The sequence below is a fragment of the Protopterus annectens genome, chromosome 9.part0 (genome assembly GCF_019279795.1).
Source record: "Protopterus annectens isolate FY-2018-M chromosome 9.part0, PAN1.0, whole genome shotgun sequence".
Taxonomy (NCBI): Eukaryota; Metazoa; Chordata; order Ceratodontiformes; family Protopteridae; genus Protopterus; species Protopterus annectens.
The window spans coordinates 865,621,999-865,766,177 of record NC_056743.1 but is presented as its reverse complement, the minus strand read 5'-3'; the positions used below and the strand labels follow the sequence as shown (position 1 = coordinate 865,766,177).

Sequence of the window (144,179 nt, the reverse complement as noted above, 5' to 3'; positions counted from 1 at the left end):
TCGGTGCACACAGACAGATGGCTAGTGGCAAGTGAGTCAATTATGTTTTCTTGAAAGTAGTTATTATATTTGCCTGTTTTGAATAAATCTTTACATGTTTCAACTTATACAACTGAATCTTGTTCTGCTTTTTCATCACCCAAAGTTAACCTTTTGGCACACAGCAAGGTAAAGCAGCCTCATTATTTTTCTGATGAGACCATGTTCAAGCTCCCTAACATAAGTACGGGGCCTGAAAAGTAAAATGCAATCCATTAAAAATAACACATTTTGAAAATTGCTGTTGCACAATTTGAACATTTCTGAAGAAGATTTCACTCCTGTATACTCTGAGATGGGGGTCATGCCCCCCACACTCCTGTTGCATGTATGTACTAAAGCTAAGATAGCTGTACCTCAGAGTAAAGGGAAAACTCATAGGTACCACAGCCTTCAGTTGACTTAAATGCATTTAAGGTATATAAGACTGGTGATGTAACATTATTAACATAGCTACAGATATGGGGGGCAACCACTCTGCAGTCAACCTGCGTGCATCACCCATGGGAGATACTGATGAAACCATTGGGTTTGTGATCCAATCTTGACAGCGTGTAGCTGATAACAGACATAATGGCTATCCATACATGTTATCCATTATCCACCAATGTCATATTGATCAGCTGATCAGAACATTTCTTAACAGTGGATGTTAGAGCAACTGGTCTGTAGTAGTTAGGGCTGGAGGGAGTGGTTTTCTTAGGTAGTGGGATGATGTTAGTTTCCTTGTAGCATGAGTGTACATTTGCCATGGCAAGAGAGGTGTTAAATATTTCCTTGAGCACTGTGCATAGTTGATCAGCACAGCTTTCTAACACCTTGCCCAGTATGTTGTCTAGGCCAGCAGCCTTCCTGGGGTTCACCCTCCTTAGCTCTCTTCTTACCTCCTCTGTGCTGAGGCTGAGTGCTGTATCCTTCTCATCAGTGGGTAGCTTTAGTGCTTGTTGTTTCTTTCCTCAAATATACCAAAGAAGATGTTCAAACTATCCAGGAAGTTGATGCTGTCCTCACACTGTGCTGACCTGATTTTGTAGTCAATGATCTCCAATATGCCTTGCCATAGTCTCCTTGCATCTTTATGTCTTCAAAGTGGCTCTTCACCTTTCTGCCATACTCCCTCTTAGCCTCCTTTATACCCCGCCTCAGATTACCTCTTGTTACATTTAGGGCTGCTTTGTCCTTAGCCATGTAAGCTGCATTTCTCTCCTTCGGAAGCTCATATACCTTAGGGGTGAGCCAAGGCTTCTGGTTAGCTCTAATAGTGATACTCTTGGTATTTGTTACCCCATCAACACAGTTTGAAATGGATGCCATCGCTACCTCAGTGTATTCATCACTGTTCAGATACTGATTTACTGTGGCTGCCTCCCTGAACATATCCTAGTTGGTTCTTTCAAAGCAGTCTTGAAGGGCCTCCATAGACCCCTTGGGCCATACTCTGATTTGTTTCTTTGTAGGTTTCTTTCTAACCAGTGCAGGTTTGTAAGCTGGTGATAGTAAGACGGTATAATGCTCAGAGTTTCCCATTTGTGGAAGTTGCACTGCCTTATAAGCTTTCCTACCGTCTCATGGTGCCTCTGTGGTTACACCCGAGTACGCTGTGAGACGATAGTAACTGCATGGTGTTATACCCGAATGCCTTCTCCTAGCGCACATAACTTTGCACTTCAATTATAACTCGGACGTTGAAAATTAAGTTGAAAAAGTAACTGAACTTTGATAGTTACCTTGTCAGCTTAATTTTCAGCATGGAGTTGCATAGTGTTCATATTGCAGTTTTCGGAGAAAATTGGCTTGCAATTCACTCTGTATTTGCTTCTCTATAGCAAGCCGATTTTCTATGCATTTATTGAAGCGAGTGGTGCAGCAGCCTGATGAAAGGGATACATGATCCGTTAAGGCGGAGGTGAAGCAGTACGGAGACAGCTAGACATAGTATCAGTGGTGCAGCAACTGCTTCTTTTTGATACTGTTTTTTGCGATCATTCTTGATTTCCCCAGTCAACAAGTGCCGCTTCTACAGTACAGTAAATATGGCAACTCTGCTGCAGAAAATAGGGTTGATACGCCTGCACGAAAGAGATACGGATGATCCTAAGCATCATCATCATCATCAAGGGTCGCTGAAGGGAAACAGAGGGCATCAGAAGAGCAACAATAAATATAACAGCCCAGGCACAGACAACACAAACATCATCCACCAGGGCGACAAGAACAAGAAAAGTGGCGATTCCCAAAAAGACAAGCAATCCAACAAGGAGAAACATTCGAACGTCAAGGAAAGTAAGGAAAGGCAGCAAGGTGGCAATAAGACAGGCAGCTCATCTACCGCTGTGCAGCAGCTGTCCACGGTGTCGCAGCAGCATTCACTTATCCCCGTCAGGCAGAACTGCGGTCAAGTGAGGACAAAAAGGCTGATGAAGGAGTTGCAGGACATTAAGAAGCTTACGGATCAGTTCATCATGGTGGAACTGGTGGAAGACAACCTATACGAGTGGAATGTCAAGTTACACCAAGTAGACAAGGAGTCTGCACTTTGGCAGGACATGAAGGAAACCAGTACAGAGTTCATCCTGCTCAACCTGTCCTTCCCGGACAATTTCCCATTTTCGCCGCCTTTTGTAAGAGTGCTGAGCCCCCGCCTAGAGAATAGCTATGTGCTGGATGGAGGGGCCATATGCATGGAGCTTCTCACGCCGCGTGGCTGGTCCAGTGCATACACAGTGGAAGCAGTCATGAGGCAGTTTGCCGCCAGTTTGGTAAAAGGACAGGTAAGGGTGACATCTTGTTAACAACCACTGAAGGCGAACTAATTCCTTTCACTGTACCCTGTATCGAAGAACAGTTCTTCGTTTTGTTTCATAAAAGTCTGTTTCACGCTTAAAGGGTTCGTCACACATCTGTTTTTTAATTTATTTAAGCAAAAATGAAGGGAAGGTAATACTACTTAATGTGATTGTTTAGCGAATAACTTCAAAACAAGGTGATATCCCTAGTTGAAGTTGTGAGGGACAGCTGCACTGCACATTTTGAAAATATATTTTATATTTTGAGAAAAGCGTTACGGGAAGCAGGCAGGTGTATGTGTGTGTGCCTGTGTGTGAAACAATAAGGGACAACAAATTTCAGTGGAATCGGGGACACATATGAACACTTTTAACATATTGTTACTATTAACTTGAGACATTGACAGATTAAGAGAATGTGAATTTAATATGCATTTTCTGAAGCAAAAGAAGTTTATTACTCTAATCGTTGTCATTAAGTAGAATTCACTAACTTTTCTCCAAAACTAACCAGTTTTAAGAGGGATTAAGTGGGGCAGAGTGAACATTTCAGTGGAAATCAGGGACAGTTGAAAAGTGTTTTGCTTGTGTGTGTATGCAGGTATGTGTACTGGACCTTAAATCCACACTAATTAAGTGCATACGTTTGTGAACTTGGGCAGCCTATTTATTGGGTTTTTGTGCCAGTCATGTTACTCATTTATTGATATTGTGAGGTGCTGAGATTTAATCGGAATCAAGAGATTCTGTTTTAGTTAGTTTAGATGGTAAAATATTTGTTTGCCTTAAAGCTGAGAAGGGAGCAATGGACATGTTTGTGGACCAAATCTGTGAAAATAGTACCAGTGTATCTTGAAAATAGTACCAGTGTATCTATGGAAAGTATTTTAATAGTGTTATAAGCATGTTATAAATGTGCATTAACCATCATTCACTTGTTAAGGGTTTTCACAGTTAAATTGTCAGGCAATTTTCTCTTTAATTATAGGAATGGATCACAGTAAAGAGTTCCAGTTATATGTATTGTGGCAAATTGTATGTGGTAAGAGTCCTGTACAGGACGGCACCACACGAGTCCTCAGCTGGAACAGGAATCCTTTAATGCAGAAACAATAACACACAGGATACGGTACAACCAAAAACAATCAAGTAGTGCAATAGCAGTGTTAAGCGCTTTCATCTGCAATAAGCAATATATTGAGAATATAATCAGGGATCATTGGAATTTGATCATTATGGATGATCATTTAGTACAAAGGGTGGGTAATTATCCTCGAATAATTTATAAAACGGCACCCAACCGAAAAAGGTTGATTGAGTCAGGAAAACAAAATAGTACCTTGAATAAAGCAACTGTAAAATGCGGTGCTTGCAATCAATGCAAGTATATATGTGAAAGTGATGGTGTGAGACTGAGGAATGTCAATAAAACATTTATAAAAGGAGTAGGTGGAAATTGTAATACTAAATTTGTGGTCTATTTAGCTATCTGTGAAGTATGTCCTGCCTTCTACATCGGAAAGACGGAGAGACAATTCAAACGTCGAATATATGATCATATGTATAGCATAAGAAAAGGAGATAATAAAAATGCCCTATGTAGACACATTATCAAGAATACGGACTCCTTGCACCAGCAGACCACCAGATAATAAAATCTGAACGCAATTTTATTATTTTTTAGCAAGCGTTTTCGCCACGAAACAGTGTGGCTTCTTCAGAGAAAATAAAATAGACAATGATATCAATGCACACTCAGTATAAATGGAAAAGTTAAGAGGAAATGACATCACATCAATTAGAAAACATTTTCTACAGATTTTACAAAAAATATATTAAAATACATGAATCTAATCTTAAAACTGGTGTAAGCCAGAGGTGCCATATTATGACAAGTTAGATTAAATCAACAAAGAAATAAAGATTGTTAAACTATTTTGACAGTGAACCCAGTTCCATGCCTTTAGTTACAAACAAATAGTCCATTCATTGACACGAGAAATAATCAATAAAGGGTAAACTCAAACTAAAAAACAAAACAAGAATACTATATGTAGATCATAGTATGTAAAAACATACCAAAATATAAAAAATATATATAAAAAAAATATATATATATATGTAAATATACCTTCAACACTAAGTGAAAAAAACTACAATGGCATAGTTGAAACACTAGCTGTAATAATATTAAAAAGTACATTTCAAAAAGTGTCACCAACTATTTTACAGACAAACAAGGTGCACCCAGTGCATAAGGTCTAACACTACCTTAGATAACTTCTAAGTCTCAAAAATGCAGAGATGTTACAGTTTTCGTTGAGACCTGGATAACAAAAAGCATCCGTTCTCAACTGCCACTCCAACTCACGGGTTTCCAAAAGCAGTGGAATAGGGCCCCCACGGATGTTAGTTGTTACTTGGTCGATGGCCATGAATGAAAAAGAATGGCCTGGAAAATTGTCTATGTGCTTGGCTAAGGCATTGGTGTCAATTTTTTTCTTTATAGCATATGAATGTTCGTAGACTCGATCACGTAGTCTACGATCAGTCTTACCTATATAAAAGGAGGGGCAGCACTCACAAAAGGCCACGTACATTATAGATCTACTCTCACAATTAAGTGGAAATTTAATAGTGTACTTCCTGTCCCTTAGTGTGAAAGTCTGCCCTGTCCTAACTTTGTGACACCAATTGCAAAAGCCACATGTGGACATACCAATTCGTTTATTAAAACATTTACTATGGAAGTCCCTTTGTAAGAGTTCTTTAAGATTGTTATTCCTTTTAAAGGTAAAATTGGGAAAAGGTCCCAGTTTTCCTGTTATACCAGGGCTACTCAAAATAAATTGCCAGTTCTTCCGTATAATTGACATAATAGCAGTAGAGCTAAAACTGTAGGTGACGACGTAACTTAATGAAAAGTCACGTCCATTGCTAATATTGATATTAGCAAGTGGTACATCAATTGAACTACTGGATGGTGTTGCCATGTCAGGTTGCAAAGAGTCTAAACTTAGTTGGGCTTGGTGTAAAATAGGTTTAAAAAACCCACTCAGCCTCTTTTTAAGAACCTCAGCAGTTAGTTCTTCTACAAGTTGTCTCGGATAGCCTCTGTTGAGAAACATATTACCGAGCTGATCACACTCGCTCTGAAAGTCGGCCAACCTACTGCACATTCTCCCTGCTCTAACGAGCTGACCCTTCACAATTGCTCTCTTTTGTTTGAGGGGGTGTTGGCTTGAAAAGTGCAAGAAAGAATTGCAATATGTGGGTTTTCTAAACACATTTGAGACATAAACATTCATGCCAACATCCTTGCAAAGTTTCACATCCAAGTAGTCAATGTCTGTTACCGAAAACTTGAACGTAAATTTTAAGAATTCAGTTGTACCATTTAGTGAATTAACAAAGTGGCTTGCATCAGTGTAACTACCTCGAAACAAGATGAAAATGTCGTCAAGGTATCTCGTGTAAAATTGGACAAGGCCCATCAAGTCTGGAGAGGAAAAAAGGAAATTCCTTTCCCAGTACCCCATGAAAAAGTTGGCCACAGATGCTCCACAAGGTGAGCCCATGGCTACACCTTTCTTCTGCAAGAAGAATTTCTTGTCAAACAAGAAGTAGTTACATGACAAGACAACGTCCAAGATTTCGGTAACAAGGTCAACCTCAGTTTTTGGTGCTCCTAAATCTACAAGTAAGAGAGACAGCCATTCCAAAGCTTCTTGGTGTGGAATGGAAGTATATAAGTCCACCACATCGATGGTGAGGAAATTATTCTCACCATCGAACGGTATACTATTAATACTTTCCAAAAAAGACCAAGAGTCCTTACAAACTCCAGAGAGGTGTTTCAAATACTTTGAAAGAATCTTGTCAACTAGTTTGGCACTTGGGTACGTCATAGAGCATCTTCCATCAACTAAGGCCCTCATAGGTGGGTTGTTAACATCCTTGTGAAACACCTCTCTGGAGTTTGTAAGGACTCTTGGTCTTTTTTGGAAAGTATTAATAGTATACCGTTCGATGGTGAGAATAATTTCCTCACCATCGATGTGGTGGACTTATATACTTCCATTCCACACCAGGAAGCTTTGGAATGGCTGGCTCTCTTACTTGTAGATTTAGGAGCACCAAAAACTGAGGTTGACCTTGTTACCGAAATCTTGGACGTTGTCTTGTCATGTAACTAATTTTTGTTTGACAAGAAATTCTTCTTGCAGAAGAAAGGTGTAGCCATGGGCTCACCTTGTGGAGCATCTGTGGCTAACTTTTTCATGGGGTACTGGGAAAGGAATTTCCTTTTTTCCTCTCCAGACTTGATGGGTTTTGTCCAATTTTACACGAGATACCTTGACGATATTTTCATCTTGTTTTGAGGTAGTTACACTGATGCAAGCCACTTTGTTAATTCACTAAATGGTACAAATGAATTCTTAAAATTTACGTTCAAGTTTTCGGTAACAGACATTGACTACTTGGATGTGAAACTTTGCAAGGATGTTGGCATGAATGTTTATGTCTCAAATGTGTTTAGAAAACCCACATATTGCAATTCTTTCTTGCACTTTTCAAGCCAACACCCCCTCAAACAAAAGAGAGCAATTGTGAAGGGTCAGCTCGTTAGAGCAGGGAGAATGTGCAGTAGGTTGGCCGACTTTCAGAGCGAGTGTGATCAGCTCGGTAATATGTTTCTCAACAGAGGCTATCCGAGACAACTTGTAGAAGAACTAACTGCTGAGGTTCTTAAAAAGAGGCTGAGTGGGTTTTTTAAACCTATTTTACACCAAGCCCAACTAAGTTTAGACTCTTTGCAACCTGACATGGCAACACCATCCAGTAGTTCAATTGATGTACCACTTGCTAATATCAATATTAGCAATGGACGTGACTTTTCATTAAGTTACGTCGTCACCTACAGTTTTAGCTCTAGTGCTATTATGTCAATTATACGGAAGAACTGGCAATTCATTTTGAGTAGCCCTGGTATAACAGGAAAACTGGGACCTTTTCCCAATTTTACCTTTAAAAGGAATAACAATCTTAAAGAACTCTTACAAAGGGACTTCCATAGTAAAGGTTTTAATAAACGAATTGGTATGTCCACATGTGGCTTTTGCAATTGGTGTCACAAAGTTAGGACAGGGCAGACTTTCACACTAAGGGACAGGAAGTACACTATTAAATTTCCACTTAATTGTGAGAGTAGATCTATAATGTACGTGGCCTTTTGTGAGTGCTGCCCTCCTTTATATAGGTAAGACTGATCAGACTACGTGATCGAGTCTAACATTCATATGCTATAAAGAAAAATTGACACCAATGCCTTAGCCAAGCACATAGACAATTTTCCAGGCCATTTTTTTCATTCATGGCCATCGACCAAGTAACAACTAACATCCGTGGGGGCCCTATTCCACTGCTTTTGGAAACCCGTGAGTTGGAGTGGCAGTTGAGAACGGATGCTTTTTGTTATCCAGGTCTCAACGAAAACTGTAACATCTCTGCATTTTTGAGACTTAGAAGTTATCTAAGGTAGTGTTAGACCTTATGCACTGGGTGCACCTTGTTTGTCTGTAAAATAGTTGGTGACACTTTTTGAAATGTACTTTTTAATATTATTACAGCTAGTGTTTCAACTATGCCATTGTAGTTTTTTTCACTTAGTGTTGAAGGTATATTTACATACATATATATATATATTTTTATATATATTTTTTATATTTTGGTATGTTTTTACATACTATGATCTACATTTAGTATTCTTGTTTTGTTTTTTAGTTTGAGTTTACCCTTTATTGATTATTTCTCGTGTCAATGAATGGACTATTTGTTTGTAACTAAAGGCATGGAACTGGGTTCACTGTCAAAATAGTTTAACAATCTTTATTTCTTTGTTGATTTACTCTAACTTGTCATAATATGGCACCTCTGGCTTACACCAGTTTTAAGATTAGATTCATGTATTTTAATATATTTTTTGTAAAATCTGTAGAAAATGTTTTCTAATTGATGTGATGTCATTTCCTCTTAACTTTTCCATTTATACTGAGCGTGCATTGATATCATTGTCTATTTTATTTTCTCTGAAGAAGCCACACTGTTTCGTGGCGAAAACGCTTGCTAAAAAATAATAAAATTGCGTTCAGATTTTATTATCTGGTGGTCTGCTGGTGCAAGGAGTCCGTGTCTTTTCTGTTTTTTTACAGTTGTTTTCGTTTTTGGGTTTCTACATTATCAAGAATGGCGAGACTCACAGATTTAAATTTATTATTATAGACCACGTTGTACATTCACTTAGAGGGGGCAATATTAAAAACTTATTAGCTAAGAAAGAGAGTAAATGGCAAATCCTTACAGATGCAGTAAGACCTCCTGGTATTAATGATTCTATCAGTATCACGCCTTTTCTTATCTCCCCTTAGATCTCATGTCTTTTGGAATAGATAATCTAGCCAGTCTTTTTGCACTATTTATATATATTACATATATTTATATATTTTTTTTTATGTACTATTCCCAAATTATAATCATTATACAAAAATACAAAATTTTTTTATATTGTTCACACATCCAAGTAATTTTAACAAATTTTAATATATTTTGATATTATTAATTAGCAGATTTACATATTTATCATTTTTTATTGTGAAAGGATGTTGGTATAATATTGGTTTTACAAGTCATTTCATAAATTATACATAATTTTTATACAATTTTTACACAATATATGTTTATATGTTTGATATGTTTGTTAAGTATCATTGTGTTTATAATACAATCATAACAACTATTGTACAATCTCATAGGTTCATGAGACAAGAAGCTGGATATTGTGTTAATACAGCTTTAATTATTTTAAAAAGTTTTTGGCTCCAAAGGAGATGTATAAATGCAATAGGAAGATGGATTACAGCAGTTCTGATGAAGTCTGCTTATTGCAGATGAAAGCGCTTAACACTGCTATTGCACTACTTGATTGTTTTTGGTTGTACCGTATCCTGTGTGTTATTGTTTCTGCATTAAAGGATTCCTGTTCCAGCTGAGGACTCGTGTGGTGCCGTTCTGTACCTTTTTGGATTGTATCAGTGTAAGTTTCCTTTGAGAAAATTATGATATTGTTTCATATTTGGTGAATAACTGTCAGGGAACATGTCAGCATGCTACGTAGTAGCTCATTTTGAAGACAGTATTACTACTTGCAAGATATAAAAAGAACTGTACCTGTATGCCATACACATGTCCAGATATCAGTTTGTTTGGGACTATAGTTATGAGAAGTATGATCTTTTTTTCTAATTAAAAGAATAATGCCCCTGTGGATAGGAGTGAAGATTTGGATAGTCTAACCAGGTAATGCATATGATATACATATATATATATATATATATATATATATATATATATATATATATATGTGTGTGTGTGTGTGTGTGCATGTGTGTGTGTGTGTGTAGTCTTCCAATAGATCTGTCAAACATCAGTAGCAATCTATTTGCATTTTTTTCCCTGTGCAGGTTTGCCCACTTTCTGACACTGACATGGCTTCACGAGCAGAACAACGACAAGTTTGCATGTGGGTATGTGGCCATTTCAACATTCACTGGGCTGCCAGCCATGCCTCCAAAACTGAAAACCAGTACAACTTCAGCTTGCCCACATCCACTGTGAAGGTATACTGGATTGCAAGAAGAGGTATGTATTGGAGCGGAGTACTGCCGTTGTTGGACAAGAGATGTTCCATCTACTCTGAGCCCGACATTCTTGTGCTGCACATTGGAGAGAATGATGTCATCAGTCAACCACTTGGAAGGCTACAGTTTCAAATCACAGCATTTTTTGAACAACTGCAGTGTGGTGGCCATGTTGTCATTTTGTGTGGTCTGATATGATTCCTAGACAGATATGGAAGACAGCAAACAGTCAATGGGCAGCTCAGAAGGCCAGATGTTTACAATATGTCTTCATGCATGGCTTGATGCACAGGGTTGGTGGATCTACAATTTGCCGTGACAGCATTACTGCGGAAGATGTTCACCTTTTCAGAAGGGATGGCATTCAATTAACTGAGTTGGGCATTGCATTGTTCTTGGCTGACCTCCATGATGGTGTGAGGAGAGCTATGCAGGATTGGTAATATGCAGTTGTGAGAAGAATGGAACACACCCATGACCAAGTAGGGACCACTATGGTAAGTAAACCTCTATTATGAAATGTATTGTGTAAAATATATTTTTCAGAGTTTGGCATATAACTGTGGTAAGGAGCTGGTGAAGATGCTGAGAAAGAACAACTGCTTCAGGAGACTACTAGCACATACAATCTAATATGTCAGTAACCATCCTGCATGTCTTGTTTTTTTATTCTGCTTTTATCAGGCATGTGTAGAGTTTAGATGACAGGAAGGGCTTAGTAATATAGAACTTGATCCCTTAAGTCCATTGCTGAATGGACATGTAAAAGGAAAAGGCATAGGTAAGGCAGACTGCTGGCACTGAAGGAGGTCGTAAGACTGTAGTGGTATCAGCAGTCTGAGTGCATAGCCAGCACAGCTATCGGACAGATCAGATGGCCTTGCCTGCCACTGAAGTCCCGTGCCTGTCCTGAGTTCATTAGTGGAGTGGCGGTCCTTACCCTGCTTTTTCTCTTTACATGTGTCCTGGCTGTGCACCCTTGTCAGTGTCCACCCATGCTTTATATCAGGTAAGGTAAGACTGTCTTCTGCTGTTCAGACGTTTACAGAATGCGTTCATGCATGGCTTGATGCACAGGGTCGGTGGATCTACAATCTGCCATAACGGCATCACCGCGGAAGATGTTCACCTGTTCAGAACGGATGGCATTCACCTAACTGAGGAGGGCATTGCGTTATTCTTGACCAACCTCCACAATGGCGTGAGGAGAGCCATGCAAGATTGCTAACATGCAGTTTGTGAGAAGAATGGAAAACACCCATGACCAAGTCGGACCAATATAGTAAGTAAAACACTGTTATGAAATGTGTTTTGTAAAATTCATTTCTCTGAGCTTGGCAAATGACTCTTATGGAAATTATGATTTTTCTCATATTTTGGTAAATAACTTTGCAAGGGAGCATCTAAATGTGCCAAGTAATATCTCATTTTGAAGACAGTATTGCTGGTTCTAACATGGTAAAAGAATTGTGCCTGTATGTTTGACACGTGCAGATATCAAAGTTTGTTTTGGACTTAGGTTATGGAAATTATGAATTTTTTTTTCATATTTTGGTAAATAACTTTGCAAGGGAGCATCTGAATGTGCTAAGTAATACCTCATTTTGAAAAGATTATTTACAGTTCTAACATGGTAAAAGAATGGTGCCTGTATGTTGTACTCATAGGCAGATATCAAAGTTTGTTTCAGACTTAGATTATGGAAATTATGATTGTTTTCATATTTTGGTAAATAAATTTGCAAGGGAGCATCTCATCGTGTGAAGTAATACCTCATTTTGAAGACAGTGTTACTCCTTACAACATGGCAAAAGAACTGTGTCTGTGCACTGTATACACGTACAGATATCACAGTTTTAGTCTTGTACGAATAAAATTATACATTTCCAATACTTCTCATTATTATGCCCATATCTTTGTGAGGGAGCATGGTGATCACACAAATGATGTATCGTTTGGAAGCTGACATTCAGATGCACAACTTCTACACTGATATGTAGGCTCTGTCTGTTACAGGTGATGAGATATTATGCTTTGTTTATTTATCAATTATGAGAAATAATATACTAATCATATTTCTGTGAATATCTCATGAAAGGAGTGTCACACAATAATGGTTAAGGTATCATTTTAAAGCTGACATTCATACTAACAAATTTAATTCAAATTGTATGGGTCTGCATGGTACACAGACCAAGATATTGTACTTTGCTTTTCCAAAAAGGTAAAAAATATGCACAATATCAGCATTTAGTGTAGCTCTTATAGTTAAAGAGCTATGAACATTTGTTTTCTGTATAGTATTACAAATGGATTTTCTGAAAATGAGCTCAGGCTGCACTGTTGATCCTATGGTGGAATTAAGCAAGCAGCTTTTTCTGAGCTGCTCCGGAGTGAATGAGTTAAGTTTATGTACACCTTGTCCAGGATATTATCACCCCTTGTAGGAATGTTTACATGATGATGGTAGTGTGGGAGTATTTTCTTTCAGATCTGCTTTATTAATGTCACCAGCTGCCACGTATACAAAATCAGGATATGTGCTCTGCAGTTCACCCATGTGATTTCATAGTTTATTTAGAGCCTCAGTGGTATTAGCACTAGTAGATACAATATACACCATTGTTACACTGACCCCATTCAGCTTCCTGGGCAAATAAAATGGTCTATATTTAATAGACATGAACTCTTAAGTTCTCACAACAGTGTGATAGTATGATTTCACAGCTGCTACATCATCTTTTGTTAACATAGACACAGACTTCACCTCCTCTGGCCTTTCCACATAGTGTATATTTTCTGTCTGCATGAAACAGAGTAAAATTCTCCAAGGTTGCTGCACCATCATTTATCTTGCCATGCAACCACATCTCAGTAATCACAAATAAACCAGTATTTCTCACCTCGTTCTTGATGGAGAGTTCCAGTCTCAAGAAGTACATCTTGCTATCCAGTGATCTCACATTAGCTAGCAGCATAGTTGGTAGTACAGGCCTGTAGGGATTTGTTTTTAAATCAATACCTGCTCTGCAACCTCTTTTCTTTTGTTCTCTGACATCGCCTTCTCTTTTTTGTTCTACAGCATATTCCAGAAACATGTTCTACCAGTTTCAGGCACTTTAGAGTGTGAAGAGTTAAAATACACCACTGTTGTAGCTCTGTGCAAGTAGTAGGGCCAGATACACTGCAGACTTTAAGGCATCTAACCAGCAACATGTAGATCCAGCCATCCATCCTCAACCCCTTTTCCCATTTTGCGCATAGGGTCGGGGTGTCACTTCAGCAGAGACAATCATCTTGAGCCAAGGTTTACACTGCCAGGTGGCTAGCCCTGCCACGGTAGTTCAATTGTACCCCTCACTCACACACACACTCTCACATACAGCCAGTTTAGAGTGTTCAATCCACCTATTGCATGTCTTTGGAATGTGGGAGGAAATAGGAGCACCCAGAGGAAACCCACGTGACCGCAGGGAGGATATGCAGTCTCTGCACAGAAGGTATCCCAGTCGAGAATCGAACTGGAGATCCTCTTGCTGTGAGGTGACAATGCTAACCGCTACACCACTGCAGCCACCCCAACCCGCAACATGTATATCGACTGTTTAATTTCTAGTAACTTCTGTCTTCTGAAAGTTATTGTACCTTCAATTGGAAGTGCAGAAACTGATTTTGTTAGAGATTTTTCTGTGCAAAAGAAAACAAAATATGCATATCTCTAGAATGAACCAAAACAGCTGCAGGCACAGAGGGCCTTGACAATTTTTTTTTTTTTACTGAGTTCTGTTTACATTTGTTTGCTGTTGTTCATGTTTTAGTGTTGATCCTTCATCATTTACCAAATATTTATTCACTACTTCCTTCTCAAGTTCCTTTATATCACATTCCTGTTCCAGACTGATATTTTCTTGGTGCTGCAGCTTTCCTGCTTTGTGTTGCTTTTGCACATTTATCAAAACCAAATGACATTCTTACATCATCTGAGAAAGTTTTAACACTTGTAGTTGTGCCTTCAGCTCATCTGATGAACTATATACTTTTATATCATCTACAAAATGATGGTGAGAAGTCTTTACACTTGGTCGTTTTCTGGGAGCCAAATTGTAACTATGACCTAATCTGTTAAGTAGACAGTTTAATGGGTTAAGGGCAAGACAAATGACAAAGAATCACCCTGGAATATCCCACTTTTAATTTTTATCCCTGGGATAATAATTTGATGGCATTTTATTTCTTACCTTCTGTTCCCTTATTCCGCTATGAGCATTGTTTGTTGTCTTTTTCCTGCAGGCATTCTACAGAAAGTTCCAGAACATCTTCCTGTGACACATTCTCTAATTTCTCCATTACTAATCATCTTTTCTACTTTCCTCCTTTGTTTTCTTATTTTTTGTATTGTGAAATGTTCCATATCTGGGTGCCTTTGCCTGTATTTCTCTTCAGATATATTTGGAGCTGCTTTTGTGTAATGATTAGTTTGGCTTTCTCCTTTGCATAAATATTGCACCATATCAGATATCTTTTTCTTTCCCATGTCCATGTTTCTTTTTTATATCTTTCAAAAATCTCTAGGTTTTGTTCTTTATATTTTCACACTTCCTCTGTCATGTCTTTTTCCAAGTGGGCTGAAGTTTCTTTGTATATATGTTTTTAATGGATCTGTTGTATTAAGGAACACAAATTTGCATTTGAATCTTTTGACAGTTTTTTTGTGAAAGCATTTTTCTTTCATCTAATTTCTCTCTTAATCTTTTTGAATATCTTCTATCTGGAAATTCTGAATTTCTTGCATAATAGTAAAAATATATAATTTGCTCTTTATCCTCAATAGTCCTCTCTGTCACCTTCATGGCTGTTTATGGCCTATCAGTTTTGGTGTTTTTGTGGACTGCTACTTACTTCTACAATGGTGGTGGTGGGGGGGGCATCCCTTGGAGTAGCTTATCTGATGATACCTAAATCACTTAAACTTATTTTCACCTACAGATTGATCCCAACTAGACTTAATTATGCAGTTGTTCTACCCATACCCCTCAACCTGTAAATATCAAAAATGTGGACAAAGACCCATGAAAAGTAGATACAAGTGGCCAAAAATCGGAACACAGATTAACATAAAATTTGCATACATAATCATGTAGCACCACCCACTCTGATGGAATTGTGGGATATCAAAATGAATATTAAAGTCACTAAATAATAATAAATAATGGCAGAATTTAAATTTCAGACTTCATATCAGTTAGAAAATACATAATAATGTGAAATCTGTTATTCTAGCAACTGTCTGCGTTTACAGGAGCAATATTTAAAATATGCCCCTATTTTGGGCCTTTGTCCCACCATTATTTTTGGCTTTGTCCAGATTTCTTCCTCTGAGAGTTTGAGAGATATGTTAGCAAGTAATATCCCCAATAAAACACAAATTTCTCAGCTGAGCAAGCAGAAGGGACTGACAAGAAAACATTTTTTTTTCTAATCTATACATTCTACCACAACTTCACCTGCCCATGTCAGTCAAAAGCTTCAGAATTCCTACCCGGTCCCAACACAGCGCTAAGTCCACATTATAAGAAATGCAACATTTTAAGCAATTCTGTTGTCAATAATATACCTTTTTCATGCAAACAAAAGGTGTAAAAGAAAATTTATAAACTGAATGGTGGTCTGGTGTGGTGGTGGCAATGAGGTACATAATATACATAAATAAAACACCTGCAATATATTCTACAGCATGGATTTAAAAATACTGCAGGACATACACTGAATTTATTACCATAGTGAAGGCTTTAGAAACTGTAGCTTTATAAAATGCATCCTTTTATGCATTGTTAATTTCTTTCCTGGGTTCCTCATATTCATGCCATTTGCAATTAAGTTGTATGTTGAAGAACAGAACAAAGCAGTGCCCAAGTCAGGCAAAATGAATTTGTACACCACCATTCAAGTCGGGCTATACCTATTTTAGATAACTTAAGCAGACTTCTATATGCCTTCAAGGATACCCCAGTAAGTGAAGCAGTTAATTGAGATACCGTGCCCCTTAGGGAACTGTCACCACACACACACACACACACACACACACACACACACACACACACACACACACACACACACACACACACACACACTTCTACTTCACATCACCTAAAACCCATTGACTGACTTTCATTTCACTGAGACTAAATCACTTAATTTTCAACATACTGAAAACTCATTTGACTGAATCTCATTTCAGTGAATTGTAAGCAATAGACATGATGTGGGTTTCCATTCACCTGTGACTTGTTTGTGATAAAAAGAATTTCTGTAACTTACAGTGCTGACTATCAGAACACCGATAGCCATGTAGAAAGTAGTATTGTAGTGTTTTTAAATATGGGTATGTCTCTTTACATTTTTATGGGAAGTATCTAAAGTAATATGGTGGATGTTTTAAGTGTTCCCAGCAGTAGTGGCACCGTGTGGAGTACTTTAAGGCAAGTAAACAGTATATGCCCTTTTCCCAACTGTAGTCTGATCTTGGAGTTAGTATATATAGTTAGGGGGGGTGAGAGGGGCATAGCCCCCCACTTTGGGGGGTATGGGGGGCAAAGCCCCCCACTTAGTTTGGTTTTATATTATCCGTTTTTTGTTAAGAGAGTAAGTAAGTAGTTTTTAAGCTCTGGAAAGAGGTAGTTATTAGTGTTGTGAGTATGTTTGTTTATGGTTTAAGGTTTAGTCTTTTGAAATTTATCATTTAGCATTGTTAGCTGTTGGTGAAATGAGATTCAGTTAAATGAGTTTTCAGTGTTTTGACAAATTAGGTGATTTGGTCCCAGTGAAATGAAAGTCAGTCAAATCTGTTTTAAGTGATGTGAAGTAGACACACACACACACACACACACACACACACACACACACACACACACACACACACACACACACACACACACACACACACACACACACACACACACACACACACACACACACACACACAGTAGGCTTCGAACTTCTACATTAGTTTCCTTCAGTCTGCACCAAGAAGTGAGAAGGTGGCCTAGCTTTTCCACAATGTCTGCGGCATCTTCCTGTCGAAGACCCCTCTATTTCACTTTTTCAGCTTTAAAGAATGGAAAGATCAGTATCAGAGTCAGACCCCCAAAGAGCAACCAGTGAGTTATGTGGACACTCATCATTTTAACTAAAATAAAAAAAGATATTAATAAATGATACTAAATCCTGTCGTTACTCAGCTGCACTGCTACAGTCTGCCAGACTACTAAATTTTTTTTCCGTTTTACCTGGAGGATCCAGAGAAAAAACTGGAAAGATAATTTTTTTCATTTCTTCTCTGCAGTGTGCACCGATTAAGAATTCCTTTCCTTTGATGAGACAAGATCGCGTTTGAATACACACAGTTCTAACAGTAACTTGAATCAGAATAATATGTTTAGTGACTGGAAAGATAAGACACTTGGCTTTTCTTCTAAAGAAATAAACTCAGTTGTGACTGAGACACCTGAAACATTCAACGAGAAATTATGAATAAAACTACATAAGGTATGGAGCTTGCAATGTGATAGTCTTTATTTAAATGAATGTTTGAGTAGTAAACAAGTTCTGAAAGGACTAAGTATGTTGAAATTTCCAAATGAATTACAAGCAGATGATGGTGAATTGACAGAACTATGTGAAATGTTTGACCGTCGTAGTCTTGAGTTGGTGCAATTTATTGTAAGACTAAATAACTGTAATATTGTAAACTCTTTGTAGAATTAGAGAAATTCAATCAACAAATATTAAATGACTTGTTATTTGAATTTAGCGTGAATAAAATGAACAGATTTTCAATAAGATAGAGAAACAAGTGGAGTCAAACTTAGAATGTAAACAAAAAAAAAGCTATTTAGGGATGAGAGGGAATATACCCAAGGAATTGTTTATCCAATACCTAAGGCTTATTTTAACAATTCAAGGGGGGTTGCACAATCATTGGTGGAAGACAGGGAACATCACTATTTAAGGGAAAATAATAGAGGTGTTACATTTAGCCATAATGAGAGTTCTGAAGATGTTGGGAATCAAGATAGTGAAAATGTACAGGAATATGATGAGATTTACCTGCCATTAAGATGATCTGAAAGGATTGAAAACTACAATAAAAATAAGATGAATCATTTTTTACCTCAGGGTCACAATCTGAAGGGAGTAAGGAACAAAGGTAAGGGTCAGTTTTGGAAGAACAAAGGCAGGAACTAGGGCTTTCTGGAAATAGAATTGATGATTCAAACAATATTATCACAACTTGTGATGGAAAAATGTCATTAAATGGGTTTAATATCTTGAACTATACAAATATTAAGATTAATAAAATAAAATTTTCACCTTTTAAAAAAAGGCTCCAAATTTGTCCCTTCGTTTAATATTGAGCCAGTAGAAGCTTTAACTGAGTTCAAACTTTATACAAGGAAGTTAAGTTGAATTTTCAAACTATGTTTAAGGGGCAGAATCAAGATAGTACAAATATTTTATTATGCAAGAAAAAGAGTTTATTTAATCCTCCCATTCAACTCACGATTGCTGCCTTTGAGAAAATTTGCAGTAGTGAAATTTATACTATCGCTACAAAAAATTACAACAATAAGAGGCAATATTACAATAAAACCAAAGAGGAGTGGAAGTTCTTGAAAGACCTTAGAGTTAATGGCAATCTGAGAATTATGAAGGCAGACAAAGGTGATGGAATAGTACTGGTGAATAAGATAGATTATATAGGGCAAATGCTAGATATTTTCCATGATATAGAAAAATATACAGAAGTTTCAAAAAATGAGGTTTTTAATAGGGAGCATGAAAATGTTGTTATTTTTATAAGATGCCCTGACCCAGGGAGTAATTTCAGAAGAAATGTTTAATTTTTTGGTAAATAACCATCCACTGGTACCAACCACTTTTGGGATACCTAAGATACATAAAGATATTTATCAGCCTCCTCATAGAGTCATTATAGCGGCCCATAACAGTGCTAGCTATCCCTTAGGGGTCTTTATAGATAGAGTGATTCAAAATTCAATTATATCAATTGACTATATGCTTAAAGACTTGTGGGATTTTCTTTTGAAAATTTAGAAAGAATGGTACACTAGTACATGTTGTTTTAATACTATAGATATTGTGGATTTATTCACTTTCATACCCCACAACAAAGGGTTGGAATTGTTTTCATAAGCCATTAGGAAAGTTACTACTTTGTAGTAGATGTCATGGAGATAGTATTGGAAAACATTTTTTTCTTGTTTGAATGGGAATATTTTAGACAAACTAGTGGTGTGGCTATGGGAGCCAGTTGTGCTTCCATTTATGTTAATTTAGTATTGTATGCCTGGGAAGTTAAATTTGTTTTTCAAACAGGCTTTACACAGCAATGGGAAGTATATTTTCTATATTTTGATTATATATTTATCCAATGGAAGGATAAATTAGATTATATGCAAGAAGTTTTAACATATTTAAATCAAGCTTCCACGTTTTTTAAATTCACTAGTACTAGTTCTCAGGACACTATTGACTATTTAAATAGATGTTACTCTTTACAAGGACAATAATATTGGCTCTTTTGTTGAGAAGATTTTTAGAAAAGGGAGCTTTTCTAATAGTTATTTAGACTTTCAAAGTAACCATCCATATTACATAAAAAGAATATTTTTAAAGATCATCTAGTTTGAGCAGCGAGAAGGTGTTCCACTAGGGCTAATTTTGAATTTGAAGTGAAGAATATCATTGAGATGTTCTTAGAGAGAGGTTATCCTATGGAATTACTTAATAGAGTAGTTGATGAGTTGTTGGAAGGATGGGGTAAGAGATATAAACCTTTGTTGGGTGACTCAAATTTTGAATTTCAGCCCAACAGGATTGAGCAGGTTTTAGAAACTAATTCAATAAATGTAATTAATAGTATGGTTGTTCCTTATGGTAGAGGGCATAAGGAAATCAAGGAGATCCTGTGAAGGACCTGGGTAATTTTTAAAGCAAACCCTGAATTAGTAGAATGTTTGGGAGAGACCCCAAAATTGTTCTTGGGATGGGGAAAAATCTTAAGTTCCTGTTTGAACATCCAAAAATTCAGCCCCAGCCTAACTCCAAGGGTACCACTAAATGTGGGTCCTGTAAGCAATATAAGTATATTTTGGAGACACCAAAAATATCTTTAAAGAATATACCTTTTGATAAAATGTTACAGTATGGGAACTGCAACACAAAAGGTATTATATACATAGCAGTTTGTTCAAACTGTGGATTTGTTTACACAGGAAAAACTGAGAGAAAATTAAAGAAGAGAATTTATGAACATTTCTATGCTATTGCAAGAAAGAACAATAATAATGATTTATTTAAACATACTTTAAATTGTCATGGATTCACAAAATTCAAATTTGGTATTTTAGATATTGTTTCAGTGAACCCTAGGGGTTGTTGGTGAGAACTCAATCTTGAAAAGCATGAGTTGTGGCAGCTAAGATTTAATGCAACAAATCTGCCACAGATTGATGAAAACATTTATTTACTGGCTATTTTGAAATTCAGGGTGCAGCAACTTTGAACCCCTACCCTTAGGATATAGAGCTTGTGTTCCTTACTTATTCTACTTTACGGTTCTTCTTGTTAAAAATGATTTAATCAGTGTGTTGATTATATTGAGATTTTACTAATATTTTTAAATAGAACTATTATATAGGTGATTATTTTGAAGGTGTAATATAAGTGGTTGTTTAACATGTTATTTGATTGATTAGGAATGTTATTTAAACTGAGATTGAGTTTGGGATTGCTGTTCTGAAGAAGTCCTGGGAATGCATGGGACAAAAGCTCTTGACCTGTTTTATTAAACTTTATTTTTACTTTACTGAAAGAGTTCATTTTTTTTAATCTTAAACTGTTTGGCTAGAGTGGAGGGCCAGTAGCTGAGCTGTTGGTTATTTATTGGTTTTCGTTGATTTAAGCTGCACTGTTCTTTTTTTTTTGTTCATGGCGATTGTATTAAGAGAAAACTTAGATGCTGGGTGCCGCGGACCAGTCCAACTTTGCAGGCTGCAGCTCAACTGCTGCACTTAAGTAGTAATGAACGGTTCAGTTGCTGAGTTGTTCTAATTAATTTAAAACAAAAAAACAATCACTCAAGAGTCCAGCTGATGCTGCGACCACGTTACTATATGGAAAAAGGTAAAGAGAGAGAGTATACACCCATTGAGCCCTCAGCTGAATTCCAACAGGCCAGCAGTCTGCCTCACGAAGCTGACATTATCATGAATGCCCCTGCATGCGATGACATTAGCAAAAAATTCACCCCCCCCAAAAAAAATTAAAAAAATGACCCTGGAAAATTCAGGAATTAAAGGGGCCACTCAGGAATTCATGGCACCCCATTATTATAATGGTAAATACTGAGGAGTCCATTATGGTTGAGAGGCATGGTTCTACCTCTTCCTAAGGGAACTTCCTTCACTTACAAAAAACACTTTCTGTTAAAAAAAAAAAAAAAAAAAAAAAGCACATTCATAGTGAGCATCATCATTCACAGATATAAAGCTGTGACTGTTCTAACTAGTATCTCAAAGCTCAATGCCTCATTTTCATGTGGAATAAGAATAAATAACAGGGTGACATCCAACATCCAATGTACACATATACCAAATCCCCTGTAAACACATATCATATACAATCTGTAAATATTTAGCCATATCTTTAATCCTCATGCTTGCCAAATGTAACAGTGGACTGAAATGTAATTCCAAAAATTTGGACAAGGATTCATTTAATGAATCCTGTCAAGGAAAAATAAGGAAGCCAAGTGAATTTTGTTTGTACTTATGAATAGGTTTATGGGTTCATTCTAGGCTAATGACTACCAGAGTCTTTCCAAGCCTAGCTGTGCAACCTAACCCAGTTTTGTCCCTGAGTTCCTTGGACACCTATATGGTGGGATATGTTGGTAAAGAGGTAACTAAGGGTTATGTGGGAGGGGTATGTTAGTTGGGGATTAATTTACTTACTGTTGTCCTCTATCAGTCAGAGACATAGGGACCAGGGCAGGCCAGGGCTGAATTTGTGATTTCCCATCCAATAATCAAGGTTTCTTCTGAACAAGATCAGCGATGAACTCTGCTTCATGTACATGGGGAGTTTATTCCATAGTGTGGTGATCCTTTGAGACACATATTGGTCGCTCCAGCATGTTTTATTTATGTCACAGACAAAGTTCAGGTCCTTGGATCTAGTGTTTCTGGTATTGTTTCTCTTGCAAATGTGCAAGAGATCCATCAGAGCTGGATATGAGGATGCCTTATATGCTAGGCGTTGGTCAACAGTCACTAATCTGTAGGAAACTGAGTACAGAGAAAGGATCTTAAGGTGATCCATGTAGAAAAAGGTATTCATACTCTGGATTCTCCTGGTGAGGAACTTTTAAGGTCATTCTAGCCATTGCAAGGACCTGGTTAGGTACATGCCAAAGTGAGCATTCTACTTAAAGATAGGTCTGATAAGGGCTGAGTAGAGTGGTATTATTACTTCCTTGGACGTGTATGATATACCATTGTTACAAGATGGGAGTCATAGAATGATTTTCTTACTATCCTGTCTAAGTGTTGGTCAAACACCAGATTGTTGTCTACATATGTACTCAAATCCCTAACTATTGAGTCAACTCCTGGGGGTGTTTTACTGATGAAGTAAGTAGTTGGGGTGGATGCTTTCCAAAAGGGCACTATAATGCATTTCTTTGCACTGAGTCATTTGATCTGTGGGTTTTGCGCCAGTCATTTGTTTGTGTTAGACCCTTTTGTAGGATGTTGGTGTGTGCAGAGAATTTATGATAGCTCCCAATTTACAGACATCTGCAAACTTGGTGAGCCAGAGGCCTTTCACATTAGCCTTGATGTCCAAGAAGTAGATGCCAAACAGGAGCAGGCTCAACACAGAGCCAGAGCCCTGATGTACTCTGCTGGTGACTGGTCACTTTGTAGAGAAGGTCACCCCATCCTCACTTCTTGTGTTCTATCTGTGAACCAGCTGGCAATGCAGTGAGTTATGTAGGGATTTATGCCTAGTTCTGAGAGTTTGTCAACAATACTTGAGTGGGGTATTCTATCTAATGCCTTGGCCAGGTCAAAGTAAGTAGTAAACACCATTTTCCCTCATCCATAGCCATGGTGACACTCTCAAAGAAGTCTACCAGGGTAAGTAGACCAGACTTTACCTTATTAAAGCCAAACTGAGATGGATCCAGTGTCTGTAGGTTGCCAGTGTCCTTGTTGATCATTTCCATGATAATTCGCTCCATAGCTTTGCATATTAGACTTATCAGACTGATGAGCTGTAGTCCAAGGATAAAACAAGGGCTGCTGAATAAGAGCATGGAGTATACCAAACGTACTAAGCAAGAAACAAGAAAAAACTCCAAACTACCATGGCTTCCAAGAATCAAATTTTAATATACATATGGTAACATACAAATGGTGAGCGGTTTCGCAGTGTAAGATACTGCTTTATCAGACTAATACAAATTAACAAAGCTTACAAATAATATTTAAATAATATAAAACCCAATCAAATAAAAGAAACCACATGATTCAAATTAAAAAACACTCATTCACTTCTTATAACAAGTCACATGACCTGCATATCACCAATGAAACCACTACTATATGCCAAGCCCACAGTTTAATGCCATAGTGGGCGTGATTTTAAAACAGGTTTCAGTGATATCCTATCATTTAAACCTGGTTCGGCAAGTAATAGTATCCATCTCTGTTCAGCACACTCATATTTATTTTTTAGATCACCCTCCCTATCACTTGCATGAACTATTTCTAAGACAAAAAACTTAAAGACATGCTGTGTCCCATAGTCTATCACATGCTTGGCTCGAGCATTTGAATATTTCCCTTTTAAGATATCATTATGATGTTCTAATATTTTATCTTTAGAAGCCCAGTTAGTTTTGCCAATATAAAATGCATTACAAATCGAACATCCACCATAGTAAAATATATTTTTGGTCCTGCATGACACTGAAATGGGAGCTTGACATATAAAAGTGATTTCATTAGTGATATGTAGGTCATATGACTTGTTATAAGAAATGGATGAGTGTTTTTTAATTTGAATTGTGTTTTTTTTATCTTTTATCTGATTTGGTTTTATACTATTTTAATATTGTCTGTAGGCTTTGTTATTTTGTACTGGTCTGATGAAACAGTATCTTACACTGCAAAAGTGCTCCTCATTTGTATATCACCATTTATTTATTAAAATTTGATTCTTGGAAGCTGTGGCAGTTTGGAGTTCTTCCTTGGCTTCTTGATGAGTTGTAGTTCCTTTGGTCAGTTGATGGTCTACCCTTATGAAAAGAAATGACAGTTGTGGCCCTTCATTCACCTGGCAAATACAAGTGGTCCTGCTAGGTCAGGTTTTAGTTTATTGAAGTAGCTACCGGGGATATTGTCAGGGCCAAATGAAGCAGTGTTTTTGGCCTTAGTGAGCACCTCCAGGACCTGCCCTCTGTTAATAGTTGCTAGAAGGGATTTCTTGGGGGGGGTGACATTAGAGCTAAATTTATTGACCAGTAGATTTGCTATGTCACGCTGGTCAGTGAAGGTTGTGGCATATGTTACATTTCTGCACATTGTTGAGTATTACCTTTGAGATTACAGAAACAGAGATAAAAGGTGCTCAAATACAAAAACCGCTTGAAAACCAAAAAAAATGAGCACTCCTGAAGGACAACCCCTTCTCTTGAGAATGAGTAAGTTTATTACAAATTTCCACAAAAAAATTCCACGTACCTTAAAGCAAAACACTTAATGTTTCATTACCTTTGAGATTCCTAACATAGCTGAAGAAGGCTTTGTGATTGTCCTTTGCCTGGGAGGCTATTCTGACCTCATAATTGGTCTTGTTGGACTTTATTAGACCTTTTACTTTCATGTTTTGTTGAATCAAAGAGCTCTTGTCTCTAAGTTGCTGTTTCTGATTTTGGCCATGACTTTTCTTTTGTTATATAGCCTGTTAAGGTAAGGATCTACCAATGTGGTTTGTTTTTAACGCTAGATCTGGGCCTACTTCTGGTAGGTACGGCAGCCTCATTGCAGCCACTTACACATTTGTACAGGATTTCTGTAAATAATTCTGCATAGGTATCTGTGTTCTCAGGATTTGGGGGGCCATGAATTTTGACAAACCATCACTTAATAGGATGTAGTTTGCTTTAGTATAATTCTGAACTGTTATGGATTTAGTTGGGTTTTCCAAGTTTACTTTTATTTTGAGGGAGACAGCTTTGTGGTCCAACTTCACCAGTGAGGACGTGACACAGAGTGGGTGTAACACTCCCCATGCTGGTGAGTACTAGGTCCAGTATGTAGAACAGAGTGTATGTGCTGTATCTTTAAGAAGCATTTCAAGGACTGAACATGCATGTAAATAGCAAGCACATGCTAGCTTCAGTGCCATTTTGAGAGTGCAGCCAGAGAGTGAGCATGTATGAATGTAATAGCTAGGTTATATATAAATTTTTCTAAGTTAAAGTTACTAAGTCTCAATTCTGATGTGTTTGTGCATAATAAAGCTGCTTGAACAGAACCCACAAAGACTCGTATATTACATCCTGGCTAGATGAGCGACACAATATGTTTGATACTCTGGTCAGAAAATGCACTGTTTGGTCCAGGGTGTTTGTGATGATAAAGTCCAAGAAACGTTGTGCTTGTGAGTTAGAGGTAGTGTACATTTCCCAGTGTATAGTGGGGTAGTTAGTCTCCCATGAATAGGGTATTTGGTTAGATGATGAGCTCCTCTAGTAGGTCTAGGTAAAAGTTGTGAGCTTTGTGAGTCATAGAGGGCAAACTGTAGCTGGCCAGTACAAGGTAGGAGACCTTGCATATGGAGACTTGGCAATGGATGAATTCCAGGGCATCGTTTTGTTTAACCAACCTAGAGCTCTATTTGCTGCTAACGTAGATTGAAACACTTCCACCTTTAGCCCCTGTCTTATGCAAGATGTAAAAAACTAAGGTTTTTGGTAAAGATATGGTCAAACATAACAGATATTACTGTATGTATAACACAATAGTCCACGACTTCAATTTTTTTCTTAAACTCTAGTGTGGAATCATAATGCGTTTTAAGATAAAAGTAGAATTCACTTTAATTTGTTCAAAGACTGTAGCTGTAAAGCATTTAATTGATTTTCAAACTGTCAACATATCTGAGAACCCTTAAAATATAAATTTTTCATCACAGTCTATCCAAAGATATGACCATATGTCTTTCAGTCAGGAATTCCTTAAACAAAATTTAGAGGGATAAGTATTGATAGACAAAATAATATGCCACTGAATACTGTTGATATGGTCACCACAACGGCCTAATATGTACAATAACAATGACATCCATAAAAGGATGCAGCATGCTGTTCATACATGCAACATGTGTTCTTGTTAAAGACACTTAGTATGACAGTAACGTCATCATTATTTTAGCACGCTCGCACATACATGTCTATCTGTGTGTCTCTATGTCTGGCAGATGACTGTGTGCATGTGCCTATCTGTCTGTGGTTGCATGTGTGTGAAACTTCAGAAGTATCCTTTGCCATTACTGCATCAGCTAATTAAAAATCCAGCATTACTAGAGAACACTTGTTTTGTTCAGCCTTTTTACACTGCCCACTCTGCTTGACTAACAATGACCATCAACGTATAATGCCTACAATTTGCAATTTGAGTGGTAATTGAAGCACTTCAGGAACAGAATAATGAAAATGCACAATGGGTGGAGTCTGCCACAAAACTTTACTCACGTCTTCTAACAATTAGATGCAGCTGCAGCAGCCTTGTAAGTCCTGCACCATATTGCTTCCATTAAGTTCCCATTAAAGGTGCAGTTTAGTGAATTTCACATTTGAAGTAGCTATCTTATACAGAGGAAACAAATGCAGAGATGCTAACCAGGGCGAAAAACAACAGAAGGGGCACCAATGTCCTCCAGCAGTCATCCTTTTCTACATGTTGTTTTATGTCCAGTACTGCTACTGAAGTTCGTGAATAGCACCTCTAATTAACTAGCAGTATTATGCTGTTGGTTACATAGGCCCACTACTGCAGTAATAGAAAGGTATCCCAGATTGTTGTTATGCCTAATGCTACTTGTATAGGCTACTAGGAATGTCATCTAAAAGGTATATCAGTCAGTCAAGAGCTGTATATGCAGCTGTTTTCGTGGTGCTTCTGCATACAGGTGCAGTTATTGTTGCATATGATTGCTTCTAATACATGGGACTGTAAAACTATATACCATACCATGATGTCAATATTCCCCAACAGTACAGGAACAGTAGTGGGCCAACCTGCAAAGAGGCAGGAGGGGAGGAGAGGAGAGGTGAGTAGGGTAAGTTATCTTACTGCAGTATCTATATGTGATGTTGCCTTCCTAGGGTGGTAGGGCATGGTATAGTCTAATAATTGCCTTACTTCCAGTGAGCCCCCTGTGTGCTGAGATATCATCAGTTAAGTCAGCCCATAAGGCTAGAATAAGCATATGGAGGATTCAGCCTCATCCTCTAAGGCTTCCCTGTCATGAAGACTGCTTGAACAGCCCTTGTGAGAAGTGTCTGAAGCTGAAGAGGCACATGACTGTAGCACTATGGTACAGATAGCAGAGGCAAGGGTTCTCCAAGCACTGTCACCTAAACCTGAGCCCATGTCACACCTGCCAAAGAAGATCTAGAAGCATGTGGCTAGAATATTATCTGGTTGAGTCAGAAAAGATGCTGGCACCACAAAAGGTACAGTCAAACCCTCATGGGCTATGCACTTTTAATTGGCAATCATCATCATCTCACATTCTCCCCATCATATATTTACCTGCCCTTTTTTATGAACTCCTGCACTCACTATGTGACTGTGCCCTCCTCAACACTACCTGACTACTTCCTACCTTCTGCTCTACTGTCACTCTTATGAGTGTGTCATCCATCCTCATCTATAAGTGCTGGACCTGCAGCCTGTTGTCCACAACCTGTTATGTCTCCCACTCCCTACACAGTGCTGGACCTGCAGCCTGTTGTCCACAACCTGTTATGTCTCCCACTCCCTACATTTTTGCATAACATATAAAAAAGTGGGACTATGCCAGCACAAATGCATCTTTATTTCCATCTTCCAGCATTGTGCAAACTATTCCACTGGCCCATCTTCTGCTCATTCCATGCATGCTGTATGCATCCTCTTTCTTTCTATCCTATTGTTCTATTTTCCTCTCACTAATAGTGCTACCAGGGCAGTGTGGCAGAATATCATCAGCAAGATGATGCCAAAACTGCAGAGTCCAAAGACACTGAGGCAGGGGCTGAGGAAGGGTTGGAAAGCAATTACTGACATAGTTACTACTGGTTTGAATAACATGCTTTTCTTGCAATGTACAGCACTGCAACATTGTCACTGTGGGAACATCTTACAGTCTAGTAAATGGAGAATGTTACATTTCCCACTTTTATTGTATGATGAAGAAAGTAGACAGGAGTATAAGGAGATGAGGTGCATGGCAAAGAGAGAGGTGGTGAAGGCTAAGGATAAGGTGTATGAAGAGTTGTATGAAAGGTTGGACACTAAGGAGGGAGTAAAGGACCTGTACCAATTGGCTGGACAAAGGGACCGAGCTAGGAAAGATGTGCAGCAGGTAAGGGTGATAAGGGATAATGAGAGAAACATACAAGCGAGGAGAGTGTGTTGAGCAGATTGAAAGGGTACTTTTGAGGGGCTGATGAATGAAGAGAATGAGAGGGAGAGAAGGTTGGATGATGTGCGGATAGTGAATCATGAAGTGCAGTGGATTAATAAGGAGAAAGTAAGGATAGCTATGAAGAGGATGAAGAATGGAAAGGCTGTTGGTCCAGATGATATACCTGTGGAAGCATGGAGGTGTTTAGGTGAAATGGCAGTGGAGTTTTAAACTAGATAGTTTAATGAAATCTTGGAAAGTATGAGGATGCCTGAGGAATGGAGAAAAAGTGTTTTGGCACTGATTCTTAAGAATAAGGATGATGTGCAGAGCTGTAGTCACTACAGAGGGATTAAATTGATCAGTCACAGCATGAAGTTATGGGAAAAAGTAGTGGAAGCTAGGTTAAGAAGGGAGATGATGATCAGTGATCAGCAGTATGGTTTCATGCCAGGAAAGACACTACAGGTGCGACGTTTGCTCTGACAGTGTTGATGGAGAAGTACAGAGAAGGTCAGAAGGAGCTGCTTTGTAGACTTAGAGAAAGCATATGACAAGGTGCTTAGAGAGGAGTTGTGGTATTGTATGAGGAAGTTGGGAGTGTCAGAGAAATATGTAAGAGTGGGACAGGATATGTACGAGGGTAGTGTGACAGTGGTGAGGTCTGTGGTGGGAGTGACTGATGCGCTTAAGGTGGAGGTGGGATTACATCAAGGATCAGCTCTGAGCCCTGTCTTATTTACAATGGTGATGGACAGGTTGACAGACGAGATCAGACAGGAGTCCCCGTGGACTATGATGTTTGCATATGACATTGTGATCTGTAGTGAGAGTAGGGAACAGGTGGAGGAGACCCTGGAGAGATGGAGATATGCCCTAGAGAGAAGAGGAATGAAGGTCAGTAGGACTAAGACAGAATATATGTGTGTGAATGAGAGGGAGGATAGAGGAATGGTGAGGATGCAGAGAGTAGAGGTGGCAAAGGTGAATAAGTTTAAATACTTGGGATCAACAGTTCAGAGTAATGGTGAGTGTGGAAGAGAGGTGAAGAAGAGAGTACAGGCAGGATGGAGTGTGTCAAGAAGAGTGTCAGGAGTGATTTGTGACAGACAAGTACCAGTAAGAGTGAAAGGGAAGGTCTACAAGAGGGTAGTGAGACCAGCTGTGTTATATGGGTTGGAGACAGTGGCACTGGCAAAAAGGCAGGAGCAGAGCTGGATGTGGCAGAGTTAAAGATGTTAAGATTTGCACTGGGTGTGACGAGGGTGGATAAGATTAGGAATAAGTATATTAAAGGGTCAGCCCAGGTTGGAAGGTTTGGAGACAAAGCTAGAGAGGCAAGATTACATTGGTTTGGACATGTGCTGAGGAGGGATGCAGAGTATATTGGGAAAAAGATGCTAAGGATGAGGCTACCAGGTAACAGGAAAAGAGGAAGGCTTAAGATAAGGTTTATGGATGCGGTGGGAGTGGACATGTAGGTGGTTGGTGTGACAGAGCAAGATGCAGAGGACAGGAAGAAATGGAAACAGATGATCCGCTGTGGCAACCCCTAATGGGAGCAGCCGAAAGAAGAAGAAGAAGATTGTACCATCTGCCTATGTTACAATCATATAATGTATGCGGCTATCACAGCCCCATTTCTTAAGATTTATAATCTGCTGAGTTTGAATGACCTGGTGGCCATGCCTCTGTTTCTCTACTGAGTTCTGTGTTTTGCATGGTGTTTCCTCAGTCCAGGTATGGTGTGCATATAGACCTGTATTGCTTCACAAGACAGGAAATAGACCGCAGCCTCTATTCTTTACTGCATGTAACAATCCTGCCTCTCTTGGACTGTAATTCCTTGTTTATATGGGCTCTGTATTAAATTCCTGGAGTCTGTATGCAGTGTGGTGTTTGCTGTCCTCTGGCTTTACATTCTGAACTGTGGATTCTAATGCTGCTCTTCTCAGTAAGTCTATAGGCATGCACAGACAACTCATGTACAATACACAATCACTGCAATATTATGACAATTTTGATTGTTTCCTGCACCAGCTTAGGCAAGCCGCTTCTCTTACCCACACTGATATTCTTGATGTCAGTATTAACCTTCCTAACATTTCACCCTCCATAAGAGAGAAGTATCACCTTATTTAAGCTCGCAGATCCTGTTTTGGCATCCTGCAGACTACAAGAGCAACAGAAAGGAGAAAGGGAGACTTTAAGTGCCTCCATTTTGATTTTTTTCTGATTATACTACTTTCTGCATTTGATTTAAGTCATCTTGTCATTTAACTGCATTTATTTTAACTGTATTTACTTTAATATTGCTACACACTCGTGTGATAGCTTGCACTGCATTTAAAGTATTTTTATTACTGTTTTATCTATTTTTCGACAAAAAAAAACAACAAAAAAAAGTTCTAAGCTTGTTTCCCACCTTTCCTGTTACTAGAGTAGTCCAGATACAGATTTGCTGTATCCAGGACTGTTTTGTATGTGTCTGAGTTCCCCAGACCTTTCTGTGTTAGAGGGAAGCCTTCCAGCTTATCAGTGGGAGTGGTACGCACTAGGTAGCCTATCTACCACAAGAGGAGTGGTTTCTGGCTTTGAAATTGTAGTTTATTGGCCATTTGGGCAGTTTTTCTATCCCTTTCAACTTTCTGGTTTAAAAGCGGTAAACTATTACCAGTGCCAGAAAGTCTGCTCTTCAATTTTTGCCTTAGATCTTGCTAATTCTCTTCTCTCTCACACTTTAATTAACTTATTCACCTAGCAATTCATCAGGATTTTTTTAGCAATTATTGTAGCACATATAAGTGCTATCAGCACTAGACGTCCTATAAGGCAACAGCTCCAGTACTTAGTAATAATGACCATCCCTCCTGGCATGCCTAAAGGTCGGTTCCCTGTGCTTTCTCTTATTAACCTGGTGGACCTGGGCATTCTGAGGCAGTGTAGCAACTGCTCATGTACACAAACAACCCTCTCCTCTTACCTCCCAACACTCAGACTTGTGAGAGATGCACTTATATCTCCAAATTGGAAGCCATGCACTCTCCAGCCAAGACCGGAATATCTGGTCAAGAGGAGAAGGTCAGCACCTGCACCATACCACATGGAACACATAGCCCTCCAGAACACCCAACATCACAGCCCTCACATAAAAACACAAACGACACAACCACCTTCATGGAGGCTCTCAACAGAAATCTACTCAAATAGCAGAGACCTCCAAGGCAGAAATGCACTCAACCACCACAACACAGCACAAACCACAAGACACACAGCTCTCCTATGCAGTGTGCCCCTCAACCTAAGCCCCTAAGGAAAAAAAACAGCTTGCCCAATACAATAGGTTGAATAAGGAGAAGGTAACAGTCAGCTATCTATCAGGTTCCAGAATCTGACACATGACGCATGCACTCAGGTCATTCCACAACAAGTATAAGTATGACTCTGTTATTGTCCATGTGGGTGTGAATAACCTGAGATGCACCTCCCTGGACTACATGAAAAGAGACATGGTGGCACTCTCAGATTATGTGGCCCAGACAGGTATGACCCTAGCCCTGAGCAGCTTCCTACCATCAGCCAAAATGATACCGCAGTGCAAACAGAAAATGATTGACTTCAATAATTGGCTAAGTTTTTGGTGTCATTCTAAGGGGATCCAGTATCTGTCTGCTTGGGATGACATGATTGATAGACCTCGATAATTTTCCAGAGATGGCCTGCATCTCTCACCCTGGGTTTCCAGGTACTGGATAAGGCTGTTGCCATCCCTACTGTGCCTTTTTTAGGTGGTGTTCCAAAGACCAAATTACCACTGTAACAGCTATAAATAAATGCAGTCATGCTGCTCACCGCTAGAAGTCTAAATCTCAAGATGCACTCGCTCGAAGCACTCCTCAAAATGGAGAACATCAACATTTCTGCTGTAACGAAGACCTGGTTTAAAGCAGCAGAAAGCACCTCTGCACTACCAGGCTATAACTCATTCCACACCTTTCAGCCCCAGAACATGGAATGAAGCTCCAAAGGTGGTGGTGTCTCCATATTCATAAAGGATATGCATACCTCCAGACTAGTAGCCCAGCACCAGCATAATGCATCTGAGATACTCCAGGTACAACTAACAATGGGTAAGACGGTGATTCAGGTTGTAGCCTGCTATAGGTCCCCAACGATGTCCCAAGACTCTCACTCCACATTCCTAAGCATCCTGGAAACTATTAAGATCCAACCCAACACTCTCATACCAGGTGACTTCAACTACCCCTCCATCAAGTGGGAAAACTACTCATGCACCAATGCACTAGCCCAATGCTTCCTGGAATTCATCACTTCCAATTCCCTGGACCAGCTCATTCTTACCCCCACTAGAGGAAGCAACATCCTTGACCTGGTTATTACTAACATGGGCAACCGATGCTCTACACCAATAGTCAATTCCTTCCTGGTTAGATCTGACCACAAACTAATCACCATGGAAATACACATCTCATCCACAACCCCCGCAAAGGTATCCACTATGAAAAACTTCTCCAAAGCAGACTTTGGACTCCTAAAAACAGATGTGGCTAACTTCACGGCACCCATGCCAATGGAAAATAGATGTATGACTGCCAAATCATACACCAATGCACTGTACTAACATGTACATAAATGCATGGAACTAGCCATACCCAACAGAATAAAGATGCTCTCCTTCAAAAAAAGGAAGCCAATCTGGTGGTCCCCTGCCATTAATAAACTCTTCAACAGAAGGAAGAAACTGTTGCAGAAAAAGCTGAAGTCCCAAGACTGGAAAAATTCCCTTATTGACCTCAACAAAAAGTTGAGATCCCTCATCAAAATCTTCAAAGCCAGCTATGAGGGCAGAATTGCAGCAGACACTGAAAACAACCACAAAGCCGTCTATAGTTATATCAAGAATCTCCATGGCAATACCCAGATTTGCTCTGAGTTACTGCACAATGGTACCTGCTATACTGAGCCAAAAGATATTGCCAACATACTGGCTGACAGATTCAGTGCCAACTTTACCGCCCCCCAAAGGACCAATCTCAGTACTGGAAGAATCACTCAGGAATTATTGACAAACTCAGCAAACTAGGCATCAACCCCTATATCATTATGTGGGTTGCAAATTGGCTCACAGATAGCACCCACAGTGCAAAAGTAGTGGACTCTAAGTCAGACTGCTAACCAGTCACGAGTGGAGTCCCATAGAGATCGGTCCTGGGTCCTCTCCTGTTTGGCATCTACTTCTCAGAAGTCCAAGCCAACATGGAAGGACTCTGGTTCATAGGTTCATAGGTAGGTACTAGGCTATCAGTCCTAGAGCCTACACAAGCCCAGTCAAAAAGGTACCCTGGCTTTTGCCACCCAAGAAAATTATTTTCCTGTGCCACTATCGAGCAGAGCCATAGAAGTGATCCCCGGGGTAAATTTCCTATTTCCCATGCAATCATCAAGATTTTTCTTGAAGAGTGCTAATGAGGAGCTTTGTTTGATATAGATAGGTAGTTTATTCCAGAGTATGGGAAGTTTCTGGGACAGGAATCTATCCCTCCAGCATGTTCTGTTTATTGTGGTGACAAGGTTTAGGTCCCTAGAGCGTGTAGCTCAGAGGGAGTGGGATTTCTTTAAGTGGAGCATGTCCAACAGCTCTGGGTTTGACATAGCTTTGTATGTTTGGTAGAGATCACCTCTGAGTAGGCGATATGCGATGGAGTAAAGCTGGAGTTTTTTGAGATGGTCTGCATAGGTCATCTGTTTGAGGCTGGTAATCCTCTTTGTGAAGTATTTCTGCAGCATTTCCATTTGTTGTAGATGTCTTGTGAGGTATATAGTAAAAGGGGCATTGTACTCTATAATGGGTCTAATGAGTATTGAGTAGAGGGGAACAATGACCTCTTTTTTTCTGGATGAGAAACCTTTTGTGATGAGGTGTGCCATGTAGAAAGATTTCCTGACTACTGTGGCAATGTGATTATCAAAGGAGAGACTACTGTCCACCTATGTTCCAAGGTCTCTTATTACACTTTCAGTGTTAAGTTTACTACCACCTATGTTGTAGTTCATGGGTACAGAGTTTTTACCAAAGGGGATGACAATGCACTTTTTGGCATTGAGCTTGAGGCCATGGCTTTGACACCAGGCATCTGTCTCAGTGAGGCCCTTTTGTAGGATGTCCACATCGTTAGGAGTTTCGATTATGACTCCTAGTTTGCAGTCATCTGCAAACTTCGCTAGCCAAAGACCTTCTGTGTTGGCCTGTACTTCAGAGAAGTAGATACCAAACAGGAGAGGACCCAGGACTGAACCCTGTGGTACTCCACTTGTCACTGGTCTGAGGTCGGATTTGGAGTCTGCTACTTTCACAGTGTGGGTTCTGTCAGTGAGCCAGTTGTCAACCCATCTTGTGACATAGGGATTTATACCTAGTTTAGTGAGTTTATCTATAATTCCAGAGTGGGGGAGGGTGTCGAATGCCTTGGCAAGATCTAGATAGGCTGTGTAAACCACCTTACCCTCATCTATGCCTTTGGTGACTGCTTCAAAGAAGTCTATCAGGTTTAGGAGACATTATCTGTCTTTTACAAACCTGAACTGGGTGGGGTCCAGAGTTTGGAGATTACAAATGTCTTTGTTTATAAGTTCTATGGCCTTTCAGACCAGGCTTGTCAGGCTAATGGGGCAGTAGCTCCTGGGGTCCGTGGTGGCTCCCCCCTTGTGGAGTGGGATAACCGTTGCTGTGCACCATTCAGCGGGCACAAAGCCTGAGGTGAGGCTATGATTGAACATGGTACTTAGGTGGAGTGCCAGTTTGTTCTGTAGTTCATGTAGAATGCAGCCTGGGATGTTGTCTGGTCCCATGGATGCTGTGTTCTTGGCTTTGGAGAGTGTGGTTTTTACCTGTGCAGCCGTGATTACAGGAACTTTACATTCTTCCAGTATAGAGATGGGTCCTTTAGGGGGTGAGGGGGGAGGTAAAGTTAGCACTGAACCTATCTGCCAGGATGTTGGCAATATCAGTTGGGTCTGTATATTTAGTGCCATTGTGCTGTAACTCAGAGCAGATCTGAGTGTTGCCATTGAGATTCTTGACATAGATATAGAATGCTTTGTGGTTGTCTTTAGAATCAGTGGTGATTTTGTTTTCATAACTAGCTTTGGAGGATTTTATCAGAGATCACAGCTTCTTACTGAGGCTGACCAGGGAGCTCCACCACTCATGGGATTTTACTCTCTTTTGCAACAGTTTCTTCCTTCTGTTGTATAGTTTGTTTATGGCAGGAGACCACCAGATTGGCTTCCTTTTTTTGGAGGATTGTGTCTTGGTTCTGTTTGGGATGGCATGATCCATGCACTCGTGTAAGTGCTTATAAAGTGCAATTGTGTAGGATTCAGTCGTTGTAACTGTATTGTCCATCTGCATGGGTGTTATGAAGTTCACCACTTCTGTCTTAAGAAGCATGAAGTTGGCCTTGGAGAATTTTTTTACCATGGTTTCCTTAATGGGGGGTGGGGGCAGAATGTGGATATCTAGGGTGATTAGCTTATAGATGGATTGGACCAATGAGGCGTTGACTTCAGGTGTGGAACACCGGTCACTCGTGTTGGTAATGACTAGATCTAGGATACTGTTGCCCCTGGTGGGGGGTATGGATAAGTTGATCCAGGGCATTGGAGTTTATGAACTCCAGAAAGCATTGAGTGAAGGAGATGGTACATGAGTAGTTTTCCCAGTTAATGGTGGGGTAGTTGAAATCGCCCATTATTAGGGTGTTTGGTTGAACCCTAATATTTTCCAGTACATCAAGAAAAGAGGAGTGGGAATCCTGGGGCATGGTGGGGGATCTGTAGCAAGCTACAATTTGGATTGCAGTTTTGTCCAGAGTTAGTTGCACTTTGATAACCTCGGATGCATTATGCTGAGCAACTAGCCTGGAGGTGTGGATATCCTTAATGAATATGGACACACCGCCACCTTTGGTGTTCTGGTCCGGCTTACATGGCCGAAAAGTGTGGTATGAGTTATTGCCTGGTAGTGCAGGGGTGCTTTCTGGAGCCTTGAACCAGGTCTCAGTCACTGCACAGATATTGATGTTTTCCAGTTTAAGGAGTGCATCGAGTGAGTGCATTCTGAGATTTAGACTTCTATCATTGAGTAGCATCACCCTCAGTTTTTGCTTGCCTGTTCCTGTTATGGTGGTGAATTTGTCATTTGAACCTTGCCTAAAAGAGGCACTATAGGGGCAGCAAGAACCTTCACCAGTATCCGGAATCCTAGGAGTGACAGGTGCAGACCATCTCTGGCAAAGCATCATGGTCTGTTGACCATGTCATCCCAGGCAGACAGGTACTGAATCCCTTTAGAATGACACCAGAAGCTTAGTCAATTGTTGAAGTCAATCATTTTGTCCTTGTACTGCGGTATCATTCTGGGTGATGGCAGAATGCTACACAGGGCTAGGGTCATACCTGCCTGGGCTACAAGATCAGAGAGCTCTTCCATAAATTCCAATGCCCTGGATCAACTTATCCACACCCCCCACCAGGGGCAACAATATCCTAGATCTAGTTATTACCAACATGAGTGACCGGTGTTCCACACCTGAAGTCAAGTCCTCGTTGGTCAGATCTGGCCATAAGCTAATCACCCTAGATATCCACATCACGTCCCCACCCACCATTAAGGAAACCATGGTAAAAAATTTCTCCAAAGCCAACTTCATGCTTCTTAAGACAAAAGTGGCAAACTTCATGACACCCATGCAGATGGACAATACAGTTACGACTGCTGAATCCTACACAAATGCACTGTATAAGCACTTACATGAGTGCATGGATTGTGCTATCCCAAACAGAACCAAGATGCTTTCCTCCAAAAAAAGGAAGCAAATCTGGTGGTCCCCTGCCATAAACAAACTCTACAACAGAAGGAAGAAACTGTTGCAAATGAGAGTAAAATCCCATGAGTGGAGGAGCTCCCTGGTCAGCCTCAGTAAGAAGCTGACATCCCTTATAAGATTCTCCAAAGCTAGCTACGAAAACAAAATCGCCACTGATTCTAAGGGCAACTATAAAGCATTCTATAGCTATGTCAGGAATCTCAATGGCAACACCCAGATCTGCTCTGAGTTACAGCACAACGACACAAAAATTACAGAACCAGCTGATATTGCCAACATCCTGGCAGATAGGTTCAGTGCTAACTTTACCCCCCCCTCTCACCCCCTAAAGGGCCCATATTTATACAGGAAGAATGTAGAGTCCCTGTAATCACATCTATGCAGGTAAACGCTGCACTCTCTAAAACCAAAAACACAGCATCCATGGGATCGGACAACATCCCAGGCTGCGTTTTGTACGAACTTCAGAATGAACTGGCTCCCCACCTAAGCACCATGTTCAATCATAGTCTCACGTCAGACTTTGTCCCCACTGAATGGCACACAGCAACAGTTATCCCACTCCACAAAGGGGGAGCCACCACTGATCCTGGGAACTATCACCCTATTAGCCTGATGAGCCTGGTCTGCAAGGCCATGGAATGTATCATCATGGAACTCATAAACAAAGACATTGGTAACCTCCAAACTCTGGACCCCACCCAGTTCAGGTTTGTGAAAGGCAGATCATGCCTTCTGAACCTGAGTGACTTCTTTGAGGCAGTCACCAAAGCTATAGATGAGGGTAATGTAGTTCACACAGCCTATCTTGACCTCGCCAATGCTTTTGACACCAACCCCCATTCTGGAATTATAGCTAAACTCACTAAACTAGGTATAAATCCCAACGTCACAAGATGGGTTGCCAACTGGCTCACCGACAGAACCCACACTGTAAAAGTTGCAGACTCCAAATCTGACTTCAAACCAGTGACAAGCGGAGTACCACAGGATTCAGTCCTGGGACCTCTCCTGTTTGGTATCTATTTCTCTGAAGTACAGGATAACACAGAAGGCCTCTGGCTAATGAAGTTTGCAGATGACTGCAAACTAGGAGCCATAGTTGAGTCCCCTAATGATGTGGACATCCTACAGAAGGGACTCACTGAGACAGATGCCTGGTGTCAGAGGCATGGCCTCAAGCTCAATGCCAAAAAGTGCATTGTCATCCCCTTTGGTAAAAACTCTGTACCCATGAACTACCACATAAATGGCTGTCTACTTAATGCTGAATGTGTGATAAGAGACCTTGGGACCCCGGTGGACTGTAGTCTCTTCTTTGATAATCACATTGCCGCAGTAGTCAGGAAATCCTATTATGTGGCACACCTCAAAAGGGTTCTCATCCAGGAAAAAAGAGGTTATTGTTCCCCTCTACTCGGCACTCATCAGACCCATTATAGAGTACAACACCCCTTTTGGAATGTACCTCACAACACATCTGCAGCAGCTGGAAAAGCCACAGACGTACCTCACAAAGAGGATGACTGGCCTCAAACAGATGCCCTACACTGACTGTCTCAAAAAACTCCAGCTTTACTCTGTAGCATATCGCCTACTCCGAGGAGATCTCTGCTTAACATATAAAGCTATGTTAAACCCAGAGCTGTTGGACATGCTACACCTAAAGAAATCTCAAGCCCTTTGAGCTACACGCTCTAGGGACCTAAACCTTGTCACCACAATAAACAGGGCATGCTGGTGGGATAGATTCCTGTCCCAGAGACTTCCTATACTCTGAAACAAGCTACTCATCTATGTCAAGTAAAGTTCCTCATTAGCACTCTTCAAGAAAAATCTTGATGAGTGGATGGGAAATAGGAACTACACACAGGGATCACTTCTGTGGCTCTGCTTGACAGGGAGACAGGAAATTAACTTTCTTGGGTGGCGTAAGCCAGGGAACCTTGTTGGCTAGGCTTACTTAGGCCCTTGGGCCGATAGCCTACTACCTACCTATGAACCCTTGAACCTATGAACTTCCCCTTTGTGTTCTGTCTCCCTTTTTTTCTATTTTTTTTGTGAAATTTTTCAAATCTGGGTGCCTTTGCCTATGTTTCTATACAGATATTTTTGGAGCTGCTTTTTTGTACTGATTAGTTTATTTTTCTCTTTTGCATACATATTGCACCATATCAGAGCTCCTTTTTCTGGATATTGTGTATGCCCTTCTTCCTGTGAGCTCTGTGATCTTACCACATGTTTCTCTTCCAGGAGTGGATGATGCTCCCCATGGAACCATTGCCCTTATATTATTGGCAGTTTCACAGGATCAGATGTGTCTTCTTCTTTTCGTAAGTCACAGTGTTGTATGTGACTGCTTATACAATACAGAATATCATCCTCAGTGGCAAAGGCAGAAGATCGTATTTGTAGCTCTGCTTCCATGTCCAGTTCCTGCCATATAAATTGCCTTTTTGTATTTGTGCTGATGTTAACAAGCATGTCTTGCTCCACATTCTCCTGACTTGGCACTCCTCCTGTGGTGTACAGGATTGCTGACTCTGCTTTCTATACATTTCTTGGTACCATGTAATACCATGTAGCTGTTATTTTTTCTTTTATGATAGTGGGGTTTGGGATGTACTTATATACGTGTATATTCTCAAGGATCCTCAGTAAATAGTTTGATATGCCAGATGTGTTTATGCAACTGCCCAGCTGCACTGCGCAAGTATTTCTGAAAAAGGCTCAATAACTTTTTTTTTATAGATTTAGCAAAGTACTGAAATTTCTGGTATCCCATTTCATCTAGCTTAAAGGCAATTCATTTCAGCTGCATAAAATAACTTTACATGGATATTTGATGTGCTGCAGGTGACAAAATTTTGCAGCTCAAAAATGGTTTTCATATTTTTTTGTCATGCTACCTGCATGGCTGCAGCAAAAATGCAGATATGGCTGTACTGAATAACAGTTTCACAGATGCTAGTCAGCATTCCCAGGGGTGTACGCAGACAAATCAGCTGTAGAAAAGGTTGCTGCCATCACTCACATGGATGTCACTATCTCTCTTTCTCTCACACACGCACACATGCACACACGCGTGCACACACACACACACACACACACACACACACACACACACACACACACACACACAGTTACTCCTTATCATTACTGTTTCATGTCTATATTTTGCCTTTATATTTAAAGAAGATGAAAGGAAGTTGTCAGAATAATCACAGACACACAAAAACAGTATAACTGCCTTTTTAAAACTACTAAGCCATTTGAAGCAAATAATATTTTTGCCAAAATACATTTGCAATAACTTGTTTTTAAGATTGCTGAAACAAAATAAATCTTCATTGTAAAATTAGATCTTATATAGATAGCTGTCAGTCTTTTTGAAAGGTTATGATTTGTCTTTTTCCCAGCCTTGTTTCAAGATATTGCATGCTATAAACTCTACAAATTAAACAGAATGAGTAGTATAATCCAAGTGAACATGTCCGTAAAATTAGGTAAGAGTGTAGGAAATGCACATGTGAAACAGCTTCAAGTTGTACATTTAAACATTCTGGAATAATGCTTTCACCGTCTTCCTTTTTATTTTACCCGAATGCTGATCAATACATACACTATTTGGGTTAAAGTATCAAAAGCAATGCTCCTAATTTATAGTTCAGTGCACATCCAGAAAGGACTGGGGCTGAGGGTGGAGGTGGGGGATGGACAGAGAGATGGGGTGGGGGATGGACAGAGAGATGCACTTCACATTATAGCACCTTGAATCTCATTGGCTTGTTAGGTGATTGAGAAACACTGTTAAATGGCTGAGAGTTCAGGGACTAGAGCTCAAGCTGTTAATAAAAGGCCTGTCCCTTTCTACAATACATTTTAACACTGTTTGTTACCAGACAAGGATGGGAAATGAGAAGAGATTAAAACCTGTACATCAGTTGATTTAAAAGCAAATAGTCTGGACAGGAGAAGTCAGTAAAGTTGGCAGCACTTGGATATGAAAATAGAACTTGATGCAACAAACCTGTAGTAACAGTTTTGTAGACTGAAAAAAGACATTCTTGGCATCTTAAGAAATATGAAAGAAATGACCCTATATGAGTAAAATGCATCAGCCCATCTTTTTCAGCAGCACATGAGGGTATGAATATGTGTACATTATTTACCTTTGGGAAGAGCATGCATGCGTAATTATCTAGCACTTATTCTGCCTGGAAATTCATTGAGGAATTTGTTCACTTTCTTGGATTTTTGTTTTTAATTTTCTGAGAAGATTTACAAATGTCATTTAGACGCAAAAGGTTCCTCTACTGTGTTGCTGGAATTCTGTGTCTGGTAAGTGGTCTGAGTATCACAGTAGCAGTTAGTGCTAATCTGTGGATCCATGCCAGAGCACTGTGTGTCACTGGGGCCAAACTCGTCAATGCTTCAGGGGAAGAACTGGAGAAATTCCTAGCAGACATTCGGTATGGACTTTTCCATGGAGAGAAGGTCAGGCAGTGTGGATTAGGAGGAAGACCTGTGCATTTTTCCTGTGAGTATGAAGTGGTTTCATGTTCTGTTTTTGTGCTGTGCTTAACAATACATCATCCTGCTTCACTATAGCTGCAGGAGTGCCGACCTTTAACATGGATACTTCTATATTATTTTGGGTAGCATCATTCCATTGTAAGTAATACTGAACAAAACAACATGTTCAATTGTCCTGGTAATATGACATTTTGTTTAGCCTTTTGGCAGCAGGTAAGAACTTCAGGTAAGTGTAAATGTATACTAGAGCATTAACTAATTTAGCAACAAAGTAAAAAAAAATACTTCTTGGTTTGGGAGTAATTATGAAAAGTTTAAAATGGGCTATATCAGGCATATACACAATCAATAAAAATAACTAGGCTGAGTTCATGTTAAAACAAGTGAAATAGAACTGCTATGAGTAAGCAAAAAAAAAAAAAAAAAAAACTCAAAATATGTCAACTGTGTATTACCCTTTGAATCTGAAAAGCAGCAAAGTGAAAATGCCTGTTTAAACATTTTTGTAGGCTAATTCTAGGTACATCCTTCAGTGCACGAACATATTTTTAGTTTTCTCATGCAATTGGGGGACAGCTGATGCTCCAAAATGCTCAGAGATGTGCGTGTGCGCATGTGTGCGTGTGCGCATGTGTGTGCGTGTGTGTGTGTGTGTGTGTGTGTGTGTGTGTGTGTGTGTGTGTCTGTGTGTGTGTGTCTGTGTGTGTGTGTGTGTGTGTGTGTGTGTGTCTGTCTGTATGTGTCTGTGTGTGTCTGTATGTGTCTGTATGTGTCTGTGTGTGTCTGTGTGTGTGTGTGTGTCTGTGTGTGTGTCTGTGTGTGTGTCTGTGTGTGTCTGTGTGTGTGTCTGTATGTGTCTGTGTGTGTGTCTGTGTGTGTGTCTGTGTGTGTGTGTGTGTGTGTGTGTGTGTGTGTCTGTGTGTGTCTGTGTGTGTCTGTGTGTGTCTGTGTGTGTCTGTGTGTGTCTGTGTGTGTGTGCATACAATGGAATGGCATCCTGACCAGAGTTAGTTCTCTGCCTTCTACTCACTGACTGCCAGTTTATGTTTTAGCTCTACATAAACTCTATAGGCAGAGGATGAGTGAATATATGCACTGAAAGAAATAATGATTCAGTACGTGGCATTTCTCAAGTCTATTAATCATATTTAAAAAAAATGAAACCATAAATGAAATACTTGTATCTCTGTACAAGAAAGCATTTTCCCATTGCACAAAACAGACAATTTTGTAGAACATTTGACATTTAGAATATAGAGTGATGTTTGATATGTTCAGGTTCCTTGTCCCTTGCCTGATTAATAGTAGTGTGCTGTGCTTGAATGTATTATATTCATAGGTTCAAAGGTAGGTACTAGGCTATCGGCCCTAGGGCCCATACAAGCCTAGCCAAAAAATGTACCCTGGCTTTCGCCACCCAAGAAAATTATTTTCCTGTGCCTCTGTTGAGCAGAGCCACAGAAGTGATCCCTGGGGTGAATTTCCCATTTCCCATCCAATCATCAAGATTTTTCTTGAAGAGTGCTAATGAGGATCTCTGTTTGACATAGACAGGTAGTCTGATCCAGAGTATGGGAAGTCTCTGGGACAGGAATCTATCCCTCCAGCATATTCTGTTTATTGTGGTGACAAGGTTTAGGTCCCTAGAGCATGTAGCTCGGAGGGATTGGGATTTCTTTAAGTGGAGCATGTCCAACAGCTCTGGGTTTGACATAGCTTTGTATGTTAGGCAGAGATCGCCCCTGAGTAGGCGATATGCGATGGAGTAAAGCTGTAGTTTTTTAAGACGGTCTGCATAGGGCATCTGTTTGAGGCCAGTAATCCTCTTTGTGAGGTATTTCTGTGGTCTTTCCAGTTGTTGTAGATGTCTTGTGAGGTACATACCAAAAGGGGCGTTGTACTCTATAATGGGTCTAATGAGTGATGAGTAGAGGGGAACAATGACCTTTTTTTTTCTGGATGAGAATCCTTTTGTGATAAGATGAGCCACGTAGAAGGATTTCCTGACCACTGTGGCAATGTGATTATGAAAGGAGAGACTACTGTCCACCTGTGTCCCAAGGTCTCATCACATTTTCGGCATTAAGTAGACTACCAGCTATGTGGTAGTTTTTACCAAAGGGGATGACAATACACTTTTGGCATTGAGCTTCAGGCCATGGCTTTGACACCAGGTATCTGTCTCAGTGAGGCCCTTTTGTAGTTTGTCCACATCGTTAGGAGTTTTGATTATGGCTCCTAGTTTGCAGTCATCTGCAAACTTTGTTAGCCAAAGATTTTCTGTGTTGGCCTGCACTTCAGAGAAGTAGATAGCAAACCGGAGAGGACCCAGGACTGAACCCTGTGGTACTCCACTTGTCACTGGTCTGATATCGGATTTGGAATCCGCTACTTTCACAGTGTGGGTTCTGTCCATGAGCCAGTTGGCAACCCATCTTGTGACATAGGGATTTATACCTAGTTTAGTGAGCTTATCTATAATTCCAGAGTGGGGGATGGTGTCAAAAGCCTTGGCGAGATCTAGATAAGCTGTGTGAACCATTTTACCCTCATCTATGACTTTGGTGACTGCTTCAAAGAAGTCAATCAGGTTTAGGAGACATGATCTGCCTTTTACAAATCCAAATTGGGTAGGGTCCAGAGTTTGGAGATTACCAATGCCTTTGTTTATGAGTTCTACGATGATACATTCCATGGCCTTGCAGACCAGGCTCGTCAGGCTAATGGGGCGGTAATTCCCGGGGCCCGTCGTGGCTTCCCCTTTGTGGAGTGGGATAGCCGTTGTGGTGCGCCATTCAGTGGGTACAAAGCCTGAGGTGTGGCTATGATTGAACATGGTACTTAAGTAGGGTGCCAGTTCATTCTGTAGTTCGTGTAGAACGCAGCCTGGGATTTTGTCAGGTCCCATGGATGCTGTGTTCTTGGCTTTGGAGAGTGTGTTTTTTTACCTATGCAGCCGTGATTATAGGAGCTTTGCATTCTTCCGGTATAGAGATGGGCCCTCTTGGGGGTGAGGGGGGGGTAAAGTTAGCACTGAACCTATCTGCTAGGATGTTGGCAATATCATTTGGTTCTGTATATTTAGTGCCATTGTGCTGTAACTCAGAGCAGATCTGAGTGTTCCCATTTAGATTCTTGACATAGCTATAGAATGTTTTGTGGTTGTCTTTAGAGTCAGTGGCAATTTTGTTTTCGTAACTAGCTTTGAAGGATTTTATGAGGGATCTCAGCTTCTTACTGAGGTTGGCTAGGGAGTTCCTCCAGTCATGGGATTTTACTCTTTTTTGCAACAGTTTCTTTCTTCTGTTGTAGAGTTTGTTTATGGCAGAGGACCACCAGATTGGCTTCCTTTTTTTGGAGGATAACATCTTGGTTCTATTAGGGATAGCATGATCCATGCACTCGTGTAAGTGCTTATAAAGTGCATTTGTGTAGGATTCGGCAGTCATACCTCTATTGTCCGTCTGCATGGGTGTCATGAAGTTTGCCACTTCTGTCTTAAGAAGTGTGAAGTTGGCTTTGGAGAAGTTTTTTACGATGGTTTCCCTAATTGGGGGTGGGGGTGGGATGTAGATGTCTAGGCTGATTAGCTTGTGGTCGGATCTGACCAACGAGGAATTGACCTCTGGTGTGGAACACTGGTTTCCCATGTTGGTAATGACCAGGTCTAAGATATTGCTGCCCCTGGTGGGGGTGTGAATAAGTTGATCCAAGGCGTTGGAATTTATGAATTCTAGAAAACGTTGAGCAAAAGAGTTGGTACATGAGTAGTTTTCCCAGTTAATAGTGGGGTAGTTGAAATCAATCCATAATAAGTACAAATATGACACTGTCATTGTCCATGTTGGTGTGAATGACCTGAGATGTACCTCCCTGGACTACATGAAAAGAGACATGGAGGAGCTCTCTGATCTTGTATCCCAGGCAGTTATGACTCTAACCCTGAGTAGCATCCTGCCATCACCCAGAATGATACCACAGTACAAGGACAAAATGATTGACTTCAACTATTGGCTAAGCTTCTGGTGTCATTCTAAGGGGATCCAGTATTTGTCTGCCTGGGACGACATGATCGACAGTCCACGATGCTTTGCCAGAGATGGCCTGCACCTGTCGCCCTTAGAATTCCGGATACTGGCTAAGGCTCTTGCCACCCCTATAGTGCCTTATTTAGGCAAGGTTCAAATGACAAATTCACCACCGTAACAGGTACAAGCAAGCAAAATCTGAGGGTAATGCTACTCAATGCTAGAAGTCTAAACCTCAAAATGCACTCACTCGAGGGGTGTTTGTACCCTAATACTTTCCAGTGTATCAAGAAATGAGGAGTGTGAATCCTGGGGCATGGTGGGGGCTCTGTAGCAAGCTACAATTTGGATTGCGGTCTTGCCCAGAGTTAGTTGCACTTGATAATCTCGGATGCATTATGCTGTGCAACTAGCCTGGAGGTGTGGATATCCTTAAAAGACCACTACGGGCAAATGATGAAGAAAACATATATTTTTTATCTTGCCATGATTTACTACACCTCCCAAAGCTGCCTTCAGCAAAATAAGTACTCATTCCTAATTTTATTTTGTTTTTACTCTTGTCTGCCCTCATGGGGGCAGACATGGTGATTCCTTTGGAAAGCTAAATCTGTCCTATAATGCAGACTGTGAGGACAAATAGCCCTACCATTTGTTATCAGACTAGACTTCCATTCACTTACAATGGAACTCCTGAAAAAATTTACTGCCAAGTTTGAGAGTCTGCAGCTCATGTGTCATTGACTGGTATGCGCTGAGTTTTACAAGTGTTGTTCCTACTGATGTACTACACATTCACTGAAAGAAACTTGCAAAAGTGTCAACAAATTACTGAGATAAAAAAGACTTTTCACAAGGAGCAGTTTTGCAAGTTTCAGTTCCTGGCTAGGTTACTCCCCTATCTCCCCTCCTTCAGTGGGCTACAGTCTCACATTTCCAGCTTTGCTAGATTCAACTATTTAGTCAGCTTTGCTTGACAATAGAAATAAAAAAACAGCCTGGTGTGCCACTAAAACTGTTCCCTTGTATGTCTCTTCACTTCTGAATAGCAATTCCCAAGAATAAAAAAAAAAGCAAACTCATCAGTCCAGAGTTTAGGCTAGTCTATCCATTTTTTAAAATGTGCACAGTAAAATATTCAACTTGTAATGCATTTTGGCTGCTGACATGGTTATCTTTACATAGTTATTCTCTTATAGTATAACCTGAACTTATGGTATTTAATGATAAATTTTACAACAATTCTCAGTTTCTTAACAATGACCTCCCAAGCCTCTGATGTGACCTAGTACTTTCTTACTATTGCTTTATGTAGTTTGTCTTAGTTGTATATTTGTAGGGTGTTTCTCATCCTCTCAGCAACAGACTGCTGGAGAAGCATATACTTGTATAGAAAGAGTACCAGCAGCTGTAGCAGTGATACCACACTCCAAAACAATGCACTGAAACATAGTACTGACAAACACAAGGGAATGTATATGTCTGAATCAAGCAGTGATGAAATTGCTAGGGACTTTACTGAGCAAAATTTTACTCTTTATTTCTCCATTTCATAATGCATAACATTCGCACTACACTTACAAAGGCACATCTCCACCTTCCACAAACCCAGCAACCCACACCCACACAACTGCTACGGTTTCTCCCTTCAGTTATTGCAAGCCAAGAACAACACTATTTAATAAGGATACCTACCAGACAAGTCTGCATAGTGCACTTGGTCTACCTGCATCATCGCAGCCCCCCCCCCCCCCAGCAACTGCAACATTGCCAGATAAAACCACTGCTATGGTCCGGTTTCCCCCTACCATTATTGCAAGCCATGAATAACACTTTTTTAATAAGGATACCTACCAGACAAGTCTGCATAGCACACTTTGTCTACCTGCATCATCGCAGCTTGGGTTCCCCCCTCCCCCAGCAACTGCAACATTGCCAGATAAAACCACTGCTATGGTCTGGTTTCTCTCTACAGTTGTTGCAAGCCAAGAATAACACTTTTTAATAAGGATACCTACCAGACAAGTCTGCATAGCACACTTTGTCTACTTGCATCATCGCAGCTTGGGTTCCCCCCTCCCCCAGCAACTGCAACATTGCCAGATAAAACCACTGCTATGGTCCGGTTTCTCTCTACAGTTGTTGCAAGCCAAGAATAACACTTTTTAATAAGGATACCTACCAGACAAGTCTGCATAGGTGGCTGGATATTTACAGTTCTTGTTATTAGCAGATGTGGTCCTTAACAGTTATGTTTTAAACATTGTGACTGGCTATTTAAATTTCCAGCACATTTGTTACTTTTACTAATTATTTTTTAAACATTGTTTTGGCCGGCATGCACACCTGCAAGGCCCCCCCAGGCAACTATAGCTTTGTCTATTGCCACTGGGTGTCATAACTTAACAATATACTTGCTGTATCTTGTCCCAAATAGATCTGCCTCCACACTGAATACTTATAAAGTAAGGCAAGTACCATTTACTTGGTGTATTTTGTCCCCCAGATAGATTTACCTTCCTTTGTATTACTTGCACACCAAGGCCTTAAAGTAGTGTTTCTGCAACTAACTGCTTACACTCCTAATTTCCTGTTTTGATCTCTTCCTTGCTTACACTTACATTACAGCTCCAAGGCTTCCACTTTTTATGCTGATTACTTTCCTTTGCAGTCTTTTGTGAGGGGGCGAGACAGATCTCTACCGGCTTTTTCTGATTATACCTTCCCCTATTTTGAATCTCCCTCGTCTAACTTCCTCCTCCCCCATGCACATTAACTAGTCTATATTAGTGGGTCTTCTTGAGCGGCGCCCTTTTGAAAGTTATCTTTTGTCCTGCTTGTGGTGAGGAAGCTTCCCCAGACCTTTTTCAGTGTGACTGCATCAGTATAAGTAAATTTAACTAGTACAATACAGCCAAACAGACACATTTGGTGTAAACAGAAACAAGTGGAATGATACATTTGGTGTACAAAGAAAAGAAACAAGTAAGCCCATTGATATAATTCGAGTTAGTGTTAGCCTCGCTGCGCTCGGGCTCACTCTGCTCCCCTCACTGCTTCCTGTTCCCACCTGCCCCCACTAGTGCTACATTTCAACTGAACTTAGCCACGCCCATCATGCTAACCACCAATCACTGAATCTGCCCCACCCCTGTACCCATTTCCTTCTCTTCCACTATTCCACATCCTGTAAAGCACAGTCTTCCATCTAACTACCTTACAATCACAAACACCTCTCATCATCCACCACTCCCACCCCATTCCAAGCAGATCTCTCACGCATGACAAAACCATGCCCAAACTACCCAAACCCACATACATACACCTCTTACTATTGCTCCTAGGTGTACCCACACTCCCACTTATAACTTCTATCACCAACCACCAAAAACAACTTAATTTTATCCATGTACCAAGAAAAGCTACTTCCACTGACATTACAACACACCCTTTTACTCAACTAGTCCCACATCACTACCAAACCTTCTTTATTCACCACTATGGACACAGATCACAGCCATCACACTACCAGTCTCAGACAACCATAAAGAACTTTAAGACCCTAAGCAAACTACTCAATCTCTGTTTTTACCTCAGAACCTAACTCATTAGCTGAGGTGATATACACCCAAACCCAGGCCCTGAAAATCTAGGAGCCCCAACCCTCAACCTGAATGATACCCTACTCCACCGAGACAAATCCATGCTCCTCATTTTAAATTTAAATGTTAGGTATACTAAAAGTCCACGACCTTCATGCACTACTCTCCTTTTATCAACCTGAGATAGTCATGCTAACAGAGACTTGGCTTAAACCAGGCAACCACAACAATGAAATCACTCCACCAGGTTACAATATAATTTGTAGTGATAGAATAGGTAAAGAAAAAGGGGGAGGGTGTTGCTGTAGTGTATAAATCTCACATCATCCTTGAGAAAGTAGGCATAACAGCCCTAGACCTCATAAAGTTGAACACACTCTAACAAAACTAAAACTTAATGATAATAAACGCATCAACATCATAGGGTGCTACATCCCTCCAGGCAACAATAATCCCCATTACAGAAAAACTCCTAGAATGGCTATTTAACTCCCTCCCCCATGAAAGCATAGTATTAGGAGACCTTAATACTGACTGGCAAAACTGTTCCATTCATAAGCCACTCTCCCATATTAACCTACATGGCCTAACCCAACTCATCACTTCCCCCCACAAGAACAGACAAGAGAACTAAACATCAATCCACTCTAGATTGGATACTCTTATCCCACCCATCACTGATATAATGATATATGTTGTAGTTATGTCAGTGGAAGTAGTTTTTCTTGGTATATGGATAAAATTAAGTTGTTGGTGGTGGTTGGTGATAGAAGTTAGCAGTGGGAGTGTGGATACACCTAGGAGCAATATTAAGAGGTGTATGTATGTGGGTTTGGGTAGTTTGGGCATGGTTTGGTTGGGTTTGGTCATGAGTGAGAGATCTGCTTGGGATGGGGTGGGTGTGGTGGATGATGAGAGGTGTTTGTGATTGTAAGGTAGTTAGATGGAAGACTGTGCTTTACAGGATGTGGAATAGTGGAAGAGAAGGAAATGGGTACAGGGTGGGGCAGATTCAGTGATTGGTGGTTAGCATGATGCGTGGCTACGTTCAGTTGAAATGTAGCACTAGTGGGGCGGTGAGAATAGGAAGCAGGGAGGGCGGAGTGAACCCAAGCAGCGGGCTAACACTAACTCCAATTATATCAATGGGCTTACTTGTTTCTTTTCTTTGTACACCAAATGTATCGTTCCACTTGTTTCTGTTTACACCAAATGCGCCTGTTTGGCTGTATTGTACTAGTTAAATTTACTTATATTGATGCAGTCACACTGAAAAAGGTCTGGGGAAGCTTCCTCACCACAAGCAGGCCAAAAGATAACTTTCAAAAGGGCGCCGCTCAAGGAGACCCACTAATATAGACTAGTTAATGTGCATGGGGGAGGAGGAAGTTAGAGGAGGGAGATACAAAATGGGGGAAGGTATAACCAGAAAAAGCTGGTAGAGATCTGGCCCACCCCCTCACAGAAAACTGCAAAGAAAAGTAATCCACATAAGAAGTGGAAGCCTTGGAGCTGTAATGTAAGTGTAAGCAAGGAAGAGGTCGAAGCAGGAAATTAGGAGTGTAAGCAGTTAGTTGCAGAAACACTACTTTAAGGCCTTGGTGTGCAAGTAATACAAAGGAAGGTAAATCTATCTGGGGACAAAATACACCAAGTAAATGGTACTTGCCTTACTACAAGTATTCAGTGTGGAGGCAGATCTATTTGGGACAAGATACAGCAAGTATATTGTTAAGTTATGCCACCCAGTGGCAACAGACAAAGCTATAGTTGCCTGGAGGGGGGCTTGCAGGTGTGCATGCCGGCCAAGACAATGTTTAAAAAATAACTAGTAAAAGTAACAAATGTGCTGTAAAAGGAAATGTAAATAACCAGTCACAATGGTTAAAACATAACTGTTTAAGGACCACATCTGCTAATAACAAGAACTGTAAATATCCAGTCACCTATGCAGAATTGTCTGGTAGGTATCCTTATTAAAAAGTGATGTTCTTCCTGGTTCACTGTTACAGTCATTACTGTAGGGTTCTTCCTGCTGGCAGCAGCCCTAGATCGGCCAAAGTCGGGTCCAACGTCGGCTAAAGTCGCTCCTGCCCTGACGTCAGTGCGCCAGGGGTATAAAGACCTCAGCCAATGCCATTTTCCCCAGTCTTTCTTGCCGTGCGGTGCCCGTTGCAAAGCAGTTCGCAAGTGCAGGTCGGCCGACTCCTGTTTGTTTTTGGTGGCTTTTGAATTGAAGACTTCTTTTGAGCTAAGTACCCCATTGGGGAAACCTGTTTCTTGCTCCAGTCCGATGTCAGAAAAAGTTAATAACTGTATTTCTTGTGGGAAGAAAATACCTCATAAGGATTTTCACTCTTACTGTATACCTTGCTTAGTTCCTGACCACAATATAGCTAATTGTAGGTTTTGTGCTAAGTTTAATCAACGCACTATTAGGCGTAGGTACGATTTTGCTTTCCATTATTTTGGAAAAAGATTTAATTACAATATGTCGTCGGATTCTTATCCAGCTACTGCAGTGTATAAGAGGCTCAAGGATAAAGACAGGCCTCTGAGGTCCAAAGTGGATGACTTTATTCAACCAGAGCCAGTTGCCGGTTCGGCTGTCATCAGTGAGGCGCTTTCGCAGCCCCTGTCCACCACTTTTGAATCGGTTGCCTTTACCGACTCCCGTGAGTAGCTGATGGGGCCTTCAGACTTTCAGGGATTGGACCTCCGGATATTGCTCCCTCAGATGGGTCCGGAGCCGCTGTGCAGTCACCGGCTTCTGAGGGAGTTTTTAGGCCTACACAGCTTCATGTACAGATGACTCCAGTTTTGCAGTCAAGGACAAAGGCAAAGACTAAGGCTCCGGCAAAGACAAACCAGCATGCACAGGCACCTTCTGTTCAGGGCCCTAGACCTCAAAGATAGATGCTTAGAATGGCTGAAGACCTGTTAACTATGATCAGGGGTTCTCATCCCCCTCCTGACAAGAGACCTAGGCTAGAGCCAGATTATGATTCCTCAGATCAAGTTTCGATTTCTTCTGCTTCTTCTTCTGAGCAGGATTATTCCTTCCCACCTTATGAGGATTCTGATGCTGAAGAATCCCTTCCTTCGGCCTCTCCTTCTGAGGATTATTCATTTGGGGAAACCTTGCATGACATGAGAGAGCATTTTCACTGGGAAGGGCAGGAATACTCTGAATCTAAGAAAAGGCTTAAGGATTTTCTTCTGCTTCCACAGCATAGACCCCTGGCTATTCCCCCTGTATTGGACATGGTGGATGATGTTTTTACAGAGGCATCTCTCTCTCCTGATTCTTTTCCTCCTACTCCTGTCAAACCAGATAGGTATTATAGGGTTCCAGATTCCCACAAATATCTATTTAAGAATCCTTCAGCTGATCCAGAAACTATTTCTCAGGGCCATAAGGGTGTTAAAGTGGCCTCTGCTAAGAATTCTGTTCCCTCTGACCGAGAGTCCAGAGCCTTGGAAAGATGGGGCAAAAAAGTTTATACTTCTGCTACATTGTCTATTAGTGCTTTGAATTGTCAATTTCATATGTTAAAATATCAGCAGTACCTTTTGTCTGTGTTAAAGCAAAAGATGTCTGCTGTTTCTGGTGGTGCAGACAATAAGGAATTACAGGATGTATTGCATGCTACTGAGCAGGTGGGTAAACATACCCTGCACTGTGGTTTTGATTCTTTGGAGGCTTCTTGCAGGGTTGCAGCAACTGGCGCAGATATTAGAAGGCATGCTTGGTTAAAGGAGCAAAGTTTGCCTGAGCAGGTTAAAGCAAAGCTTTTAGATGCCCCTTTGCAACACAATGCTTTGTTTGGGGCCAAAGCTGAGGAAGTATTGAAGAAAATGGAAGACAAAGCCAAATCTATGCAGACGGTTAAAGATTTTCTACAGGTACAACCTCCTAGATTTAGCAGGAATTGGCCAGCTAAACCTTGGTCCTTTCTGAGCTCGGACAGGCCTCAGAGGGGCAGATACAGGCATTCCAGAGGTAGGGGTCAGGCACAACCCCCTTTCAGAAATAAGCAGTGAAGTGCCCCCTCTCCCAAGGGAAGGGAAGATAGGTCACAACCTTACAGGAAACAGTCATTATGACTCTCCCTTACTAGCTCCAGGGGCATCCCTCCTGGATGCGCCTTTGGGAGGAAAAGTCTCTCTTTTATCACAATTGGAGCCGCATAACCCAAGACAAATGGGTTCTGGACATAGTTTCAAGGGGTTACAGGTTTCATTTCCATACCTTGCCAAGATCAAACGGATGGCCAGATCTGCCAAAGCATCAATGGGCAGAGGCACAACGGCAAGTTCGGTCCCTCATGGATATGAGGGCCATAGGTTTGGTACCAGATTCAGAAATGGGGCAAGGGTTTTATTAAAGACTTTTCCTGGTTCCCAGGAAGGAAAACGCATGGAGACCAATCCTGGACCTTTCCATACTGAACACCTTCCTAGAAATTCCAAAATTCAAGATGCTCACTCTGTAGCAGCTGCTGCCTATGCTGAGCAAGAACGCTTGGATGGTGACTTTGGACTTGAAGGAGGCTTACCTGCATATTCCCATACAGCAAGAGTGCAGAAGGTACCTGAGATTCAAAGTGGGCTCGAGGCATTACCAGTTCTCTGTGCTGCCCTTTGGCTTATCTACTGCACCCAGGGTCTTTACAAAGTGCCTGGCACCAGTAATAGCGTTTTGTGGACAGAAGGGAATTCAAATATACCCTTATCTGGATGATTGTCTCATTCAAGCGGACGACAAGGAGACTTTACTTCAGCATCTAACATTTGTGCAGCATCTTCTCTTGTGCCTAGGGTTCACAGTGAACCTAAAGAAATCAAACCTGGTGCCTACACAGCAAATTACTTTCCTGGGTGCGCTTCTGAGCACTACAACCCAGATGGCTTATTTGACACCAGACAAAAAAGTGCATCTGGCTTCTTATTTCAAAAATCTGGCTTTAATGAGTCCGTGATCGCAATTTTGCCTTGTCTCCGGCAGGAGTTTCTTTGGTGGGCCGAGGCCTGTCTCCAAAACAAGGGGAGGCCTTTCTGTCCCATTCCAACCAATCAAGTCATAATGACAGATGCTTCAGATCATGCATGGGGAGCCCACATGCAAGGGAAATGTCTTCAGGGTGCCTGGACAGAGGACCAAATGCATCTGCACATAAATTTGAAGGAGATGCTAGCTGTACAGAATGCCCTGACAGCCTTCAAAGATCTTATTCTACCGGGGCAATTACTGATAAAGACGGACAACACTACAGTGATGTGGTACATAAACAAGCAGGGAGGCTCTCATTCTTACCCCCTGTGCAGTTTGGCCATGGCTCTGTGGAACACAGCACTAGCCAACAAGGTGGACTTACTAGCTCAATTCCTGCCAGGAAAGGACAACACTCTGGCGGACAGTCTAAGCAGAACTCTTTTGGATCCACACAAATGGATGTTGGATGTTCGGATATTCAGAATGATAATGGAGGTGTGGGGGTGCCCGGACATAGATCTTTTTGCATCTCCCCAAAACCATAAACTTCAAACGTTCTGCACGAGGACCTACCACAAGCTAGCATGGAAAGTGGATGCTCTTTCATTCAGTTTGAAGCACCTCTCAGTAAATGCTTTTCCTCCTTTGCCTCTTCTTCCTCGGGTACTTCTGAAAATCAAACAGGACAGACCATGAATGATTTTACTGGCTCCCAACTGGCCTCGGCAATTCTGGTATTCCTCCCTGATGACCCTGGGTCAGGGTCCACCCTGGATTTTGCCACAACTTCCACATCTACTGTCTCAACAAGATGGCCAGATCCTGCACAGCCATGTCAAAACTCTGAATCTAGCAGCCTGGCGGATCCAGGGTCTTTAAACAGTTCTACCCTTACCAAACAGGTACTGGACATAATTCTTGAAGCTAGATGGCCCAGCACCAGGAAATCTTATGCAGGTAAATGGAAAAGATTTTGCTCCTGGACTCAGGCCCAGGGTTTTGATTCTGCAGTTCCAAACATTCCTCTGATTTTACAATACCTAACAGAGATGTTACATAAGGGCCTATCTTTTTCATCTATCAAAATTCATGCTTCTGCTATTTCTGCGCATTACAAAAAGGATTCCCCAATCTTTTCTCATCCGTTACTTAAGCAATATATGAGAGGGGTGAAGAATATAAGGCCTCCTTTAAGAGCACCAGTTCCCACTTGGGATCTCAACTTTGTTTTGGAAAAGTTAACTTTATCTCCTTTTGAATCTGCAGCTTCCACAGATTTAAAGTTTTTATCATGGACTGCTTTTCTTTTAGCCATTACCTCTGCCAGAAGAGTTTCAGAATTGCAAGCTCTCATGGCTGTAGAACCCTTTATTATTTTTCATCAGGACAGGGTGTCCCTGAGGACTAATCCCACCTTTATGCCTAAGGTGGTTTCGAAAGTAGCCTTGAATGAGACTATTCATTTGCCTACCTTTTATCCTAATCCTCAAAGTGAAGAGGAAAGTATTTTGCATTCTTTAGATATACACAAGCAGCTTCATTTTTACCTGGACAGGACCAAGATTTTCAGGAAATCGGTCCAATTGTTTGTGGCTTATGCTTCTACCTCACAGGGGAGAGCAATCACTAAGCAGACTGTTTCTAAGTGGATTGACCACTGCATCAAGTCATGTTGCTCTCATCATGGTAAGCCTGTTCCTGTTAATGTCAGAACACATTCTACCAGAGCTACTGCCACTTTGGCAGCTTTTCTCAGTGGAGTTCCTACCAAGGAGATCTTAGAAGCTGCAACTTGGAGTTCTGTGCATACTTTTTCTAAGCACTACAACCTCCCCCTCTATTCTAAATCTAGGGCAGGTTTTGCCTCTGCAGTCCTGCAGGGTTTTGTGGCCACCCCTTCTGTTCCTTCTCCATCCACCCTTTCTTAGCTTTGGGATTCAACCCTACAGTAATGACTGTAACAGTGAACCACGAAGAACATAGTACAGTTGTGTACTCTTACCATAAATGTAGATGTTCGAGTGTGTTCACTAAAACAGTGTGGGTTACTCTCCCTCCTGTCCCCTCTTTTGTTGTTCTTTGAGTGCTGTCTGTGTCTCCTTGACATTTCCTTCTTTTCTGAGGTATTTTTGCTGATGTTATTTGGGAATGTTCTGGTTTATGTTTGCTTATTCTTTTTGATTAAGCTTTTGGCCTTTATTTTTGGGCACCTGACATCTGGGACAAGGAAAAACTGTGGAAAATGGCGTCGGCTGAGGTCTTTATACCCCTGGCGCACTGACGTCAGGGCAGGAGCGACTTCAGCCGATGTCAGACCTGACTTTGGGACTCTGGCCGATCTAGGGCTGCTGCCAGCAGGAAGAAACCTACAGTAATGACTAACAGTGAACATACTCTAACATCTACATTTATGGTAAGAGTACACAACTGTACTTTATTCTTGGCTTGCAATAACTGTAGGGAGAAACCGGACCGTAGCAGTGGTTTTATCTGGCAATGTTGCAGTTGCTGGGGGGGGGGGGGGCGAGCTGCGATGATGCAGGTAGACCAAGTGCACTATGCAGACTTGTCTGGTAGGTATCCTTATTAAAAAGTGTTATTCTTGGCTTGCAATAACTGAAGGGAGAAACCGTAGCAGTTGTGTGGGTGTGGGTTGCTATGTTTGTGGAAGGTGGAGGTTTGCCTTTGTAAGTATGGTGCGAATCTTATGCATTATGAAATGGAGAAATTAAGAGTAAAATTTTGCTCAGTGAAGTCCCTAGCAATTTCATCACTGCTTGATTCAGACATATACATTCCCTTGTGTTTGTCAGTACTATGAGTGCATTGTTTTGGAGTGTGGTATCACTGCTACAGCTGCTGGTACTCTTTCAATAAAAGTATATGCTTCTCCAGCAGTCTGTTGCTGAGAGGATGAGAAACACACTACAAGTATACAACTAAGACAAACTACATAAAGCAATAGTAAGAAAGTACTAGGTCACATCAGAGGCTTGGGAGGTCATTGTTAAGAAACTGAGAATTGTGGAAAAATGTATCATTAAATACCATAAGTTCAGGTTATACTATAAGAGAATAACTATGTAAAGATAACCATGTCAGCAGCCAAAATGCATTACAAGTTGAATATTTTACTGTGCACATTTTAAAAAATGGATAGACTAGCCTAAACTCTGTGCTTTTTTTATTATTGGGAATTGCTATTCAGAAGTGGAGACATACAAGGGAACAGTTTTAGTGGCACACCAGGCTATTTTTTTTATTTCTATTGTCATGAAAAGCTGACTAAATAGTTGAATCTAGCAAAGCTGGAAATGTGAGACTGTAGCCCACTGAAGGAGGGGAGATGGGAGGAGTAACCTAGCCAGGAACTGAAACTTGCAAAACTGCTCCTTGTGAAAAGTCTTTTTTATCTCAGTAATTTGTTGACACTTTTGCAAGTTTCTTTCAGTGAATGTGTAGTACATCAGTAGGAACAACATTTGTAAAACTCAGCGCATACCAGTCAATGACACATGAGCTGCAGACTCTCAAACTTGGCAGTTTTTTCAGGAGTTCCATTGTAAGTGAATGGAAGTCTAGTCTGAAAACAAATGGTAGGGCTATTTGTCCTCACAGTCTGCATTGTAGGACAGATTTAGCTTTCCAAAGGAATCACCATGTCTGCCCCCATGAGGGCAGACAAGAGTAAAAACAAAATAAAATTAGGAATGAGTACTTATTTTTCTGTAGGCAGCTTTGGGAGGTGTAGTAAATCATGGAAAGATAAAAAATATATGTTTTCTTCATCATTTGCCCGTAGTTGTCCTTTAATGAATATGGACACGCCTCTGCCTTTAGTGCTTCTTTCTGGGTTAGGTGGCCGAAAGGTGTGGTATGAATTGAAGCCTGGTAATGCAGGGGTGCTCTCTGGAGCTTTGAACCAGGTCTCTGTCTCTGCATAGATGTCAATGTTCTCCATTTTAAGGAGTGCCTCTATTGTTAAGCTTTCAAGGGTTAAATTCATGTTATAGAATAGCAGGCTTGCAGTGTTTACATTATGACTATATTTAAAGCTCTGTAATGCTTTGTCTAGTCTAACCAGTTGCTGTTTGAATACGGGAAGAGACAAAACAAGTATCTTAGTATTGTTATCGCCTACCATTTCAAATTAAAGTCTTTGTTCCATAAGTAAATGAAAGCAACGGTATATTTACAGAAGTTTTGCCCTACTGTTCCTAGAATATCAAAAGAGCATTGAATATCTACCTAAGCAACTACTTATAAAAACTCGGTGATACATAATTTTCAGTCATTTGCATCCAGAATTAGGGACAATGCAAAAATAATTAGGGAACTGTCTTACATTAAGCACTATTAAAATAGAAAGTTGCAGTGGTGGCTGGTGACTTCAAATTAAAGGGGGGCTGCAGGAGACAGCTGAATGGGTGGGGACAATGGGAAGGGGTGTGACCAACTAGAAAGGGGTGGAGCTATGCTCTAAACCACAACAACTGGAACTTTAATTAAATACGCTGCCCTGGGTGCCAAACCGTCATTACGAGAATCCAATCAAGACAAAATGAAGTGTAGAAGAAAAATATTTCAATGCATTTGCTACATGACAACATACGTAATATTTAGATGGAAACACAAAGGTTGTGAGGCATGAAAAAATAAATTGCTTTTTAAATACGTTACTGGAATGCCAGTCAAAACCAAGTATAAAATAAAACAAGCAGCACTCAGCTCAAACCACTTCTCCTTTCACTGCAGTTCTAATTATAATTTATATTCAGCTTTATAAAATTACCAAGTAACATGCTGAAAGTAGCAATCTCTGTGATACCCCCACTTGTAAAAATGTTTCTTATCCAAAAAAGACATGCTGCCTGACAACAACTATCTACTTGTTTCATGGGGAACACATGATCAAAGTAAAAAATGAACAGTGAACAAGAAACAAGCTCAAGATAAATTGCTTAAAGGATTACTGCATAAGTTTTGGACCACACATGATAGATTGGCATTCTGTTTAGTTCACTGGTAAAGCCTGCAAAGATAACTGCAAGTCTCCAACAAATGTAATGAGCTTCTGAAAATACTGTAATCCTATCCTTTATTTCAAATACTGTCATATGCATTTCAATACCTAAGGCTTATATGTTATATAGTTATGTAAATATTCTCTGCATGGCAACAATGAAAAGGCTTTCAATGTTGGTAATTCTTTAACAGTATGCTTATTAAAGCTTACTTGCATCTTACAATCTCCGATAAGCTTACCTGATGGTCAATAAAGCATTGCTACTTTAATACAGAGCAACAGGGCACTGCAACAGCATGCATTTTCTGAATAATAAGAAGCATAAATCAACAATATAAAAATATGACAGAAAACCAGAACATTCTGCAAAATCAAGGAGAGATGAAAAGCCACGGCTGTACTTGTGGTCTACCTTGGATGGGTGAATACTCTACACTCTGCATAACTGCTCCTTGCCTTGCTTGGGCACATCCAGAGTCACTACATGGGAGAGTGGGGTGAAACAAGTAGGTCACAGTTTGAAATGTCTCTGGCTGATGGTGATGGCTCTAACACTCATATCTCTCAACCTCAGAGCAAGAAATCTGGACAAAGCCATACATAGAAGTGGGACACAGGCCCAAAAATAAAGACAGTGTTTAAATATTGCTCTTATAAACTTAGAAAGATAATAGAATAGTAGTAGGTCTTGCATTAGTATGAATTTTTGAAGGTATGAAATCTGAAACTCAAATGTCTGCCATTATTTTCTAACTTCAGTCTTTAAAGATTTGCTACTAATTTGCCAGAAAACCACAATTTTATGAAAAACAGACCAAAAATGTTACACAAAAATATAAAATTGCCACACAATACAGCTGGTAACTTGTCAAAGAAGGGACACCTTTTAAAATTAGTACTGTTAACTTGAGCAACTGACAAAATAAGATCATATACATGCATTTCTGAAATAAAAGTAATCTATAACTCTGATCATTACACTTATTTATAATTGTAAACCCTCCACGTTTTCTTCCAAAATTGCCATTTTGCAGAGGGATTATTAGGGGTTGAGCAACATTTTGTGCCAAAATTGGGGACAGATGAGAGGTTTGGATATTCCTAATTCTATAAAGCGATTTATTTGCACGTATCCACGGTGGTGGTGCTGCAGTAGCGTTGTCGCCTCACAGTAAAACGCTGTCCGGTTTGATTCTCAGCTAGAGCGTCTTCTGCGTGGAGACATGTGTGAATGGGCGTACCCTCACTGAAGGTTGTGCTTCAGGGCTGGTAACTCAGCACATAAAAATCAACTACCAATCATTAGCGGACAGAGAGTTCCGCTGTGGCGACCCCTAACCGGGAAAAGCCGAAAGACACAAAATCTCTCAACCTCTTAATGCAGAAAATCTGGACAAGGCCAAATATATTGGGGAACATGCAAATAGTACTAAAAATTGCTCTTGTATAAACTTAAGACAGTTGATAGAATAACAGGTCTTGCTTTAGCATGCATTTTTCTGAAGGTTATGACATCTGAAACTCTATGTCTGGCATTATTTAGTGACTTCATTCCTAAATGATTTGGCAGAAAACCACACATTTTATGAGGAACAAACCAAAAATAAGAAGCAGAAATCTATTAATTCTGCAAAATTCTGGACAGTTGAGAGGTATAGTTCAGTCGGGGCTGTCTGAGTTTGCTGCCCTTCCCCCTTCACAAAATCATGGTCGAATGGAGCGTCCCCCCTGCAGCAATTCTAATGTCCCATTCCTTGGTTATTTCACCCCATTTGCCATAAACACTGTAATGTGCATACTGCTTTACTTCTGCGATGATATGGATTTAATTTGAAAGTTTTATTTTATATTTTACAGCATAAACCCTAATAGATATCTGCTAAACAAAGCAATGCATTCTCACAATGAAAATAGACTTAGCATTAAAACTTCTCTGCCCTTGAAACTCACATTCATTGAAAGAGCATTGAAACCCACATTCAAAGAAAATACATTTTGCCAGTGGCAGATAAAGATTAATTTTGGGCTGTTTTCAAATCATAGGCCCCTTGAACACGAAACATACACATGCTCTTTGATACACCTTCCTGACTGTATTAAATTATATTCCTTGTGCAATACAGTACAGTTGAACTGCCCAATTCAGAACATTTCCATCATAAAAGTCTACTCAAACTTCAACAGTCCACCAGTATCAGTAAATATGCACGATCTCTGAAGAAGAAAAAGCCATCTAAATAATTCCACATTAAAGAAATCTGTTAACTAATGAAGAGGTTACTGCTAGCAAACAACTTTATATGTCATTGTTTCATCTACAAATAAAGTGCCTGTTGCCCCTGAGGAATAAATTGCTTATGTTGCATTAAAAAATTATAATGCTAGTAATAACTGTGATAAAAAGCAAAATAACTGGCAAACCTTGGGATAAGACCTCCGTGTTACAAACTCAAAAACCAAACGTGCAATTCCAAATAACTGTACACAGAGCTGCCAAGGCTAGAAATCACTTGTCACAACAGCATATATAAGTCCATAAAACCAAAATGAAAAAACTGTATAAAACACAGGTTTATTCAATAATGGTAAGTGCTTTCACTTAGGAGCTTCATCATTGTGAGCTTCTTCACAAAGAAAAGAAAAGACCCATGTGTATATGTTTATATACATGGGTCTTCTTTGTGAATGTTTGGTCTGATGAAGCTCCTAAGTGAAAGCGCTTACCATTATTGAATAAACCTGTGTTTTATACAGTTTTTTCATTTTGGTTTTATGGACTTATATATGCTGTTGTGACAAGTGAATTCTAGCCTTGGCAGCTCTGTGTACAGTTATTTGGAATTACACATAATGCTTGTAATATCGCAATAGGGAATAGATGGCAAACGGATAACAGGTTCATAGTTACTAGGTATCTTTGCCAAAGAGGACTGCAGCATCTATCTCCTTTACAACAAAGTACAGTATCAGCAATGGATCTACCTACTGTGGGAGTAGAACCCACAGCCTTCTGCATCAAAAGCAAGTACACTACCTGTTGTGCTATTTACAGTTTAAGCAGACTCGGCATAAGCAGCACTAAACTTTTGTTCCCCTGCAGCTCTCAACTCCTTGTAAAATCTACTCGACACTCAACTGCATCTCTGAACTTTGCAGTACAAGAAATCTGGACAAAGCCAAAATTTATTGGTGGGGGGGGACAAAAGCCCAAAAATCAGGGACACATTTTAAACATTGCTTGTATAATGTTGGAAAGTTGCTAGAATAATATGCTGTGTTACCACCATACATTTCATTGCCAAGTATTGAACCCAGGTCTGTGTGCAAAACAGCCAGAGCAATATACCACTATGCCATATCATCTATTTTTATGAAAGAAAGGAAGACTGAAACTTAAATGGCTACCATTTTGTGAATTCAGTTCTCACCATAGCTGTCAACACCTTAGCACAAAACACCTGAGCAAAGCCAATAATGAGGGAATACAGCCCCCAAACATATTCAGTGAGGTCAGTTACCACCATAGCTTTCAACCTTGGCACAAAAAACCTGGACAAAGCCAATAATGGGGGAATACAGTCCAAAAAATAGGGACAAATATCCACTGAGGACACCAGAGCAAACCCACACAAACACAGGGAGGACATGCAGACTCCACACAGAAGGCACCCCAGTCAAGAATCAAACCAGACAACCCATAGCTGTCAGGCAACACTGCTACCACTGTCTGTTTTAAGTAACAAAAATACAGAAACCACAGATTTTCTGAGGAACAGAACAAATATGAGGCAAAAATCTGTAAATGTTTTAGAAATAGTGGTGGGTAGGGAATTCAGGCTCTTGTCACTTGGGCCCAAGGTACAGGGTTTAAGCCTTATTCTCTACCCACCACCATGAAGCAACTGGGGCATTTTACACACACACACACACACACACACACACACACACACACACACACACACACACACACACACACACACACACACCCACACTTGGAATGGCATGTACTATGCAATCCTGTTTCCCCGATCGGTCCTCCATATGGCGATGTACTCTGCAGCCCTGATCATATGCTGATGTACTCTGCAGCAGTTTTCCCTGATCGATCCTCCATACTGGCCCGATCCACAAATGCAATCCTGTCCGCTCATGTGGTCTCGGTCTCCTGCGAGATGCAATTGGTCCAGCCTGTGGGCGATGAAGTCCAGTTTGTGTGTTCACCACTGCACAGATCTCTGGATTGGAAGGGTGGAGTTAACTCCCTTCCCTATCTGGACTGCCTAACTGAGCAGTCTGGAGCTCAGGAATGCCTGAGCATGCATGCTTGGAGTTCTGGTCTGCCTAACACAGCAGCCAGGAACTAAGCACGCATGTGCAGAGTCCGAGATATTTTTTTATTTTTTTTTATTTTTATAAGTTTCTATGGGACGATGGGAGGACTGGGGACTTTATTTTATACACAGGTGAGGGACCCATTTTACAGGTGGTAGGGCTGCAGTCCTGCAGTCCTATAGCATGAGCCACCCCTGGAAAGTTGACAGAAAAAGAGAATGTGAATGTAGGTATTTATTTATATTTAAAAAAGAATAATGATAGCTGCTTACACTGGTTAACACTGTTGTTTTTAAGAATAAAAGTCAATTAATATGCGGAATTCATTGTGTCAAAAAAAGCTTCTAGCTCATTTACTGTGCCATTCCATACAATAAAAAGGTCATCTACAAACCTACGATATAAAATGACATGTTTCTTAAATTGAGACTCACAAAACAATATTGACTCCTCCCAAAATGCTAAAAACATGTTGGCGTAGCTGTTGGCACACGGGGTGCCCATAGCTACGCCTTCATGCTGTCTATAAAACTGGTCACCAAAAAGGTAGTGAATATAAGTTTAAATTTAAAGTTTTAGAAGTAATTACAAATAATATTAGAGGTGGAAATGTTATGTTACGAATGGAAGAAAAGGAAAATGGCTGGATAATTAGATTAAGAGCAGATAAAGGTTTAGGTTTAAATGACAAGGTATCAATAAAGCCTACATTAAAACAACGTAGGCATATAAAATGACACTTTTTTATATATAACTAATTCTTCAATTTTTATATATAAATACTTTATAATTTTTATAAATCTTTCTAAAGTTTTTTGTCTCCACAAATGTTTATATGTTGTCTTTATGTGTATACATATATATACATACATATATATATATTTTTAGATTGTTGTTTAGATGTATTTTTATATTTACATATACATTTTTAGACTTTTAGATATATTTATGAAATTTCAAATGTTTATATGTACAATAGTAATGTTATATGTTTCTATATCTAAGTGCAATAGCTAAACTTACTATAAGGAAGCTGACTATGATTATTACAAACTGGTTCCCAAATAGTTAAATGCTTTTTGTATGTATATATTGTTGCACTTTAATGATTGGTTCTTTTGAATGAATTACTTAATGATGTATACTATTTAAGTGATACGTTTTTTATATAATGTGTTTGATCTGATGAAGCTACTTGTTAGCGAAAGCGCTTATCAATAATAAACAGTTTGAAATTCGTAAGAAAGAAGTTGAAATACTGGTTTATGTTTAACTTTGCTGTTGCTCTTGCTTGAATTCCGCATATTAATTTATTTATATTTGTTTATTGGTGCAGTGCACTGATCAATATTGACCAATTTCAGGGTCAGCTTGGGTGAAATACAAAACATTTCACAAACAAAAAATACAGAAATGTAAGCAATAAACAAGTGGTTCAGACTAATTACATAAAAACATGTATATACATTGTTTTGAACAAGCACAGTGCAATATACAATCAAGTAGAATGTAACATACACTATAGACATTATTTTCTAAAGCGGGTTAATCTTCACTAAATCTTGAGAGAGCAGAGACTCATAAAGGAGCTAGGTTAGGTGATGTGTCCTGTGTTGAAGCAGGAGCATGTGGTTTGGATGAGAAAGTGATTTTTTGAGTTGCATTTTGAATTTGGAGTAAGTGTTGATTTCCTTAATGTTGATAGGGAGAACTTGAGAAACAAGTGCCTGAAAGGAGAAAGCATGTGCAGTGTATTTACTGACTGCAATCCACTACCTTAAAAAATTGTCTTAGGAGGGAAGGAGAAAAATTTCTGAGCTGAAATTAGGGACATCCCTAAAAATATGGTACACCTGAAAGGAACAGGTGCTGGCTTTGTGGGAACATGTGCAAAATTCTTGGCTAGGCTTATAGGGCTTCCGGGCCAATAGCCTAGTATTGTCCTATGAACCTATGAATCTATGAACCTATGAGCCTATGAATGTAGTGGTGACTGCAGAATGCCTGCTAGTAAAATACTTGTAGCCAGTAATGAAAATTTTTGGTTGGATTGCCCCTAGCAAGAAAAATAGGAAAATTGTACAGTCACACGGGTTGCACTTTTTCCCTTTTGGTTCACTTTTTAAGTGGAATGATATCTATAACAGAAGCCTTTTGCTATGGGAAATATATGTGTTTAGGGTGCTATTATGTTACCAAAAATGAATCTTAGTCTATAAAAGCAGCTGTATGTTACCTTTTATATCCAATGTTCCTTTCATTTATACTGTTTGAATTAGATAGTGATTGCACTTTCCTTAATTCTAGAAAGTATGATGTATAGGAAAACGTTTGTGCCTTACAACAAACAGACTTGTTTCTTATGTTATTCTACCCTCTGTACTATGCCCTCACAGCCTTTCTCTTTAGGAATATAAAGCAGATGGTTGCTACAAGAATAAAGCTAGAATATATCTGTTACCAGGCTGTATGCCTATTTGACATATCAAGCTCAATACTAAAGTGTAAAACTCTTTCTGGTGGACAAAACAGGACACATTTAATTAATGAAAAGTCACAGTGGAATGCATTATAAAACATTTATTTATTTATTTATTTATTTATTGCAGTTGGTTTACCAGGATAGTCCATTGGGCCATAAAGAACCCGTTTTCAATGGAGTCCTGGGGAGAAAAGCTCCAAAACAGGCAAAAATATACATGAAACAGTAGCAATATAGGTACAGCAGGTAGTAATGATAGTTATACAAATGAGAAAGGCAAATATTTAAAATAAAATAGTCCAAATACAAAAATTAATACAGATTGATAAGGATATACAGCAATACTACAGCAAATAAAGCAATTACACATGCTATTGTTGATTGTTATAAAAACTGGATAGTATATAAGCTATAACACAAATCAGTAAAATGTGGCACTTGATTTGCAGGAATACCAAATATTCTCTTTTCTCTATGGTAGCATGACCTTAAAGTGGATTCTTACTCAGAGGCACAAGAATGCTGCGGTGTACAATATCTGTGAGAAACACAATATTGTGCAACAAATAGTGCTTCTTGTGGGTATAGTGGTGCAGCAGCTGAAGTTGTTGCCTCACAATGCACGAATCCTCTGTATGGTACTCTGGGGTGGTGTCATTCATGTCTTCCTTGATTTATGTCAGATTTTGTCAGGGTCTCCATCTTTCTCCCACATTCCAAAGACATGCCAGCAGTTAAAATGGTGATGCTAAATTGCCCCATGGTGTGCATAATAATATTATTATTGTGTGAGTAAGTATGCCCTGTGATAGACTATTATCACATTGGGGGGGGGGTATTACCTTGCACCCACTGCTTAACAGGATAAGCTTTGCCTCCTCCTATGATGCTGAACTATATAAAGTTGGTTACAAAAAGTAAATGATATGACTGGCCAAACAGTGTCTCTTATATTACGATATTTAAAAAAGTCTTTAAAATCCATAATAACCACTGCAGATGTTAAACTAATGATGCTTTTCTGTTAAACTCCATTACTTTTATCAAGAACTACCCAAATAATTTTGTCCCCTGATCTTACTTCCTCCCTCGCTCCCTGCTCCTAATTAGGTTACCTAAATGAAGGCTGCCATGCCATAATATAGGAAAAAACTGACAAAGACCCACAAGTACATCATGTGAATGGCAGCTTAATTGTCGATCACCCATTTCTTCATCCAGAGCAGACCGATTTTAGGTTACCATGGAAATTGTAATCATGCTCCCATATGGGAGTATTGCTTCCCCAAATACAGTCCTAGAATTTTGACTGATCTTGTCTGAGGTCACTCCATTTCTCATGTCCACTGCTCATACGCTTAAGGGGCAGGTTGCCAAGTCTATCCCCCTCCTTGTCCTTGTGGCACAGGGCTACCTTCATATTTCCAAATTATGACTCCCTTTGTTAGATTTTTCAGTTATAGTAACAGAATTACCCCAGAAAGCTCTAACATTAAATTTTAGAATTTCTAGAATGTATATCTTCTTGTCTCTCTGTCCTGCTCATTTATAGTGGTACAGTTTTGAAGTAACCTTTCATAAAAGATGAACATTACTTTTTCCAACATATTGTATAATTTGAAGCTCATAAAATGCGTTTTTAATAAAGGAATAGATACATATTAAATTGAAGCCCTCCTAAAATGCATGGAACTAAATCAAATAACCACTAGTATGTGTGGTCCCATAATGAGTAATGCTGCGAAAAAAAAAAAAACTATCACTGTGTTTTGTTGTAGTGTCAATGCCCTTAAAGCAAACTCTAATGAGACTACTAGGTTGATATGGGTCTATATTAGATCAGCGAATGCTTAAAAATGTGAACGCTTTTTGATCGACCTTATGTAAGTGAAAGCTTACAATCTCGAACTGTCAGATCAGCGATTTTTTTTCCTAGGGAAAAAAATCGCTGATCCAAAACACATACACACAACACAAGCACACCAAACAAACAGAAATCCACACACATACACCTAAAATTTGACACCTAACCCTACACTAAACTATGCACACACCACTAACTATCCACTTACCTTAACCCAAACCCTAACCCTAAGGTCCGTCACTATCGCACACTCACCTCACCTGCTCTCTAACCCTAACTCACCTAAATCTGCCCTAACCCTCATGTCCACACAATCGCACACATACCTAACCCAAGCTCTAACCCTAACTCACCTAACCCACCCTAACACTCACATCCACACAATCTCACACTTACCTGAATCCGACCCATAAATTTCCACCACAGCACTGAAAATACCGAAGCAACAGAAACGGACAACCAAATTCTTTCCCTAGGGAAAAAATCGAGTTTCTGTTGCTTCAATATTTTTAACTTTCACTAAAATAAGGTCGATCAGTCAGCGTTCGCATGTTTAAGCGTTCGCTGATCTAATATAGACCCGTTGATATGACAGAGCTACTGTTAAGAAAAAAATGTTGATTATTCATTATGCTATTCCTCCTGTTGAATATTTTCTGCTCAACCTGAAATAAGGCCCTTATGAGGAATGCGTCTTGTATCTAACTCCTTTTGCAGAAGGCAGGCTCTCTACACCCTTTCCTCCCAATTAAGTGTTGTAATTCTGAGGATGCATTGCTTCAGAGATATCCATTTATTAAGGTGACATGATGAGAGAATTATAATACACAAGCTGTGAGTACACAAGGGCTGAACACTTACGCACACTCTCATTTTAGCTGTTCAGTATATATGGGTTCTACCTCTGGGCGTTCAGTACAGCTGTGTAGTATAGCATGTTCCTCAGTACACAGTACTACATGTTCTTCAGTACACAGTACAGCATGTTCTTCAGTACACAGTACTACATGTTCTTCAGTACACAGTGCAGCATGCTCTTCAGTACACAGTACTACATGTTCTTCAGTACACAGTGCAGCATGTTCTTCAGTACACAGTACAACATGTTCTTCAGTATATAGTGCAGCATGTTCTTCAGTACACAGTACTACATGTTCTTCAGTACACAGTGCACCATGTTCTTCAGTACAAGTCAGGGACCTCGGCAGCAGCTTTAGCAATTGGACGTGTCCATGTAGGATTAATGTGAGATTTATTTAGGTCATTAGGTAAATAAGTAAGGACAAAATCAAATTAATTAGGATCCTTAGTATGATTGTTAAATATTTATATAGGGGAGCTAGCATTAATGTAAAGGAAGAATTGGTCATGCTGATCATAGACAGAGTAGGTAGATTTATTGATGGAGAGTTGAAGTGCCCCAGGAGAAATGTGCTGCATTTATTGTGGATTTTAACTTCTGTGTTAAGATAACTATTGCATTTAGAAGATGACATTGAAGAAGTAATTAGACTTGTTTAGGGTGATTTTGAAATTTAGGAGTTCAAATTTGGTGTCTTGAGGAATCATTCACGAGACAACAATGTCTTTGACAAGTACTGATACTCTCCCATAATTATCAGTAGGTCTGAAAAAATGATAGGCACTAAACTCAGGAATAGAGGGAGTGCTTTGATTGCTTGAAAACATGCCTCTCTAACAACAAATGAATGAATAAGTTGAAGTTGCAAGAGGGCCTCAGTTTTACGCATTTTTGATAAGTCTCCTGATGTTGAACAGAGTCATGTTCATGTTCTGTAACTTAGAATTTGATAGGTGGGCATGTTCAGCAGGTGAACTCTGCTTACAAATGCACTATGCAGGAAGCAAAGTCTTTTAGCCAGAATTTAGCCTTAGTAAAAGAGATGCAGACAGTCCCTGGCAAAGTAGGAAGGTAACCAGCCATCTCATCCTAAGCTGATACATACTGGATCCCTCTACAATGACACCAGCTACATAGCCACTTATTAAAACCAGTTATCTTGTCTTCAAATCTTGGTATAATTCTGGATGATGAAAAAATACCACTCAAGGCCAATATTTTTCCTGCCTCAAATACATGCAAAGCAAGCTCAACCATATCTTCAGCATCTCCTTCTGGTTAGAGTGCCTAAGCTCATTCACCTCCTGAGGACCATTATCAGGTTGTAATCTGATTCATCAAGATGGAGTGCTCTAAATGCCCTTGCTACTTCCCAGATCCTGGCTCGGGAAATACAATTATTATTCTTATCCAATGTGGTGAGGGAGGTGTCTGTTTGCCAGGCAACAGAGTCACTTATTAATCAAATTACTGTTGGTGGATGCTGTCTCTGTGGACCTTAAGAGTGCATTATTTACTAGATTCTAACACCAAGGAGTTGCTAAGCGTGACTAGCCAAAGCTCATTTTCAGGTGAACCATTAAAGAGCAACTGAGGTCTTAAGAGTATGTGTGAAGGGCTGGAAGTGAGTATGACTGCTGCAGAACTCAGACAGACAATGAAACAAAATTGTGTTTTAGCATGTTACTCTCAGATACATATACTATCCTCTGACAAGCTGTATCAGTGGTTGTTCAACAGTGATAAAGTAAATGCCTTTTGGTTTCATGCACAATCTATCTTCTTACTTTCCATTCCTAAAATAAGTCTGTATAACGAACATTTGACTATGACCAAAGTGAAAGAAATACTGAACACAATAATGTATTTCAACATGTTGCTCTCACACACATGCACTGCCTCCCACCAAATAAGCCATAAGAATGATTATTTAAAAAAAGATCAAGTTAGTTTCACACACAGTCTGCTTTGCTATCCCAAAAATAACTACACTCAGATTGCTTACACTACAATCACAGTGAATGAAAGAATGGTCTCACTGATGTGTTTCATGTTGATATTCTCTAGCAAGCCAACAGATGATTGTCTGCTAGTATTTGTTAATGTCCTTTGCTTTCATGCACATTCTATTTAGCTATCTCCTATTTCATCTCCTGCTCCAAAAAGAACCTCACTTTGATTGTGCACACCTCCTGTTTGTAAGTCTTCTAACTGGTGCACTGCTAGAAGCAGCATTCACTGGTCATTGCTGAACCCCTCTAACATCCTGTCGCTGTAGCATACATACATAAAAACATAGATCATTGCTGCGGTCATTGTGGGCTCCTAATCTTCTTCTTCTTTTGGCTTTTTCCCGGTTAGGGGTCGCCACAGCGGATCACTGTCAGCTCATGATTGGCAGTGGAGTTTTACAGTGTCAAGTTGCCAGCCTGGCGCCAAACCTTCCACAGAAGGCACATACATGCACACACTCACACCTAGGGCCAATTTAGAGTGTCCAATCCACCTACAGCATGTCTTTGGGATGTGGGAGGAAACCGGAGCACCCAGAGGAAACTCACGCAACCACAGGGAGGACATGCAGACTCTGCACAGAAGGTACCCCAGCCAAGGATCGAACCGGAGAACCTCTTGCTGTGAGGCGGAAATGTTAACCGCTGCATGATGCCACATATTTATCAGGTTTTTAACTGGTATTTATTTTTTAAATACTTGCAACAGGAAGTCATCTTTGAAAATCAGAACATTGGTTGTCAGTCATCAAATGACTAGAGATACCTGAGCAGGCATTAACATTGGATGCTCTAAAATACATATGTACTTACCTAGTAACAGGTCATGGACTGGCTAGGTAGCATGTTAGAATTTGTAAGAGAGGAAAGTGATAAAACTTTTAATAAGTGGCATGCAATCTCTTCTGAATGTGTTTTTGTTTATGTAATAATATTTTAAGGTAATTATGTCATTAGAAGAATAACTGTACTTAATAAAATAACCATTCCTAATATATTCTGAGGCTTACATTTTTATTGTAAAATGTAGATGTTCTTCATCTCACATTGCTGCAGTCCTGACACTTGGGTAGTTCGCTGTCCCAGTCGGCCCGAATACCAAAGTATAAGGCTGACGTCGGTCAAGGCGCATTAGTCTGACGTCAGGACGTCAGGGTACAAATGCGCATGACCGACGTCATTTCCTCAGTCTTTTTTGCCGCATGGTCCGATGCAGAAGCAGTTTTGCAAGTGCAGGTTGGCGTTCTGAGATTTTCCGAAGTCGGAGTTTCAGACCGAATCCAAGTTGGCTAAGTACCCCGTTGGGGAATATTTTGGTTTTTTCTTGCCTCAGTATTTTACCGGATGTCAGAAAAAGTGAATAACTGTATTTCTTGTGGGAAACAGATACCTCATAGGGATTACCATACCTTGTGTATACCTTGCTTAGGGCCTGAGCACGACGTTGTTGGCTGTCGCTCTTGTGCTAGATTTAACAAACGCACTATAAAGAGAAGATTAGATTGTGCCAGGTTAGCTTTTGGGAAGCGGTGTAATTATAAAATGCCGTCGGATGCTCCGACGCCCACTTCGTCTAAAAAGCGCAAGGACAAAACAGCAAAGCCTAGGCTGGAAGAACCGTCCGTACCGGACGTCGGTTCTTTAGAGGGCTCGGTGGAGCCAGAGGTTCAGCCAGAAATTTCTTTGGAATCCCAGGGAGAGACTTTATTACTGCAAGATGTGACCTCTCAGGAGGTAGGCCAGGCGGAAGGGGCTTCTCAGGTAGCTGTTCTTCCCTCCCTTCCTAAGGTGGTTAGGCCCTCCCCTGCTGTTTCCAAGGCTTCTCCCAGGGGCAGGCCAGGTTTTGTTTCAGGTGTTACCCCTAGTTCTTCAGGGTCTGTACCTAAGAAGCATATGCTTAAGATGGCAGAAGATTTGATTACTATGATTAGAGGTTCTATGCCCTCCTGATAAGAGGCCTAGGGTGGAACCTGAGCTTGGGAGTTTTGAGCAGTGTTCGGATGCTTCTGAGTCTTCGGCTGAAGACTTGCAGGAGTATTCCCCTTACTCTGATTCTGATGTAGATGATTCTACTCCTTCTGCTTCTCCTCCTGAGGATTTTTCATTTTCAGAGACTCTTCATTCCATGAGGGAGCATTTTAAATGGGAAGGTCAGGATTTCTCTGATTCCAGGAAAAGGCTTAGGGAATTTGTTTCTACCCCAGCATAGGCCTTTAGCTATACCTCCTGTTCTAGATGTGGTGGAGGATGTTTTTGCAGAGGCTTCTCTGAACCCTGATTCTTTGCCTCCTGCTCCAGTTAAACCGGATAGATATTATAGGGTGCCTGAAGCTCATAAGTATCTTTTAAGAGTCCTAGGGCAGACCCAGAAACTGTTTCACAGGGGCCTAAAGGTGTTAAGGCTTCTGTTGTTAAAAATCCTGTCCCTCCAGATAAAGAGGCAAGGGCTTTGGATAGATGGGGAAAGAAAGTGTATACTTCTTCCACTTTGGCCATGAGAGCTTTGAATTGCCAATTTCACATGTTGAAATACCAAAATTATCTCCTTTCACAATTAAAGTCTAAGGTAGATGCTTTGGCGGAAGGTATTGAGTGTAAAGAGTTGCAGGATTTAGTTCATGTTTCTGAACAGGTGGGTAAGCATTCTTTGCAATGTGGTTTTGATGCTGTGCAGGCCTCTTCGAGGGTGGCTGCCACTGGTTCGGTTCTTCGCAGGCACGCCTGGCTGCTGAGGGATCAGAATTTAGCTGAGCATGTGAAGACAAGGATTTTAGATGCTCCTTTACAATCTGATGTGTTGTTTGGTTCGCCTGTGGAAGCAGTTCTAAAGAAAATGGAAGACAAGGCTAAGTCTATGCAGACTGTTAAAGATTTTTTGCAGGTTCAGCCTCCGAAGTTTAGTAGAAATTGGCCTACCAAGGGGTGGACATATCCTGCTTATGATTCCCAGTCTAGGGGTAGGTCAAGATGTGGTAGGGGCAGAGCTCAAGGTTCTTTTAGGCCTAGAACAGGGAGTTCACCTGCTCAGTCTTCTGGTGAGGGCAGGGGTCAGTCCTTTCGTAAACAGACCCAATGACCTGCCTTTTCAGCTGCCAGAATCTTCTCGTCTGGCAGCACCTTTGGGAGGAAGGTTGGCACTCTTCAAGGAAAACTGGAGTTTAATTACCCAAGACAGATGGGTATTGGATATCATTCACCACGGTTACAGGTTTTATTTCCATACCTTGCCTCCTTTCAAAGGCATGCCAGACATTCCTCCTCAACAAAGGAAAGAGGCTCACAAGCAAATTTCTCTGTTACTCCAAATAGGGGCCATTCAGCCGGTTCCTGTGCCAGAAAGGGGCCTAGGATTTTATTCACGCCTGTTCCTAGTACCAAAAAAGGGGAACACGTGGAGACCAATTTTGGATTTATCTATCCTCAACACTTATCTGGACATTCCCAAGTTCAAAATGTTGACGTTACAACAGCTTTTACCTCTGCTGGGCAAAGATCACTGGATGGTAACTTTGGATCTCAAGGAAGCTTACCTTCATGTTCCTATCAGACTAATTTGCAGGAAGTATCTGCGTTTTCGAGCTGGGAATTCACATTATCAGTTCTCTGCATTGCCCTTTGGCTTATCTACTGCGCCCAGAGTATTCACAAAGGTTCTGGCTCCAGTGATAGCTTTCTTCAGGCTAAAAGGAATACAAATCTATCCTTATTTGGACGATTGTCTGATTCTGGCTCAAGGAAGGGATGTGCTTCTTCAGCATTTGGAATATGTGATAGCAGTGCTAAGATGCCTAGGGTATTCTGTGAACGAAATAAAGTCCAGTCTAGTACCCTCTCAAGACATGTGCTTTCTGGGTGTGAGACTGAATACAGCAACCCAGATGGCCTTTTAACCCCGGACAAACAAAAGAATCTTTCTCTTTACTTCCATCAACTATCTCATCAGTCTGGGCTGACTGCAAGGACAGTCCTTCAAGCCTTAGGGTTCATGGCATCTTGTATTCTGGTGCTTCCCAATGCCAAACTGCATATGAGGAAGCTGCAATGGTATCTCAAAAATGTATGGACACAGCACTGCCAGGATTTGGACACTGTCATTCAAATAATACCTTGCATTCAAAAGGAATTTTTGTGGTGGGCTCAGGAATGTCACCTAAACAAGGGACTCTCTGTGACCCGGCCAGAGGCGAGTCAGATTCTAACGACAGATGCCTCAGACACAGCTTGGGGAGCTCATCTGAATGGAAAGTGGATACAAGACAAGTGGCCTGCCAGACTGCAGCATCTACATATCAACATGAAGGAGATGTTAGCAGTCCAGTTTGCATTACTGGCTTTCAAGGATTTACTTCTTCCAGGGCAGGTGTTGATTCTAACAGACAACACAACTGTCATGTGGTACATCAACAAACAAGGGGGAACACATTCTTATCCTCTATGCAGGCAAGCAATGATTTTGTGGGACACTGCGTTAAGCTTGCAACTGAATCTTCAAGCAAGGTTTCTGCCAGGAGCACAGAACTCCTTAGCAGATGTGTTAAGCAGGCAAATCATGGATCCCCACGAGTGGAAACTGGATCTTCATGTATTTCAGAAATTGACAGTGTCATGGGGAACTCCAGACATAGATCTGTTCGCTTCTCCACTAAACCACCAGCTGCCAAAGTTTTGCACAAAAAGGTTTCATCACACAGCCTGGAAAGTGGATGCTCTTTCTTTCAGTTGGAAAAATCTTCATGTGTATGCCTTTCCACCTCTGCCTCTCCTCCCAAAGGTACTCCTAAAGGTCAGACAAGACAAGCCAAGGATGATTTTGATAGCTCCAGATTGGCCTCGGCAGCACTGGTACCCATTGCTGAGGAGTCTGGTAAGGAAGCCTCCATGGCCCTTACCTTTGATTCCACACCTATTGTCTCAGAAGGACGGGCATCTGCTCAATGTCAAGCTTCACTCTCTCCATCTAACAGCCTGGCATATTCTGTTTTGAACCATAGCAGGTCTCAGCTTCCTCAACAAGTTTTGAATGTGATTATGGAAGCCAGAAGACCTAGTACAAGGAAAGTGTACGCAGAAAAATGGAAGAGATTTTTATTTTGGAGTGCAGCAAAGGATTTGGATGTTTCTGAGCCAAATTTGAGTGTGGCTCTTCAATATCTTACTGAGTTATTGGACAAAGGTTTGTCTTTCTCTTCCATTAAGATTCAGGCTGCAGCAATTTCAGCTCACTATGATTGTGACCCACCATTGTTTTCTCATCCTTTGTTCAAGCAATTTCTTAGAGGGGCAAAGAATATAAGACCCCCGTAGAGCTCCTACTCCTGCTTGGGACCTCAATTTTGTGTTGGAGAAACTCACTCTACAACCTTTTGAGCCTGCAGCTACTGCTGAATTGAAATATTTGTCATGGAAGACTGCTTTTTGTTAGCCATTACCTCTGCAAGAAGGGTGTCTGAATTGCAGGCCCTTATGGCGGTTGTGCCTTTCCTGATTTTTCATAAGGATAGGGTATCTTTACGCACTAATCCTTCCTTTATGCCTAAAGTGGTTTCTAGTGTGGCTTTAAACCAAACTATTCATTTGCCTACCTTTTATGCAAATCCCCAAAATAAGGGGGAAAAGATTTTGCACACTTTAGATGTACACAGGCAATTACGTTATTATTTAAGCAGGACTAAGGATTTTAGGCAGTCTCAGCAGTTGTTTGTTTCATTTGCTTTGAGTTCTCAGGGTAAGCCGGTGTCAAAACAAACTATTTCTAAGTGGATTGGGTTTTGCATTACTTTCTGTTACTCCCATCATGGCAAGGAGATTCCAGCTGGGATTAGGCCTCATTCCTCTAGGGCTACTGCCACTTCAACAGCATTTCTAAGGGGGGTGGCTACTAAGGATATTTTGGAGGCAGCTACTTGGAGTTCAGTGCATACTTTCTCTAAGCATTACCACCTTCCTCTCTACTCTAAATCTAGGGCTGGTTTTGCCACTGCTATTTTACAGGGCATGTTGTCAGCTCCTGCTTCTTTGTGATTTGCCATCCTCCCTTTCCTCTGCTTTGGGATTCTACCCAAGTGTCAGGACTGCAGCAATGTGAGATGAAGAACATAGTACAGTTTTGTACCTACCATAAATGTAGATGTTCGAAGATCCACATTGCTGCAGTCCAATTTACCCTCCCTCCTTCCCCTCTGTGTTTAGGGGTGGTTGTGTGGGTGGGATTGTACCTTTCTGCCTTTGTATATATTGTACATATATTTGGTACAGGGGTGTTTGGTGTGTTGTTGTTTTTGGTTTGGCCTTATCTTTTTAGGGTCTTCTGACATCTGGGGCAAGAAAAGACTGAGGAAATGACGTCGGTCATGCGCATTTGTACCCTGACGTCCTGACGTCAGACTAATGCGCCTTGACCGACGTCAGCCTTATACTTTGGTATTCGGGCCGACTGGGACAGCGGACTACCCAAGTGTCAGGACTGCAGCAATGTGGATCTTCGAACATCTACATTTATGGTAGGTACAAAACTGTACTTTTTTATGATTTTAAAACATGCAAACAAAAAGAGAGAGGAAAACTGAGTTATCCTGGCACCTGCAGTTTTGTCCTTGTCTGTAGGTGAAAACTCGTCATCCATAATGAAACGGACACTGTGTTATGGGTGAAAGCTCTGAATCTACCTGGCATCTTTATCTCCATTCCAAGGTGAAAAAAAATCTCTGAATTCACATTTGAATGCTACATATCATAACTATTTCACAAGGTAACAGAGCAACCCCACTGCACAACTGAACTCTTACATCCGATGCCTTTACAATAAAAGACAATAAACTGTAGCCCACCCTACCCTCAGATATCATAAAGTCACTTTATATTATTTTAGAAAATTGTAAAATCACACATATTTACTCATTTTTATGCATCTTCTTCATTATCTATACTTTATACGTTTTGTACATTTATAGCCATCTTCGGAACACATAAGCCATTCACAAACTGAACTAATACTGCCTCTCCAGATTAACTTCAATGTTCTTCACCTAGGAAGCTTTACATAGTGCACCATGCTGGTAAAAGCAGGCTTATATTTCTTCCAAATTACTGAAGCACTTATTTGTTGAAATTGTAAAACTACCAGTAACAGTAAGCTTATGTTACTTTCAAATGACTTGAGTTCTTATTTACTGAAACTGTACCACTACCAGAAATATCAAGCATAGTTTACCTTTCCTTGCTAATTAGTCAAATAATTGTAAAATTTATTAAATGGTTAACTTCTTCCATTACTTTGCAACAGTCAGACAAACAAAATGGATATTATTTGCAATCTGCATGACTGTTTTTCATCATTACATATTGAAGGTCGAATACTATGAAAGGCCTTAAATCAATGCATGGATTTTGTATGTTGTTTTGCTGGTTTCGTATGCAACATTTCTAACAAGATTCATACTCAGAATAAATCATTTTGGTCTAGTCCATCTATCTAAATGAGAAGTAAAATGAATTCATAATATGGTCAAGGATGTTGTCATGACTACAAGGATGACATCATTGATACAAGTCAGGGATATGAAGTTTCTTTGCAGGGTAGTTGGGCTCACTCTCCTTGACAAACTGATAAATGTGGCAGCCTGATAGGATCTAAGAGACGAATCAGGTGAGATGGGTTGGGCACCTACTAAGCTTGCTTCCTGGAGCCTGCAGCAGAAGGTGTACTGGAGACCTGTCACCTGAAGGAAGGTCTGTTGTAGAAGCAAAAGAATCTGACAGAGCTTCATAAAGGTCAGTTGGTGTTCATTTGCTCCCCCATGACTGAAGATGAAGACAAAAAAAATTCTTTCAGAACCAAGGAACAAAAAAAAAAAAAAAAAAAAAAGAGGTCTGCTATGCAAAGACCTATTATGCTACAGTTCCAAACACAAATACTGACTAAATGTAATTTAAAAAGCTTTGAGCACCACTTCTTAACCGATTATTAAATGATTATTGATAATGATTCCGTGGACTAATCAGCATCTCTTCTACAGTGCAGATCTAACAACTTGCAGGTGGGGTACCCACCACCTTTGTTCTGTCCTTTCTATTGCTTTACACTCTTGAATATTTCATCATATATCAGTTTACCTGGAAACATTTAGAAGTCCTGCAAGATGAGCTGAGGATTCTTGATGGGATAAGGAAGTCTGATCTGCCTTACTTTCACATGACTCTCACCAATACTAGTGGTTTAGAAACTGGATGGAGGGATGGGTGGATTCAACAGTCTTTCTAGTGAGCATCAAACAAGGTTTGCAGGTGTGCTCACAGAAAAAAATGACACGTATCCTATGAGATGTCTGCAGACACATCTCTTTTAGCTTGAATATTGGCAAAGCTAGGCTGCCAGATCTCTGACTTGGCACTGAAGTCTGGAAGTTTTGTGTAAAAACGGTAAAGCTTTCCTGCACTAAGCAGTGAATGGAGTAATGGGGAGAAGGTATACATTTGGTATTAGTGATATGAGCTGAAAAGAGGTAAGAAAGATTTGAAAGTTGATAAAGTTCCATTTAATTATCTTATCATGAAGACTCTGTGCTAGCTGCTGTATGTGCCATGAATAAGGGAAAATGTGTGTTACATGCCCCTAGGTTGACTAGGCCATCATTCTATAAAAACAGTTTTAATATACTTCAATATTACAGTCAACCAATGTTTATTCTGAGAGCTGATGTCATTACCATTTAAAATGGTGCTGTAGTCCCTTGTTATTATAGTTCACATTTCTGCACAATCAGATAGAGACCATCAAACTTTACAAGCCTCAGCCACCCATATGCATGAATGAAGATAGCTAGAAGCAATAGTCCCCTACTCTTCAGAGCAGTGGGCTTTGACTGAAACAAAATTCAAGTGCATTGCTGTGGGCTGGTATGCTTCACTGAGATTTTATCTTGCTCTATTTGTTGCTGTAACTAAGGTGTTCCAGTGCAGCAAGCTTCCCATTTGCTATGAGAACCTCCACGCAGAACTAAACTCTCCATTTGTGACCAGCTGTAACCAGATCCCATTATTCTAATCTGAAGCCAGAAATGCCAGGCTAAATGATTTTTGCTTGAAGAGATTAATATTGAGTGTACGGATACAGCCTGCACTGCTCTTATTGCTGAATTACTGACTTTGCTTTTAAATTAGGCTGGTGTTTCTTTCTGGTGCTAGAAGGAGTCCAGCCTAGTTTTGGGTGTTGCTTGCTATTGAGCCAAGTACAAGTATATTTCTGTTGGCTTGTGTGCTCAGTTGAGCTTTTCTCTTGCTTTGTTTGCTATAAATAAGCTATGTTAGCTTGGTGGCATGCATTGCATAGTGGGTTGCAGCATGCACTGTATAGATGCAGACATTTTAATCCATAATCTTCTCTACACCACCTTCCTCCACCAAATTCTACTCATACTGTAACCAGCGGTACCTAGAAGTACATCTACTCTAATTTGTGCAATGAGCCACGCTGGGCACTGCTGCTCTACCGTGGCCAAAGCAGCTCACTGCTCTTCTGCACTGCCCAAGCAGCTCGTAGCTGCTCTATATAACTTAACCTTTACAGTTGCTTACTGATGATGCACTTTGGCACAGTGTCAACTTAAGTTAAATATCTTCATTTATTCCAGATAGTCAGACAGTGTACCTCTAGCAACAAACTTAATCACACCATTTACTTCATTAGAAAGTCTGTGTAGTTTCAATTAAATTTTCCAAATCTCTGGGCTAAAACAGAAGGTCAGACTGCTTGCCTTCCTTCTGTTACCAGTCTCATAGCACTTGGTATCCTTAAGCAGTGAAGCAACTGCCTGATACTCACAGATAATGAACCTTTACTTAATGCAAGACATTCTGTTTTGTGAAAGATGCAAACATTTAACTAACAGGGAGGCTTTATTTCCAGAAAAAAAAGCACAGTTTGTGAGCAACAAACACTACCATAACACTCTACAACAACCTACATTAAAATGTCTTACACTGGGGCTGTTAAAAAATCCTTGGCAAAGTCTCCGAGACCCAAGATGAATAGGTCTCAGCAAGAATCTAACATCACATCACCTTCTGGCACATGTACACTAAAGACTCACTAAGATTTAAATAATTTCAAATCTGGTGCACCAGACCACTCTACAAATTAAAAATGATAGATGACCGATTTACCTCACACTAGGGTGGAGGAGGACAGTACAGTGGTAAGCTGTCTTTTAAGTGCCATGATATCTGATATCTCAAGGGTCCCCTTAAGGCCCTTTCACCTAACAATTATGACTAAAACATGGTGGTGGTCCATTTGGGAGTGAACTATTTGGCACTCAGAACTCTAAGGGAAATGGGGAGAGACATATCAAACCTCTCTATGCATTTCATAACTGCAAACAAGACTCTGGTTCTGAATGCAATCCTTCCTTCTCCAAGAATAATACCCAGATACAAAGAAATGATAACTATCTTTAACAATTATAGTTGGTGTCATTCCAGGAGGATCCAGTATGATTCATCTTGAGTCTGATGTTCATCCATCCTACTTGCTTTGCTAAGGATGGTCTGCACCTCCTGTTACAAGGCTTCTGCACACTGGCTAAAGCATTTGCTTAGTGTTTTTTAGGCAGAGTCCAGATAATGGCCATCCTAATATAACTAACATATCAAATCCAAAACACAATCACATTAGGTGGTTCTCCTCAGTGCCAGAAGACTCAACAACAAAATATGCGCACTTAAGGTTCTTCTGCATTTGTGTAATTACTGAAACTTGATTTAAATGTTCAGAAAGCACTCCCTCCTTAGCTGGGTTTTGTGCTTACCATAGATTCATAGGTTCAGAGGTGATTACTAGGCTAAATACCCTAGGGAGCATTTTTAAGCCTTACCATGCTTCCCAAATGTGTCTGACAAATATTTATACCTTAGTGTTATTTAAAGGGATATACTTATGCCTTGGCATGGGTAGTCAAGCATTTATAGGCTGCCTCTGTTTACTACAGACTTAAATGCCAGACCTGGGGTAAATTTCTATTTCCCTATCTGCCCGTCCAAGTTATGCTTGAATTGGGTTAGAGAAGAACTCTGCTTCATTTGGATTGGTAGCCTGCTTCAGAGAAGAGATAGTCTCTGAGACACGTACATGTCCCTCCAATGTGTCTTACTTGTGCCACAGATGAGGTTTAGGTCCCTAGATTGGGTAATTCTGATGTTATTCATTTTGCAGATGTGCAACACATCCATCAGAGTGCAATCCGAGGATGCTTGGTAGGCCAGGCATAGATCACCTCTCAGAAATCTGTAGGAGACCGAGTACAGGGATAGGGCTTTGAGGTGATCTGCATAGGACATGTTGTTAATGACATGTATTCTTTTGTGAGAACCTCTGCATATGCTCCAGTTGTTGCATATGCCTAGTCAGGTGTATACCAAAAGAGTCACTGTACTCAATGATTGGTTTGATAAGGGCCAAGTACAGCAGAACAATTACATGCTTGGATCCAGATGCCATACCCTTGTTTATAAGTTGCTCAGCATAGAATGATTTCCTTATTACCATTATCACATGATGGTGCAAGACCAGATTATTGTCTACATGTGTTCCCAAATCCCTGACCCTTAGGTCTAGTCTTAGGAGTGTATTGTTAATATGGTAGCTTCAGGAGTAGCCATCTTCCCAAAGGATGCTGTTATGCATTTCTTGACATTGAGTTTTAGACTGTGGCTTTGGCACTAGTTATTAGTTTTTGACAGGCTTTTCTGGAGTGTATTTGCATCACTGAGGGTTTCTATAACTGCATCTTATCTGCAAACATGGTTTACCAGAGGCCCTTGACATTGCCCTTCATGTCAGAAAAGTAATTACCAAAAAAGAGCAGCCCAGCACTGTGCCTTGACAGACTTCACTAATGACTGGCCTCTTTGTGGAGGTAGACTCCCCTATCCTAACTTCTTGGGTCCTACTTGTGAACCAGTTTGCTATCCAGCAGGTGACATAAGGGTTTATAACTAGTTTTGTGAGTTTGTCTACAATGCCTAAGTAGTGTATTATGTCAAATGCTTTGGCCAGGTCAAGATCGGCAGTATGCACCATTTTACCCACATGCCACAGACCTGATGACAACTGTGGTGGCATCACCACATTAGCTAGGGACCATGTGACCAAAAGACAGATTCCCAGGGACTCACAAATGTTGCTCATTGAGCTCTAAATCAAGCTACACAGGACTAACTATGAGCGTATAGCCTGTACAGAACCGACTCAATGTTCCCTGACAATCATGCAAGGTTACTAAATGTACTTGCTGAAGAGCAGGTAAACAAGGGCCCCATTATTTTGGAAGGCTTTAATTACCTATCAGTACATTTCTGCATCTATACCTCAGATGCAGGATATGCCCCAAAAGCTCTTAGATTTAATAAACAAAAGCTCCCTGAACCAGATTGTTAAAAACCCACTACATGACATAACATTCCTGCCATGGTCTTTATGAATAAAGTTTTGTTGTGTTATATTCCCCAGTATCTCTTTCCCTGGTTAAACTGGGTCATAAAGTAGAGAATTTCACCTTCAAAATCCCTAGGGCCAATGATAACAATATCCCAGAATTCAAGGATTTCAAACATACTAAACTCATCAAATTCTTGGATAAAATTTCAAAATTCACTTAGAACAGTATCACTCCAGATGTTTCCGCAGCAGATAGATTCACAAAGGTGTTCTATGCCCACTTAAATAAATATAAAGAACTGACAGTCCTAAACATATCTACATATAATGGGACATTTAAAAACAAACCACCCTGGTGGTCTGCCAGCATAAATAAATTGTACAATAAAAGGGAAAAAATCCTTAAAATATACAGCAGATTGAAAGACCCTCAAATCAAGTCTAATATCAGAAAATTGACTGATTACCTTAAAACTACTATAAGGTCTAGTAAGGCAGCCCATAAACTTAGGTTACCATCTGACGCTAAGGAAATCACAATCCTTCTCTAGCTACATTAAGAACCTAAGACATAACACCTAAAATTGCTCTGAACGTGATTAACACCTATTCTGACCCAGTAAAGAATGCTAATATACTAGCAAACACATTCAATTCTAATTTTACATCAGATAAGACTGTCCAAAGCCTGACTATCTCTGAAGAGTTCAGACCCTTCCTCATCATTACTAAAGAACAAGTACTGAAAGTGCTCTCCAAGACTAAAAACACTGCTTCCTTGGGACCTGATAATATACCTGGCTGTTTAGTAAACAGTCAAAACAATCCTTGGCAGACCCTTCTTAAGCTATTTAGCTATTGATTTTGTCCCTGGGTTTGGTTTATAGCAGTAGAGCTGCCACTTCACAAGGGTGGCCTCACCACTGACTCTAGAATTTATAGATCCATCAGCTTGACAAGTGTTTTTTTGCAAAACCGTGGAGCATATAATTGACCTAATAAACTATGACATTAAAAATCCTCATCAGGCTGGACCCCCAGCAGTTTGGCTTTGTCAAGGTCAGAGCTTCTCCAATGAATCTAGTTAAATTTTTTGAAAGAGTAACACAAGCTGCTGACTGCAATCATGATATCCACATGGCGTACCTTGACCTTGCCAGAGTATTTGTCACTATCCCCATGCTAGCATAGTTTCTAAGCTTAATGCATTACAAATTCATCCCTGTGTGGTATGATGGACAGCAAACTGACTAAAGGGCAGAACCCACATGGTGTAAGTAGCAGGTGCCTCATCAGAGAGTATGAAGGTGACCAGTGGTGTCTCACAGGGCTCTGTGCTGGGGCTTCTCTTATTCAGTTTACTTTTCTGATCCATAGAACATGGACCAAGACCACTGGTTAAGCAAGTCAGCAGACAACTGTAAACTGAGAGCTATCATCAAGTCCTTCTGTGATGCCCAAGCCTTTCAATAAGAATTTATATTTGTAAATACCTGGTATATAAAAATGGGCTTAAATTAAATACCTAAAAGTGGAATATTGTCACATTTGGTAGACTGCCCCCACCTCCAGCATACAACACAGACAATACCTCACTCCAATATGAGAATGTTGTTAGAGACCTTGGAACTTGTGCTGATAATTCCCTCTTCTTTGCTCATCGTGTACTGACAGTAGTCAGAAAGTTATTCTACTTAGCACAACTGATTGCCAAGGAATATCATCCATATCTTAAAAGGCAGTGTTCCCCTTATTCAGCATTGATTAAGCCAATTACTGAATATAATGCCCCTTCAGCAGACACATATCAAACAACTAAAAAGACTCCAGACTTTTCTAGCTAAGAAGATTACTGGCTTAACAAACTATGCTACCAGAAAAAAGACTGCAGGCATTGGACTTTTATTCAGTGTCTTGTAGACTGCTAAGGGGATGTCTATGCCTTGTCTTCTTTGTCATTAGGAACCCAATGACACGGATCTTTCATATCACAAATCACAAATCAAATAGTTCCAAAAATACCAGACCCAGAAATCTAAATCTTCACCAGCCAAGAAGTAAAACATGGTGGAGAGAGAGTGTCATTACACAGTATGCTTGCTCCACCTCTGGGATAGAATGTAAATTAATCAGCATGATACCTTACCTTCTTTCCCTCCAGAAATGGATGACTGGATGTGTATTCACAAATTCACCCTTGGCTTGAGTGGGCTAGCCCTCCTCAAGTAAAGGAAGTATGATGTAAGGGTGGGCACTGGCAAGGCAAAAGTGATTATAAGTCTTATTTGCTTGTATTTATTCTGATCTATGTCTGCAGTAACAGATACAGTATACCCTGTGAAAAGTGATCCACAGCCAAGACTAAAGAAGCAACTGTGTACAGAAATATGACATCCCCAATGCACATTTTCCTGAGAAGTCTGATATAACTTAATAATGTATAATCATACTTAGCTATTTTGGCAAGGTTGAAAGCTGTGAAGTACATTCTATGTAGAAACAACACATGGATATGCTCTTTAGTTCACCGGTATGAAAACTGATTAACTTCATGGAACACAGATGGCAAGCTTCATATTTTTCAAGCTAGTTTGTATGCAGTTGGCCATGCCTACATGGTTAACAGTGTTACTAAAGGCATGTATACCTCTCAGTCTCTTAGACCAAAAAATCTGGACAAAGCCATAAGTAGGGGGGGGGGGCAGAAACTCAAAAATTAGGGGTACATTTTAAATACTGCTCTTGTGACAAAGGGAGATGCTGCCAACACGGATATCTGGAATTTTATAAATAATTATATCTCATTTGTGAATATCAACATGATGTATATAAGATGCTTGTGTTACAAATGTATTAGAACTGTATGTCATGTGTATATCATACTGCTTGAAGGTATTTGCAAAGTGCTGTTTGAAATGTAACCACAGTGTACCCTACTGGAAAAGAGCAGAAATGTACATGCCTTTTTGTAACTGTTTAATTGTATATATTTTAACAGTGGAAACTGGGATACAAGAGGTTAACCTCAGTCTAATAAAGTTTAGAAAAATAATGAAATTAAATTACTTTATGGCTATGTAATAAAAGATGATATCTTTCAGTTTCAATGCAGCAAGAAGACACAATCTCTAAAACTAGAGAACTTTTGTATTGTTTTGGAAGTGTTTCATTGTTTTATGACTTCCAGCATCTGCCAAAGATCTGAGGAAAAGCCCTTATCTGTGTATTTTTATGGGTAGAAGCTAAATGCTACCAGTTGCCATCAATGGTTGTTTTGGGCCTGGAGGACTAGAAGTCAGATGACACAAAATAGTGTCATTCTGCAAGCTGTCCCAGCAGTAATATTTGAGATGTTAATTTGAGAGGTCTCTTAGAGAGATACAGCATTCTGTATTCTGTCTTGGACCTGATGACAAAAAATAGAAGATCCATTCACCACATCTGCCTTGCTCTGTAAGTAAGTTTCTAGGGAACAGTATAATTATCTTAGATACAGTCAGGAATATAGTGAAGCTTAATTTAGATATTTTTCTTTATGTTTTTGAGACTGTCCTGCAATGTTGTTTTAAATATTTCCTGTGATTTTCAACTCTGATTTCACTGCAAATATATATTTAGTATTGTCTTGTTCTTTTGTTATTTATTATTAAATATATTTAAACCTTTCATAGTGGTTGATTTGTGTAGAGATTTTAAGTTCTGAGAGTACTTGCATATTTATTTGGTGACACTGTGTAGGGCATTCATTTTAGCCTTGCTCTTGGTCAAACTACCATTTGTATTAATAGTAACATTACACAGTAAGATTGTGCACCCTTTGTTAAGGGCCTTTGAGTAGCTCATAAGGAGTTGGTGGGTAGTAGTTATAATTACCTTATAGTGTGGGCAAAAGGGGGCATAGCTAGTAAACCTGTGCCAGCCTTTCCTATGTATGTGTGTGTGTGTAAATCAAACCTCAAAGCCTATGTGTGTCAGCTACTTGGGCATGGACACAAAGCACTGGTTGGGCAGAGAGGGTGCTGGAGGTCTTGGTTTGGCCATTCAGCTGAGATCTCAACTCTATAGCTGTGCCAGTGGGGATTCTTACTGGGGATCTGGAGAAATCGGGAGAAACCAGCCTTGGACTGACTGTAGCATCTGTGTGCTCTTAAGGAAAATTGCACTTGGATGCAGAGAGCTGCATCTGGAAATACTGTGTGTGTACCTGTCATCCTCACAGTGTATGTTCCCACTGTTGCCAGTGGTGAGGAATGAAGCTCCTTGATTACTGGTCCAGTGGTGGGTCATCACATATATTGGTGAGCTGTGGTGGGATATCCACATATTGGGATTCAGGTATGTGGATATTGAACTCCTGTAGCCTGTAAACAGTGGTCACTAAAGAAGGTGGTTGTACTCTCAAGCAGCCACACAGTGAACATTCAGAGTTTCATACCACAATAGCTATATATTTTTTGTCAGCTTAGTTAGTCAGGGAGAGCAGGGAAGGATGTAAGCAGAGGAGTATGGCAAGCTGACAAGGAACCATTTGGCTGAGATGTGCCAAGCCAGAGGACTGGGGCAAAACAACCTGACTAAAGGAGAAATTATTGCAGCCTTAACCACAACTGCATCACAGACCTGCAACTAGGAGGACAACCAGACTAGCCTTGGGGATGTACACCTCTCAGAAAATGGACAGTTCAACTTTGCCTCAGAGGGCTTAAAAATCCATCTGGAGTTAAAGAGACTTGAACTGAAGGCCAAACAGTTAGAACTAGAATCAGCAGAGAGAATGCAGCATTTGGAGGCTGGAGAAAACGAGAAACAGATGGCATTAGAATCAGCAGAGAGACTGAAATGTCTGGAAGCTGAAGAATATGAGAGGCAGGGCAACATGAAAAGGAGATGCTGACGTTTTGCCAGGGTCATGGAGGTAATGGGGAAGGGAGTAACCAAACCCCAGAAGCAACAAATGTCATAAATTTCTTCCGCAATTTACAGAGGGTATACTTTTAATAGTTTTATTCATATGTTTGAAAGAGTATGTAAACAGTATAATGCTGACCAAGGGCTCTGGGTAAAGTTCCTGACCCCCTTACTCCACGGTAAAGCTGTAACAGCAATTTCTAAATTGTCTGATACTGATTACTTAAATTATAATACTGTTAAAATTTGTTTATTACAGCATTTTAAGTTAAAAACTGAAGCTTATAGAAAAAAGTTTCATGAGTATAGATGCAAGGCAGATGAAAGTGTGTGTGAATATATTGTTGAACTAAGCACTTATTTTCATAGGTGGGTGAGTGGGTGTCAGGTCACTACTTTTGAAGGGCTGGTAGACCTTTTGATGAGGGAACAAACCCTTAGCACTTTTCCTGAGGACATGAAAATCTAGTTGGCAGATAGGGAATGCAGGACCACAGATGAGTTGGGGAAAAAAAGAGACCTATACCTAGCAAGTAGGGCATCACTGCACATGAAAGGGGTACCCAGTGCTGCACTTCATTCTAAGGGAACCCATGGTGGGCACCCTAAACTGCCCCAACAGAGTCCACCAGTAACAGGGGAAGACACTAGTTTAGGTACACAGGCAGGATCAAGGGTTACATGTTTTAAATGTAACCAGTGGGGCCATGTAGTATATAGATGTCCAAGGGGCAAGGTGGAGAACAAAAGGTGAAGGAGCCAGTAAGTGGGAATGACAGAATGCCAGCACTAAGTTGTCTGGAGACAACAAGGGTACAAAACTACCACAAGAGGTTATATCCTATCTTAGTAGATGGAAAACAGGCCACTGCTAAGAGAGACACAGTCTCTGACCTAACCATTGTGAAATCTGTAATGGTTAAAGAGGAGCACTGCTTGCTTGGACAGTCTACCTCAGTCAGAGCTTTAGGAGGGACCATATTCCAAATACATTTGGCTAGGGTTTACCTTGACTAGGAGGGTGGAAACGGAAGCAAGCAAATAGGTGTGTTTGAGCATATCCCTGCAGATGTCCTGATAGGGAATGATTTTGATAGTGCAGTACCGTGTCTACATGCAGTTACATGCAGTCAGGCTTGGAGAGAAGCATGTGGGTCTGGTAGCCTAGAGGGTTCCAGACAGACTGCACACTTGAAGCCAGGACTGGTGAGGTGGCTACTTCAGGGAGGGAACTACCCTGTAGCAGTGAGACTGAAGATGAGCCACAGCTGCTTCTTGGTACTGATATTCCTTTGGACAGAGTGACTGCAAGGGCAAAGTTGAGCAGTAGTACCCAGGCTGACAGTGAGGCACTGCTGTCAGGGGATGACAGACTTCCTGTGGAAGGGGAGTTGGGAAGGGTTACAAAGAGAGAGTTGAGACAGGCTCAGCTCTCAGACCGTACATTAAAAAGCTTGAGGGAAGTAGCCAGGGATGCCCCTGATTTTCAAGGAAAAAGGGACTCTGTATAATGGGATAAAGGGTTACTGTATCCCTGAGGGAGGACTAGAGGGTGAGAGAATACAGCAGTTGGTAGTGCCCAGATCCTACAGCCTGGCACTTCTAGTCATAGCCCATTATATTCCCTTTGCAGGTCATATTGGCATAAAGCATGCCAAGAGACGTATTATGCAGGACTTATATTGGCCTGGGATTTCCAGGGATGTAACAGGGTACTGCAGGACCTGTGAGCAGTGCCAAAAGGTAGGCAAGGCAGGAGACAAGCTCAAAGCTCCTTTGGTGCCTTTGGTTGTGATTGAGGAGCCATTTTACAGGGTAGCTATGGATATTGTGGGGCCTCTGAGGACTCCAAATACCACAGGAAAATAGTATACCCTAGTGGTACTAGATTATGCTACTAGATACACTGAGGCAGTGGCTCCGTCCTCCATTGAGGCTGAAAAGGTTGCAAATGCTTTGTTGGAGATTTTCAGCAGGGTAGGTTTCCCAAAAGAGATGCTGACTGACAGAGGTGCCAATTTCATGTCAGACCTGCTGGTTTGTCTGTGGAAGCACTGTGGGGTGAAGCACCTAAAGACCACACCCTATGGTATGGTGGAGAAGTTAAACTCTACACTAAAGACCATGCTGCAAGCATTTGCAGACCGGTTCAAGAGGGAGTGGGACAAATATTTGCCCCATCTGTTGTTTGCTTACAGAGAGGTGTCCCAGAAATCCACAAGTTTTTCACCCTTTGAGTTGCTGTATGGGCATAGGGTGAGGGGACCTTTAGATTTGATTGGTGATGAGTGGGAGGGCGATTGTGAATCCCACAAGGAGTCTGTTGTGGCATATGTACTAAACCTCAGGACAAGGCTCTGGGAACTCACAGGCTTGGCCCAGGAGAACTTGGCAGAAGCCCAACAGCAGAAAAAGGTCTGATATATCAGGAATGCTCAAGCTAAAAAGCATGCTGTGGGGCAGCAGGTTATGGTTCTCATTCTGTCAGACAAAACAAGCTGCAGGCAGCTTGGGCGGGACCCTTCAAAGTGGTAAAGAAGGTCAGTGATGTTAACTACATGGTAGAACTGCTAGGCAGGAGGCAGGGGCACAGACTGTAACATGTTAACATGATGAAACCTTACCATAATAGGAAGGCCCTTGTGCTAAGTGTTTGCAGTAGGAGGCAGGAGGATTCTGAGGGGGATCTATAGCTATGGGGAGCCAGCCAGCTATTTCCCAAATTACTATGGTGGAGCCTAGGGTTGTAGGAATATCATACGACAGTGCAACACCAGAGTGGGGTTAGCAATGACAACGCAGATGGGCTGTCAAGACAGGGTATGGGGTAATGTATTCCCAGATAGGCTCGTCCCTCTCAAGCAACATTTTTCAAGGGTCACTTGAAAAACTAGCTTCAGTCTTCAAGGGGGGAAGAAGTGTGACAAAGGAAGATACTACACAAAACCTCGACTCCTCAAACGAAAAACTGATAAAAAGTGAACGGAAACAATAAAAGCCGGCAACTTTTAGAAAATAAAATTACTTAATAATTCTTCAAGTAAAACTGTTTAATGTTTCGCTTTCGGCTAGGAAATAACCAGCCTTCTTCAGACAAAACAGTTATAAACAGCAAACAAGTTCATTTTATAATTAATTGAGCATTTTTCATTGAACATCCCAATTAAAGATTTAAAGACACATTATATCAACATAAAGTAAGTGAAAAAAACACAATAAAAACAATAAAGAATAAGCAACCAAACACCATACTACATTAATAAATTATCCTAATTTAAAATACCTTGTTCTAATAAGAACAAACCTATTAAAATAAACTAATTTCTGTTATATATATATATAAATGAATGTAAAATTTATCCTATTCAAATCAGTATATTAATATAATTTGTTATGCAGCATTCGGTACAAGTAAATACCCAACTTTACATTATGTTAAACATAATGACAAGCGCAATATTTGATTATGTCAACACATCACACCTCAATAATTTAACTATACTGTGAATATCATTAAATAACCCAATCAGAAAATGTAATATTTAATGTGTAAAATATCACAAATCCGACCAACTCTATGTCCCAAAAGTGTGAATGGCAGATAAACCAAATAAGTCAAATAAAAACAAATAAATACATATCATCTTTTCAGTGACAGCAGTTTAAGGATGCATTTAATAGGAAGATACTGCCAGCACCGCTCTCTGGAATTTTGTAAATAATTGTATGTCATTTGTGAATATCAGCATGATGTATATAAGATGCTTGTGTTACAAATGTAGTAGAACTGTATGCCATGTATATATCAAACTGCTTGAAGGTATTTGCAAAGTACTGTTTGAAATGTAACCACAGTGTACCCTACTGGAAAAGAGCAGAAATGTGCATGCCCTATTGTAACTGTTTAATTGTATATATTTTAACAGTGGAAACTGGGATACAAGAGGTTAACCTCAGTCTAGTAAATTTTAGAAAAATAGCTGAAGTTAAATTACTTTATGGTTATGCAATAAAAGATGATATATTTCAGTTTCAATGCAGCAAGGGGACACAATGTTTAAAACTAGGGAACTTTCTGTATTGTCTTGGAAGTGTTTTATTGTTTTATGACTTCCAGCATCTGCCAACAATCTCAGGAAAAGCCCTTCTCTGTGTATTTTTACAGGTAGATGCTAAATGCTACCATCTGCCATCAATGGTTGTTTTGGGCCTGGGGACTAGAAGTCAGATGACAAGAAATTGTCATTCTGCAAGCTGTCCCAGCAGTAATATTTAAGATATTAATTTGAGAGATCTCTTAGAGAGCACATCATAATGTACTCTGTCTTGCACCTGATGATAACAACTAGAAGATCCATTCACCACATTTGCCTTGCTCTGTAAGTAAGTTTCTAGGGAACTGTAAAATTCTCTTAGACACGGTCAGGAATATAGTGAAGCTTAGTTTAGATATTTTCCTTTATTTTTTGAGACTGTCCTGCAATGTTGTTGTAAATATTTCCTGTGATTTTCATATCTGATGTCACTATGAATATATATTTAATATTGTCTTGTTCTTTTGTTATTTATTATTAAATATACTTAAACTTTCATTGTGACTTATTTGTGTAGAGATATTTAAGTTCTGAGAGCACTTGCATATTTATTTGGTGACACTGTGTAGGCCATTCCTGTTAGCCTTGCTCTTGGTCGAACTACCATTTGTATTAATAGTAACATTACACAGTAAGTTTGGGCACCCTTTGTTAAGGGCCTTAAAGTAGCTGATAAGCAGTTGGCTGGTGGCAGTGATAACTACCTTATAGTGTGGGCAAAAGGGGGCATAGCTAGTAAACCTGTGCTAGCCTTTCCCAGGTGTGTGTGTGTGTGTGTGTGTGTGTATGGGTGTTTGGGTGTGTGGGTGTGTCTGTAAATCAAACCTCAAAGAGTATGTGTGTCAGTTACTTGGGAAGGGACACGAAGTACTGGTTGGACAGAGAGGGTGCTGGAGGTCTTGGCTTGGCCACTCAGCTGAGATCTCAACTCTATAGCTGTGCCAGTAAGTCTTATTGGGGATCTGGAGAAAGAGGGAAAAACCAGCCCTGAACTGACTGTGGTCTCTATGTGCTCTTTAGAGAAATTGCACTTGATACAGAGCTGCATCTGGAAATACTGTATATGTTCCTGCCATCCTTCCAGTGTACGTCCGCCACTGTTGCCAGTGGTGAGGACTGAGGCTCCTTGATTACTGGTCCAGTGGTGGGTCATCACAGCTCTTATAAACATAGAAAATTAACAGAATAACATGTTATGCATAAGCATTATTGTTTTTTGAATGGCTTGAAGTCTATAACTCAAATGTCTGCCATTATTTCTTTACTCAAATCCTTAATGATTTGCCAGTGATTTGCCAGAAAGCCACAATTTTATGAGAAACAGACAAACGCTATAGCTAGGCATGGTGAAGAGAGAAGCCTCTCTTGGAATGTGTTAGGAGTGCAATCAGCACAGTAGTTGAGGTTCTTATAATTCCCTGCAAGCAATATCAGCAATGATTTAAGCAGCTAGAAGCATGAAATATGGCTGCTTAAATGCAAAGCCAATGTAATGCTATGTGCTAGGGCTATAGCAAAGAGAGTGTGTAGTTGGTTTCTACAGTTTATCACAGAGGTTTAACACAACACAGCAAAAGAGCTGTAATAGCTGGGTGCCTAGTGTCATGAAGGGAGGAATATTTTACTAGCAGTGAATTATAGCAAAGTGGCACTCTGTTAATGGCTCTATGCTTATTATTTGGTCCAAATGGGGCATCGACCTGCCCAACTACAGCTCTGCTTAGTATTATCACAATATGTCCACATCATTCAAAATTCCCAGCACAGGATGACTGTTATCATGTGGTATCATAGACATCAGATTTGGTTTTGGACAATCCTGGTGTTTTGTTCTATGGATTTAGGCATTCCTTATCACACTGACCACAACATTGCATCCTTTCACATCTGTGAGCAACCGTTTGGCAGGGAGTAAACAAAACTGCATCACTGTACTGGGCCTGGAAAAATGTTACCTCCTACCAAATATTACATACCTTTGGGTTAAGAGATGTTACCTCTTACCAAATATTATATACCTTTGGGTGAAGAAATGTTACCTTTTATCAAATATAACATTATTTTGAGTGATTGCAAAAGGAAAGGGATGGAGAAAATAAAGTAGTCCAAAGTAAGGGAAAGGGGTAAAGAGAAACAGAAATCTTGTGAAGCATTTGCATACAGCTCTTTACTGCATATTGCAAGACCATGGAGTTTGTTTAAAAAGGGTGGTTGAACTAATATCACATACCATACAGTGGTACAGTCAGATATGAGCTCTGACACTTTTTCTAGTGGTTGCCATATCAGGCATAACTGTCATTATCAGATGTTCCTCTTCCTAACAGAATCCATATTTGTTATTTTTCCCCCAGGCTTACTTCCTCTCCATTGCTACTTATTCAAGAAAGGCTCACTCTGAGAGAAGGGTTGCCAGAATCTCCTCAGAGAAGATGTTGAACTTCATGCCTTGTAGAAATTACTTTTTAAGTTTAACTGAATAAATAGAGATGGTTCTCAGACCTTTTTGTTTAAACAGTGAAATATCTAGCCAGAAGGTGTCTTTCTGTCCATAAAAAATGCCAAGAATTCATCAAATTATAACTGCCATTGGATATTTAACTTTCACCTGGACCGCAACAAAATCACAGAGGTGGAACATCAGAGTAATATCACATTTGAGTGATGGTATCTCAGGAGTGTGGTATCCTCTCTTCCCAGCTGCATGTTTCACTCTGGTATTACTCTGAGTTTAACATTAATCTAGGCATCTGGTGTTGGGATAAAATGCATATTCTTCTAATGTCTGAGCTTCTTCCTCCATCTCTGAGTGCCTTAGTTGCTCCTTTCTAGGTGATCCTAATTGCATCTTTTTCTGGGCAGACCATCTGACGTCTTGTAGCTGCTCACTACTACAGCCATGATTGAAAACTTAGGGAGCTATAAAAAGATTCAGAGCCATCATGTCATGGTGGCTAGTCAGTGTCATTAGCAGTGGAAAGCAATGTACAATGATGCCCACCTGAGTGTCACATGCACCTGCATGAGTGCGTGTCACTGGCTGCTTGTCTTCTGAAAGTGTTTATTCTTAACTTTATTTTCACACAAGCATGCTTTAAAATCATGGACAAACTGCTGAGCTTCTTACCTGCTGTTACCAGATTGCTTTTTACAGTCCCCTATTCACATGCTCCTTGTCGTCATGAAAGTGAAAGTGATAGACTGGTTGATGACATCTGTACTTCATACGCACGTTAGTAGTGATTTGTTAACTTTTATCTGCATGATAAGTCATTTAGAAGTCCCTTAATAGCACTGCCCAATTATCACTATTAATAATCATTATTAATTATTATTATTAATTATTATTATTAATTATCATTATTACTACAGGATATGTACCCAAAGAGTGGCTTACAGCAACAGTGGTCCCTCTCCACAAAGGTGGTACCTCAACGGATCCTGGAAACTATCGCCCCAAAAGTCTGACTAGCTTGGTCTGCAAAGCTATGGAAAGGATCATCATGGACCTCATAAATATATTGGGGACCTACAGACACTGGATCCTACCCAGTTCAGCTTTGTTAAGGGCAGAGCCTGCCTCTTAAACCTGGTCGATTTCTTTGAAACAGTCACCAAGGCCATTGACGAGGGGAAGGTGGTCCACACAGCCTACCTGGACCTCGCAAAAGCCTTCGATACAATACCCCACTCGGGCATTATAGATAAGCTCACCAGCATAAATATAAACCCCTATGTCACTAGATGGGTTGCAAACTGGCTCAAGGACAGAACCCACATGGTTAGAATTGCTGGTGCCATGTCAGACTCCAAACCAGTTACAAGTGGCGTCCCACAAGGCTCAGTCCTGGGACCTCTCTTGTTCGGTATATATTTCTCGGAGGTACAGGCCAACACAGAAGGACTGTGGCTGACCAAGTTCGCAGATGACTGCAAACTGGGCGCCATAATCGACTCTCCAGCTGACACAAGCATCCTCCAAAAGGGCCTTATAGAAACAGACAACTGGTGCCAGAGCCATGGCCTCAAGCTAAACGCCAAAGAGTATGTAGTCATCCCCTTTGGCAAAAACAAGTGCCCACAAATTACCACATAGGTGGTAATCCATTAAGTAAAGAAGAAGTAATTAGGGACCTGGGGACCCAAGTTGATAGCAATCTCTCATTTGACAACCACGTGGCCTAAGTGGTTAGAAAAACATTTTATATAGCCCACCTATTCATGAAGGGATTCACACCTAGATCAGGGGAGGTCATCGTGCCTCTTTACTCATCCCTCATCAGGCCCATAATTGAGTACAATGCCCCTTTTGGGATGTACCTTACCAGACACCTGCAGCAACTGGAAAGACCCCAAAAGTACCTCACCAAGAGGATCAAAGGGCTCAAACAGATGCCATGTGCTGCCCGGTTAAAGAAACTCCAGCTCTACTCAGTGGCATACCGCCTGCTCAGAGGTGATTTGTGCCTGACATATAAAGCCATGTCCAACCCAGAATTAATGGACATGCTGCACCTCAGAAAATCCAAATCCCATCGAGCTACACGCTCGAGAGACTTGAACCTCAGCACTGAAATAAATAGGACATGCTGGAGGGACAGATTCATAACCCAGAGGCGCCCTTCACTCTGGAATAAAATCCCAGTCCAGGTTAGGCGGAGTCCCTCATTGACTCTCTTCAAGAGGAATCTTGATGAGTGGATGGGAGATCTTAGGTTTACCCTGGGTATCACTTCTGTGTCACTGTTAGACAGAGGCACAGTATACTAACCTCGAAAAAGGGCATAGCAAAATTAATTTAAAATGGGTGGCGAAAGCCAAACACACTCTGGCTAGGCTTATAAATGCCCTAGGGCAGATAGCCTAGTATGAACCTATGAACCAGTTAGCAAACAGCTGGGGACATTTTACCCAGGCTGCAGAGCTGCAAATGGAGAAACCTGAAAACGCCATCTGGTCATAATGTATTCGCTTTGTTGTGCATATGTGCATGTCTACAAAATTATTATGGCTAGCTTACCAGTGCGGTTATTGAATCTTTGTCCAGATTAATGCTGACTTGGATGTTGAAATGTGTACAGGTTGTCAAAGGGTAAGTTAGAAACAAAAGAATGGAGCGGTCAATGGCATGCCTCCTATGTGTGCGGGAGTGAACACTGGTTACAGCTTAGTGTACAGTGACTCAGCAAAGAGCAGAGGTAACAAAGGAAGTGGATAAGATGAAGATGTCATTCATGTATGCCTTGTTTTCTTTTAAAAGTTACCAAAACTTGAATATTGAATTAGTGAGGTTACACTCAAAAATTGGTCCTGAACATGGTTATTATTTCTAAGTCCCTTTGCATGCAGGTTTGTAAATCCCATGCCATGACTATGCTTGTTACTAAGTTTTATGGCACTGTATTCTGATAAGTCCTATGGTTCTGTATGCTGGTATGTATGTATCATGGTTCCGTATACTGGTCAGTAAGTCTGATGCCTCTGTATGGTGGTAATTCCCAAGGCTCTGTATACTGGCCACTAAGTCTCATTGTTCTGTGATAATCCACATGGCTCAGTATGCTGGTCCTTAAGTCCCATGACTCTGTAAATTGGTCAGTAAGTCTCATGGCTACTCTGTAAGTCCAATGATTCTATATCCTGGTCAGTATGTCCCACGGCTCTGTATGCCTGGTCATTATGTCCTGTGGCTCTTTATGCTGGTCAGTAGGCCTCATGGCTCTGTTTGCCAGTCGCTAGTCTAGTCATTAGTTACAGACAGTCAAAAAAAGATTGTGTGAACATTAAGGTAAAAAGACAAGAAGGAACACCAAATATGGCAAATATGAACATGAATTCTACAAAAAATGTTACACATCTTCAAAAAATATGCTAAAAAAATATAAGGATCATTACATATTTTGGTCTGGCCAAAGTTATAGGCGATGATTCTAAGTTTGGCAGACAGTGTGCTGCAATGTGTAGGTATTCATTATTTTATTTGACAACTTTCAAAAGAAGTAACGTGCTTTTTTCTTTCATTTCTAGTTTTTCAAGACATGTGGAAGGTCACTCCTGCATCTATCCATCTCAGTGTCATCCTGTTCTCGGCAGTACAGATTGTATTCGCTCTTGTGGCTACAGTGTTTTCCATGTATAATACTTTTGGTAAACCATTTGAGACTCTACATGGACCGACTGGACTTTATCTTTGGAATGCAATTTCATGTGAGTATTACTTTGAATATGGGTCTTCTTAGTACCACATGACATCCACACACTTCTCAACTGTTCAGATTTTCACAGAATGTCCAGATTTTTGACTCATATTTTTAGTCTGCTCCTCATAATTTTTTTTTTTTTTTTTTTTTTGGCAAATCATTGTGGATTGAAGTCACTAAATAATGGAATATGTTTGATTTTCAGCCTTCATATTCTTCAGAAAATGCAACCAACCATCTGAGTTTTTAAGAGCAATATTTAAAATCATTCCCCCATTATTTTTGGCTTTGTCTAGATTTCTTGTACTCAGAGGTTGAGAGTTAAGGATGTACAAAGTACTCTACCAAGCTCATTAGCTTCTAAAGATGTATACACGTCACTCATATTAAAAAGCTATTTATAAAAACTATGTAAAACTTATACAAGTGTGATATATATATATATATATATATATATATATATATATATATATATATGCACATATATATATATATGCACCTACTGAAGTTAATCTAAACTTCAGTAGATCAACACTAAAATCATTGATTGCAAAAAATAAAAGAAAAAAAATCATCACCCTAAAGTGCATACTCTGACGCACAACCACGAACCATGCAAAAGAAATCTAGTATTTTTTGTAGGGGGGCAAGCACCCCTGCCCTCCCATGCTAATTATATATAATAACTTTGAGATCATGCAGTCCCTAGGGAAGGGACATATTCCCCAACCCCATGGATTGTCAATCTCACATACATGTCAACCAAAGTGTGCCAACAAAACAGATGTCAGCATTTTGAAGTTTTGTTTATTGTAAGCACTGTAGTATATCATGCATTAAGTTACACGGATCACTGTAAATTAGCCTTGACAATATACTCTGCATATCATGGGCAATTTACATCATACTTTTCATATTTAAGAACAAATTCTTTTCAGTCCACAGAATCCATATACTCATCTGGTTTCTTCAATAGTCTACCATATATTCATAGGTTCATAGGTTCATAGGTTTATACTAGGCTATCTGCCCTAAGGCATTTATAAGCCTAGCCCAAAGTTTTGTGGCTTACGCCACCCCTTATATGAAAAAATACTGTGCCCATTAGTTTGTTGTGCCTCTGTCCAGCAGTGACACAGAGATGATTCCCGGGGTAAACCTACGATCTCCCATCCACAGGTCAAGATTTCTCTTGAACAGAGCAAGCGAGGTGCTCTGCCTCACATGGACCGGAATTTTATTCCACAGCATAGGAAGTCTATGAGTGATAAATCTATCCCTCCAGCACGTCCTATTTATATCCGTGCTAAGGTTTAAGTCGCTTGCTCTAGTGGTTTTGGTGGATTTGGATTTTTTGAGGTGGAGCATGTCCATCAATTCCGGGTTGGACATGGCCCTGTATGTCAGGCACATGTCACCTCTGAGCAGACAGTGTGCGACTGAATAGAGCTGGAGTTTCTTCAATCTGGCAGCATATGACAGATTTTGGAGTCCCTTTATCCTTTTGGTGAGGAACTTTTGGGGTCTCTCCATTTGCTGCAGATGTCGGGTGAGATACATCCCGAATGGGGCATTGTACTCGATCATTGGTCTGATAAGTGAAGAGTACAGGGGAACAATGACCTCACTAGATCTGGATGTGAATCCCTTCATGATCAGGTGGGCAATGTAGAAGGTCTTTCTAACCACTTTAGCAACGTGAGTGTCAAAAGAAAGACCACTGTCAACCTGGGTCCCCAGGTCCCTGATAACCTCTTCTGTGCTTAGTGGATTGCCGCCTATATGGTAGCTTGGGGTTACCTTGTTTTTCCCGAAGGGTATGACTATACATTTTTTGGCGTTTAACTTCAGGCCATGGCTCTGGCACCAGCTATCTGTTTCCGTGAGTCCCTTCTGAAGGATATCCGTGTCCGATGCACTTTCCACTATGGCGCCCAGTTTGCAGTCGTCTGCAAACTTTGTCAGCCAAAGTCCTCCCATCTTGGCCTGTACTTCTGAGAAGTAGATGCCGAACAATAGGGGGCCAAGGACCAAGCCCTGTGGGACACCACTTATGACCGACTTGGAGTCTGACATAGCGCCAGCAACTCTAACCCTGTGGGTTCTGTCCTTAAGCCAGTTTGCAACCCAACTTGTGACATATGGGTTTACATTTAAGCTGGTAAGTTTTTCTACAATACCCGAGTGGGGTATTGTGTCGAAAGCCTTTGCAAGATCAAGGTAGGCTGTATGGACTGCCTTTCCCTCATCAATGGCCTTGGTGACTGTTTCGAAGAAGTCGACCAAGTTCAAAAGGCATGATCTGCCCTTGACGAAGCCAAACTGGGTCGGGTCCAATGTCTGCAAGTCCCCTATATCTTTGTTTATGAGCTCCATTACGATCCTCTCCATAGCTTTGCAGACTAGACTTGTTAAGCTTATGGGGCAGTAATTACCAGGGTCCGTAGAGGCACCGCCTTTGTGGAGTGGGACCACAGTTGCCGTACGCCACTCCTTGGGCACGTATCCTGTGGTAAGGCTGAGATTAAACAGCTGCCTTATGTGCGGGTTTAATTCCTCATTTAGCTCGTGTAGCACACAGCCGGGACACCATCCGGTCCCATTGATGCTGTGTTTTTAGCTTTAGAGAGAGCAGCTTTCACCTGCGCATTTGAGATGTCTGGGAGGCTACACTCCGCTGGGATAATTATCTCTCCTTTTGGGGGGGAGAGGGGGGTGAAGTTTGCACTGAACCTGTCTGCCAGTATGTTGGCAATGTCTGTGGGTTCAGTGATTTTTGTATCATTTTGGACTAATTCTGAGCATATCTGGGAGTTTCCACCCAGGTTCCTAACATAGCTGAAAAAGGCCTTATGATTGTCCTTTGAATCCATGGCAATTTTTCTCTCAAAATTGGCCTTAGTTGATTTTATGAGTGCTCGTATTTTTTTACTAATAATGATCAGGGGTGACTTCCCTTTTATGGATTTTGTTCTATCATGTAATAGCTTTCTTCTCTTATTGTAAAGTTTGTTAATGGCTGGGGTCCACCAGACTGGACGCTTGCCCTTTGTGGAAAGAGTCTTGGTTTTATTTGGGATTGCCTGATCCATGCAGTCCTGGAGGTGTTCATAGAAGGCATTTGTAAGGGCTTCCGCAGCTTGGGTTGTGGTTTCCACTGGCTCAGGGGCCTTGAAGGAAACCACACCAGTCTTGAGTAGTGTGAAGTTTGCTTTAGAGAAGTTCTTCACTGTGGTCTTTTTTGTTTGGGGTGGGGCGGATGTGGATTTCCAGTGAGATTAGTTTATAATCAGATCTCACCAATGAGGGATATACTTCGGTGTGGAGCATTTTGTCCCCATGTTTGTGATAATGAGATCTAGTATATTTTCTCCTCTCATGGGAACAGTGACTAGCTGTTCCATGGCATTTGAATTTATGAACTCCAGGAACCATTGGGCTAGAAAGTTAGGGCTTGAGTAATGTTCCCAGTCTATATTCGGTAGTTGAAGTCACCCAATATGATGGTGTTTGGAGATACATTTATACCCTCCAGTGTCTTCAGGAAGGCTGTGTGGGGTTCCTGAGTTTGAGAGGGTGGCCTGTAGCATGCTACAATTTGTAGAGCAGTTTTGCCTATGGTTAGTTGCACCTGGATGGTTTCCGAAGCTTCGTGCGTTGCCACCAACCTGGAGGTGTGGGTATCCTTTATGAATATGGATACACCCCCTCCTTTTGTGGTGTGGTCCGGGTTTTGGGGCCGGAACACATGATATGAGGTAAAACCTAATAGTGCCGGGGTGCTGTCAGGAGCCTTGAACGAAGTTTCAGTTACAGCACAGACATCGATGTTCTCCATACTGAGAAGGGCCTCGAGTGCATGCATTTTGAGATTTAGACTTCTGGCATTGAGCAACATTACCCCCAGTTTCTTCCCATTTTTGTTTTCTAGGGTGGTAGGTTTAGAATTTGAGCCTTGCCTAAAAAAGGCACTATGGGGGTGGCAAGAGCCTTAGCCAATATCCGGAATCCCAGGGGTGACAGGTGCAAGCCGTCCCTTGAAGCAGCGTGGCTTGTCAAGCATGTCATCCCAGGCAGACAGACACTGGATCCCCTTTGAATGACACCAGACATTAAGCCAATTGTTAAAGCTGATCATCTTGTCTCTATATTGTGGCATCATTCTTGGTGAAGGAAGGATACTGCTCAGGGTCAGGGTCATACCTGCCTGGGCTACATAATCAGAGAGCTCCTCTATATCTCTTTTCATGTAGTCCAGGGAGGTACGTCTCAGGTCGTTCACACCAGCATGGACAATGACTGTGTCATATTTGTACTTGCCATGGAGTGACCCAAGTGCATGTGTTATGTGGCGGATTCTAGCGCCCAATAGGCAGCTTACTGTGACCCTCTCCTTGTTCAGCCTGGTGAGTGGGGTGTCAGTGTGTCTGACTATGGAGTCACCTATGACAAGTATGTTTGGTGTTGTATTTGGCCTTAAGGGCTGTGACTGCTTTGCACACTGATTTTGTGGTTTATGTGTTGCTTGTGGGGTGTCTTGAGGTAGCAGTTGTATGGGTGTCTGCTTTGGAGGCCTCTGCTGTTTAGGTACATTTTTACTCAGAGCCTCCGAGTATGTCTTTGTGTGTTTATGTGTTTGATTCAGTGGTGTGGTAGCATTATGTGAGGCTGGTTTTGTGGTGTGTGTAGTTGCCTTCTCCTCCTGTCTGGTCTTGCCAGTCCTGAGTTGAGAGAGCTCAGCCTCCAGTTTGGCTAAATAGCTGCATCTCTCGCAAGTATTTGTGTTTTGTGGGAGGAGGAGAGGGTTGTCTGTGTACATGAGGCAATTATAACATTGCCTCAATATTCCCAGATTCACCAACTGGGCAGGAGAGGACGCCAGCATCTGGCCCTTCGACATGCTAGAAAAATTAAGAAGTTAGGTATGAGACTGATTAAGAGAGGACTTAGTAAGGAAGTGGGTACTCCTGGGGGGGTTTCACAAGTGAGGGACTTTGTATAATATAGAAATGACAAGTGCTGAGCTTTTTTTTTTTTTGAGAAAAAAAAAACTTTTAGGAACAAGTGCTGCGCTTTTTAGTCAAGGGATATACTGTTTAGGTTACTAGTAGAGCAGTTCCAAGGGAAAAAATGAAGAACAGACTTTATGGAGCCAGAAAAAGTTTAACCTTGTTAAACCGGTGCTGCCCGATGCTGCTCTAGTGGCAACTCCGCACTAAATCGCACTAAAGCACGCTAAAGCGTGCTTTATAGCAGGGGGCTGGAAAAAGCAGGAAATGACCCAAAATGGCCACTGAACTACAAGTTACTGTCTTAAACCACTCCTCTGAGGACAAACAGGCAGATCAGTACTCCCCACTCCCACTGGTGAGTAAAGAAACTTCCCCCTGACCAAACAAAGAAAATGGAGAAGTACAGGAACCAAGACAAAGCCCAGGGATCAGCAAAATCTGATCACTGGAACAAACTAGCCAGGAAAGTTAGGAGAACAAGAATATTTTTTTGTTTTTTTCTAGTTTTTTTTCACAGACAGAACAGAAAACACAATAAATGCTTTGCTTTTCGATTAAATGCTATCTAAAGCTAGTACACTTGAGTGTATTAGCCTGTAGTTTAACTTTTAAGCAAACTTAAACTAAGAAGTGCAACCAACAATTAAAGCTTATAAAAACAGGAAAAACAGGTAATACCACTATAAAATAGACAGAAACAGTCGTCGAATAACACAAATGGTCGAAAAATGCAAGAAAAAATACTTAAAATCTGGAAAGTTGCTTTTTCCTTTCTCTGCTGCTCTAGGAACTCTGCTGGATACCACGAGGAGCTGTGCTGAGTTCTCTACATGGAGTATTTAAATGGACTGTTTACATTAGGCATCTTGAATTCCCTTTATGAAAATCTTGTTGCACTAATGGTTCATTTGGAGTTGTAACTTCCATAGTCAGTCTCTAAAAAAATGTAGACCAACACATTTATGACAAATGTATTTTCATATAATAGGACTTGTTTTGACACTTTTCATTATTCATCTTCCTCTTCTTTCATTTTTGCTGTATTTACCTTGTAAAAATGTCTGCAATTTCTAATATGCAGCTTACAATCTTTCCAATGGAGAAATTAGGATCTAGGGACTGCTATTTTACTAACTTTAACTATACAATATGGCTGATATGCAAATCAGTATGGAAAAGCAGGCACATTTTCACTCATCCTAAAAGCAGGCTATAAAATGTTAAGTATATAAGTACCATAAACACTGAATCTACCCTGCAGATATAACCCAAGTGAGCACTAGCAAAAACTTTAACAATTTTTTCCTTGTCATTTTTATTCCTTTTATTTAATACTGACTGCCTTATACTTCAACTGTTGGCACAGAGTCCATCTATAGCATTTTTTCACAAAAGGTAAATGGTCAAACTTTTTAAAACTGTTTAAAAGACAACAGCCTCATTTATCAGTATTAATTTAAAAGTAAACTGCACCCACAGACTCAAAAAACATGTTTATTTCATCATGGTTTGGTATTTCCTACATTCTAACACCACTCTGGGACTATTTACAGGGTTTTAAATATTTTTTATATATAATTTTTGAGACTGACCACATGGGATCTGGCATCTTGAAGTAATTCTGATTGTTTAGTCTGCCTCTTGGTATCCCACAGTGCAGTGCTCGTCTGTAAAAAAGTTACATCATGCAGACTTCTTTCTTCCTAAAGCTATTGTCACTGCATTGATTTTATGGGTCTATATTACAAACTTGAAAGATAAAAAGAGCGAGCACTCTTTTATTGAACACTGAAAGCTGAAAGCACTAACTATCAAAGACATGGAACAGCAATTTTTTCCCCCTGCACCTTCTTACTTAAATATACTTCGAGATCGCACCACAGTGGAGCAAATGGCAAAGTCCCGAAAATGGCCAAGCGTTTTTTTTTCCCTGGGAAAAAAATCTCTGTTCTGTGTCTTTGATATTTAGTGCTTTCGGCTTTCAGTATTCGATAAAAGAGCATTTGCTCTTTTTATCTTTCAACTTACTAATATTGACCCTGATTTTACATGCATACACTGCTGTCTTTCAGTCAATTAGTTTTAAGTAACATTTCATGCTGTTCAATGACTACTTAAAACACAAACAGTTTAAATGTCACAGAATAGACTTTCAAAGTGCTTTTTACTGCTGCTTCTTTTTAGAATGGCTAAACTGCATTTTTTTTGTGAAGCCTGAATTGTATTACTTTGACTTATCTCCCATCCGCATTCACACCTAGCTTCCCTAGCTGTCAAAGTGCTATGGGTAACTTGAGTTGTTACCTGCTGTGATTGACAGCTCACAGCAGGAGATTTGACTCATGTACTGTTTCCTTGTTCTAGCCTTTAGGGGAAGGATCAGGGAGCTGTGACATCACAGCATGGCTGAGTTTTTAGGACAGTCATGATGATGCCAGTTTGGGGAGGGAATTGGCCAGAAAACTACCTATATTCAGTGGCCTTGATGACATCAATGAACTGGAGACTTTTCAGGGCAGGATAAAAGTTTTTTTTTAAAGTGAAACCATCAGAGTACAGTAAGGTACTGTTCTAGTGGAGAGAAACAGTCAATTTAAAATATTTTTAATGCTGTATTGTTGTTTATTCATAGCAGGGACAATAAGTAGGGAGAAAAAGGACAGAGAATTTGAGCATTTAATAACATAATCCCGTTGTTGCCCTTTAATTTACGTACTTATGTTGCTTTCATTTATTCATTCATCATTGCTTCAGTAGTCATACTTTTTACCTCAACTTCTGTACTTGTCTTCATTTCCCTATCTTGCCATTCTCCTAATACTTCAGATGGAATTTCTATTTTCCTTATTACCTTACCATGTGATCCGCTTTACTCCACAGACCTCACTGAACTTGTTCCTTTTTGGTTTTTTTTTTTTGTTCCTCTACTTCTGGAACATTTTCTGACTCAATGACTACATCATCTCCTTTGATTTTAGATACTGCAGGCCTAACTATGCAGAAATTAACATTTTTGCCAAATCTTATAGAATGCTTCACACAGTTTTTGTTTTCGTGTCCCACTCCCCCACACTTTTCCCATGCAATAATTATTTTTACAATTGATTTTAAGTGTCCTTCTTCCCCACATGCAAATTAGTATTTTAGTTGACTCCTCATATCTAACATGTTATTAATTTGTACTAAACTTGTTTAGGAATATGTTGCAACCTATCAACGTCTTTAAATATTAAAGTGATCTCCCTGCCCCTAGTCTAAACTTTCAAATTATCTGTTTTCCTTAATACAGAAGCAGTCACAATTATCTTTTAGATTTTTTATTATAATTTGTTGTCAGTAATTATATACTTCTGCACATAATGGAGACCACCCTTCCTTTGGTAGCAAACAAGTGACTTCTGGCAAAAAGAGTCCCATGGAAAGCAGCCCTTTTTCTACCAACTGTTGAAATAAGTGCATCATTCTGAATGTAATCTAAAGAGAAATATCATAAATCCTCTCAGAAATAAATGTCAGTAGTGTTTTATGGTCTCTCAACCACACATACAACATTTCCAGCACTTCCAGAGGGTGTATTTTTTCTACAGCAGTGCTGCATTGCCCTGAACTCTAAAGTGTTACCATGAACCTGTGTGTCTTCAAAACTGTACAGAACATTAACATGTCAGCTGCACAGTACATCCCCTGATGCTCCTGGATGGATTCCCAGTTCTGTCCCACATCTCATGATGTCAGCATTAACTCTGACTCTTATCTCCTCTGCCTGGCTTCTTGAACCACCCACTCCCTCTCCACAGGCTTCACAGTGAATAGGAAAACAACTGATGTCTTGAACATCAGTATGAGGAAAATCCAGTTGCATGGCAATGCATGCTATAATATTTAGCAAGACATGTTTTCCTGGAAATGCCATCTCCTCACAAACAGCAGTTACCTTTTTTTCAGGATTTATGTACATAGATCAATGACTTCAAAAAAAGTCACACTGTTCTCTAACCTTTCCTTGTGCCTTGAAGTCTCTCCTTTATCATGCATTGTGTTTTTACCATTAGTTGGGTATTGATACCCACTTTGCAGAAACAGAGAGAGACAATTAACCAAATATCGTGGCCAAACTATTTCATGGGTTCATAGGTACTTACTAGGCTGTTGATCTGTGAAGATCTTAAGAAGATCTTCAGAAGCATAGCCTTACATTTCCATGGTAGTTTTTAACCCTTATATTTTGCATAGAACTACCAGAGAGACAGGCATTACAATGAAATATTGGGACATTTATTTGTTGCCCTTATCCTAAGGCACATGGGAACTAAACCAGGGGTGAATTTGCAGTTTCCCATCCATTCATTCAAATTATCCTTGAATAGAGTATAAATACCATCTCAGATCTCCTAGGAACATAAGCCATACTTCAAAGGACTAACCTGATTAACAGAATTCAGTAAACAAATAAAAATAAATATAGTTGTAGTCCACCATTTACCCATCTCAATTTCATAACTTTCATGTGTGCCAAATTGTTTTGGACCTGCTTAGATTATAGGGCATGTACCACTGACCTTTTTCTGTTCTGCAAAATATTGCACTTAGTTTAGTGAGCTGGCACTCTTACAAATCATTTAATAACATCAAAATCATAGTACGTGCTTGGGATTAAAAATCATTTTTATTACATGACTGTTCAAATTTTAACTTTTCTGTCACCATAGAACTCATCTAATCCATGCTTAAAGGCTAGTTAAGATTAGTATATCTTGACCAGAGTTTTTTTGGCATACCAGTTAAAGTACTATGCACTATTTACTATCTTATTTTCACCCCACTGAACCCCAGCTTTGAACAAACAGCTGAACTGCTAGAGTAATGGCTATTAAGCAGCAAATAAGTAAATGGTATTGTGTGCTACCAGATCAAAAGAAATTCTATATAATATGCATTTTTATACCTGCTTGAATAGACCCCTCACACAAAATGACACCCACTTCTGCAGCAGTAACCTTTTCATGTTTCGTAAGGATTATTTGAAGACTGTTTGAAAAACGACTTCCTTATTCCCCAAAGTCCCCATCACGCCTATGCAGACAGCATTACTGTTTTTGTCTCACTCTCTGTCTTTGCTCTGCATCATTCTCCTGTGTTTAACTAAGTTACTGCCTAACTAACTAAGTTAAGTAACTGGTTGTGCTGTACAAATGATACAATTCATTCTTCTCATAGCTCTTTTCACATAGATGTCATACTCATTATAACTTGCCTCTCCATATAGTATGACAAAGAGAGCAAAATCGTGTGCTTTCAGTGCACACTGCATTGCTTAGGTATAAGTTACATTTATGGTACTCTTTAATTTCTAAAGAATGCAGTAGTTACTTTTTGTAAACTGAGTCTGTGTCTTTAACTCATTACAGCTGAATGATGTCTACAGGTGTTTCTGCAGTTATCTCCTACTGCTCCTCCAGGCATCAAATACTGTATGTTTATATTTGCATTAATAATTCCAAAACCATGCTACACACAAGGCATCAGAATATTTTATCCTGAAGCATATATGATGGCAAACACAATTGTGTTGATACATGACTTCTGTCAATAAGTATTTGTTAGAACTGTAAGGTAACTTCATTTTTTAAAGGCTGAAGCCACACCCACTGGGAGTTAAAGGTACACACTCAAAAGAGCTCTACTGGAGGGAATGAGTTAAAACAGAAAGCGATCGTCATGGGTGGGGCACCCATTTAACCCAGAATATCTTCTCATAAAAGACATTAAAAATTTGAATAGCACATTTATTTGCATGCCTCTGAACAAGATTCAGATGTATTTATCTCCTAAGGTTATTCTATAAGCCTTATAACAGCTAGTTTGCATCATGTAGGCACGTTTGTACGCTGAATTTATTATTTTAGTACAGTTTCACCTTACTATATTTAAATGTACACACTAGCACTACATATCTTGTTGTTCTTTATGTATGTGTAGTGACATTTATTCTAGGAGAAATTTGGCCAGGGCTTTGGGGAACTTTCCTACTCTTTTCAGTAGCTGCCGTGGGATTTTATACATACAACTAAGCTACCACCAACAGAAGCAGACAGGGGTTTGGTTTAACATCTCATCCAAAGGATGACACCCTCTGGAGTGTTATATCCTCTAATGTTACACTGCAGTGTCAGCAATTCAATCCAGTCACCTGGAGTGAGAATAGAACCCATATCCTTCTGGTCTTCCAGCACAAAACTTGAGTGTGCTACTTGTTATGCCACTACTACTGCTGTAGCTGCAATGCATGTAGTTATGTTCCATCTAATATTTTCTTTCACTTCTAATGTGACTTTTTCTCTTCTTTTTCTTACCGTTTTTGTGACCACAGAAGCCCTACTATGTCTTAACCTCATCTCTAGCTACACACTTCATACGACTCTTACTATAATGTACAAGCAGTCAAATCCTTCCATATGCGAAGAACCTCAGTGTGGCTGACTGATGAAACTTTCGTGGCTGCATATGTGGTGGTAGCTGAAGTAAGTAGCTCATAACTTTTGTGTAGCCCTGTGTAGTAACAGGCAACTGGTTCGGCTAAAACGTTACCAATTCAGCAAGTCGCTCACGGCTTCATTTTTTTTGTACACGCCAAAGGCTGTAGGTTGTTGCCTTGTTCTTCTCCCAGTCAAATGCTACATATCAACCTACAATGCTATTCTTGAATGGGAGCTGCAGAACATTTAGCAGTCCCTCAGGCAACTGTTTAAGGAAATAATGTTACCTTGCAAGGTTTGGTCATCCCAAGCTCAGAAGCCCTGTTAGAAACAGAGGATCACACTTACTCCCTAGCCACCAGCATTATTTTTATTTCTGAATTTGTTATCTGTATAAACCCAGTAAAAAAGTGCCTCATTTAAGGGGTGACCTAGGAGCCCCGACTGGTTAACTGACATGGTTATAGTCAAACAGAATGCAAATGAGGACTGAAGTAGTCAAACCCAGGGCTGTAGGATGGAGCTCATTAGCAGCTGACAGCCTTAATCCTCAGCATTAGACTAACACTCAGCACTAAAGTGACACTACATCAAACATGGATACAAAGCCTTCTTGTGAGTGGGGGTAGCCTAGTCCCACTACTCTTGTTGCACATTTCCTTCTGTCTGCTGGTCAGCTACATGGGTCATTGAGAATTGATGAACTTCCAGGAATTTGACCCTTGTTCCCTCCTAATGTCTATAGACTATCACCCATAGTGCCATGCTCCACTAACAGCCCTTCTTTCTGATGCCTATTCAAGGTTACTGAGGGCCAACTGATACCAAGGGTCATTATTTTCTGCCTTTGCTCTTCCCTGTACCTGCATACATTATCTAATTACAGCCTAATGATGCCTCCAGGTGTTTCTACAGTTATATCCTACTGATGCCTTTAGGCATGTAATGTAACCTGTTCAGCTTTGCATTAATAATTTCAAAACCATGCTGCATACAAGCTATTGAAAGATTTTGTGTTAAGGCTTACAAGATGGGGAAAACAGCAGCTCTGATATTTGATCTCTGACTAGTGCTGCTAAAGAGATATTAATTGTTGCTTATACACTATTTATATTGTCATAATGTTCATATTTTATTCTAATTATCTCAACAACCAAGTAACACTGACAGAACTGCAAAGCCTCGCCTGAAAGCCCACAGATGAACAAACAACATGCTGCTGGCTGTATGTGTGCAGTTTGAGTGCTTACTGAGATATTGCAAGTTGTTTACAAAATACTACAAAATGAATATTTGCTGTGTTTATTATGACTTATAAAATCCTGCTTAAAACCTAGAATATAATAAACACTATCACTGTACAGATTGATTTGTGCCAGACAGTTTTCCGTTTGCATTTCTTTAGTAAACCTTATATGAGCATTTGTTTTAAATGTGAGGACATAACTTGATTTTATCAAAAAACTCAGGATGCAATCAAGTAAGAGTACAAATATCCAGAGCTACACTGCAGTGAATGAGGTTTATACATTGACTCTGGCAGGAGTATCATCTAAGTCACTGTCTCAACTTATTTTCTTTTACAACAGAGAATTACACGCATACATATTAAACCTTACAAAGAGAGATAATGGCGCCTAGTTCCAAAGGACTTGCTTTAGGTGTATGCAGTATGCTGACACTAGATGCTTATTTGTCTGTCTTTTCCATGATTACATATGTTTAGGCCTGTGTGCATGTGTGTGTGTGTGTGTGTGTGTGTGTATATAAATATGTTTGTTTGCGAGTGTTTAACTATATGTGCATGTGTGTGTGTGTGTGTGTGTGTGTGTGTGTGTGTGTGTGTGTGTATAAATTTGTTTGCGGGTGTTTAACTATATGTGTTTGTGTGTGTGTGTGTGTGTGTGTGTGTGTGTGTGTGTGTGTGTGTGTGTGTGTGTGTGTGTGTGTCCACCAGTGTAAGACTATATGGCTAAGCTGTAGCTAGGGTGGGGAGAATGGGCCAATTGCCCCAGAAACAAACTATCAGGGAAAGCCATCAGCAGGTGTTGATGGTGGTGGAGTGCACTATCAGCAATTATTTATGAACTAATCTTTAACTTCAAGAAGACTTTTTCTTTTTTTCTTCTCAGCTTTGCAGGGGTGCCAGTTTGGGGAATCTGCACAAGGTGCCTTATGACCTAACTATGGTTCTGTGGCTATATCTCTGTCAGTATGCATCTGGGGGTGGAACTGTGTGTTTGTGTGATTGCTTGTATGCACCACTATATCTCTGTCAGTATGCATCTGGGGGTGTAACTGTGTGTTTGTAAGATTGCTTGTATGTACCACTATATCTCTGTCGGTATGCGTCTGGGGGTGGAAATGTGTGTTTGTGTGATTGCTTGTATGTACCACTATATCTCTGTCATTTTTAATTTCTCCATGTCTTTTGGGTTTCTAATTCCATGATGGGAATGGACCCCATTCCTAAGTCAAAGTACGATTAAAGTTCATGAAATTAGTATTGTTTCACTCTTTGATGTTAGCCAAAAGTGCTCTTCATAGCACCTGCAATGTGCCGAGTAATGACTCCTTCTGCAATTAGTATGGTTTTACATGAATTGGTAACGTATCTAAATACGATTGTAAATTCTTTTTTATAAGACCAGTTGCTCCTACTACTATTGGAACTGTCTGGGTATCTTTCTTCCATATTGCTCTCATTTTTGCCTCCAGATCCAGGTATTTTATGACTTTGTGTCTGTCTGCATGCAAGACACTGTAGTTACTAGGTGTGGAGATTTCAATGATCAATGCTACTTTTGTCTTCTTTTCTTGGACCACTATATCCGTTTTTCTAGCATCTATCTTTTGAACCGTTGGTACTGGGTGATCCCTTGTGATATAAACTTCATAATGTTCTATGATTTTTTGGGGGCTCATGTTTCCAGTGTTTCTCAGCCACTTCAGTACCATAATGTTTGCACAATCTCCAGTTTAACATTCTCGCCACATTATTATGCCTTTCAGTATACAGTCCCTCTGCCATTAGTGCGTTCCAACCAACAACAAGGTGTGTGACTGTTTCCAATTCGGTTTTACAAAACCTGCATATGTCTGTTTCTCCCACATGTTCAATGCACTTTGTAAACCAGCATGCATGTAGCCCACTGTCTTGGGCTGCCAATATTAACCTTTCATTTCTTGATGTGAATTCACCTCTCCTTAACCATTCCTGCGTTCATTCTTGATCAACATGAGGCACTTCCAGTTTTCTATACTTGCAACTATATTTATGTTTTTTCCACATTTCTTGCCTTCTCAACTGGTCCTTCACCTTGTATTCTTTCTTTTGTTTTTTTGGCAAATTCAGTTGCTGCCTGGTTTTTATCCACTTCTGGTTTGATTTCCATTCCTGCTTGACATCGATATGCTTCTGATAAGTTAAGCAGAGATGTCATCTTAGATTTATTCTCCTCATGTTTCAAAACTTTCACTACATTTGGATCCTGTGAGGTCAGCAGATATGTGTGGAGTCCCACGATTGCAGATCTATACATGTAATCGATTTTAAGGAGGCCCATCCCTCCTTTGGAATGGTGAATATATAATCTTGGTATGCAGTGATTTTTTTTATAAATCATTTGGTGAGCATGAAGCATCCTTCTTGTTTTAATATCCAACCTATCCAACACTTTTTGGGGCCAATCAGTCACTCCAAAACTATAAGTTAGGACAGGAAGAGCAAATTGATTTATGGCTTGGATCTTGTTCCTAGATGTCAATGAAGGACATCGAAGGCTCTAAATAAAGATCTGCCTAAGCAGCAGAGACCTCCAAAGCAGACACCCAAGCAACCGCTACCCCAAAACAAAACACGTGCAACACATATCTCACAAAGCCAGTGTGCCGAACAGTCACAGCCCTTAAGGCTAAACAACACACCTGATACACTTGTAATAGGTGACTCTATCGTCAGGCACACTGACGTCCCGCTCACCAGGCTGAACAAGTAGATGGTCATGGTGAGCAACCTGTTGGGCGCTAGGATCCGCCACATAACACAAGCACTCAAGTCACTCAGTCATTGTCCATGCTGGTGTGAATGACCTGAGACGTACCTCCCTGGGCTACATGAAAAGAGACCTAGAGGAGCTCTCTGAGCATGTAGCCCAGGCCGGTATGACCCTGACCTTGAGTAGCATCTTACCCTCACCAAGAATGATGCCACAATATGAAGACAAGATGATCAATTTCAACAATTGGCTTAAGTACTGGTGTCATTCAAAGGGGATCCAATGCGTGTCAGCCTCGGATGATATGCTCGACAAGCCACGATGCTTTGCTAGGGATGGCTTGCACCTGTCACCCCTGGGCTTTTGGATATTATCCCCATAGTGCCTTTTTTAGGCAAGACTCAAAAGACAAACCCACCTTCATAGGTATCACAAGGGATAAGAAACTAAGAGTAATGCTACTCAACGCCAGAAGTCTAAACCTCAAGATGCACGCACTTGAAACTCTCCTTAGCATGGAGAACATCGATATCTGTGCAGTAACAGAAACCTGGTTCAGGCTCCTGAGAGCACCCCAGCATAACCAGGTTATACCTCATACCATGCTTTTCGGCCCCAAAACTTGGACCAAATCACAAAAGGAGGGGGAGTATCGATATTCATCAAAGATACCCACACCTCCAGGTTGGTGGCAAAGCATGAAGCTTCAGAGACTATCCATGTGCAACTAACAGTGGGTAAAACTGCCTTCCAGTTTATAGCCTGCTACAGACCACCCTCCCAAACCCAGGAACCCCACTCGGCCTTCCTGAGAACACTGGAAAATATGAAGGTCTCTCCAAACACCATTATATTGGGCGACTTCAACTACCCAAACATAGACTGGGAGCATTACTCTAGCTCCAACACCCTAGCCCAAAGGTTCCTAGAATTCATAAACTCAAATGCTATGGAACAACTTGTTACCACTCCCACAAGAGGGGAAAACATACTGGACCTGATCATCACCAACATGGGGACTCTATGCTCCAGACCAGAAGTGTATCCCTCACTGGTAAGATCAGACCATAAACTGATCTCACTGGATATTCACATCCCGACCCCACCCCCTGCCCAGAAAACCACAGTGAAAAACTTCTAAAGCAAATTTCACACTCCTCAAAACCGAGGTGGAATCCTTCAAAGCCCCCAGGTCTGTGGAAAATATGGCCCAGACCGCAGAATCCTTTATAAATGCATTCTATGAACATCTTCAGGAATGCATGGATCATGCAATCCCAAATAAAACCAAGATCCAATCCTCCAAAGGCAGACGTCCTGTCTGGTGGACCCCAGCCATAAACAAACTATACAATAGAAGGAGGAAGCTACTACATGATAGAGCAAAATCCCAAATAGGGAAGGCATCTCTGATCAGTATTAGCAAAAAACTAAGGGCACTCATAAAATCATCTAAGGCCAGCTTCAAGAAGAAAATTGCACAGGACACTAAGGATAATCACAAGGCTTTCTTTAGTTATGTTAGGAACCTGGGTGGGAATTCCCAGATATGCTCAGAATTAGTCCAAAATGACAAAAAATACACCGAACCCACAGACATTGCCAACATCCTAGCTGACAGGTTCAGCGCAAACTTCTCCCCCTCTCCCCACCAAAAGGGCAAATATCTGTCCCAGCAGAGTGCTGCCCCCCTGACATCTCAGATGCTCAGGTAAGAGCCGCCCTCTCCAAAGCAAAAAACACAGCATCAATGGGACCAGACGGTGTCCCGGGCTGTGTCCTACATGAACTCCAAGAAGAGCTAAACCCAAACATAAAACTACTGTTCAATCTCAGCCTTACTACAGGATATGTACCCAAAGAGTGGCGTACAGCAACAGTGGTCCCTCTCCACAAAGGTGGTGCCTCAACGGACCCTGGAAACTATTGCCCCATAAGCCTGATTAGCTTGGTCTGCAAAGCTATGGAAAAGATCATCATGGACCTCATAAATAAAGATATTGGGGACCTACAGACACTGGATCCTACCCAGTTCAGCTTTGTTAAGGGCAGATCCTGCCTCTTAAACCTGGTCGACTTCTTTGAAACAGTCACCAAGGCCATTGACAAAGGGAAGGTGGTCCACACAGCCTACCTGGACTTCGCAAAAGCCTTTGATACAATACCCCACTCGGGCATTATAGATAAGCTCACCAGCTTAAATATAAACCCCTATGCCACTAGATGGGTTGCAAACTGGCTCAAGGACAGAACCCACATGGTTAGAATTGCTGGAGCCATGTCAGACTCCAAACCAGTTACAAGTGGCATCCCAGAAGGCTCAGTCCTGGGACCTCTCTTGTTCGGTATATATTTCTCGGAGGTACAGACCAACACAGAATGACTGTGGCTGACCAAGTTCACAGATGACTGCAAACTGGGCACCATAATCGACTCTCCAGGTGACACAAGCATCCTCCAAAAGGGCCTCATAGAAACAGACAACTGGTGCCAGAGCCATGGCCTCAAGCTAAACGCCAAAAAGTGTTTAGTCATCCCCTTTGGCAAAAACAAAGTGCCCACAAATTACCACATAGGTGGTAATCCATTAAGTACAGAAGAAGTAATTAGGGACCTGGGCACCCAAGTTGATAGCAATCTTTCATTTGACAACCACTTGGCCAAAGTGGTTAGAAAAACATTTTATATAGCCCACCTAGTCATGAAGGGATTCACATCTAGATTAGGGGAGGTCATCGTGCCTCTTTACTCATCCCTCATCAGGCCCATAATCGAGTACAATGCCCCTTTTGGGATGTACCTTACCAAACACCTGCAGCAACTGGAAAGACCCCAAAAGTACCTCACCAAGAGGATCAAAGGGCTCAAAAAGATGCCATATGCTGCCCGGTTAAAGAAACTCCAGCTCTACTCAGTGGCATACCACCTGCTCAGAGGTGACCTGTGCCTGACGTATAAAGCCATGTCCAACCCGGAATTAAGGGACATGCTGCACCTCAAAAAATCCAAATCCCATCGAGCTACACGCTCGAGAGACTTGAACCTCAGCACTGAAATAAATAGGACATGCTGGAGGGATAGATTAATAACCCAGAGGCTCCCTTCACTCTGGAATAAAATCCCAGTCCAGGTTAGGCAGAGTCCCTCATTGACTCTCTTCAAGAGGAATCTTGATGAGTGGATGGGAGATCGTAGGTTTACCCCGGGTATCACTTCTGTGTCACTGTTAGACAGAGGCACAGTATACTAACCTCGAAAAATGGCATAGCAAAATTAATTTAAAATGGGTGGCGAAAGCCAAACATACCCTGGCTAGGCTTATAAATGCCCTAGGGCAGATAGTCTAGTATGAACCTATGAACCTATGAATGCTGTTTTCAGGATTAATTTAAGTCTGCTAAAGTACTCCTTACTGAGGTTTATTCACATTTGTTCATGTTTTATTGCTGATCCTTCATCAATTTCCAAGTATTTATTCACTCCCTCTTGCTCAAGTTCTTTTATACCACATTCTTGTCCCAAACTAATGTTTTCCTGTTGCTGCAGTTTTCTTTTTTAATGGTTGCTTTTGCACATTTATCAAGACCAAATGACATTCCAATATCATCTGAAAAAGTTTTGACAACCTGCAGCTGTGCTTTCAGTTCCTCATCTGATGAGGCATACAATTTTAAATCATCGACAACGAGAAGATGAGAAGTCATTAGACGTTGTTGTTTTCTAGGAGACAAATTGTAGCCATGGCCTAAGCTGTTAAGTAAATAGCATAATGGATTAATGGCAAGGCAGAATAGCAATGGTGACAAAGAGTCATCCTGGAATATCCCCCTTTTGAATTTTTATTCCTGGGATAATAATCTGTCCTTTATCATGGCTTAATTTCAAAGTGGTCTGCCACTGTTTCATGGTTACTGTAATGTAATCAATTGGTGTAGAGTGTATTATACACATTTTTAAGCCCTGTTTTATTCATGAATGTGGGATGCTATCAAATGCTTTTTTATAGTCAGTCCATGCCATACTTAGATTCTTCCCTTTCTTACATTTCTCCACTATAACTTTAACAACAAATGATCCTTTGTTCCATATGACTTTCTTTTATTGCCCTTTTGTTCTACTGCCATAATTGAGTTCTCTTCTAAATGACTATAAACTCTGTCAGCGTCAAATCCTGTGTATAGTTTATATGTCGTTGGAAGACAAGTTATTGGTCTATAATTTTTAGGGTAGCTTGCAGGTTCAGTAAGTAAGAGCATTGTTTTTCCTGTTGTTAACCAGTGCGGTGTGTGTTTGGGGTGTGCATATAAATAGTTCTTACTCATAGCTAAATCCTCATGCAAAGAAGTTAATACTTTAAGCCAAAAGTAAGGTACTGCATCTGGGCCTGGGGTTTTCCAGTTAGACGCTTTTCTCAACTTTGTTTCAATCTCTATGGCTGTTATTTCATCCCATTTCATATCCTGTATCTTTAAACTTCTTATTTTTTCTTTTACTTCTTCTGTCCATTTAGCATCTTTGCTATGTTCCACAGGATCTTCATAGATACTTCTCCAAAATGTATCTACTTCCTCTTTTTTTGGCGGTCTTTCAATTCCTTTTACCTTATTTCCCAATTTTCTATAAAACTTTTTTGGGTCATCAATAAATTGCTTATTTTGTGCTTTTCCCTTATATTTATCTTCGTATCTTCTAAGTCTTTCTGCCTGTTTAATAATTTTTAGTTTGTTACCTCCAATAGTGCATAATATATACTGGTCTGTTCTAATACTATGCATTGCTTTTATCACATCTATCTTTCATAGTATTTTTCTTGATCTATTCCCTCTTCTATAATCTTCTAACAATGACACATTGTCTTAGCTGCTTTATAGTTTTCTCTATTCGATATTTCCGTGATGGTATTCACTTTTGCCCCCCTCTTTTCCCTTGCTACCCTGTGTTCCTGTGGTAGAATTTTACCAGTTATTTATTTAGCTGCACAGTAATATATTTTGTTTACTTCTGTTATATCACATGGATCTTTATGGACAGTCCTAATTACTGTGTTCATTTGTTTTATCAAGCTTCTGACTCTCTGTCAGTATGTGTCTGGGGGTGTGACTGTATATTTGTGTGATTGCATGTATGTACCACTATATCTCTGTCAGTATGCATCTGGGGATGGAACTGTGTGGTTGTGTGATTACTTGTATGTACACTATATCTCTGTCAGTATGCATCTGGGGTGGAACTGTGTGTTTGTGTGATTGCTTGTATGTACCACTATATATCTGTCAGTATGCATCTGGGGATGGAACTGTGGTTGTGTGATTGCTTGTATGTACCACTATATCTCTGTCAGTATGCATCTGGGGATGGAACTGTGTGGTTGTGTGATTACTTGTATGTACACTATATCTCTGTCAGTATGCATCTGGGGGTGAAACTGTGTGTTTGTGTGATTGCTTATATGTACCACTATATCTCTGTCAGTATGCATCTGGGGATGGAACTGTGTGGTTGTGTGATTACTTGTATGTACACTATATCTCTGTCAGTATGCATCTGGGGATGGAACTGTGGTTGTGTGATTGCTTGTATGTACCACTATATCTCTGTCAGTATGCATCTGGGGATGGAACTGTGTGGTTGTGTGATTACTTGTATGTACACTATATCTCTGTCAGTATGCATCTGGGGGTGAAACTGTGTGTTTGTGTGATTGCTTATATGTACCACTATATCTCTGTCAGTATGCATCTGGGGATGGAACTGTGTGGTTGTGTGATTACTTGTATGTACACTATATCTCTGTCAGTATGCATCTGGGGTGGAACTGTGTGTTTGTGTGATTGCTTGTATGTACCACTATATCTCTGTCAGTATGCATCTGGGGATGGAACTGTGTGGTTGTGTGACTACTTGTATGTACACTATATCTCTGTCAGTATGCATCTGGGGTGGAACTGTGTGTTTGTGTGCTGCTTGCATGTACCACTATATCTCTGTTAGTATGAATCTGGGGGTGGAACTGTGTGTTTGTGTGATTGCCTGTATGTACCACTATATCTCTGTCAGTATGCGTCTGGGGATGGAACTGTGTGGTTGTGTGATTACTTGTATGTACACTATATCTCTGTCAGTATGCATTTGGGGTGGAACTGTGTGTTTGTGTGATTGCTTGTATGTACCACTATATCTCTGTCAGTATGCATCTGGGGTGGAACTGTGTGTTTGTGTGATTGCTTGTATGTACCACTATATCTCTGTCAGTATGCATCTGGGGTGGAACTGTGTGTTTGTGTGCTGCTTGTATGTACCACTATATCTCTGTCAGTATGCGTCTTGGGGGTGGAACTGTGTGTTTGTGTGATTGCTTGTATGTACCACTATATCTCTGTCAGTGTGCATCTGGGGTGGAACTGTGTGTTTGTGTGCTGCTTGTATGTACCACTATATCTCTGTCAGTATGCGTCTTGGGGGTGGAACTGTGTGTTTGTATGATTGTTTGCATGTACCAACACTGCTTATTATGCAGGATGGTCAGACATTCAGCTGAGCAGTGATTCCTAGTCATTTAAATTACATTTTAAAGTGATTCAGTACCTCATCAACTTTGTATCACTATGAATCATAGTAAATAAGAAAACACAACTTACCCCATCAGACCAGAGTGCATTGTTCTTCTATGAACCATGACTAGGAATTCCAGCCTGAATACAGCTCATCTGGCCTTGTACACTCAGATGGTAAAAAAAAAAGTTAAATAAACAAGACCTGTTTTGAACGGAAAGCTATGTTTACTTTGTAAATATAATAATAAAACTAACAGGTTTCTACCCATTACAATACAGATATGCTATTTAACAATTTAGAAGAGGCTAATAAAATAGTCCAGAACATAACACATTTTTATGAAGCAGTCATCTATTACTTTGTTTTATTTATCTCCTTTTTCTTTCTGGCAGCATCGTGTTAAACATATTGACTAGGGAATTGACTAGGCCAGGGAATTGTTATGGCTAGGCTTGTATAGGCCCTAGAGCCAATAGCCTAGTACCAGCCTATGAACCTATGAACTAACCCTTTACCTGGCAGCTGAAGTATCTAACTGTTCTACTCACTGTTCTCATTCACTAATTAACTTGCAGCCAATTGACTTTTATTCCCAAAAAGCAGTGAGAACACAACTGATAGTATAGTGTAATGTGTGGATTGAGTGTTGGTGGAAGGGGTGTAGAAAGGGAGCGAAGATCATCATTGAGCCTCACAGAATGTTTTTCAGTACAGTCTATCCTGTGACTTGAAGAAACAGTTATTTAATTAACCAAAAGGGAAAAATACAAATGTAAAGCAGCAAGGACAGTGACTGGCATCTTTTAAAAGTTCGTGTTTGCTTCAGATAGCACAACAGCTTTTAGCCAATGAACATTTTTAGTAAAAATTTAAAAACTATATGGAGATGGATGCAAATTATTGTATGGTTGTTAGTATAAACTCAGTTAAGAAGAAAGTCCACAGCTAATTATATAGTTACAGGTATATAACTTGAAAATGACATTGACTTTTTTCTTGACGAGACTCATTTGAAAAAAAATTATCCAGTTCTAGAATGTTGCTTGGAAGAAAGTAAGTGCCATCTCATTACATCATAATGCGCAGCCAACGTCTCAAGCTTTCCTTACCAAAATATACGACACAAAACGTGACAAGTGAGCACAATGTGTGCCATGTGATGAAGCGAGAACAGAAATGGGAATCCTAGTAGAAACAAATGCGCTAAAATTGTGTATATGGACTGGAGATCATAATAAATTAGTGTGTGTGTGTACATATATATCTATATGTATATATATGTATATATATATATATATATATATATATATATATATATATATATATATCTGGCTTCAAATAAATAGGTTCATAGGTAGTTACTAGGCATGCGGTCCAGGAGGCCATCATGGGGCCTAGCCCAAACTCCCAACTCCCAATTTTCCTATAGCACTGTATGGATAAGTAATTAGCTCAAGGTCATACAGGCAGATGAAGGCTGAGGGAATCAAACCCTGTACAACAGGAAGTAGCTCAGTGACAGCTCACAGCCTTAATTCTCTGTGGTAACTGCCAGAGTTCCCTTACTAATGTATGTCACAAGATGTGACAAGGAACATATTGTGTTCCTTGTGATAAAACTAGAAAGGAAAAGAGTGAAAGAGAATATCATTGATTCGTGTATAAAATAACTTGCTTCCTACACTACATCATTTTTGAGAGTTAAAATTAGCGATGCACTTCATAATTTATAAAGAAGTGTGATGTCTGATACAATTTAGAGAAAAGATGAAATAAAGAACAGTTTAATATAGAGTGAACGCATAACAGAAATATTAGGACAGCATATTTGTTTCAAATACCTAAGGGTGCTCTAACAGGTAAAAGTGATTTTTGCACATTGAAAAAAACAAACAATGGTGCCAGTGATAAGTGATATAAGTGGTCAAAAGGGAATTGAAAAGTACTGTTTTATTTATTTGATTCCAAATACTTTGGAGCTTGAAGGTATTCATTCAGTTAATATAGGAAATGTTAACAATTTCAAGTAAATGTGGAACTGCCATAATCATGCTGTTTACGATAGGCCTAGACAGGAAGGCCTTATGGAGATGGGTAGTGGCTGGTACAGTAGAGTTTTAAAAGAAGGCTTGGAGAATTAGTGCTGCCTTACTGTCTTCACTGAGTATTTTTATATATGTATGGATGCTCAGACAAACACACATGCACATACGCCTGTTCAGTAAATGGATACTCAAATGCACACACACAAATATACACAAACACGCACACATACACATCTACACTATCCCAGACCCCTGCATACAGCGCTCCCTACCGGAAGAACAAGACCGGATGATGAGAGCTCTATCACTTTAATATACAAACTGTGTTTCATAAACATACAAAAAATACTAATAGAGAATTCTGAAAACTGTAGTTACATTTTTAAAGATTTCCCTGATTTGGGCTCACTGCATCCTGCTAATTATAGATATTAACTCTAATATTACTGTACATAAGAAAAGGTCAAATAATTCAATGTGCAGTTTTGGAGTTAGTATTTATACTCCCTAATCTCATTTAAATTTCCACTGTTATAACAATTGTACTTAAAATAATTTGGACTTTTGAAAGGCACCCTACACACACACAAACACTCGTGCCAACTCCCCCCTGAAACATGCACAGACAAAACATAACATTCAGACTTGCTAAGTCATTTTGCAAAAGACTGTGAAACAATCTGGGTCTGACAGGGTAGTTTTTCACTAACACACTTGAGTTTTTGATTTATTTTTTATTGCTGTAGATTGAGAAGGATCTTTGGACATGAATTTGCTTATTTGTTTCATCTGGAAATTCTGGAGCAAAATAAACCATTTTATAGGCGGCCCAGGAAGCAAATCTCCGGGTCAGTAAACAAGACAGCATTAGGCAAAGTGATCAAAAAGTGACCAAAGTAATTTGGGAGCACTGTTTGTCATGTCCTCTTTAATCAAAGCATAAATAATCACAGCTGGAAGGTCCAAAGGATGTGCTATCAACATTATAAGTACATTGATGTTGGGTTGTCACAGATGGTGGGCTTTGTTTTTAGATAATAGGAGAACGAAAAAAAAGGGAAAACATGACTTCTATTTTGAGTTATAAATCGTGACTTCTATTTTGTGATATAGCTTTCCCCTTTTCTCCATGTTTGTGTAAACTTGGAGTAAGCATATCTAAAGATCAGGGGTGTATGAAGCACTGGTTTACAAAAAATGTTGTTTTGTGAAATATCATAATGATTTTTAGTTTTAATTGGTTGAGTTTGTGATGGAATGTGGCTGTGCAGTATTCTAACAGTAATTAACTGCATTTTAGATAGTCACGGTGTGAATAATTATAGTAAACGTGTTAACGGTAGTGAATAAACCATAAAGTATATAGCAAAATAGACTGCAAAATCCACAAAATTATAACAAAATTATTTTTACGAGGAGTGACTCTACATTTCACATCACACTGCTAAACGATGTCAGGGCACTTCTATGGGCTAGGCTTGTAAAGGCTCCAGGGCCATTAGCCTAGTACACACTTAAAATACAATAAAGTTAAAATCTAACTTTCTTAAATAATAAAAATAAATAAAATTATACAATCTACAGAAATAGAAGTCACCTTTTCCAATTTTCTCATTCTTCTATCATCAATAACAAAGTTCAGCATCTGTAATAACTTCCTTTAAAAATTAAAGATGAACAGAAACTCTCTACCTTTAGGGACAAATAGAGAAAGTACCTATTTAAGAAAAAAGAATGTTCATGCTTGTAATTATTAGTGGTAAACCAATTAACCTCTGATTCTCTCCATACTATTTATGTGACTAATGGTAAAATCATTAACCTCTGATCTTCTCTATACTATTAGATTTTTTTTTATTTAGTCATTTATTTGCTCACTTGTTTGATTTGTTTACTGGGGTAGATCTCTCTAATCATTTCTGAGCAATTTCACTCTTAACACAGGGATGACTTTCAAAAGCAATTTTGAAAAAAAAAACAGATTAGAGTTGGTGAGAAGCTGTATATTGTAAGGTATTTTTAGAGCATTTTGATGCTGGCTGACTAGATATTTGGATATGTTGTGCAGGGTGGTTCCCTGTTTTCAGGGGTAGGGTTGGATTTTCAAGTGTGCTTGGCCATGTCCCCTTGTCCCTCTGTCTGAGAACGGCTTTAGGTTCATATGTTAGCTATTGTCTAGACTTATTTTTATACAGTCTTGAGATTTAGAGGAAGCAGGTCACTTATAGCAGGGTTACCTGGTTGGTAAGGAGCTCAGCTGCAAGGTTTGGGTCAGAAAAGTTGAAAATAGGAGTCCAGTCTATGGTGGATAGCTTAGATTTGAGATTTGCAATGCTAGAAATTGATATGGATCTGAATGTAATAAGTCTAGCAGGGATTTTGGGTGAAGGCCAGAAAATAGAAAAGCTAATAGTGCAATGACCAATAGAAAAGCTAATAGTGCAATGACCATTGAGAGTAGAGAGGAGAAGAGTGATGTTGGTGATAGTGCGATTATTGGCTATGATCAGGTCAAATAAGAAGAGGTGTGAGAATCTAAAGTTAGGTCTTCAGGGGTGATAAACCAATTGAGTAAGCTGAAGTTCAGTTAGGAAGTCAGAAGCTTCCTAGTAGGAGGGGCTAACTGAGCAGGTTAATATTAAAGTGTACTAGAACTGATATGTTTTTTATGAAGGCTGTGTGGAAGGATATCAATTAAATTCCTTTAGTCAAATTGCATTTTATTAGTATGATATGATGTGTATGAAAAGAACAAGGTTGGACACTGCTGGCAGCGTTTTAAAAACTTTTATTGATAAAAATCACAGGATAAGTGCTTTCGGGATAGCCCTTCTTCAGATAAATGAAAGAAATAAAGTTGTCTGTTTTTATACATGTTAGTAAACCAATCACATTCAATGAAATACCTGCCTATTTTTTAATATAGGCTTAATTGGTATTACTTCATAAAGTCCAGGCCACCTGTTCGCCATCAGATTAACAATCCAAGTAGTTTCTACTAACTCAGTTTGAAGCATAATGTCACCCCCTCTAGTGCTAGGTCTAATATTTGCAATAGTTCTAAATTTAAATGTATGCATAGGAAATAGAGCCACATGTCTACTAAGTGCATTCCTTTAATCATTATTCCTAATACTTGAAAGGTGTTGAAGGATTCTAACCTTAAACATGCTGTTAGTCTTGCCAACGTAAAAACATTGGCATTGACAACATTCCGCTAGATAGACAATGTTCATTGTACGGCATATATATAGGAGAAACAAAAATCTTAAGGATTTGCTGTGTAAGGAACCATCCTTGAGCATTACGCAGCATGCCCTTCCGTATTCAATAGGAACTAATGTTTGTGGATCATGTAAAGCATGCCCTTATATTAATAAAGAGGTTGAATTTATAGATCCAATTACCAACAAAACATTTTACTTTAAAGGAAGAGCTACATGCCGTACAATGAACATTGAATTTTGCAAACACATTATGTTCTTCAGCCCTGTTTATTTAGTAAACACGTCTTCTTATTCTGTTTTCAGTTTTTGCATAAGTTTGCTGAAGTAGCTACTTTTAAAATAACTGAAAAATTATACAAAGGACCTGATTTCTGGTATGTTTTTGACTTGTTAGCATTATTCACAAATATACACAATTTACAAACTCCATGTGACAGATTCCTACAGTGCCATTAAGTGGTCAGATAACAGGCATGCAAAAGTCACCAGTATTTGTGTTTCTTTTCTATTTCATTCATCTACCTCCTAGAGTATACTTAATAACTATACTACTGGATAGCTCAAACATATATTTATATAAAATATAAGTAATAACTGTGGACATGGTCATGTTACTTCCATAGCAGGTAAGTAAGTAAGTAAGCAGAGTGCCAGTAGCATTTGAGTAGATACTACAGAGGTTTGTTGTGTTGTAAGACGGCAAGCATATGGTTACCAGTAGTTGCAGTTTGATAGCGTACACAGTATGTGATCCGTGGCACTGCTGATGGTCAAGAAGAGTTGATGCAGTAGATGTGGGAGAGGGGGGATTAAAAAAAAACTACAGCACAATAATATTCATTTTTCAAATAAACATAAGCAGATATTCAATAATGTTTCTTAGAAAGCCAGCTCTGTTTCTACAATTGCTAAAGCTCTGCAATCCATGCTACACTGTAATGACCTTTTTATGAAAGCAGGAGATGTGGAAACGTCAGCTAACAGGGAAATTATCTTGTAGTGCCCTGCAAATTGATAAATTGATAAAAGGAACATCATCATGTCTTCCAACACTGAATCAAAAACATTTACCATATAATGCAACTGCTTTCATTAAAACACAAAGGAAACCAGGATTCCTACATTGGAGGGTTTGCTCTCACACCCTTCTTTACTTAAATATGCTAACATCATGGTTGTACAACTGAGAGGAAAGGATACAGAGAAATAATTTTCACTGTTTATCTGCACCAATCAGTTTTTTCAAAACACAGTCGAACTGTACAGGCAGTTCAGAACAGCACAATCACCACACAGCTTCTTTTCTCACTCTTATTCCCTTCAATTAAACAAAAAGTATAAGAGACCACAAACGTTGAATGACAAACCTCCATAGATCCTAATGATAACAGAGAACTTGCTGTTATCACAGTTCAGTATGTGTGATCTTGTTATTGAAGACTTGGCAGTCTTGACTTTAATGATCATAGGGTCATAGGAGAATAGTAGACTAATGACCTTAAAGGGCATTTTTGAGCCTAACCATGCCTCCCACAAATATTAGAAAAGTTTTGTCATTTAGGCCTTGTGGAGGGCATCTAAACTTAGGCATGAGTGGTTGAGCAATTACAAGTTTTCTCTCTATTTAGTAGAGACATAGATGCCAGACCTGGAATAAATATATAATTCCCTATCTAGTAATTCAAGTTTCACTTGAATAAGTGTAGGGAAGAACTTTGCTTCACATGGGTGGAAACCCAATTCTTGAGAAGGGGAATCCTCTGAGATACACACCTGTCTCTTGACTATATCCTATTTATGTTGTAGGAGAGGTTTAGGTCACTGGATTGTAAATTTCTGAGGTTATTTGTTTTGCAGCTGTGCAACAGGTCCATTAAGACTGGATCAGAGGATGCTTTCATAGACCAGAATAGGTCACCTCTCATCAGCTTCTGGAAGACAGAATATAGGACAAGGCTTTGAGACAGTCCACACAGGACTTGTTTTCTAAACTGTGTATTATTTTTGTCAGGAACCTCTCTGGATTGTCCATTTGTTGCATATGTCTGGTCAGGTATATGACAAAAGGACATTGCACTCAATGATTGGTCTTATGAAGGCAGCTTGCAACATATGATGACACCTTTGAACCTGGATTCCATACTCTTAATTATAAGTTGTGCAACATAGAATGATTTCCTTACTATTGTAGACACATGATGGTCAAAGATCAAATTGCACTCTACATACATTCCCAAATCCCTGACTACTGGGTCTACTTATAGGGGTGTATTATCAGTGTAGTAATTTGTGGGGGTGGCTGTCCTACCAAATGATGCTATTATGTACTTCTTGGCATTGAGTTTAAGACTTTGTCTCTAGCACCAGTTATTAATCTGTTTCAGGCACTCTTGGAGGGTATTTGTGTCTTGGAGGGATTCAATGACTGCAACTAATTTGCAATCATTTGCAAACTTGGCCTAACCAGAAGCCTTTAATATTAGTGTTGACTTCAGAAAAGTAAATGCCAAACAGGAGAAGCCCCAGCACTGAGCCATTAGGCTCTTTGCTAGTGATCAGCATTTTTGTGGTGGCAGAATCCCCTATCCTAACTTGTTGGGTCCTGTCTGTGAACCAGGTGGCTGTCCAGTGGGTGCATTCCTCTCAGCTGTCCAGTTTTTGCAGAATGTCCAGATTTCTGCCTCATATTTTTGGTCTATTCTTCATAAAATTTCTGGGTTTTTCTTGCTGGGAAATCTTTGGGATGATCTGAGGATTCAAGTCACTAAATAATAACATACATTTGAGTGTCAGACATCAAATCCTTCAGAAAATATATGTAATACAAATCCTGTTACTTTTGCAACTTTCAAAGTTTATAAGATCAATATTTAAAATCTGTCCCTATATTTAGGCCTTTGTCCCCCATTTTGTCAGGCTTTGTCCACATTTCTTGCACTAAGAGGTTGAAAGGTATGGGTGGGTGAGATAAGGGTTAATAATTATTTTCGTGAGCTTACTTACAATGCCCAACTGGGGTATTGTGTCAAATGTTTTAGCCAAGTCAAGGTACACCATCCTGCCCTAATCTATTGCTTTGCTGACCTTCTTGAAGAAATCTACCAGGTTGAGTGGGCATGACCTGACTTTGACAAAACCAAACTGAATTAGATGTAGTGTCTGTAGGTTTCCTGTAGCTTCATTTAACATATCAATGATTAATCTTTCCCCAGGTCTGTGGATGACCAACAAGGTAATTGTTACATTTCTCCATTGATTCAGCATGAAGTCTGTTTGGAGGCTGTCGTGGGCCCAATAGTTCATGTTTCATGCTGTTATGAAGGCATCCCGGATATTATTGGGGCCTACCGATGCAGTCCTCTTGGCCTTGGTCAGTATCTTGAGGATCTGTTCTCTAGTGATAGTTGGGGGAGATATAGCTCTGGGTATTTCCTGAGGTATGTGTTGGGAGGAGGAGGGCATACAATTGGGACTAAATTTGTCAGCCAGTAGATTTGCGATTTCTTCTGACTCAGTACAGGTGGCTTGGCTTTATTTACAACTAATTCAGTACTTTGTTCTATATTGCCTGAGTTTGTAGGCATAGTTGAAGAAATCTTTGTGATTGTCCTTGATCTAGGAGGCTATTATCACCTCAAATTTGGCTTTGGTAGACTTGGTTCACCCCATAAGGAAACTATGTACTTCCACACCAGATTTCTTGTATTTGTCAGCTATCAAAGTTGACTGCTCAAGTTAGTTAGCAATAGTTTTATGTTTGTTGTTGTTTATATATATATATATATATATATATATATATATATATATATATATATAATGTGTGTGTGTGTGTGTATGTGTGCATATATATATATATATATATATACATATACACACACACACACACACAAACACACACACACACACACACACACACATATGTGCCTGTATTTATGAATGACCATTAATGGCAACAAGTACTTTACTGAAATTCCATAAAATCTTCTTGGTACCTCACTATGAGGTTTTCTGGTATTAGGAAGATGTTATGGGAGTTCAGCAAAGTATTTTTCTACCATTATTGTTCATTTTTTTCTTTTGTTTGACTGCATGAAGCCTTGAAAAAAAAAAAAACTCAGACTACATCTGTATAAAGATTTGCATTGTATTTTTTATTGAATCACCCATGATGGCTGTCTAGATGACGACCCCTGTTACTTGGTTGTTATCCAGTGATGGGAATGAATGGGTCAATTAGCCAAGAGAGGCTGTGATGGTCAGCAGGTAGCAGGGACAGAGAATTATAAAAACAGTTAGGTCTATGAGGTCAGAAGGGACTCCCAATATCCAAGATTAAGGTAACACAAGTAGCAGCCAATGATCTGCTGCATAGGGACCAAAATGATCTGCACATAACAGTTTTACAGCAAACTTGTTTGGACAAATTAGTTGTACTATGGAAATAACTTGCAGGCATTTCTGATGCTTGTAATATCAGAAGTAAAACATGGCTCTATTAAAGTCAAATAAATTCCACTCACAGAACCCTGCTGCTCACATCAACGTGTGTTTTTTTCAACAGAAAATAATAACAAGTATATATCTATGGGTTTGTTTGTGTCTTTCGGCTTTTCCGGTTAGGGGTCGCCACAGCGGAACTCCGGTCCGCTAATGATGGGCAGTAGATTTTTATGTACTGGCTTGCTGGGCCTAACGCACAACCTTCAACAAAGGAATGCCCATTCACGCATGTCGCTACACAGAAGATGCTCTAACTGAGAATTGAACGGGCAACGTCTAACTGTGAGGCGACAACGCTACCACAGCACCACCACCGCAGTATATAAAGTATATATCTGTGGGTGATTTATGAACAAAAGCTCAGCTGTGTCTGTTACATTTTCCAAAGTTTTCAGAACTGTTTTTTGATTGCTTTTTAGAGTAGTTCTATCAAATTATGTTGATATGTAAGATTTATAAGAAAATCATATTCTGTCAACACCACACACAGTACCTCTCAATTTTCTTTGCTCAAAATCTCTGGACAAAGCCAAAAATAGTGGGGAGACAAATGATAAAAATCAGGAAAATGTTTTATATACTATTCTAATTCATTTAAAAAGTTAATAGAATAAAGGTTTTACACTAACATAAATTTTCTGAAAAATGAGAAGTATGAAACCATAATATGTTCATCGTGTTTCACTGTTGCAGTCCTTACAAATGGGTTATCAGGCTCCCGGTGGCCCGCAGTCGGCCAGAATACCAAAGTCCTTGGTATATGATGTCTGCTGCCTCTGGAATAAGCCTGACGCCAGGATGTCAGGTATAAAGGCAGGCAGCCAACGTCATTTTCTCAGTCTTTCTTGCCACGGAGTCAGAAGCAGAAGCAATTTGCACAAGTGCCGGTTGGCCGATTACCTACTTTTTGTAATCCGACTTCTAAAGTTGAAGACATCGTCAGATAAGTACCCCAATGGGGACCCTTTTTTTCTTGCTTTAATGAATGTCAGAGAAAATTAATAACTGTCTTGCCTGTGGAAAACAGATTCCGCATCATGATTTTCATTCTTACTGTATTACTTGTTTGGGCCTTGAGCACGATGTCCCAAATTGTGATCTCTGTGCTTCTTTCAACCAGTGTACCATATGCCGTAGAGCTAGGATTTTGTATAAGCACTTCGGAGTTTGGCCTGAGTTTGTTGGTATGGCATCTTCTGGTCTCCCGACTTTGGATGTGCCTAAGAAGTGCAAGTATAAAGACCGCAACAGGCCTAGGGTTAAATTAATTGGCGACATCCCTATTAAGTTGGTTGTCGGTCCAGCAGCAGCCAGTGAGGTGCTTTCCTTGCCCTTGCAGTCCACAGACATTCAGCAGCAGGCACCTTTGGAGGCCTTTCCTGAGTCCTCCATTTCTCAGGCTTCTGCCTTGCCTTCAGACCCTCCACCAGTCATTGCCTCTGATGGATCCAGAGCCACTAGGCAGGCACCGGCTTCTGAGGCCTCTTTTCTCCGCCCGTAGACCAGATCCAGGCTGATGACCTCAGCCCACATTTTTGCGGTGGCTAGGCCCCCAAGTACCTCCGGCTTTCTAGTAAGCCTCTCTGCAGAAAGTCTACTACTAAACTGGTGTCGGCCTCCCCTCAATTACCTCAGGCTCAGATGGTTAAGATGGCTAGTGATCTCTTAACCCTTATCAAGGGCTCTCAACCTCCTCCTTCTAAGAGGTTTAGGGAATCGTCCCCAGATATTTTGTCTGTCTCAGACTCGGAAGTTTCTAGCAACTCTGCTGATGAAGAACATTCTCAGCTTTTTTTCTGGTTTTGAGGACTCTGATGCTGAAGATTCCATCCCTTCTGCCTCCCCCACAGAAGATTTCTCTTTTGGGGATACTCTGAATACCCTCAGGGAGCATTTTAGATGGGAAAGTCAGGATTTCCCTCAGTCTAAGAAGTGGATTAGGGAGTGCTTGGATTTGCCTCAGCATAAGCCTTTGGCTATTCCTCCGGTTTTGGAAGTTGTTGATGATGTGTTCATGGAGAATTCACCTAATTCTGTTCCTCCTGCTCCCAGAAAGCCTGACAGGTATTATACAGTTCCCGATTCTCATCAGTTCCTTTTCAAGAATCCTACTGCTGATCCAGAGATTATTGCTCAGGGCCCTAAAGGTGTTAAAGCCATGGTTGCTAAAAATCCTGTTCCTTCTGACAGGGAATCTAGGGCCTTTAGGTGGGGTAAAAAGGTTTATACTTCTTCCACCCTGGCTATTAGGTCTGTTAATTGTCTCTTTCATATGCTTAAGTATCAGCAGCATACTTTGGATGCTATCAAGGTTAAAATTGCTGGTGTTCCTTCCCTGATGGAGAATAAGGTCATGCAAGACTTATTGAATTCTGCCACTCTGGTTAATAAACATTCTCTACATTGTGGTTTTGACACTTTGGAGGCTTCTTGCAGAGCAGCGGCCACTGGTTCTGTTATCAGAAGGCATGCTTGGCTCAGGGAACAGCCCCTTTCTGAACCTGTAAAGTCTAAATTACTGGATGTGCCTTTGCATAAGGACAATCTTTTTGAAATTAAAGCAGAAGAGGTGTTGAAGAAACTGGAGGATAAGGCTAAAGCTATGCAAACTGTTAAGGATTTTCTGCAGGTTCAGCCTCCTCATTTTAGCAGGCATTACCGTTCTAAAAGTTGGACTTTTCCTGAACCTAGTAAACACGGTCGTACTAGATCCAGGGGCTACAGGTCTTCCAGGGAACAGACTTCCACCCCTCACAAGGCTAAACATTGGCAGGCTGCATCTTCCAAACCTGGGAGTTCTAAGCAGACATCCCAAAGTAAACATTCTCAATGACTCCAGTTTTCCCCTGCCTGCCTTTGTGGGCCCAAGGTTTCCTTTGGGGGGAAGGTTAGCCATTTTTGCAGATGTCTGGCACACTATCACGGACAACAAATGGGTGCTAAAAATAGTATCCCAAGGCTACAAATTCTCCTTTCACACATTCCTGGTCCTCCAAGGATACCCAGATATTCCCTCACTTCAAAGGGCAGAAGCAGAAAAACAAGTTTCTTCTTTGTTAAACCTGGGGCAATAGATCCTGTTCCTGCACTACAGATAGGCCAGGTTTTTACTCAAGACTTTTCCTGGTTCCCAAAAAAGAGGACATCTGACACCCTATTCTGGATTTGTCCATTCTAAACACTTTTCTGGTAATTCCCAAATTCAAGATGCTGCCAATGCTGGCCAAGGATTCCTGGCTGGTGACCTTGGACCTAAAAGAAGCTTACTTGAACATCCCTATAAGAGAAAGCTGCAGGCAGTTCCTTCATTTCAGAGTGGGGAACAGGCACTTCCAATTCTCTGCACTGCCCTTTGGCTTATTTACTGCTCCCAGAGTTATTACAAAATGTCTAGTTCCAGTCATTGCCTTTTGCAGGCAAAGGAACATTCAAATTTACCCTTACTTGGACGATTGCCTTATTCAAGCAAACTCTCCAGAGCAACTTCTAAAGGATTTGGACTTTGTAAAGAACCTTCTCACCTCTTTGGGCTACACAATCAATGAAAAGAAGTAAAAATTGGTACCCACCAGGGAGATTGTACTCCCTCAAGAGAAACAGATGGATCTTTCGAATTACTTCAAGGACTTGACCCAGCTCTCTGCAAGTCAATTCATGTAAGCCCTGGGGTTCATGGCTTCATGTATTCTGATGATTCCATATGCAAGACTGCATATGAGGAAAATACAATGGTACCTCAAAAACCTTTGGTGTCAACAGACTCGGGATTTAGACTTGATTCACTCGAACATCTACATTTATGGTAAGTGTACACAACTGTACTGTCTGGCATTACTGATTATAATCCTCAGTGATTTACCAGAAAAAATACAGGCATGGGGGGCAGAATATAAGTCAAAATCAAGGACATTCTGCAAAGTGAGTGAGTTCCTATGGATGTCACAGACCTTTGAACAAAGAAACACTTGCTCTTGATCATGTTGTTTAGCTGGAATTTTGATATGATGCAACACACCACTGAAAGTGACATGTGAGCCGAGTCTTAAACAAATATAGGTTGATACAGAGTGTAACTACAGTGTCTTCCTCTCATATAAAATCGTATCCTACAGCAAATGAGATCTTTCCCTGATATATATTCATGCATATTTTATATTTCATTCTAGGTTCCTGTGGATTCATTGTGTTGGTCCTCTTTTCAATGGAGGTCAAGCTGCACCATCTCTCAGAGAAAATTGCCAACTATAATGAGAAAAAATTCATTTTCAAAACTCATGAAGAAAATTATGAAAAGTCTTACTGGATCATTTTCATTTGCTCTTCTGTTCACTTTTTAAACATTCTCTTGATAAGACTAACTGGTGTTCGCTTCCCATTTCAGAAATCAAAAGAGTCAGAACTAAGTACTATTACAGCAGTTGAACTGATGTACTGAAGTTACTTTACCGCAAGCTGGTTTAAATTATATTTTGTTAAGTGAAAGTATTTTAATCCAACTGGATTCATCTCTCTTAAAATGAATATTTGGGATCATCTTTTTTTAAACAAGAAACATCTTTATTGAATTATTGCTTATGATGTAGGCAGTCATACATTTATATAAATGAAAACAAACCTATTGATATATTTTCAGTTGCAAACATTATACATTACTTATAACTTTCTGTCAGTCAGTCAAACGTTACATAGCTCATTCAGTTCCTGCCTTCCCTTAAACCTCATTCCTCCCATTAAACTTTATTCTGCATGCATTGTTCCCACAATTCCCATTTTTTCTACATAATCTGCTACTACCCATTTCTGAAGATCCCATTTCCAGTTCTTTTATTTCTATTATTATAATCACTACTTCTACTACAGTTGTTTTAGACTTTGATTTCCATTTTCAAGTAACTGCTTTTTTGGCAGCCACCAGAATTAAACTCAGCAAGGCCTTACTATGTCTAGGCAATTCCAAGCCTGTATCAATAAAACAATAATTTCCTTAGTAACACTAATTTGCTTACCCAGTGTTTCTGATAGAGTAGTCTAGAAGGAATTTTTAAAGTCTGCCAACACAATAGTTGAGATTATGTTAAGCTTGAGATGCTACTTCAAGTGTTTGCAAGGGACAAGGGTTATAATCCTGTTGTGGAATATGCCATATTTCAATAATCTAAGCATTTTTATCTTTACACTGTAACCCAGAACTTTACAAACAATGACATTCATACTGCAGTGGCAGCTATTGATAATACTATTGGCATGTTCTGGGACAGGCTGTACTTGGCTTATGAAAGCTAGTTAAGGCATTGGCAATAAATTCTCCTTGTCACTAATAAGCCATGGATTTGACAATCTTGGGCATGCGTCCTCAAATTTTGCTACAGTAAGCATCCCTCATACCATCAACAATAGCCTGAGGTTCTCCAATAATTAAACTGGCTGTAAGCATCCCAATAAAGGAAGAGAAAAATTATGCTGAAATTTACCTAAACATTTTAAATATGCATTAAATAACTGACAGTTGTCTCAGTAAAGTAAAATAAACTGTTACATGTTATTTGCAATCTGACAGTTTCACTGTCATTTAACCTTATCCCACAAGAAGCAATACATAAAAGTCAAAAATGTAAATAGGTTCCATATTTAAGCTTTCCAGATCTCCCCTGAAATAACCCGGGGCAGTCAGCGACAAAGAGACCACTACTACTGCGTTATCAAAATAAAGAACCATTTCAAGCTGGAGTTTACATGTGTTTTGGAATCCATGTACAGTACAAATAAATGATAAAGTGAAACCTAAGTAACAGTGAAGTGCAAGCAATAATATAAAAACAGAATCACTTGGATAATGTTTTCTGGTTGTATTATTTTAATACAGGATGAATTAAAGCAATGCAAGTAGCATTGATAGTAAAGCAGGCTATTCAGAGCAGAAACTTTTACATAATAATTTTGCAGCTATTTATACCACACATTTCAGATATCAAAGATGCTAAGGAGATGACCTTTTTATATCACAACCATGACCAATGGTACCATCACTGGTGTCAAAGCAGTATCCTTTTAAAAGTTGAATCTCTCTGTTAAATATATAACAACTATTTTAGCAGCTTCTGTTCCAGGGGAACTGGGTACTAGCACCTCATAATCAGACGTGTGGGTATAGTAATTCCTGAGTAATATACTTACCTTTTGTAAATATGAATACCTTTTAAACACAGAAATTTGAGCTGTAGCACCTCTACAAGTATAAATGGACAACCTAACTACTTGAAGCTGCCCTTAAATTACTATTAGGCTATTAACTTGGTTTGCATGTTGTAGAAACACCTGACAGGCTTTTAGGTTCATAGGTTCATAGGTTTATACTAGGCTATCTGCCCTAAGGCATTTATAAGCCTAGCCCAAAGTTTTGTGGCTTACGCCACCCCTTATATGAAAAAATACTGTGCCCATTAGTTTGTTGTGCCTCTGTCCAGCAGTGACACAGAGATGATTCCCGGGGTAAACCTACGATCTCCCATCCACAGGTCAAGATTTCTCTTGAACAGAGCCAGCGAGGTGCTCTTCCTCACATGGACCGGGATTTTATTCCACAGCATAGGGAGTCTCTGAGTGATAAATCTATCCCTCCGGCACGTCCTATTTATATCCGTGCTAAGGTTTAAGTCGCTTGCTCTAATGGTTTTGGTGGATTTGGATTTTTTGAGGTGGAGCATGTCCATTAATTCCGGGTTGGACATGGCCTTGTATGTCAGGCACATGTCACCACTGAGCAGATGGTATGCGACTGAATAGAGCTGGAGTTTCTTCAATCTGGCAGCATATGACAGATTTTGGAGTCCCTTTATCCTTTTGGTGGGGAACTTTTGGGGTCTCTCCAATTGCTGCAGATGTCGGGTGAGATACATCCCGAATGGGGCATTGTACTCGATCATTGGTCTGATAAGTGAAGAGTACATGGGAACAATGACCTCACTAGATCTGGATGTGAATCCCTTCATGATCAGGTGGGCAATGTAGAAGGTCTTTCTAACCACTTTAGCAACGTGAGTGTCAAAAGAAAGGCCACTGTCAACCTGGGTCCCCAGGTCCCTGATAACCTCTTCTGTGCTTAGTGGATTGCCACCTATATGGTAGCTTGGGGTTAACTTGTTTTTCCCGAAGGGTATGACTATACATTTTTTGGCGTTTAACTTCAGGCCATGGCTCTGGCACCAGCTATCTGTTTCCGTGAGTCCCTTCTGAAGGATATCGGTGTCCGATGCACTTTCCACTATGGTGCCCAGTTTGCAGTCGTCTGCAAACTTTGTCAGCCAAAGTCCTCCCATGTTGGCCTGTACTTCTGAGAAGTAGATGCCGAACAATAGGGGGCCAAGGACCAAGCCCTGTGGGACACCACTTGTGACCGGCTTGGAGTCTGACATAGCGCCAGCAACTCTAACCCTGTGGGTTCTGTCCTTAAGCCAGTTTGCAACCCATCTTGTGACATATGGGTTTACATTTAAGCTGGTAAGTTTTTCTACAATACCCGAGTGGGGTATTGTGTCGAAAGCCTTTGCAAGGTCAAGGTAGGCTGTATGGACTGCCTTTCCCTCATCAATGGCCTTGGTGACTGTTTCGAAGAAGTCAACCAAGTTCAAAAGGCATGATCTGCCCTTGATGAAGCCAAAGTGGGTCGGGTCCAATGTCTGCAAGTCCCCTATATCTTTGTTTATGAGCTCCATTATGATCCTCTCCATAGCTTTGCAGACTAGACTTGTCAAGCTTATGGGGCGGTAATTACCAGGGTCCGTAGAGGCACCGCCTTTGTGGAGTGGGACCTGATCTCTCTTCTCTCTCCCTCCCTCCTTCTCTCTCTCTCTCTCTCTATATATATATATATATATATATATATAGTATATCTATAAATATATAGCTACAGTTCGAAATATCGAATGCATATTTAACTGATACATTTTTGACAGGGTGAAAAACACTAAAAGCACAAATATCGAAAGTTCATTTAATTGAATACTCAAATGAATGCTCATTTTATAGCGTTTGTAAGTAGGCAAATGCAGGAAAATTAATGCTTGACTGAAAATGTTCTAGTGGCTGGTGTGTGTGTGTAAGTGTTCGCTGGTTAGGGTTAATCTTAGGGTAAGGGTTTGGTAAGGGGACAGCACTCCTGCCCACCTTACTCACGTTTGCCAACCCTACCCCAAAACCTACCCCTGCATATCACATTACTAAAAAAACTTTCTCTAACAGTACCCCTACAAAGACAATACTTGATCTCAGTTTTGTATTTGGGGTGCATGATATAGGGTATTTTTAGTTGGGTGGAATTATTCAATAGTTTGTGATTTAATATTATGAGTTTTTATTCCTTTTTTGCTAGATATTTTGAGTTTTAGATATTTTATGACAAACACACATATATTTTGCACGCACACACAGACGTGCGTGCACACAGACACACACACACACACACACACACACATATATATATATATATGTATGTGTGTATGTATATATATATATATATATATATATATATATATATATATATATATGTATATGATTAATTTGTTGGATGGACTGTGATAAACAGAACAGGCGTATGCATAGTTTGTAGAGTGGCTCATAACTATTCAGTAAATATGCATGTATATGTAAAGTGGAAGTAAGACGAGTTGTTTTTACTGCATGTATGTTCACATTTAAATGTATTTAGTTAGGATAATGCTTAAATGCAAAATGTATCAACAGATGACATTCATGGAAGATATTAATATCAGCTGTCAACATTGTGATGAGGAAGTAATTATAGAAATGTTTAGAATGTATTTTGTACAGACTCAAGGAATGTAAAAAAATTTAACTGTGTGTCTCAGTCAGCAGAAGCAAAATGCCACATTCCCTGAACATATGACTAAGTTTAAAATTGGATTAAATATAATTATAGGGGGAAGTAATGTGATCTCACAAAGTGGAACTTACTGAATGCAACCTCTCTTGAAAAAGTGTCTGAAGTGTTACTTGCTAGAACACGTAATTGATGAAATGGAAAAATTCCTGACAATGTAGAATGCATGCATGCAGAGTGACTCTATGGACAAGTTTGTGAAAATGTTGGATGCATGTATGCACAGTGGCTCTATGGACAAGTTCGTGAAAATGTTGGATGCATGCATGCACAGTGGCTCTATGGACAAGTTCCTGACAATGTTGCATGCATGCACACATGGTGACTGCAGACTTGATACCTACAAAGAAACAGCACCATGTCTAAATTATCCCATCACAGACTTTATTCTTTATCCAGGATTGGCATTTTTCCTGAAATTTCAAATCACTGTGAAATGTTTCATAATGTTTTACTTTTACTGAGCACATCTTCAAAGGTGATGGTTATAAACAAAAGATATTTATATACCCATTCCTTCATTGTAGAGATTTTGGAAGACTCATGAGAGAGAGAGAGAGAGAGTGTGTGAGTGTGTGAGTGTGTGAGTGTGTGAGTGTGTGAGTGTGTGAGTGTGTGAGTGTGTGAGTGTGTGAGTGTGTGAGTGTGTGTGTGTGTGTGTGTGTGTGTGTGTGTGTGTGTGTGCTGAGATGGGCAGAAGAAATGGTATGTCCTTGGCTATATATATTGACCATCGCATTGAATCCGCAGTGACTCAGGAAAGATAAGAAGCAGTTAGGAATCCTGGTACCTTTCCAAGAAACATTATGTAACTACTCTAATAAATTTAAAAGGGTTTAAAGACAATTAAAAAGAAAAATAAGGAAAAAAGATGTAGGCTAATCATGTGATCCTGGTGAATATATTAATGATTTACAGCAGAACTGGAAAAGGGGGAAAAATAATTGTCATTATAATGATCTTAACGTGTCTCCTATGATTCTGAGATTTTTATATCCATGGCTGGTAAAGAGGGCAATATCATTCAAGTATTGAAATGAGGAGTATTTCAAAAGACTGATATATATTGAAGGGCTTCCATAAAGAAAGGTCCTAAATGTTTTATTTGGTGGTGTATCCAGCAGGAAGTATTAACTATCCAGGGGTTTGGTTTCATATATGTCACAAATAAGGGGATGAGTTTGTAAGCTGTACAGTAATAGCCTGTAGGAGAACATTTATTCTCCAATCAGAACAGTGATGTGGTGGTCACTCATTCCCTAAAACGATTCTGTTGCCCTCTCCTGAACTGCCTTCATTCTGTCTATCTCATATTAGTGAAAGTCGCAGAACTGTACATAATATTCTAAAATGTGTGTTGCCAGATAACTGTTCCTGTTTTCTGCTGTGCTTCCTGTCTCTATGCATTCCAAAGGCAAACAGCCTTGCTTTGTCACATTGTCTGCTTACATTTAGGCCATTTAATATAAAAGGCCTACCCTAGTTCTTCAAGATCCAATGTATCAGTTCTCCTCATCACTGGAAAATGATCATCAGAATCCTACCTCATTGCAAGAAACAGCTATTCATGAATGATACACCCTCAAAAAAACAAAACAAAACAAAATATAGCAATGATGTTAGTTTGTGAGGGGAAATCCTTATGTACCCTTCATCCTCTGATGCCTATATATACTAAAGTTAAGGTTTTACAATCATAGAGAAAGTGAAACTATTGGTAACTCATGAAGTCAATTATCTACCTTGGTCAGACATAGAAAAAAGGACATGCAAGATTTAAACATGTATAGTATTATCAAACATACCCACACATATATGATATTTCTAGTACGTTGAAAGAAAATATCATCACCTGAACAACTTGACAGTATGGAAATGAAATGGAAAAAGCATGACAAAACCGGACTTGTCATCCCCAGATATGACAACATGAGGCATCCCAATACAACTATCAGAGGTCCATTACTTTTTGTTGCTATGTCCCCTGGAGTTATGTAGCTTGTTCTCCTTTTACATTTTTTCCTTCCCTGATGCAATATTTTGTAATTCTTGCATTAAATTTGACCTCCCACGTTTCTCCTTATTTTTGCAGTCTTTCCAGATGTTCATCGTGCATACAGCTGCAGTAATCACAGATGGGTTCTCTGCCGTCAGGCGGGTCCTCGGTCGGCCGAATTCCAAAGTCTAGGTCCGGCGTCGGTTGTTGTCGCTTTCTTTCCTGACGCCAGTGCGACAGGGGTATATAAGACACAGCCAACGCCATTTTCTTCAGTCTTTTTTGCCGCGCGGTGCCCGAAGCAGAAGCAGTTCACAAGTGCCGGTCGGCCAGCTCCTGAAATTACGAAAATTTGGAAACCGAAGTCTTCTTTAAAGCTAAGTACCCCGTTGGGGAAACTTTTCTTGCCTCAGACCAATGTCAGACAAAGTTAACAATTGTATTTCTTGTGGGAAGCAAATACCGCATAAGGATTTCCATTCCCTCTGCATACCTTGTTTAGGCCCAGACCACGACGTCTTGGGCTGTCGCTTTTGCGCTACTTTCAATAAACGCACTATTAGGCATCGGGCGGAGTTTGCCCTGCACTTTTTTGGTAAAGCCTTTGATTATAAAATGTCGTCGGAGACTCCGACTACCGTTTTGTCCAAAAAACGCAAGGACAAAGACCGACACGCGAGGTCTGTGGTCTCCACCGACACCACGCCAAAACCGGCTACACGTGGTCCGGTTCTCAGCGAGGCGCCTACGCAGCCCCTGACTACCGACGACACTTCTTTGGCGGTGTCTTCTGTAACCGAGACCGCAGGTGCCTCGGCCCATACCCAGACTACAACCACCAAAGCCACTGTGAGTGTTGAGCCTCCTAATGTGGACAGGTCCACTTCCACCCATGGTGTCTTTAGACCCTCATCTTCCTTTTCCATAAAGGCCTTTACTAAGTCCAAATCAGCCATGCATCCCAAGAGGCCTGTTGCACAGGGCCCATCTCCAGGCCCCATACCTAAAAAGCAGATGCTAAAAATGGCTGAGGATTTAATTACTCTTATCAGGGGTTCCCAACCCCCTCCAGACAAGAGACCCAGAGTGGAGGAAGATTCTCACTCTTCTGACCAGGGCTCCATTTTTTCAGAACATTCTGATGAAGAGGAACACTCATACTCCCCTTTTGAAGATTCTGATGCAGAGCAGTCCATTCCTTCTGTATCTCCCCCAGAGGATTTTTCTTTTGGGGAAACTTTGCACACCTTGAGGGAACACTTCCATTGGGGAGGCCAAGACTTTTCTGATTCCAAGAAAAGACTTAGGGAATTTCTTTTGTTACCTCAGCACAGACCTCTGGTGATACCTCCTGTCTTGGACATACTTGATGATGTTTACTCAGAGGCTTGCCTTAATCCGGATTCCCTGCCTCCTGCCCCAGTCAAGCCTGATAGGTACTACAGAGTTCCTAACTCTCACCAATTTCTCTACAAAAGCCATAATGCTGACCCTGAAACCATTTCTCAAGGCCCCAAGGGAATGAAGGCCTCTACTGCTAAGAAACCACTACCTTCCGAAAGAGAGTCTAGATCCTTAGAAAGGTGGGGAAAAAAGGTATATACCTCGGCCACCCTAGCCATGAGGGCCTTAAATTGTCAGTTCCATATGCTTAAATATCAGCAGTTTCTGTTATCACAATTAAGAAATAAAATGTCACAACCTGAACAACCAGATTTGAAGGAGTTGCAGGATATGATGCATAGTGCAGAACAAGTGGGTAAAAACACCTTACAATGTGGCTATGATGCCCTAGAGGCCTCAAGTAGAGCTGCTGTTACAGGATCAGTCATTCGTAGACATGCCTGGCTTAGGGAACAAACCTTGCCTGATCATGTTAAAGCTAAACTACTAGATGCCCTTTACA

At 40.2% G+C, this 144,179-nt stretch overlaps 2 protein-coding genes across 2 annotated transcripts; both read left to right on the top strand.

Moving 5' to 3' along the window:
- The first annotated feature begins 2,072 nt into the window (after positions 1-2,072).
- Positions 2,073-2,831, top strand: LOC122810602 (ubiquitin-conjugating enzyme E2Q-like protein CG4502). The gene has a single exon (XM_044082178.1). The coding sequence runs from the start codon at positions 2,073-2,075 to the stop codon at positions 2,829-2,831; it is 759 nt and encodes a 252-aa protein (XP_043938113.1).
- Positions 2,832-42,053: 39,222 nt separating this feature from the next.
- Positions 42,054-136,299, top strand: LOC122811619 (clarin-1-like). Its single transcript, XM_044083588.1, has 3 exons — positions 42,054-42,733; positions 99,396-99,575; positions 135,548-136,299. The coding sequence occupies exons 1-3, from the start codon at positions 42,481-42,483 to the stop codon at positions 135,814-135,816; spliced, it is 702 nt and encodes a 233-aa protein (XP_043939523.1). The 5' UTR covers positions 42,054-42,480; the 3' UTR covers positions 135,817-136,299.
- Positions 136,300-144,179: the final 7,880 nt, after the last annotated feature.

Bases quoted from the DNA above. Each gene is read 5' to 3' on its own strand.
- LOC122810602 (XM_044082178.1), top strand. From the start codon at position 2,073: ATGGCAACTCTGCTGCAGAAAATAGGGTTGATACGCCTGCACGAAAGA.
- LOC122811619 (XM_044083588.1), top strand. From the start codon at position 42,481: ATGTCATTTAGACGCAAAAGGTTCCTCTACTGTGTTGCTGGAATTCTG. The intron at 42,734-99,395 runs GTGAGTATGAAG...TTTCATTTCTAG, and splicing joins AAGACCTGTGCATTTTTCCT to TTTTTCAAGACATGTGGAAG. The intron at 99,576-135,547 runs GTGAGTATTACT...ATTTCATTCTAG, and splicing joins TCTTTGGAATGCAATTTCAT to GTTCCTGTGGATTCATTGTG.